The sequence below is a fragment of the Spinacia oleracea genome, chromosome 6 (genome assembly GCF_020520425.1).
Source record: "Spinacia oleracea cultivar Varoflay chromosome 6, BTI_SOV_V1, whole genome shotgun sequence".
Classification (NCBI taxonomy): Eukaryota; Viridiplantae; Streptophyta; class Magnoliopsida; order Caryophyllales; family Amaranthaceae; genus Spinacia; species Spinacia oleracea.
In genome coordinates, this window is record NC_079492.1 from 144,574,907 (window position 1) to 144,718,512 (window position 143,606).

At 34.7% G+C, this 143,606-nt stretch overlaps 10 protein-coding genes, 1 long non-coding RNA gene and 2 other non-coding genes across 19 annotated transcripts in view; 7 read left to right on the plus strand and 6 right to left on the minus strand.

Moving 5' to 3' along the window:
• Positions 1–1,869: 1,869 nt before the first annotated feature.
• LOC110803418 (30S ribosomal protein S6 alpha, chloroplastic-like) lies at positions 1,870–5,654 on the minus strand. The gene is made up of 2 exons (NM_001426484.1): positions 5,124–5,654; positions 1,870–2,494 (listed from the first exon to the last, which is right to left on the minus strand). Exons 1-2 carry the CDS (start codon positions 5,517–5,519, stop codon positions 2,255–2,257), a joined length of 636 nt encoding a protein of 211 aa, NP_001413413.1. The 5' UTR covers positions 5,520–5,654; the 3' UTR covers positions 1,870–2,254.
• TRNAT-UGU (transfer RNA threonine (anticodon UGU)) lies at positions 4,350–4,421 on the minus strand. The gene has a single exon. It is a non-coding gene; the product is annotated as a tRNA-Thr (tRNA).
• TRNAT-UGU (transfer RNA threonine (anticodon UGU)) lies at positions 4,811–4,882 on the minus strand. The gene has a single exon. It is a non-coding gene; the product is annotated as a tRNA-Thr (tRNA).
• Positions 5,655–12,394: 6,740 nt separating the features above from the next.
• LOC110803412 (uncharacterized) lies at positions 12,395–47,131 on the plus strand. Its single transcript, XR_002537448.2, has 4 exons — positions 12,395–12,900; positions 13,420–13,540; positions 13,620–13,854; positions 46,751–47,131. It is a non-coding gene; the product is annotated as an uncharacterized lncRNA (long non-coding RNA).
• A 6,309-nt stretch (positions 47,132–53,440) lies between these two features.
• Positions 53,441–59,486, plus strand: LOC110803417 (26S proteasome non-ATPase regulatory subunit 8 homolog A). Of its 2 annotated transcripts, none has more exons than XM_056831130.1 (6): positions 53,441–53,644; positions 54,559–54,637; positions 54,778–54,880; positions 57,230–57,493; positions 57,616–57,727; positions 58,156–58,188. In XM_056831130.1, exons 1-6 carry the CDS (start codon positions 53,540–53,542, stop codon positions 58,168–58,170), a joined length of 678 nt encoding a protein of 225 aa, XP_056687108.1. In that variant the 5' UTR covers positions 53,441–53,539; the 3' UTR covers positions 58,171–58,188. The 2 variants fall into 2 exon arrangements, with proteins under 2 accessions (XP_056687108.1, XP_021864618.1); XM_022008926.2 differs by lacking the exon at positions 58,156–58,188 and adding an exon at positions 58,967–59,486 and having other exon boundaries at positions 53,442–53,644.
• An 893-nt stretch (positions 59,487–60,379) lies between these two features.
• LOC110803416 (uncharacterized) lies at positions 60,380–66,183 on the minus strand. Of its 2 annotated transcripts, none has more exons than XM_022008925.2 (11): positions 65,969–66,183; positions 64,909–65,122; positions 64,750–64,821; positions 64,469–64,540; positions 64,043–64,140; positions 63,046–63,214; positions 62,759–62,824; positions 62,152–62,268; positions 61,255–61,635; positions 60,817–60,875; positions 60,380–60,698 (listed from the first exon to the last, which is right to left on the minus strand). In XM_022008925.2, exons 1-11 carry the CDS (start codon positions 66,068–66,070, stop codon positions 60,525–60,527), a joined length of 1,524 nt encoding a protein of 507 aa, XP_021864617.2. In that variant the 5' UTR covers positions 66,071–66,183; the 3' UTR covers positions 60,380–60,524. The 2 variants fall into 2 exon arrangements, with proteins under 2 accessions (XP_021864617.2, XP_021864616.2); XM_022008924.2 differs by having other exon boundaries at positions 62,986–63,214.
• A 25,088-nt stretch (positions 66,184–91,271) lies between these two features.
• LOC110803435 (protein NLP7) lies at positions 91,272–97,272 on the plus strand. The gene is made up of 5 exons (XM_022008942.2): positions 91,272–92,056; positions 92,510–93,099; positions 94,297–94,344; positions 94,426–95,338; positions 95,768–97,272. The coding sequence occupies exons 1-5, from the start codon at positions 91,672–91,674 to the stop codon at positions 96,859–96,861; spliced, it is 3,030 nt and encodes a 1,009-aa protein (XP_021864634.2). The 5' UTR covers positions 91,272–91,671; the 3' UTR covers positions 96,862–97,272.
• Positions 97,273–97,711: 439 nt separating this feature from the next.
• On the plus strand, positions 97,712–109,668 carry LOC110803441 (uncharacterized). The gene is made up of 8 exons (XM_022008948.2): positions 97,712–98,074; positions 98,238–99,889; positions 100,985–101,063; positions 102,123–103,206; positions 103,416–104,600; positions 106,777–106,950; positions 107,052–107,894; positions 108,391–109,668. Exons 2-8 carry the CDS (start codon positions 98,238–98,240, stop codon positions 108,933–108,935), a joined length of 5,562 nt encoding a protein of 1,853 aa, XP_021864640.1. The 5' UTR covers positions 97,712–98,074; the 3' UTR covers positions 108,936–109,668.
• A 2,270-nt stretch (positions 109,669–111,938) lies between these two features.
• LOC110803428 (uncharacterized) lies at positions 111,939–117,032 on the plus strand. 3 transcript variants are annotated; one of them, XR_008923603.1, is made up of 4 exons: positions 111,944–112,863; positions 114,830–115,117; positions 116,049–116,425; positions 116,893–117,032. XR_008923603.1 is itself a non-coding variant. In XM_056831720.1 (3 exons), the coding sequence occupies exons 1-3, from the start codon at positions 112,743–112,745 to the stop codon at positions 116,018–116,020; spliced, it is 426 nt and encodes a 141-aa protein (XP_056687698.1). In that variant the 5' UTR covers positions 111,939–112,742; the 3' UTR covers positions 116,021–116,705. The 3 variants fall into 3 exon arrangements, 2 of the variants coding, with proteins under 2 accessions (XP_056687698.1, XP_021864629.1); XM_056831720.1 differs by lacking the exon at positions 116,893–117,032 and having other exon boundaries at positions 111,939–112,863; positions 116,004–116,705; XM_022008937.2 differs by lacking the exon at positions 116,893–117,032 and having other exon boundaries at positions 116,049–116,705.
• Positions 116,541–121,312, plus strand: LOC110803427 (uncharacterized). Its single transcript, XM_056832875.1, has 6 exons — positions 116,541–116,623; positions 116,720–116,738; positions 116,893–117,706; positions 117,970–118,104; positions 119,778–120,128; positions 121,173–121,312. Exons 1-6 carry the CDS (start codon positions 116,541–116,543, stop codon positions 121,253–121,255), a joined length of 1,485 nt encoding a protein of 494 aa, XP_056688853.1. The 3' UTR covers positions 121,256–121,312.
• A 1,522-nt stretch (positions 121,313–122,834) lies between these two features.
• On the minus strand, positions 122,835–129,667 carry LOC110803439 (uncharacterized). The gene is made up of 3 exons (XM_056832876.1): positions 129,285–129,667; positions 125,551–125,733; positions 122,835–123,273 (listed from the first exon to the last, which is right to left on the minus strand). The coding sequence occupies exons 1-3, from the start codon at positions 129,591–129,593 to the stop codon at positions 122,953–122,955; spliced, it is 813 nt and encodes a 270-aa protein (XP_056688854.1). The 5' UTR covers positions 129,594–129,667; the 3' UTR covers positions 122,835–122,952.
• A 2,874-nt stretch (positions 129,668–132,541) lies between these two features.
• LOC130462800 (uncharacterized) lies at positions 132,542–136,847 on the plus strand. Of its 3 annotated transcripts, none has more exons than XM_056831719.1 (5): positions 132,542–132,884; positions 134,433–135,235; positions 135,319–135,462; positions 135,561–135,621; positions 136,125–136,847. In XM_056831719.1, exons 2-3 carry the CDS (start codon positions 134,445–134,447, stop codon positions 135,323–135,325), a joined length of 798 nt encoding a protein of 265 aa, XP_056687697.1. In that variant the 5' UTR covers positions 132,542–132,884; positions 134,433–134,444; the 3' UTR covers positions 135,326–135,462; positions 135,561–135,621; positions 136,125–136,847. The 3 variants fall into 3 exon arrangements, with proteins under 3 accessions (XP_056687697.1, XP_056687696.1, XP_056687695.1); XM_056831718.1 differs by having other exon boundaries at positions 135,561–135,663; positions 136,132–136,846; XM_056831717.1 differs by having other exon boundaries at positions 135,561–135,663; positions 136,125–136,845.
• Positions 136,848–139,138: 2,291 nt separating this feature from the next.
• Positions 139,139–143,606, minus strand: part of LOC110803438 (uncharacterized) — a 7,747-nt gene continuing 3,279 nt past the window's right edge. Inside the window, exon 2 of the mRNA XM_022008946.2 lies at positions 139,139–139,794. Coding sequence (XP_021864638.2) covers positions 139,301–139,794 — 494 coding nt within the window. The 3' untranslated portion in view covers positions 139,139–139,300. The remainder of the gene's footprint in view (positions 139,795–143,606) is intronic.

Sequence of the window (143,606 nt, forward strand, 5' to 3'; positions counted from 1 at the left end):
CCCAAGCAATCCAAAAGGTGTTGAGCACGCAAGCCATCTCTACCGCACGAATTTTCGAAATATATTTTCTAAATAATAGTTTTTTATATTTTTTACTTGCATACAATTTGATATATTAAGAGTCAAAATAATGGTTAAATGAGTAAAAGTCAACCATGGTGCGATATATCTGGAACGGAGGAAGTATATGATTTTTTCCTTTACAATTATTTAGTTACAAATATATGAAGTAATCAGTATATCGATAAGGAATTTCTAATGAGAATTAACCCTTTTTCTTTTATATTGGTTAGGGACAGATTTGGGGAGGGCAGGGGAAAATCTCCATTGAGGTTTACAAGAGCTACACTGCAACTATAGTGGTAGAAGGCCTATGGAATCTTTTTGTTTATATTTCTAACATTGGTTTGATATGACTGAAAACATTTTCTGTAATAACAATCAAAAGTGTTGCGCGCACAAGGTGTACAATAAATTTTTTTTGGTGCAAATGAGCCACAAGGGCGGGGATGAGAATCGATCCCAGGATCACCTGAAATCGGGATGGAAGCTCTAACCAACTGAGCTATCCATCACTCTCAGGTGTACAATAAATTTATTGTACACCAAAATAACTTTTACTCATTTTTTTGTAACTTTAACCTAGTTTTGATTAACTTTTATATTAGTAAAAAAAGTTGATAGATAAACATTTTAAAGGGTTAAATGAATAATTTTATACATTATTAGTGATTTTGAAGAAATGAGTTTTATTAAAATGAAAAAAAAAAATCACTAAAAAATAGATAACTTTTACATATACTACGTATAAGCTTAACTTTTAAGTATTTTGAGTTAACTTTTACTCCGGTATACAATATTTATTGTACAACCCTTCTAAATAAGAATTTGTGAATAACAATTTTCAATGGAAAACATTATTGCAAATATGTACTTTTGTTTAGTTTCTTACAATAAATTTTTTGGGGAAAATGAAAGTTGAAGGGAAGGGGAATGATGAATATGATGAGTGGAAAAGAAAGTAGGGAATATGGAGCAAATGTGTCGTTCTTTCTTCAAAAAAGGAAAAAGGTTTTCTATATTTGAGAAAATTGTTTCTCAACCCTTAACAGACCAAACAAAAGAAAATGAAAATTTGTTCAACTCCAAAACAACATAGCACATTGGGGGCAATTGAGAACTTGAAGTAAGTCGAATATCAAAATAAATAAATTATTTAAAAAAGGAAGTAGAATATTATTGTAAGAAAATATAACTTTAACACTGGAGCCTGAACACAAAGGTCAAAAGTTCGGATCCCCTCCTTCTGTTTTGTAATTTGTAATGACATTTTAAGTTAATAGCGCCCAAAGAAAAAGTTTTCTAATTTACTTGTCTTGTTTGACTAGTTGTTTGTAACGATTATTTATGTCATTTAATATGTTCTCCGGTTAACATGAATTTGATGAAATGGATAATTAAGTGGAACTTCATTGGAAGTTCGATAAGAGTTGGGAAGTGGCTCACCTGTCCCCCTTTGGCAAATAATGAGAATTGTGACTTGTGTAGAACCAAATAAGAGTCTATCATAAAGAGCTAATAATAAAAATAAAGTCAATCAGCAAATAAGGCCATGCATTGCATAGTGGTTCAATGAACGAGACAGCAAGCAAATTTGTTCCAGTTTAAGAAACAAATGTTGGTACAACTGTTCCTTATTCGTCTGGGAAGATCAGATCAGATCATATGCAACAACCTTCCCACTATGAGTAGCTGTAGTGGATTAAGACAAGATAGGTTCAAGTCTGTTGATTAGCCAAAATCAGATCTTTCCTATCTGAAGAACTTCTATTCATCAATCAGAGGGTTCTTCATAAGTAATCATAACTTGTCTGTCTTATCCAACCTCAGTTGAATCGAGGTACCAAAAACACAGCTAAAAACCATAACAAGATAATGGCTGTCATAATCAGTATGAAATTATGAATACCTTACAACAAAAGTCATAGCTGCACATGGAATTTTCGATTTAAGGCAAAGTTATGTCATTTCAAGGGTATATATCAGTAATGGGAAAGAAAAGAAAACACTACTGGTTCAAACATTGGTTCAACCACAACTCACATGCATTAAAAGACTTCAAAAAATGATATGCTACAGAAACTGCAGTGATAACCAACTATGGCAACAGTATAGATAATAAGGAGAGAAGTAGGGTACATAATCTCGTTGACTTTCGATAGGAACCTAGAGACTACTGTTTGAATTTGACTTTTCAGTATTTCCTCTTACGAATCTTGAAGCTCGATGACCTTATGACGTCGTCGTCGGTTACGAGTGCGGCCTCTAGAGGAGAAATGGATTCGGGTTTAGTGAAATAGGTGAAGAGGAGATAAATACCGTCTAAGTAATTGTTGGTTTCTCCTGCTTTGTTCTTCCTCTTGATGCTGTAGGCTAGAGGAATCACCCCTCTGTTGAAGACTTCCACATACATGGCTCCCCCAGCTACAAGCAACTGCAAAAGTAAAACGGACAACCATGCTCAAGAACACAACATGTCGATACTATCAATGGCGAATCCAGAATAATATATTAGTGGGTGCAAAATGTATAAATTTTTCTTCATTTTAGCGGGTGCAAATGGTCAAATGTGTACATAAAAGCTAGAAATTTTCTGATTTTTTTTTATAAAAATTGCCAAAAATCTACGTTTAAGTCATGACATACTATGATTTTTCTTCATTTTAGTCATGAAATTTTCTAATTTTACATTCTACAGTCACCACACTAGCTCCGTCCCTGGATACTATTTAAGTTTGCAAGAGTGATCTAGGAGCTGAATAACAAGTTAACAACTACAGTCTTACATAACATCCCGTGTTCTCGTACTAATGGTCACACAAGGAACTGTAGGATATCCGGAAAGTATTGTCACATTTCCTAAAATGTAATGGATTGTGATTAGGTTTTTCATTTAGTTAATCCACAATGATATTCCCCCCAAAAGCATTCCATATCAGTCTAGTGACTCTACAATCCTAATTCAATATTTTGATCAACCTCTTAACATCAAAATTTCAGACTACTTCCTGTCAATAAATAAAGCACCAACAGTCGGGGGTTTTTTAATTCACATTTTTAATTCGTAGATAAAGAAATTTCTTCATTCATAGATTTCCATTCATGTGATGTAGTTCAGTGGTTCTCCCACTCAATACTTTAGTAGTTGTTATGCTCTTATTAGTAGTTATTACAAAGTGTTTTTAAAGGTGAGATTCCAAATGTGAGATGACATAGCCAAGGTTCCCCACCAAACCAGTGCAATTCCAAGCTTAAACATCTAGCCTTCCACAAAATGTAACTAGCCCATACTTTCTCGTGGAGCCTAACTTAGGGTAAATCCAATAAGCTGGAGCCCAAACTCCAGAAGTCCAAAATGTCCACCCCGTGATTAAGGTAGTACTTCATCACCAGTTCACCACGCCCTCCTCATTTGAGTCCCTTAAAAAGGGATGCTGGCTAAGAAACAGGAAAGCTTAAGGTCAAGAGTAGAGAATTTCCCCCACTACTAATCCCCCCAAAGAAAAAGCCACTTCAACATGTCAATAAGGAAAAGTGTTGGAGCATTAGCGTTTTGCCTCACAATCAATACCCTTAAGTCCTAATTGGGTATTTAATCAAAAAAATCATTATTATAGCTGCAGAATCGCACACATACCCCCCAGTGCCCCCACACCAGATCACACACAAAACCTTTTTGTTTCTCTTCTTTGCATAATTCTGCAATGTTTTTATTTACAACAACATTAAGTCTGAATTGGTATATGCATTTAAAAAAAAATCAACTAATTCTGATTCAGTTATGTTGTTTGCTAGATATTATCAGTTGTTTTCATCTAGGTCTGAACTCTGAAGTCTTTGGATTAATCAATTTGCTCATGTGAGGGGGGGGGGGGGGGGGGTGATAGTGTTGCAGCCCATTCCTTCATCTTCTTGTACCTAAAGTCCCAAATACAATCAAGGGTAACCATGACATCAAATGACGCAAGGACAAACCTTTAACTTATGTCCAATTTATCCATAGTCCCATAAGCAAAATCAAAAGTTACTTCTAACTTTCGAAAACCCTCCACTTAACCTTCGCCAGTTTTCCCTGCATACCAAAACGTTCTCCTTCTAACTTCGTCCCCCACCCCTCGCAAATCCAATCCACAATTATCTCTAAGTTTCTAGGGTCATCAACTCATCATGAATTATTTGCAGTGTTTTTTTCTTCACTTGTTTAACCAAACAATGCAAGGAAAAACAAAACATGATACTCTCCCTTTAGTGGTTCTAAACATTCATACCACAAAAAAGGGAAAAAAAAATGCCCCCATGCAGGATCGAACTACAGACCTTCAGTTTACAAGACTGACGCTCTACCACTGAGCTATAGGGGCTATGTTAATCCCCTGGTTAAATTTTAATTATCTTAACTAATATTCAATCAACAGCTTTAAACTTTACACAACACAAACCTAAAAATAATTCAGCAACCTAAACCAAAAATCCCAAATACAATCCAGGGAAACCATGATATCAAATGAGGCAAGGACAAACCTTTAACCTATGTCCAATGTATCCATAGTCCTATAATCGAAACCAAAAGTTACTTCTAACTTACGAAAACCCTCCACTTAAGCTTCATCATGTATTATTTGCAGTGTTCTTTCCCTCATTTTTTTAACCAAACAATGCAAGGAAAGACAAAACATGGAATTGGGGCAAAGTCAAGCCTATATTCTCTCCCTTCAATGGCTGTAAACATTTATACCACGAAAAAGAAAAATGCCCCCATGCAGGATCGAACTACAGACCTTCAGTTTACAAGACTGACGCTCTACCACTGAGCTATAGGGGCTATGTTAATCCCCTGGTTAATTCTTAATTATTTGACCAGATAATCAAGTAATCAACCAACAGCTTTAAACTCTACGCAATAGAAACCTAAAATTATCCAGCAATATAAGCCAAAAATCGCCAAATTATCCCGCAAACCTCGGCAATTTATAAGCAAAGCTTAAAAAAAAGGGCAATTGAACAAAATAATTATAATCATTCTTCAATAATAAAAGAAAAATTAAATAAAAATAAATCTTTACCTCTTCGTATTTCTGGGTAAGAGTTAGGCGTTCATCCTCAGTCATATCGGGTCGAAGAACAGCCATGGTTTCATACTGTCGGAGCCCCGGCGGGCATTGTGGCTCCGGCTTTTCTTCAACCGCTAATCCGGCCGGTGGCGTTGAAGGCGGGTCTTCGTCCAAACCCCCGAAACCACCCTCGAAGAACGAGCCCGAGAAGTCTAGAGCTATGGCCTTAACATATGGGCCGTAATTGGACAGGTAATGGTGGCGAGAGGGTTTCAGGTTTGGGTTAAATGGGTTAAGATTGTGGGTGAAATTAATGGTAGAAGGTTTGAGTTTAGGTTTGGGGATGGAGTGGAGAGAAGTGGTGGGTGAAGAAGAAGGGAGTGTTGAAGTGAGAGAAAATGTCGCCATTGTTTTTGGGCTCAGCTTCCTGCTCTCTGAGCTCAGCGATGGTCTGATACTGGATAGATAAGGGGGATTCAATTTTTATTTTATTTTTTTCCCTTTAAATAAAAATATTGGACATGACAAATTGACAACCAAGGAAATCATTTACCCACCGAAAATTTTATTTTTGATGCATCTTATGCTCTAGTACTCTATAGCCTTGTTCTGCAAAATTAGCAGTAGCGGGTAGCGGGTAAAATTAGCGGTAGCAGACAAAATTAGCCTTGTTCGTCAAAACGCTACCCGCTACCTCAAACGTTACCGTCGAAAACGCCCTATGCCTCCATAATCTATCCTCTTTTTCTTTTTCTTTTTGTCAGAATGGGTTACTGCATTAATTACCTAATATCAAATCAAATAACAAAGAGTTTGTTTAACTAGCTCCACTTTCTGTGGAGGCAAAAAGATAGCTATTTATGGCACAACTATTACGAAGCAAGCTTGCTTCCAAGAAATGAATGTCATTAGTTGTAGAGATACCCCTAGTTAGGCATGGGGGTGGGGTAATTTCAATGCCTTGATCCAACAGACTCAATCGATCCTTGGCCTTGTTTGCCACATAGTCCACCTCCACAAGTTGCTCCCTTCTTCTGAATTTCACCCAGAGGCTTTCTTGGGTGCTTTGCAACTCCCTACATTTACCATACAGGTTAGTGAGCCATGATATTGGTGCTTGATCATTGTTAATGTTTTCTACTGCCATCTTGCAATCTGATATAATGGTAACACTTTGCCAAGTATTTCTTATAACCCATGAGATAGCCATCAGAATGACTTGTGATTCTGCAGCATTGGTTGAATGTACCAGTTATATCAGCAATGAACATGTGCTCTGAGTCCCTACAAACAATAGCATAGGAAGCAAGAAGAGTGAAAGTACAAAAAGTAGCATCACATTTAACAATAAACTTGGTTTGGGCAGGAGAATCCATATGCATTGGTCTAGTCTGTTGGGTTGATTGAGTGTTAGTGGTTTCATATTCTTTAGACAACCAGATTGTCTAATGACACCAAGGGCTAATGGCTTTGTTTTCTTTTTGAAAGGTTCACAGGTTTCTTATATTCCATATTCTCCAAAGGCAAAAGGCAAACACATTTTGGGGTGAAGTGTTCAGGTTCATGGTAGTTTCATTATCTTTCAGATTTTCCAAAAACCAGGTTTCAAAATCATAATGCAAGTGATTAAATTTGGGGTTAAACTCAATATTATTCCAGAATTCAGTAGCTCTGCACTACAAAAAAAAGCTCATATAGCGACGGACCAAATCCGTCTCTAAATTGGTCAAATCCGTCGCTATGTGTGCTTAGGGACGGATTTAGGGACGGATAACGTCCGTTACTAAAAACCTTGTCGCTAATTCAATTTAGGGACCGATTCCATAAAATCCGTATCTAATATTTAGAGACGGATTTATAAATCCGTCCCTAAATTTAGGAACGGATTCAAAAATCCGTATTTAATATTTAGAGACGGATTTTTGAATCTGTCCCTAAATTTAGGGACGGATTTAAAAATCCGTCTCTAAAATTTAGGGACCGATTCAAAAATCCGTCTCTAAAATTTAGGGACGGAATTTGAATCCGTCTCTAAATTTACAAGTAAAAATAATTGCAACCTATTGTTAGATGTTCGGTTCAACTCGGTCCCATTACCGGTTCGAAATCTCGCTTAGGTCAACCCGGTCCAGCTTTGCAAGGGGAAGGGATAAGGGGAATCGAACTTGTGACCTCAAAGTCACGAGGAGAAACTCTAACCAACCAAACCAAATACAACTTGTATTCATCTATGTGTGAAATTGATAATAAGTAAAAGAAATATTAGAAACGGATCTAGAAAATCCGTCTCTAAACTAGGGACGAATTTAACATTCCGCCTCTAAATTAGGGACGGATTTAAAATTCTATCTCTAATTTAGAGAATTTGCTAAAACACATTAGGGACAGATTTTAAAATTCGCTCTCTAATTTAGATCTAACTTTCTACGAAGAGTCTATGAGAAATTGCTAGTGGATTTTACGTTTTGAAATTGCTAAAACACATTAGGGACGAATTTTGAAATCCGTCCTTAACTTAAAGACGGATTTTGGAATCCGTCCCTAACTTAAAGACGGATTTGAAATTCGTCCCTAAATTAGAGACGGATTTTGAAATCCGTCCCTAAATTAGAGACGGATTTATAAATCCCTCGATAAAAGTATCGACGGATTTCCAATATCCGTCTCTAAAGACAGATGTTGAATATTCCGTCTCTAAATTAGAAACGGATATAAATCCGTCTCTATATATCCGTTGCTATACGAGATTTTTTTTGTAGTGCTGGGGCAGTACAAAAAGATGTGTGCAATGTCTTCTTGGGTGGTTGGACAAAATTGACAGTTTCCATTGGGAATGATTTGTCTGCTAGCTAAATGAGAGGCAGTTGGGAGCCTTCCCCAAGGAATTAGCCATAGGAAAAGCTGGATATTTGGAGGACATCTTGCTTTCCAGATGCAACTTCACTTCCCATTAGGGATCTGATCAGGGAACTTGGAGTTCCAAATAATGTTGTAAGCAATTTTAGAATCAAAGAGGAGACCTTTAGACAAGGAACAAAAAGGGGCATCCTCACCAAACTAGGGAATGGGGATAGCATGGATGCATAATATGAGATCAGTAGGTAAAATGAAGAACAAACTATTCAAATTCCAATGGCCATCTCTCATCACACTGCTCAGCATTATAGTCCTATATCTGATGTATCAAAATCAACATAAAACGTGTGTTAAAGTTGATTTTCTCATTTTTTTAGCGGCGGATTTTAAATATTTAATAAGGGGTCAGTAGAAGAATTAATTATTACTTTTTGGGTTTTACTATGAGGAGTTCCCATCGCTAGAAGAATTAAATATGATATATTCATGAATCGAGTTTGGCAGCTATCTTGGAAAATTAGTTGCCTCACAGAGGATACATCGGCGGACCTAGCCAAGGTCGAAAGCTTTGTGATCAACCATTGTTACCGGATAGCGAATCAAGTGGAGGATTTTATGGCAGCAACAAGAACTTCTTGTAATTCTGTGTCGTTGTAGTTTTCATCTTTTGACCATTTTCTCTCCCTCATCATCCGTAAGGATGCTAAGGTTTGTCCTTTCCGAGGGATCAACTTGGTTTTTCTTTCCTTATCAAAAAATAAAAATAAAAATAATACAAGCATACTCTGGACACGAAATTTAAAGGAGTCGGAGCTAAAATGTACACATTTTTTTGTGGTGGGGGACTCGGCATATATACATACACCAATATTTAATTGGCTTATACTTAATACATAAGGAGTATTCCATAATTAAACTTTAAAATTGATCTTATTAATGGTAATTCATGATTGCTTAATATGTTAACCGCATGAATTTAGTGTAAACTAGTTTAACCCCATGCTATGCAGGGATTTCGTACTGCTTTCTAAGTGATTTTATGTCATCATAATGCTAATATAGGTGTTATTTCTAGCTAAAAATATTTCATTTATGTTTATTCAGAAAGCTTAATTATTAATTTAGGCAAATTATTAAATTCTCACTTGAACTTAATCTATGTGAATACTTATTGAATTGTCATATAAATTGTGATTATGAACCACGTATTTATAGGGTGGAAATAACGGAATTAGAATTCTACTAGGATTCCAATAACTAAATCCATTGGGATTCTAGTTGAATTAAATCATTAGAATTTTTTGTTTAATCAAACACCTAAGTGTTTCAGATTTAACAAAAACATTCAATTCGAGTAGAATTAGGAAAACGATATTAAGCAAGCAATCCTAAACGACCAAGGATTTGGTCGTACGAAGCCTCGCAGCGACGCAACCCACAAGGGGCACTGGTGCTCGGCTCGGCCCAAGGGTGGGCGTTGGCAGCACGCGACCCATGATGTTGGGCGATGCTGTTGGGCCTGCCTTAGCTCGTTGCATTGGGCCTGCCTTGCTGCTCGCTTGCGCGCGCGGGCTTCGCTGGGCCTTGCGTCTAGCAAGCTCGTCCGTCGATCGTTTCGTACGTCGCGCTTCCGATTCGTTTTCCGATTCCGGAATTCATTTTCGATTCGAACAATATTTAATATTTCCGATTCGAACAAATATTTAATATTTTCGATTCCGACAATATTTCCGATTCCGGTAATATTCCGTTTCCGGCAATATTTCTATTTCCGATAATATTTTCCGATACGTACCATGTTTCCGTTTCCGGCAACATCTACGACTTGGATAATATTTATATTTTCGTTATGATCCATATTTCCGTTTCCGGCAATATCATCATTTCCGGAGTATTCATATTTTGCCTTTTGACGATTTCAACTCCCACTGGAACCGAGATCCGTCGTTTCCGAATATTCATAAATAGAGTATTTAATTTACTTAAATACTTGATCCGTTCACGTACTATTTATGCGACCCTACAGGTTCAGTCAAGAGTAAGCTGTGGATTAATATTATTAATTCCACTCGAACTGAAGCGGTCTCTAGCTAGACATACAGCTCACTTGATCTCACTGAATTATTAACTTGCATAATTAATTAATACTGAACTGCATTTATTATACTTAGCATTGAATGCATACTTGGACCAAGGGCATTATTTCCTTCATTTTCCTCTTCATCCAATAGTTTGTATAGCTTGAACTTGTAAATTTTCAACAATCGATTAACACCAATTAATCGATCAACATCTATTATGTAAACTATTGTCAGATTAACAATAGTAACATTTATTTTACAAAAATGACAAATTATATATAATTGGAACTAAATAGAAAAGATCTATAACCTCACAAACGCCACTCCAACTTCATCTGCTCGCAATTTGTTCAAAATTAAGTAAAGTTGCAAATTTTGATGAATTCATAGTACAATTAAAAGAGTTTAAGGTTTTCAATTCGGTTTAAATTACCTTCATTATAGTGTTTGCTTGATTGAAACTCTATCAATAGCTTTGTGGTGATCGATTCAGATGTTTAATTTCCATTTTGCTTCTTCAATTTTGCTTCCTGATTTTGATTTGGGATCGGGGTTTTGGAATAGGGGAGAGAATGTATGGAGATGAAAGAAGAAGGTTTAGTGCGAGAGTCGAGAAACGCGACTGCAATATTTGTTTGGGATTGGCCGGGGCCCGGGATTGTTAGCACGTGTGAATTTTTGGTCTACAATGATTTTATTGTGGACCAGGTTCACACAAGAATAATCCTGCAATTAAATAGCAATATAGATCTGACACTTAAATGGGGACTAATAAAAATGAAAAACGTATCACTTAAAATGGGACGGAGGAAATATTATTTTACCTTCGAAATGACCCATAATAGGTTGTTTTTCATTTCTGTCATTTATTTAAGGCATATTAGCCAAAAATGACCTTTTATAACCCAAATTTTGCGAGAAAGAAACTTATATAACTTTTTTTTGGAATCACACCTTAATGTAATTTTTTTTTTTGCAAAAGACAACCTAAGGGAAGTTTTCGGCATTGACTGAGCTTTCTCGGCCATTGACTTGCACGTGAGTAGCACGTGTGGCTTTATTTTGCTAACCACACCCAATATCACTCCAAAATTGTAAGCTTATAAACCTAAAGTTGAAAAAAAAATCGTAAAAAAATCAAGTTTGAAAATTCAAGACTTGGGAAAATCAGTGTCTTTAGCCAAAGTTAAGTCACACGTGCAAGTCAATGGCCAGAAAAGCTCAGTCAATGCCGGAAACTTCCCTTAGGTTGTCTTTCCAAAAATATTTGTGTGATTCTACAAAAAAAATTATATAAGATTATTTGTCGCAAAACTTGGATTATAAAAGTCATTTTTGACAAATTTGCCTTTATTTAATTATTAAAAATAAGCAGTTAAATTAAAGTTGTTCCGTCCTCCTCCGTTAGAGGAAGTCTTTGTCACAAGTGACTTGTGTCCATATTGGACACAAGTGAGTACCAATACAGAATTTGGAGTACCAATACAGAATATGTTAGTACCAATACAAATTATGTGAATACCAATAATAACACATATGACTTATATTGGTGGTATTTCTAAGCAATTTTGCATTTTGGTACTGACATATTATGTACTAGATTTTAGCCCGTGCGTTGCACGGTTTCTATTAAATTTTTACGTTAAAATAAAACTCCTATACATATCAACTGCTATATTTTATAAATTAGATTAAATTAATTTTTTTTTAATTTTGGATTGAATTTCATTTTAGATTTATTTTTGAATTATTATAGTGTTTGATTTTGGATGAAATTGTATATAAGAAATATTAATAATTATTTAATAAATATTTACGTGACACCTAATTATTTATCTACGTGGCATTCGACTTTTTAATTAAAAAATAATTTTGAAGTCTTATTTTTCATTGGCCGAAACCATTAGATTTCCTACGTGGCGCTCTAATATTGGATTAATGTTTGATTTTGGATTGAATTTTATTTTAGATTAGTGTTTGATTTTGGATGAATTTTATTTTAGATTTATTTTTTAATTATTAGAGCGTTTAATTTTGGATGGAATTGTATATATTAGTAATTAATTAATTAATTTAAATATCTACGTGGCACCTAATTAATTATCTACGTGGCACTCGATTTTTTTAATTCAAAAATAAATTAGAAATCTTATTTTTCATTGGCCGAAACCATTAGTAATCCTAGGTGGCGCTCTAATAATTCAGCAAATATGCCTCCTCTATATATGTATATCAGATTGGTACTCAAGATGATTGTATTTGGATCACTTGTGTCCATGTTGAGATTTAGAAACCCTGCCTACGTTATGAGAAAAGACAGTTGTAAACTTCCATCAAAAACAAAGAAAAAAAAGTCAATTGTAAACCTTCATTACTCCAACTCTCCAAGGCGGCAAGGCCTCCACCGCGAAACATTAACCGCCATAAATAAAGCACTCCTCGACCCTCGTTGCCGTCACGGTGATAATTCCGACCTAGTACTCCATCCTTCTTTTTTCTCTCTCCAAACCACCCTGTATAAAACTAACAATCCGATCAAAACCCTAAGCCTAGATAATGTTTTTTCTTTCTTCTGTTCTTAGTTCTCCCCTCAAATTTCATGAAAACTTCGATCAAACTCTTCACTTTGCGGAAGAATTCCGTCTTCGAAACGTCAATTAGTCTTCGAAACAGTGTCAATTAGTATCTGAGACGGGAATTCTAGGGTTTCGGAGGCGATTCCGGTATTCACGTGTTTCAGGCAACGAAACAGTGAAAATTACACAGAGACAGTAATGCTAGGGTTTCATCGGGGGTCATTCGGCACATTACCGTCTTCTATGGCATCGAAGTAGACGAATTATACACCAAAGGTAAGCAAACTTTATTTGTTTGTAATTTAGGATTTGTGGACGGTGTTGAGTAGATGTGTCTATAATAAGTAAGCAAATTAATTTTAACTGTCTTGTTGTTGTTTAGTTGATCAATCAAACTGATTATGTATGTTCAATTCCAGAAAATCATGTAAATTTAGCAAAAATTTCCCGAGTATTAAGTACGTGTTGTGTTATTAAATTCTCTTCATGGCCTGTTCACAATTTGGTTGGTTATTTTATGAGCGTTCTTATAGGTAGTTTAGGATTCTATGTTGCAAGATGACGATACAAGTATGGAATTAATCATGCAATTGCTTCCTGAAGGATAACGAGTAGGGAATGGAAGTTAGTGGTAGCCACTGTTCCACTCACTAGAATGTTTGTGAGTAGTGGTCTGAGTTTTGTTTTGCTCTTTATGTTATCCATTGAATTATCCACAATATCTTGAGAATTGTTTCATTTGTTGCTGTTGCATTTAATAAGGTCTGATGTATGTTACCTTGTGTGTATATGCAGTTCAGTCATCCCACGGTGTAAGCATTTACTGAGCTATTCGAGAGATTATGGATGCAAGAGGTCAAACATAGCTTCTTTTTCGCGGTCCTTTGTCATAACTCTCTGCTGCTTATTAAAAGAGGTAATATAAAATCCACAGGTTAGTGTCCAAACTTACTGAAGATATTAGTGTTGTTCTTACTGTGTGCATTATGTCATAGGTCCAACTGCCCACGCGCCAAGGAACTGGTTTAGCAGATAGCTAAAGAATCCCGCTTTCCACCAGATGGCTGAGCAATTGCAGCAAACCCTTCAAGACTATCTGGAACCACAATAACCCTTCAGGACTATCTGGAACCACAATTTGATCCTCAGCAGTATTCTTGCACTTGCAGCAAGCCAACACATGATAGAGAATCCTCCTTATATGAACGTCTTGGTAGGGCTTCGAGGCAGGTTTGTTTTCTAGTGTACTTTCAATCCACTGGTTCGGTATATGAACTTTTGATTATGATGTATGCTTAGTCAATGAATAATATTATGTGTACTATTGTACAAACTAAGTTATTTATCTACTGCTTTAGCGACATGTAAATTGTTTATGTTGGACAAACCAGTATTTCTTTGCCAATCTGTCTAAGTGACTGGTGAAGTTTCAAGTAGGACCAGGACTGTTCTCAGATGCTAGCTCGACTCCATTGTTTCTCTTAACTTAGGACTGTATTGTTTAGTAGAAATGTGTTGTGTTTCCCGCTTTGTTTCGTAGGATATCTTCTCTTTTTTTAAAAGGAAGTTATTTAAAGTGAGAGTATGTTCTATATTAGTAGTATGAATGAATTTTAAAGCGCATATAACATTTCTGATGTATCAAGGGGAGTGCTATTTTATTCTATAAGTGGAGTGTTTGGTTTTCACTTTTCAGAGCTAAGTTTTTAAGTAGTCGTGAGAAGTCGAGTTTTGTGTCTTTTGGGTGGATGTGGTTGTATTTATTATGTTGTTCATAGCAATCAAAGCTATATTTTGGGAGTTCACTTGGAGTGATCTTTTGAAGGTTTCTTTAATATTGTCGTGGACAAATGTGTGAGGAACATAAAGTAACACCACCCCTACCATTAAAAAAACTCAGTTTGGATGGAAGTTCCGTTTCTTTGGGAAAACTTTTGGATTGTCCACTTACATGTTTATTAATTTGCTGCTTTTGATCTTATACCTTGTCGTAAGAGTAGATTAGGCAGTTGAGGTTCTTGCTTTGAAGTTTATTTTGTGGTTCAACCAAAATGTTTTAATTGTAAATCATACTAATGGTTTCGTGACTTAATGTTCAAAATTGTTTTGGCTGAATAGTTTTTTTTTTGTTTTTTGTTGAAGTTAGGAGCTATTTTTGAGGCTCGAGTGATAGTGCTTATTTGTTGTTTATGGAAAGTTCTTTTTTGAAAGTGTACTGGAAGTGATCTTGTAAATATGTTTAGATGGTTATTATTGGGAGGATTATGGGTAGTCAAGTCCAACGTGTTTTGTTGGCTATCATTGTGTGTTATTTTGGGTCTAAATGATGATTGGTGCTACTGAAGGAGGAAACATGATTTTGACAACGCAAGTGTAATTGGGGAGTTTCTAATGTCTAAGTTCTCTTAGTGGAAAGAACAGAACAATGCCTATGTTTGAGATTCTGCGATTTATGGGAAGTATCATATTGAAAACGTATTTGGAGTAGTTTTTGTTAAGGGCTTAGTTCAAATTAAGCAACCTTTTGGGAGTAATATCCGTAAAAAGGTTTAGCACATTTTGACGGGTACCATTGAATTTGATTTGTGGGTCTTAATGATTAGAAATTTTGACTTTTGACTGAGTGTGGGGATTGCTCTGTTAAGAGTTATGGATTGTTATTTGCAAATGTTTTGATTTCTTTCTGATGGATTGAAGTCTGAGATACGTAAAAATGTAAACTTGAATCTGATTTTTAGTCTCTTAAACTGATTTTACCTATAAAAGGGTCTTCTTCCTAATGATTTCTTATCTAACTGTTTGAAACTTGATCTTACTAAAGATTTTTATTATGTGAATATATATTTTTGAGGGCCTAGCCGCCTAGGTATGGAGTTTATTATGTAGTTTATGGAAAGCTCTATTTTGGAATTTTAGTGAGAGTTATCTTGAACTTTCTGATGGTCATTATTGAGAGGGTCAGTCTTGAGTAATGAAGGAAAGTGAATTCGACAACAAAATGTGGCAGCGCAGTGTTGGTTGCCTAACTTTTCACAGTGAAGAGAAAAAGTGTTCTGTTTTTGAGGTTTTAGTGGTTGTATATATTATGCGGTTTATGGAAAGTCTTATACTGAAACCATACTTGATAAGTAAATTTGTGAAAGCTTAGTTCAAATTACGCAGCATTTGGAGAGGAACGAACTTCAGCATGTATTGATGGTTATCATTATTTTTGATTTGTGGGTCTTAAGATTAGAGGTGTAAACTCAACTCAATACGGGATTGGTCAACTGGGAATTAAACTGTGATCTGAAGGTAGTTATAGAAATATTTATTATGTGGTTTTTGGAAAGTTGTATCAAGTAAGTGTAGTGGGAGTGGAGTGTTCTTAATTTTCTGATGGATAATATTAAGAGGATCAATGTTGACAACAATGGGTGGTGAGGGCGTTTTTGATATCTAAGTTCTCTTAGTAAGGAGAAGAGATTCTTTTATTTTTGTGGTTCTAGTGGTTTTATTTTTATGTGGTTTACAAAATTCGTATATCAGAAGGATACTTGAAGTAAAGTTCGTGAAGGCTTAGTTTAAATTAAACGACGTATGGAGTAATACATGGGACCAAGCTCAGTATGTTTTAATGGTCATCATTGTGTTTGAATTGTGGGTCTTAGTGATTAGAGGGGTGTTAACTCTATGTGAGATTGTTCAATTGAGAATATTTGACTGCCTTTTGTTGGTTCTAAGGTAGTAATAGAAGTTTGTATTACTCAATCTGAGTTTTAGTTTATAAAACTGATTTTTCTATAAATTGATTTTCTACTAATGGCTTATGAGCTAATTGTTTGAAACTTGTTTTGACTAAAGAGTTTTTTAAGTGAATAGCTATTTTGAGATTCTAGAGTGTGTTTATTATGTGGTTTATGGAAAGTTATATTTTAAAAGCTTAGTGAGAAAAATCTTGAATGCCTGATGTTTATTGTTGAGTTGAACAGTGTTTATTAGTTGATGTAAGTGATTTTGGCAACATTTTGGTAGGAATGTTTATTTTTAAGCCTAAATCTCTTGGGTGGAGGAGGAGTTAGTCTTTGATTTTGCGGTTTCAGTGGTTGTAATTATTATGCAGTTTGTGGAAAGTCTTTCATTGAAAGCGCACTTGGAGTAAAGTAATGAAGGCTTAGTTTCGTCTATGAACTTTTGGAGGGATCGCATTCTATGTTTCTATGGTTATCGTTGTGTCTGATTTTTTGTCTTACTGATTAGATTTGTGCTAATGTTTTCTTATCTTACTGTTTTGAAACTTGTTTTGATTAAAGAACTTTTTACCGTAACTGTTTTGGAGACCCTATTGTGTTGATTACGTGGTTCATGGAAAGTTATGTTTTGGAAGCTTAGTGAGAGTGAACTTGAATGTTTTTATGGTTATTATCTTATTATTGAGAGTATTGATGTAGACTTGTACAGGACAGTGACTTCGACAACCAAGTCTGGTGGTCGAATTTTTGATGCTTATGTTCTCTTAGTTAAGGTGAGAGAGGTTTATATTTGAGGTTCTAGTGGATGTTTTTGTAATTCACTTTGTTGAGTGTCTAATATTGGAAGCATACTTGGAGTAAATTTGTGAAGGCTAAATATGAAATTAGCTACTGCGGTTCTTGTTTAGGAACTATGTTTTCATGGTTAATCATTGTGTTTGATTTTTGGGCATTAATGACGGGAGTTGTTAACTGAATGTGGGATTGTTCTGTTGAGGATAACCTATGATTAGGGATTACTTCACTTCATTTTAATGGATTAAAGTCAGGTATGGAGAGCCCTTGAGAGTTATTTTACTAAGAACGGATTTTTTGTTAACGGTTCTTTTATCTAACTGTTTGAAATTTGTTTTGAGACTTTTGACTAATGAATTTTTCTAAGTGAATAACTAGTTTGTGGGCCTGGAGATATTGTTTATCATTTGGTTTATGGTTATTTCTATTTTGTGGAAACTTAGTGAGAAACGTTATGAATGTTCTTATTATTGAAAGGAGTGGTAGTTTACTGATTTAGGTAATAGAGTTTGACAACAGTTGAAAGTTACTAAATTGTTTTAGTATAAAGCATAAGGTATTTGATTTTGAGGTTTTAGTTCTTGTAACTATTATGCGGTTTGTGAAAAGTCTTTACATTGAAAGCGTACGTGGGAGTAAGTTTGTGTAGGCAAAGATTCATTTAAGCAATATTTGGAGTAATGAACCAAGTTCACTGTGTTTTGATGGTTATCGTTGTGTTTGATGTGTGGGTCTTTCTTATTAAAGGAGTTGACTCGATGAGGGATTAGTCATTTTTAATTTAAAATGTGGTTACTCATTACCTTTTGATGGTTTATAGTTAGGCAACTAGGTATAAAAATTTAGTGTATCCTTTAGTTCGTAAAACTAACTTTGCTAATAAACTGATTTTTTAAAATATTCGTTACTTTTTTACTAAATAAAACTTATTTGGACTAACGACTTCTTTAAGGATAACTACATTTGACGTCCTAGAGATTGTGTTGATCATGTGGGTTTATGGACAGTTATATTCTTGAAGCTTGGTGAGAGTGATCTCGAATGTTCTCATGGTTACTACTGGGGTGACCGATGTTGACTTGTAGAGGAAAGCGATTTTGACTTGTAGAGGAATGTAATTTCGACAACCAAGTGTGGTAGTGGATCTTATGATGCCCAAGTTTTCTTGAGAGTGCTTTATATTTGAGCTTCTTGTTGAAGTATTTGTAATTCGGTTTATTTGAAGTCTTGTATTGAAAGTATCCTTGGGAGTAGAATTCATGAAGGCTTGATAAATTTAGCTACCTTGGGAGTTGTTTTAGGAACAAAGTTCACCAGTTTGAATAGGCATCGCTGTGTTTGATTGTTGGGTCTTGATAATGAGAGTTAACTAAATGTGGACTTCATGATACCAAAGTTTTCTGTGTGCTTTTTGTTTGAGTTTCTTGTGGAAGTATTTGTAATTCGGTTTACTTGAAGTCTTATATTGAAGAGTAAATTCGTGAAGGCTTGATAAATTTAGCTACTTTTGGGAGTTGTTTTAAGTTCGACAATTTTTAATAGGCATCATTGTGTTTGATTATTGGTTCTTGAAGGTAGTTGATAACTCAAATGGGATTGATCAGTTGAGAACCGGTTACTAGGGAATTAATTTACTTTATTTTGATCTATTAAAGTCTCCTTCAATCCGATTTTTCTAAGAATAGGATGTTTTAAAGAATGGTTTCTTATCCAACTGTTTTAAATTTGTTTTGACTAATTTTTTTTTGAAAAGTGGATAGCTCTTTTTCCCGGCCTAGAGATAGTGTTTATCATGTGGTTTATGGAAAGTTCTTTTGGAAGCATACGAGAAAAGTCTTGAATGTCAAGGTGGTTATTATTGAGAGGCACTCAATATCGGATTGTTCAGTTGAGAACCTATTACTAGGGAATATTTACTTAATTTTAATGTATTAAAGTCAAAGTCCTCAAAACCGATTTATCTAAGAATAGGATGTTCTAACTAATGGTTTCTTATCCAACTGTTTTAAATTTGTTTTGTCTAATTATTTTTGAGAAGTGGATAGCTCTTTTTCCTGGCCTAGAGATAGTGTTTATCGTGTGGTTTATGGAAAGTTCTTTTGGAAGCATAGGAGACTAGTATTGAATGTCCTGGTTGTTATTATTGAGAGGAACTCAATGTGGGATTGTTTAGTTGACAATCTGTTACTAGGGAATATTTACTTTATTTTAATTTATTAAAGTCAGAGTCCTTGAAACAGATTTTTGTAAGAAAAGGGTGTTTTAAAGAATGGTTTCATATCTAAGTGTTTTAAATTTGGTTTGTCTACTTTTTTTTTGAAAAGTGGATAGCTCTTTTTCCTAGCCTAGAGATAGTGTTTATCATGTGGTTTATGGAAAGTTCTTTTGGAAGAATAGGAGAAAAGTCTTGAATGTCCAGATGGTTATTATTGAGAGGAACTCAATGTGGGATTGTTGAGTTGAGAACATGTTATTAGGGAATATTTACTGTATTTTGATGTATTGAAGTAAGAGTCCTTAAAACCGATTTTCTAAGAATAGGATGTTTTAATAATGGTTTCTTATCCAACTATTTTAAGTTCGTTTTGACAATCTTTTTTTAAAAACGTGGATAGCTTTTTTTCCCCGGCCTAGAGATAGTGTTTATCATATGGTTTATGGAAAGATCGTTTGTAAGCATACGAGAAATGTCTTGAATGTCAAGGTGATTATTATTGAGAGGAACTCAATGTGGGATTGTTCAGTTGAGAAGTTGAGAACTAAGTCAGAGTCCTTAAAAACAATTTTTCTAAGAATAGGATGTTTTAAATAATAATTTCTTATTCAACTGTTTTAAATTTGTTTTGTGTAACTTTTTTTTGAAAATTGGATAGCTCTTTTTTCCCGGCCTAGAGATAGTGTTTATCATGTTGTTTATGGGAAATTCTGTTGGAAGTATAGGAGAAGAGTCTTGAATGTCCAGGTGGTTATTATTGAGAGGAACTCAATGTGGGATTGTTCAGTTGAGAACATGTTACTAGGGAATATTTTCTTTATTTTGATGTATTAAAGTCAGAGTCCTTAAAATCGAATTTTCTAAGAATAGGATGTTTTAATAATGGTTTCTTATCCAACTGTTTTAAATTTGTTTTGTCTTATTTTTTTGAAAAGTGGATAGTTTTTTTTCCCAGCCTAGAAATAGTTTTTATCATGTGGTTTATGGAAAGTTCTTTTGGAAGCATACGAGAGTAGTCTTGAATGTCAAGGTGGTTATTATTGAGAGGAACTCAATATGGGATTGTTCAATTATCAGGGTATATTTACTTTATTTTGATTTATTAAAGTCAGAGTCCTTAAAACCGATTTTTGTAAGAAAAGGGTGTTTTAAAGAATGGTTTCTTATCCAACTGTTTTAAATTTGGTTTGTCTGATTTTTTTTTAAAATTGGATAACTCTTTTTCCCGGCCTAGAGATAGTGTTTATGATGTGGTTTATGGAAAGTTCTTTTGGGAGCATAGGAGAAAAACCTTGAATGTCCAGGTGGTTATTATTGAGAGGAACTCAATGTGGGATTGTTGAGTTGAGAACATGTTATTAGGGAATATTTACTGTATTTTGATGTATTAAAGTAAGAGTCCTTAAAACCGATTTTCTAAGAATAGGATGTTTTAATAATGGTTTCTTATCCAACTGTTTTAAGTTCGTTTTGACAATCTTTTTTGAAACAAGTGGATAGCTTTTTTTCCCCTGCCTAGAGATAGTGTTTATCATATGGTTTATGGAAAGATCGTTTGGAAGCATACGAGAAATGTCTTGAATGTCAAGGTGATTATTATTGAGAGGAACTCAATGTGGGATTGTTCAGTTGAGAAGTTGAGAACTAAGTCAGAGTCCTTAAAAACAATTTTTCTAAGAATCGGATGTTTTAAATAATGATATCTTATTCAACTGTTTTAAATTTGTTTTGTGTAACTTTTTTTGAAAAGCAGATAGCTCTTTTTCCCGGCCTAGAGATAGTGTTTATCATGTTGTTTATGGGAAATTCTGTTGGAAGTATAGGAGAAGAGTCTTGAATGTCCAGGTGGTTATTATTGAGAGGAACTCAATGTGGGATTGTTCAGTTGAGAACATGTTACTAAGGAATATTTTCTTTATTTTGATGTATTAAAGTCAGAGTCCTTAAAATCGAATTTTCTAAGAATAGGATGTTTTAAAAATGGTTTCTTATCCAACTGTTTTAAATTTGTTTTGTCTTATTTTTTTTAAAGTGGATAGTTTTTTTTCCCAGCCTAGAAATAGTTTTTATCATGTGGTTTATGGAAAGTTCTTTTGGAAGCATACGAGAGTAGTCTTGAATGTCAAGGTGGTTATTATTGAGAGGAACTCAATATGGGATTGTTCAGTTATCAGGGTATATTTACTTTATTTTGATTTATTAAATTCAGAGTCCTTAAAACCGATTTTTGTAAGAAAAGGGTGTTTTAAAGAATGGTTTCTTATCCAACTGTTTTAAATTTGGTTTGTCTAATTTTTTTTTAAAATTGGATAACTCTTTTTCCCGGCCTAGAGATAGTGTTTATGATGTGGTTTATGGAAAGTTCTTTTGGGAGCATAGGAGATAAATCTTGAATGTCCAGGTGGTTATTATTGAGAGGAACTCAATGTGGGATTGTTGAGTTGAGAACATGTTATTAGGGAATATTTACTGTATTTTGATGTATTAAAGTAAGAGTCCTTAAAACCGATTTTCTAAGAATAGGATGTTTTAATAATGGTTTCTTATCCAACTGTTTTAAGTTCGTTTTGACAATCTTTTTTTAAAAAAGTGGATAACTTTTTTTTCCCGGCCTAGAGATAGTGTTTATCATATGGTTTATGGAAAGATCTTTTGGAAGCATACGAGAAATGTCTTGAATGTCAAGGTGATTATTATTGAGAGGAACTCGATGTGGGATTGTTCAGTTGAGAAGTTGAGAACTAAGTCAGAGTCCTTAAAAACAATTTTTCTAAGAATAGGAAGTTTTAAATAATGATTTCTTATTCAACTGTTTTAAATTTGTTTTGTGTAACTTTTTTTTGAAAAGTGGATAGCTCTTTTTCCCGGCCTAGAAATCGTGTTTATCATGTTGTTTATGGGAAATTCTGTTGGAAGTATAGGAGAAGAGTCTTGAATGTCCAGGTTGTTATTATTGAGAGGAACTCAATGTGGGATTGTTCAGTTGAGAACATGTTACTAGGGAATATATTTTCTTTATTTTGATGTATTAAAGTCAGAGTCCTTAAAATCGAATTTTCTAAGAATAGGATGTTTTAATAATGGTTTCTTATCCTACTGTTTTAAATTTTTTTTGTCTTATTTTTTTGAAAAGTGGATAGTTTTTTTTTCCCAGCCTAGAAATAGTTTTTATCATGTGGTTTATGGAAAGTTCTTTTGGAAGCATACGAGAGTAGTCTTGAATGTCAAGGTGGTTATTATTGAGAGGAACTCAATATGGGATTGTTCAGTTATCAGGGTATATTTACTTTATTTTGATTTATTAAAGTTAGAGTCCTTAAAACCGATTTTTGTAAGAAAAGGGTGTTTTAAAGAATGGTTTCTTTTCCAACTGTTTTAAATTTGGTTTGTCTAATTTTTTTTTAAAAATTGGATAACTCTTTTTCCCGGCCTAGAGATAGTGTTTATGATGTGGTTTATGGAAAGTTCTTTTGGGAGCATAGGAGAAAAATCTTGAATGTCCAGGTGGTTATTATTGAGAGGAACTCAATGTGGGATTGTTGAGTTGAGAACATGTTATTAGGGAATATTTACTGTATTTTGATGTATTAAAGTAAGAGTCCTTAAAACCGATTTTCTAAGAATAGGATGTTTTAATAATGGTTTCTTATCCAACTGTTTTAAGTTCGTTTTGACAATCTTTTTTTAAACAAGTGGATAGCTTTTTTTCCCCGGCCTAGAGATAGTGTTTATCATATGGTTTATGGAAAGATCGTTTGGAAGCATACGAGAAATGTCTTGAATGTCAAGGTGATTATTATTGAGAGGAACTCAATGTGGGATTCTCAACTTGAGAACTAAGTCAGAGTCCTTAAAAACAATTTTTCTAAGAATAGGATGTTTTAAATAATGATTTCTTATTCAACTGTTTTAAATTTGTTTTGTGTAACTTTTTTTTGAAAAGCGGATAGCTCTTTTTCCCGGCCTAGAGATAGTGTTTATCATGTTGTTTATGGGAAATTCTGTTGGAAGTATAGGAGAAGAGTCTTGAATGTCCAGGTGGTTATTATTGAGAGGAACTCAATGTGGGATTGTTGAGTTGAGAACATGTTATTAGGGAATATTTACTGTATTTTGATGTATTAAAGTAAGAGTCCTTAAAACCGATTTTCTAAGAATAGGATGTTTTAATAATGGTTTCTTATCCAACTGTTTTAAGTTCGTTTTGACAATCTTTTTTTAAAAAAGTGGATAACTTTTTTTCCCGGCCTAGAGATAGTGTTTATCATATGGTTTATGGAAAGATCTTTTGGAAGCATACGAGAAATGTCTTGAATGTCAAGGTGATTATTATTGAGAGGAACTCGATGTGGGATTGTTCAGTTGAGAAGTTGAGAACTAAGTCAGAGTCCTTAAAAACAATTTTTCTAAGAATAGGAAGTTTTAAATAATGATTTCTTATTCAACTGTTTTAAATTTGTTTTGTGTAACTTTTTTTTGAAAAGTGGATAGCTCTTTTTCCCGGCCTAGAAATCGTGTTTATCATGTTGTTTATGGGAAATTCTGTTGGAAGTATAGGAGAAGAGTCTTGAATGTCCAGGTTGTTATTATTGAGAGGAACTCAATGTGGGATTGTTCAGTTGAGAACATGTTACTAGGGAATATATTTTCTTTATTTTGATGTATTAAAGTCAGAGTCCTTAAAATCGAATTTTCTAAGAATAGGATGTTTTAATAATGGTTTCTTATCCTACTGTTTTAAATTTTTTTTGTCTTATTTTTTTGAAAAGTGGATAGTTTTTTTTTCCCAGCCTAGAAATAGTTTTTATCATGTGGTTTATGGAAAGTTCTTTTGGAAGCATACGAGAGTAGTCTTGAATGTCAAGGTGGTTATTATTGAGAGGAACTCAATATGGGATTGTTCAGTTATCAGGGTATATTTACTTTATTTTGATTTATTAAAGTTAGAGTCCTTAAAACCGATTTTTGTAAGAAAAGGGTGTTTTAAAGAATGGTTTCTTTTCCAACTGTTTTAAATTTGGTTTGTTTAATTTTTTTTTTTAAATTGGATAACTCTTTTTCCCGGCCTAGAGATAGTGTTTATGATGTGGTTTATGGAAAGTTCTTTTGGGAGCATAGGAGAAAAATCTTGAATGTCCAGGTGGTTATTATTGAGAGGAACTCAATGTGGGATTGTTGAGTTGAGAACATGTTATTAGGGAATATTTACTGTATTTTGATGTATTAAAGTAAGAGTCCTTAAAACCGATTTTCTAAGAATAGGATGTTTTAATAATGGTTTCTTATCCAACTGTTTTAAGTTCGTTTTGACAATCTTTTTTTAAACAAGTGGATAGCTTTTTTTCCCCGGCCTAGAGATAGTGTTTATCATATGGTTTATGGAAAGATCGTTTGGAAGCATACGAGAAATGTCTTGAATGTCAAGGTGATTATTATTGAGAGGAACTCAATGTGGGATTTTTCAGTTGAGAAGTTGAGAACTAAGTCAGAGTCCTTAAAAACAATTTTTCTAAGAATAGGATGTTTTAAATAATGATTTCTTATTCAACTGTTTTAAATTTGTTTTGTGTAACTTTTTTTTGAAAAGCGGATAGCTCTTTTTCCCGGCCTAGAGATAGTGTTTATCATGTTGTTTATGGGAAATTCTGTTGGAAGTATAGGAGAAGAGTCTTGAATGTCCAGGTGGTTATTATTGAGAGGAACTCAATGTGGGATTGTTCAGTTGAGAACATGTTACTAGGGAATATTTTCTTTATTTTGATGTATTAAAGTCAGAGTCCTTAAAATCGAATTTTCTAAGAATAGGATGTTTTAAAAATGGTTTCTTATCCAACTGTTTTAAATTTGTTTTGTCTTATTTTTTTTAAAGTGGATAGTTTTTTTTCCCAGCCTAGAAATAGTTTTTATCATGTGGTTTATGGAAAGTTCTTTTGGAAGCATACGAGAGTAGTCTTGAATGTCAAGGTGGTTATTATTGAGAGGAACTCAATATGGGATTGTTCAGTTATCAGGGTATATTTACTTTATTTTGATTTATTAAATTCAGAGTCCTTAAAACCGATTTTTGTAAGAAAAGGGTGTTTTAAAGAATGGTTTCTTATCCAACTGTTTTAAATTTGGTTTGTCTATTTTTTTTTTAAATTGGATAACTCTTTTTCCCGGCCTAGAGATAGTGTTTATGATGTGGTTTATGGAAAGTTCTTTTGGGAGCATAGGAGAAAAATCTTGAATGTCCAGGTGGTTATTATTGAGAGGAACTCAATGTGGGATTGTTGAGTTGAGAACATGTTATTAGGGAATATTTACTGTATTTTGATGTATTAAAGTAAGAATCCTTAAAACCGATTTTCTAAGAATAGGATGTTTTAATAATGGTTTCTTATCCAACTGTTTTAAGTTCGTTTTGACAATCTTTTTTTAAAAAAGTGGATAGCTTTTTTTCCCCGGCCTAGAGATAGTGTTTATCATATGGTTTATGGAAAGATCGTTTGGAAGCATACGAGAAATGTCTTGAATATCAAGGTGATTATTATTGAGAGGAACTCAATGTGGGATTGTTCAGTTGAGAAGTTGAGAACTAAGTCAGAGTCCTTAAAAACAATTTTTCTAAGAATAGGATGTTTTAAATAATGATTTCTTATTCAACTGTTTTAAATTTGTTTTGTGTAACTTTTTTTTGAAAAGCGGATAGCTCTTTTTCCCGGCCTAGAGATAGTGTTTATCATGTTGTTTATGGAAAATTCTTTTGGAAGTATAGGAGAAGAGTCTTGAATGTCCAGGTGGTTATTATTGAGAGGAACTCAATGTGGGATTGTTCAGTTGAGAACATGTTACTAGGGAATATTTTATTTATTTTGATGTATTAAAGTCAGAGTCCTTAAAATCGAATTTTCTAAGAATAGAATGTTTTAATAATGGTTTCTTATCCAACTGTTTTAAATTTGTTTTGTCTTATTTTTTTTGAAAAGTGGATAGTTTTTTTTCCCAGCCTAGAAATAGTTTTTATCATGTGGTTTATGGAAAGTTCTTTTGGAAGCATACGAGAGTAGTCTTGTATGTCAAGGTGGTTATTTTTAAGAGGAACTCAATATGGGATTGTTCAGTTATCAGGGTATATTTACTTTATTTTGATTTATTAAAGTCAGAGTCCTTAAAACCGATTTTTGTAAGAAAAGGGTGTTTTAAAGAATGTGTTTTAAAGAATGGTTTCTTATCCAACTGTTTTAAATTTGGTTTGTCTAATTTTTTTTTAAAATTGGATAACTCTTTTTCCCGGCCTAGAGATAGTGTTTATCATGTGGTTTATGGAAAGTTCTTTTGGGAGCATAGGAGAAAAATCTTGAATGTCCAGGTGGTTATTATTGAGAGGAACTCAATGTGGGATTGTTGAGTTGAGAACATGTTATTAGGGAATATTTACTGTATTTTGATGTATTAAAATAAGAGTCCTTAAAACCGATTTTCTAAGAATAGGATGTTTTAATAATGGTTTCTTATCCAACTGTTTTAAGTTCGTTTTGACAATCTTTTTTTAAAAAAGTGGATAGCTTTTTTTCCCCGGCCTAGAGGTAGTGTTTATCATATGGTTTATGGAAAGATCTTTTGGAAGCATACGAGAAATGTCTTGAATGTCAAGGTGATTATTATTGAGAGGAACTCAATGTGGGATTGTTCAGTTGAGAAGTTGAGAACTAAGTCAGAGTCCTTAAAAACAATTTTTCTAAGAATAGGATGTTTTAAATAATGATTTCTTATTCAACTGTTTTAAATTTGTTTTGTGTAACTTTTTTTTGAAAAGCGGATAGCTCTTTTTCCCGGCCTAGAGATAGTGTTTATCATGTTGTTTATGGGAAATTCTGTTGGAAGTATAGTAGAAGAGTCTTGAATGTCCAGGTGGTTATTATTGAGAGGAACTCAATGTGGGATTGTTCAGTTGAGAACATGTTACTAGGGAATATTTTCTTTATTTTGATGTATTAAAGTCAGAGTCCTTAAAATCGAATTTTCTAAGAATAGGATGTTTTAAAAATGGTTTCTTATCCAACTGTTTTAAATTTGTTTTGTCTTATTTTTTTTAAAGTGGATAGTTTTTTTTCCCAGCCTAGAAATACTCCCTCCGTCCCGGAATACTTGACCTGTTTTCTTATCGGGCCGTCCCTTAATACTTGACCTGTTTCTAAAAATGGAAATATTCTAACAATATTATATTATTTCTCACTCCACCCCTATTAACCCACCTACCCCCTACTCCATACAAAAAATAATTAAAAATTCAACCCCTACTCTCCCCCAACCCCACCTCTTAACCCACCTCCCACTAACTACATTAAAATAATACCCCACTATCAACTACTACCTATTAAATTAAATAAGTCAATTCAAGTTCCTTAAACTCTGTGCCGGTCAAACCGGGTCGAGTATTCCGGGACGGAGGGAGTAGTTTTTATCATGTGGTTTATGGAAAGTTCTTTTGGAAGCATACGAGAGTAGTCTTGAATGTCAAGGTGGTTATTATTGAGAGGAACTCAATATGGGATTGTTCAGTTATCAGGGTATATTTACTTTATTTTGATTTATTAAATTCAGAGTCCTTAAAACCGATTTTTGTAAGAAAAGGGTGTTTTAAAGAATGGTTTCTTATCCAACTGTTTTAAATTTGGTTTGTCTAATTTTTTTTTAAAATTGGGTAACTCTTTTTCCCGGCCTAGAGATAGTGTTTATGATGTGGTTTATGGAAAGTTCTTTTGGGAGCATAAGAGATAAATCTTGAATGTCCAGGTGGTTATTATTGAGAGGAACTCAATGTGGGATTGTTGAGTTTGAGAACATGTTATTAGGGAATATTTACTGTATTTTGATGTATTAAAGTAAGAGTCCTTAAAACCGATTTTCTAAGAATATGATGTTTTAATAATGGTTTCTTATCCAACTGTTTTAAGTTCGTTTTGACAATCTTTTTTTAAAAAAGTGGATAGCTTTTTTTCCCGGCCTAGAGATAGTGTTTATCATATGTTTTATGGAAAGATCTTTTGGAAGCATACGAGAAATGTCTTGAATGTCAAGGTGATTATTATTGAGAGGAACTCGATGTGGGATTGTTCAGTTGAGAAGTTGAGAACTAAGTCAGAGTCCTTAAAAACAATTTTTCTAAGAATAGGAAGTTTTAAATAATGATTTCTTATTCAACTGTTTTAAATTTGTTTTGTGTAACTTTTTTTTGAAAAGTGGATAGCTCTTTTTCCCGGCCTAGAGATAGTGTTTATCATGTTGTTTATGGGAAATTCTGTTGGAAGTATAGGAGAAGAGTCTTGAATGTCCAGGTTGTTATTATTGAGAGGAACTCAATGTGGGATTGTTCAGTTGAGAACATGTTACTAGGGAATATATTTTCTTTATTTTGATGTATTAAAGTCAGAGTCCTTAAAATCGAATTTTCTAAGAATAGGATGTTTTAATAATGGTTTCTTATCCTACTGTTTTAAATTTTTTTTGTCTTATTTTTTTGAAAAGTGGATAGTTTTTTTTTCCCAGCCTAGAAATAGTTTTTATCATGTGGTTTATGGAAAGTTCTTTTGGAAGCATACGAGAGTAGTCTTGAATGTCAAGGTGGTTATTATTGAGAGGAACTCAATATGGGATTGTTCAGTTATCAGGGTATATTTACTTTATTTTGATTTATTAAAGTCAGAGTCCTTAAAACCGATTTTTGTAAGAAAAGGGTGTTTTAAAGAATGGTTTCTTATCCAACTGTTTTAAATTTGGTTTGTCTAATTTTTTTTAAAATTGGATAACTCTTTTTCCCGGCCTAGAGATAGTGTTTATGATGTGGTTTATGGAAAGTTCTTTTGGGAGCATAGTAGAAAAATCTTGAATGTCCAGATGGTTATTATTGAGAGGAACTCAATGTGGGATTGTTGAGTTGAGAACATGTTATTAGGGAATATTTACTGTATTTTGATGTATTAAAGTAAGAGTCCTTAAAACCGATTTTCTAAGAATAGGATGTTTTAATAATGGTTTCTTATCCAACTGTTTTAAGTTCGTTTTGACAATCTTTTTTTAAAAAAGTGGACAGCTTTTTTTCCCCGGCCTAGAGATAGTGTTTATCATATGGTTTATGGAAAGATCTTTTGGAAGCATACGAGAAATGTCTTGAATGTCAAGGTGATTATTATTATGAGGAACTCAATGTGGGATTGTTCAGTTGAGAACTAAGTCAGAGTCCTTGAAAACAATTTTTCTAAGAATAGGATGTTTTAAATAATGATTTCTTATTCAACTGTTTTAAATTTGTTTTGTGTAACTTTTTTGAAAAGTGGATAGCTCTTTTTCCCGGGCTAGAAATAGTGTTTATCATGTTGTTTATGGGATATTCTGTTGGAAGTATAGGAGAAGAGTCTTGAATGTCCAGGTGGTTATTATTGAGAGGAACTTAATGTGGGATTGTTCAGTTGAGAACATGTTACTAGGGAATATTTTCTTTATTTTGATGTATTAAAGTCAGAGTCCTTAAAATCGAATTTTCTAAGAATAGGATGTTTTAATAAAGGTTTCTTATCCAACTGTTTTAAATTTGTTTTGTCTTATTTTTTTGAAAAGTGGATAGTTTTTTTTCCCATCCTAGAAATAGTTTTTATCACGTGGTTTATGGAAAGTTCTTTTTGAAGCATACGAGAGTAGTCTTGAATGTCAAGGTGGTTATTATTGAGAGGAACTCAATATGGGATTGTTCAGTTATCAGGGTATATTTACTTTATTTTGATTTATTAAAGTCAGAGTCCTTAAAACCGATTTTTGTAAGAAAAGGGTGTTTTAAAGAATGGTTTCTTATCCAACTGTTTTAAATTTGGTTTGTCTAATTTTTTTTTTAAATTGGATAACTCTTTTTCCCGGCCTAGAGATAGTGTTTATGATGTGGTTTATGGAAAGTTCTTTTGGGAGCATAGGAGAAAAATCTTGAATGTCCAGGTGGTTATTATTGAGAGGAACTCAATGTGGGATTGTTGAGTTGAGAACATGTTATTAGGGAATATTTACTGTATTTTGATCTATTAAAGTAAGAGTCCTTAAAACCGATTTTCTAAGAATATGATGTTTTAATAATGGTTTCTTATCCAACTGTTTTAAGTTCGTTTTGACAATCTTTTTTTAAACAAGTGGATAGCTTTTTTTCCCCGGCCTAGAGATAGTGTTTATCATATGGTTTATGGAAAGATCTTTTGGAAGCATACGAGAAATGTCTTGAATGTCAAGGTGATTATTATTGAGAGGAACTCAATGTGGGATTGTTCAGTTGAGAAGTTGAGAACTAAGTCAGAGTCCTTAAAAACAATTTTTCTAAGAATAGGATGTTTTAAATAATGATTTCTTATTCAACTGTTTTAAATTTGTTTTGTGTAACTTTTTTTTGAAAAGTGGATAGCTCTTTTTCCCGGCCTAGAGATAGTGTTTATCATGTTGTTTATGGGAAATTCTGTTGGAAGTATAGGAGAAGAGTCTTGAATGTCCAGGTGGTTATTATTGAGAGGAACTCAATGTGGGATTGTTCAGTTGAGAACATGTTACTAGGGAATATTTTCTTTATTTTGATGTATTAAAGTCAGAGTCCTTAAAATCGAATTTTCTAAGAATAGGATGTTTTAATAAAGGTTTCTTATCCAACTGTTTTAAATTTGTTTTGTCTTATTTTTTTGAAAAGTGGATAGTCTTTTTTCCCAGCCTAGAAATAGTTTTTATCATGTGGTTTATGGAAAGTTCTTTTGGAAGCATACGAGAGTAGTCTTGAATGTCAAGGTGGTTATTATTGAGAGGAACTCAATATGGGATTGTTCAGTTATCAGGGTATATTTACTTTATTTTGATTTATTAAAGTCAGAGTCCTTAAAACCGATTTTTGTAAGAAAGGGTGTTTTAAAGAATGGTTTCTTATCCAACTGTTTTAAATTTGGTTTGTCTAATTTTTTTTTTAAATTGGATAACTCTTTTTCCCGGCCTAGAGATAGTGTTTATGATGTGGTTTATGGAAAGTTCTTTTGGGAGCATAGGAGAAAAATCTTGAATGTCCAGGTGGTTATTATTGAGAGGAACTCAATGTGGGATTGTTGAGTTGAGAACATGTTATTAGGGAATATTTACTGTATTTTGATGTATTAAAGTAAGAGTCCTTAAAACCGATTTTCTAAGAATAGGATGTTTTAATAATGGTTTCTTATCCAACTGTTTTAAGTTCGTTTTGACAATCTTTTTTCAAAAAAGTGGATAGCTTTTTTTCCCCGGCCTAGAGATAGTGTTTATCATATGGTTTATGGAAAGATCTTTTGGAAGCATACGAGAAATGTCTTGAATGTCAAGGTGGTTATTTATGAGGGGAGCGATGTTTACTGATAAAGCCAAGTGAATTTGACATCAGTGTCGTGCTCGTGGGAAATTTGGTGATGCCCAATGTTTTGAGTGACCAGAGTATGTTTGATTTTGGGGTTCTAGTGGATGTATTTATCATACGGTTTATGGAAAGTCTTATATTGAAAGCCTACCTGGAGGAAGTTTGTTGAGGCCTAGTCCTCTCTATTATTTAAGTAACACTTGGGAATAATACAAGGAATTATTCTACTGTATTTTGATGGGTAACATTGTGTTTGATTTGTGGGTCTTAGTAATTAATGGAGTTGTCTCTGTGCTGTATTGTTCAGTTGAGAACTAGATTATTTGACTGCCTTTTGATGATTATAGGAAGGTGTAGAAATATGTATAACAAATCTGATTTTTAGGCCGTAAAAGTGACTGTCTGATTTCTTTACTAACAGTTTCTTTACCGACTGTTTGTAACCGTTTTTTACTAAAGAACAGCTTACCATAACTGTATTTGAGGTCATATTGTGTGGTTTTTTGAAATTTATGTTTTGGAAACTTGGTGATAATAATCTTGAATGTTTTTATGGTTACTAACTTGTTATTGAGAGGATCGATGTAGATTTGTTCAGGATCGACAACCAAGTGTGGTAGTGTAGTTATGATGGGAGAGCTTTATATTTGAGGTTCTTGTGGAAGTTTTTGTAATTCGGTTTGTTGAGTGTATAATATTGGAAGCATAATTGGGAGTACATTTGTGAAGGCTAAATTTAAATTTAGCTACTTTGGGTGTTGTTCCAGACTTTCAAGAATTATGTTTTTATGGTTATCAATCTTATCATTGTGTTTGATTTTTGGGCATCAATGATGAGAGTTGTTAACTCAATGTGGGATTGTTCTGTTGAGGATAATCTATGATTAAGGGTTACTAATGAATTTTTCTAAGTGGATAGCTATTTTGCGGGCCTAGAGATATTGTTTATCATTTGGTTTATGGACAGTTCTATTTTGGAAACTTAGTTAGAAACATTATTAATGTTCTGATGGTTATTATCGAGAGGAATGGTGTTTGCTGAATTAGGTAAAGCAAGTTTAACAACAGTGTCATAGGAAATTTGATGATGCCTAAAGTTTTGAGTTAAGTGTAGAGTATGGTTGATTTTGAGGTTATAGTGGTTGTATTTATCATGCGGTTTATGGAAAGCCTTTTATTGAAAGCGTAATTCGGAGTAAATTTGTGTAGGCCTAGTTTCATATAAGCAATATTTGGCGTAATATAAGGAACCAAGTTCCCTCTATCTTGATGGTTATCATTGTTTTTGATGTGTGGGTCTTTCATATTATTGGAGTTTGGTACTTTTTTACTACATAAAACTTGTTTTGACTAAAGCTTCTTTAAGCATAACTACATTTGAGGCTGACCTGTAGAGGAAAGTGATTTTAACTTGTAGAGCACGGTAATTTTGACAACCAAGTGTGGTAGTGGATCTTATGATGCCTAAGTTTTCTTGACAGTGCTTTATATTTGAGCTTCTTGTTGAAGTATTTGTAATTCGGTTTATTTGAAGTCTTATATTGAAAGCATCCTTGTAGTAATTCGTGAAGGCTTGATAAATTAGCTACCTTGGGAGTTGTTTTAGGAACAAAGTTCACCAGTTTGAATAGGCATCGCTGTGTTTGATTTTTGGGTCTTGATGATGAGAGTTAACTAAATGTGGGATTGTTCAGTTGAGAACCTTTTACTAGGGATTTTATTTTGTTTTAAAGTTTTGTAGGGTCTTAAACTGTTTCTTCTTAGAAGTGATGTTTTTACTAAACGTTTCTTATCCAACTGAGTGGCATTTGTTTTTGACTATTTAAGGGGAAAAAAGTGAATAGCTACTTTTCTGGGCCTAGGACAGTATTTATCATGTGGATATGGAAAGTTGTTTTGGAAGTTTGAGAGAAAAGTCTTGAATATTCAGATGGTTATTATTGAGAGGAACAGTGTTTACTGATTGAGGCAAGTGATTTTGATGTCAGTGTCGTAGCCTCCCAGGAAATTTGATGATGCCTAAAGATTTGAGCGAAGAGCGGTGTGTGTTTGATTTAAGGTTTTAGTGGTTGTATTTATCATGCGGTTTATGGGAAGTCTTATCTTGAAAGTGTACTTGGAGTAAGTTTGCGAAGGCCTAGTACTCTGTTTAATTTAAGTAACACTTGGAATAGTATAATGAACCAAGTCCACTATATTTTGATGATTATCATTTTGTTTGAGTTTTGGGTCTTACTAATTAATGGAGTTGACTCAATGCTGGATTGTTCAATTGAGAATTACAGTATTTGACTGCGTTTGATGGTTTATAGAATTATAGGTAGGTGTGTAGACTGTAATTTTTTTGTTTTAAGACTAACTGACTGATTTTTTGTACTATAGTTACTTTTCTGACTGTTTGAAAATTTTTTGACTAAAGAATTTTTTACCCTAACTACTTTTGAGGTCCTATTGTGTTGATTATGTTGTTTATGGAAAGTTATCTTTTGGAAGCCTAGTGAGAGTATTCTTGAATGTTTTTATGGTTACTAACTTACTATTTAGAGGATCGACGTAGACTTGTAGTGGAAGTGACTTCAGCAACCAAGTGCGGTAGTGGAGTTTTTGATGCTTAACTTTTCGTAGTTAAGATGAGAGTGCTTTATATTTGAGGTTCCAGTAGATGTATTGTAATTTGATTTGTTGGGTGTCTAATATTGGAACATGCTAGGAGTAATGTAGTGAAGGCTAAATTTAAATTAGCTACTTTTGGGAGTTGTTTTAGGAACTATGTTTTCATGGTAGCCATTGTGTTTGGTTTTGGGGCCTTAATGATGAGATTTGTTAACTCAATGGGATTATTCTGTTGAGGATCACCTATTATCAGGGATTACTTCACTCCATTTTAATGGATTAAAGTGGGGTATGGAGATCCCTTAAGACTTATTTTTACTAAGAAAGGTTTTATTTTTTTATTAATGGTTTCTTATCTAACTGTTTGAAATTTGTTTTGAGACTTTTGACAAATGGATTTTTCTAATTGAATAGCTAATTTGCGGGGCCTAGTGATACTGTTTATCACTTGGTTTATGGAAAATTCTATTTTCGAAATTTAGTGCTAAATATTATAAATGTTCTGATTGTTATTATTGAAAGGAGTGGTGTTTACTGAAATACTGAATTAGGTAAGTGAGTTTGACAACAGTGTTGTAGGAAAGTTTGTGATGTCTAAATTATTTTAGTAAAAAGCATAAGGTGTTTGATTTTGAGGTTTTAGTTGTTGTAATTATTATGCGGTTTGTGGAACTCTTATATTGAAAGTGTGCTTAAGAGTAAGTTTGCCTAGGCCTAGTTTCATTTAAACAATATTTGGAGTAGGAACCAAATTCAGTGTGTTTTGATGATTATCATTCTGTTTGATCTGTGGGTCATACTTATTATAGTAGTTGCCTCGATGCGGGTTTAGTCAATTTAGATTTGAAATGTGGTTGTAAAATCTTTTACTACCTTTTGATGGTTATAGGTAGGTAACTAGGTATAGAAGTATGTAAAATTAAGTCTGACCTTTAGTTCGTAAAACTAACTTTACTAACGGTCTGATATATTTTTTACTATTAGTTACTTCTCTGACTATATGAAACTTTTTTTGACTATAGACTACTTTTAAGCGTAACTACTTTTGAGATCCTAGGGATTGTGTTGATTATGTGGCTTATGGACAGTTATATTCTTGAAGCTTAGTGATACTGATCTTGAATGTTCTCATGGTTATTACTGAGATGACTGATGTTGACCTATAGAGGAAAGTTAATTTGACTTTTAGAGGAAGGTAATTTCGACGTCAAGTGTGGTAGTGGATCTTATGATGCCTAAGTTTTATTGAGAGTGCTTTTTATTTGAGCTTCTTGTTGAAGTATTTGTAGTTCGGTTTATTTGATGTCTTATATTGAAATCTTCTTTGGAGTAAATTCGTGAAGGCTTGATAAATTTAGCTAATTTTGGGACTTGTCTTAGGAATATTGTTCAACATGATTTTATGGGCAGTGTTGTGTTTGATTTTTGGGTCTTGATGATGAGAGTTGAAAACTTGTGGGGTTGTTCAGCTGAGAACCAGTTACTAGAGAATATTTTACTTTATTTTGATTTATAAAATTAGTTATAGAGTCCTTGAAACCGATTTTTTTAAAGAACGGGGATGTTTTTACTAATGATTTCTTATCCAACTGTTTGAAATTTGTTTTGACAATTTTTTTTAATAGTGAATAGCTATTTTTCCGGGCCTAGAGACTGTTATCATGTGCTTTATGGAAAGTTCTTTTGGAAGCTTTGGAGAAAAGTCTTGAATGTTTCAGGTGGTTATTATTGGGAGGAACGGTGTTTACTGACTAAGGTAAGTGATTTTGACAGTGTCGTGCTCATAGGAAATTTGATGGTGCCTAAAGTTATGAGTGAAGGGAAAGTCTTTTATTGTAAGCGTACTTCGGAGTTAATTTGTGTAGGCCTAGTTTCATTTAAACAGTATTTGGAGTAATATAAGGAACCAAGTTCACTGTGCTTTGGTGGTTCTTGTGTTTGATGTATGGGTCTTTCTTATTAAAGGAGTTGTCTCGATGCTGGATTAGTCAATTAAAATTTAAAATGTGATTGCTGAATTTTTTTTCTACCTCTTGATGGTTATAGGTAGGCAACTAGGTATATAAGTATGTAAAATTTAGTCTATCCTTTAGTTCGTAAAACTAAATTTACTGATAAACTATTTTTTTCTATAGTATGTGTTACTTTCTTTTAGTGCATAAGACTTGGTTTGACTGAAGACTTCTTTAAGCATAACTACATTTGAGGTCCTAGCGATTATGTTGATCACGTGGTTTTTGGACAGTCATATTCTTGAAGCTTAGTGAGAGTGATCTTGAATGTTCTCGTGGTTATTACTTGGATGACCGATGTTGACCTGTAGAGGAAAGTGATTTTGATTTGTAGAGGAAGGTAATTTCGACAACCGAGTGCTTTTTATTTGAGCTTCTTGTGGAAGTATTTGTAATTTGGTTTATTTGAAGTCTTATATTGAAAGCATCCTTGGAGTAAATTCGTGAAGGCTTGATAAATTTAGCTACCTTGGGAGTTGTTTTAGGAACCAAGTTCACCTTTTTTTTATGGGCATTGTGTTTGATTTTTAGGTCTTGATAATGAGAGTTGTTAACTACAAGTGGAATAATTCAGTTGAGAACCTGCTATTAGGGAATATTTTGCTTTGTTTTGATGTATTAAAGTTAGTTATAGAGACCTTAATCCCAAGTTTTTAAGAACGGGATGTTTTTACTAAAGGTTTCTTATCTAACTGTTTGGCATTTGGTTTGACTTATTTTAAAGAAAAAATAGTGAATAGCTATTTTTCCGGCCCTAGGGACAGTATTTATCATGTGGTTTATGGAAAGTTCTTCTGGAAGCTTAGGAGAAAAGTCTTGAATGTTTAGATGATTATTATTAAGAGGAATGGTGTTTACTGATTACGTTAAGTGATTTTGACATCAGTGTCGTCTCGAAAGAAATTTGATGATGCCTAAAGTTTTGAGTGAAGAACAGAGTGTGTTTGATTTTGAGGTTTTTGTGGTTGTATTATCACGCGGTTTATAGGAAGTCTTATATTGAAAGGACTCTTGGAGTAAGTTTGTGAAGGCCTAGTGCTCCTTATAATTTAAGCAACAGTATGCGGAACCAACTCATTGTGGGATTGTTTAGAATATCCTATGATTAGGTAACATTTGACTTCCTTTTGTTGGATTGAAGTTACTTATAGAGTCCTCTAAAACTGATTTTCTAAGAAAATTAGTTTTTTCACTAATGGTTTCTCCAATTGTTTCAAATTTGTTATAAATTTTCTTCGTAAGGCACCTATTTGAGGTCCTATAGTAGTGTTTATTTTGTGGTTTATGAAAAGTTCTATTTTGGAAGCTTATTGAGAATCTTAAATGTTCTGATGGTTTTATTTTAAAGAGGAACAATGTATACTGGTCGAGGTAAGTGACTTTGACAACAGTGATGTTACAAAGTTTTTGATTACTAAATATTTCTAGTAAAAAGAAGAGAGGTGTAGTGTATGATTTGGAGGTTTTAGGTGTTGTATGCACTTTATGGATAGTCTTACATTGAAAGCGAAAAGCGTGTTTTGAATAAATTTGTGAAGGCGTAGTTTAATTTAAGCTTTCTTCATTAAAGAAGGTTCAATTTAGGGAAAGGTCACAATGCTTTGATGGTTCTCGTTGTGTTTGATTTATGGGTCCTAGTCTTACTGATTAAAGGAGTTGACTCAATGCTGGATTGTTTTGAGAATTGAACTGTGATTGGAGAATATTTGACTGCCTATTTAATGTTTATTGATAGGTATATAAATATGAACGATTAGGTCTTACTTATAGTTCATAAAACTGACTTTACTAATAAACTGATTTTTTATATAATTATCTGAATGTTTATAACTTGTTGTGACCTGACTGAAGATTTTTTCAAGTGAAACTAGTATTAAGGTCCTAGAGAATAGAGTTTGTGTCGAAGGTTTATGAAAAGTTATATTTTGGTAGCTTAGTGAGGATATTCTTGAATGTTCTGATTTTTTATTATTGAAAGGATTGATGTTGACTTGTAGAGGAAAATGATATTGACAACCAAGTGTAGTGTGGAGTTTTTGATGCCTAAGTTGTCTTAGTGAAGAATAGAGTGTCTTATATTTGAGGTTTTAGTGGTCATACTTGTTATTGGGTTTGTTGTAAGTTTTTTTTATTGAAACCTACTAGGAGTAAATCCGTGAAGGCTTTATGCCTTTATTTAAGAATTTCTTTAGGAACAAAGTTCATTATTTTTTATTGTTATCATCGTCTTTTACTTGTGGGTCTTGATGATGAGAGGTGTTTACTTAATGTAGGATCTATTTGTTGAGGGGTTAACTATGATTAGGTAATATTTGACTCCTTGTATGGATTAAATTTAGCTATAGAGATTTGTACTATTATATCTGATTTTTAGTTTTTACTTTTTAGTTTTCCAAAATGGTTTCCTATCTAACTGTTAGAAACTTGGTTCGACGGTAGATATTTTATAAGTCAATTGCTTATATTGAGGTTCTAGTGATAGTTTTTATTATGTGCTTTTTGAAAAGTTCTGTTTTGGAAGAGTAGTGGGAGTATTTTTAATGTTCCGGTGGTTATTATTAAGAGGTTCGATGTTGCCGGACGGAGGAAAGTGATTTTGACAACATAGGGTGGTAGGGGAGTTTTTGATGCCTTGGTTTTCTTAGTGAGTAGAAGAGCTGTTTTATTTTTTGGATAGAGAGGTTGTATTTATTATGCAGTTTATGGTGAATCTTACATGGAAAGCATACTTGGAGGTAGTTTGTGAAGGCTTAGTTTGAATTCGGGGAATATTACAAGGATCCTATTTCACTATGTTTAGATGGTTATCGTGGTGTTTGATTTGCGGGTCTTAATGATTAACTCAATGGGGAATTGTTCTGTTGAGAAATAAACTGTGACTGGGGAATGTTAAACTACTTTTTAATGGATTTAAATTAGTTATAGTGCGTTCTACAATTAAATCTGATTTTAAGTTCTTCAAAACAATTTGCCTAATAGTGATATTTTACTAATGATTTTTTATGTAACTGTTTGAAACATGTTTTGATTGAATAGTACTAGTACATATTTAGCTGTTTTTGAGGTCCTGAAGATGTGTTCATTATTTGGTTTATTGAAAGTTCTATTTTGTATTCCTAACGAGAGGAATCTTGAATGTGTCCTGATGGTTTTTATTAAGAGGATTGATATTTTCTGTCACAGGAAAGTGATTTTTACAATAATGTGTGTCGGGAGTTTTTGAAGCCATGTTTCTTAGTGAAGAGAAGAGAGTGTTTTATTTTTGCGGTTCTATGGTTGTATTTATGTATGCGGTTTATGGTAGTCTTATAAATGAAAGCATACTTGAAGTAAATTTGAGAAGGCTTAGTCTAAATTAAGTGTTTTTTGGAGTAATACAAAGAACCAACTTATATATCAATATATGTTTCAAATGTTATCATGGTATTTGATTTTATGGTCTTAGTGATGAGAGTTGTTAACTCATGTGGGATTGTTCTGTTTTGAATAACCTGTGGTTAGGGAATATTTGACTTCATTTTGATGGCTTAAAGTTTGTTATTGTGTCCTTAGACCTGATTTTACTTAGAAAAGGATTTTATACTAATGCTTTCTTATCCAACTGTTTTGGGGGTGGAAAAAAGTTAAACTACAGAACCTATTTAAGTGAATAACTATTTTTGCTGGCCTAGAGATGGTATTTATTATGTGGTTTATGGAAAGTTCTATTTTGGAAGCTTAGTGAGAGTAATCTTGAATGGTCCGTTGGTTATTGAGAGCACAAATGTTGACTAACGGAGGAAGTGATTTTGACAACATAGAGCTGTAGTGGAGTTTTTTATGCCTAAGTTTTCTGAGTGAAGAGAAATAAGTGTTATATTTTGAGGTTTTAGTGTTTGTGTTTATTATGTGATTTACGGAAAGTCCTATATTAAAAGCATGCCTGGATAAGGAGCTAAGTTCAGTATGTTTTGATGGTTTATGGTTATCCTTGTGTTTGATTTTTAGGTCTTAATGACAATATATGTTACTCAATGTGGAGATTGTTCTGTTGAGAATAAACTGCTGATTATTGAAGTGTTCAACTTCATTGTTATGGATTTAAGTTAGTTAAAAATATTTGTACAATAATCTGATTCTTAGTCCATAAAACTGGTTTTACTAAAGAGAGGATTCTTTACTAATGGTTTCTTATCTATCTGTTTGAATCTCGGGGCTAGCTAGTTTTGAAGGCCTAGAGATATGTGGTGTATGGAAAGCTCTATTTAAAAGATCAATGATAATGGAGGATAGTAATTTTGACAACAAAGTGTGGTAGCGAGTTTTTTATGGCTAAATTTTCTTATTGAAGAGAAGATACCGGTTTTTTTTTTGAGGTTCTAGTGGTTGTGTTTATTTTGTGTTTAAGGAAAGTGTTATGAAAGCATACTTTGAATGAATTTATGAAGACTTGGTTTATAGTAATCAACTTTTGGGGTTAATATAATTAACCAAGTTCATTATGTTGTGATGGTTATACTTGTGTTTAATTTGTGGGTCCTAATGATGAGAGGTGTTGACTCAATGCGATATTGTTTAATTGAGAATTAAACTGTGATTGGGGAATATTTGACTGCCTTTTAATGTTTCAAAAGGCAGACATGGAAATTTGTACAATGAAATCTGACCTTTAATTCTTGGATTGATTTTATTAACAAATTGGGTTTACTGATGGTTTCTTGTCTTACTGTTTGAAACTTGATTTAACTGGAGATTTTTTCTGTAGTGAATAGCTACTTTTGAGGTCTTAGAGATAGTGATGAGTATGTAGTTCATGGAAAGTTCTATTTTTGAAGCGTAGTGGGAGTAATCTTAAATCTTCTATGGTTATAATTTTAGAAGATCGATGTTAAGTAATGAAGGAAAGCTATGTTACCCTGACACTCTGGTTGAAGGAGGGTGTCGGTGTCAACACGACCCGACTCGGGGGAAGTGTCGAAACCGGTGTCGGAAAAGAATCCGAAATCAAGTATCGAGGTCACAAATTTGAAACCCTAGCTCTAGCAATTGAAGGTGCGGGAAAGCGAAAGAAGAAAAAATATGTTGGGGCTTTTGTTGTAGAAGAAAAAACGAGATGAAAGCACTTATCAATTCTTGTTTTCATTGATTAATGCTTCAGATTCAGCCGTGGCTGTTGCGTCGTCCTGCTTTCTCCTTCCATTAACGCGTTTATGTTTGCTGCCTTTTGCTGGTGGGCCTTTGATTTTTCTTTTATTTTTTTAAAAATAAGTAGGGTGGAAATCAGGAAAGGGAAACAAATCCACGTGACTACTTTTTGCCAATATTCACGTGGGTTTGTGCCACAATTTCCTTTCTTCTTTTTATATGTTTTTTTATTAAAGAACTCTAATTCTTATTAATTTATTATCTTTTTCTTTATTTTTTATGTTTACTTTGAAAAAATAATTCATTTTTATTTTATGTGTAAACCGTGTAATGTTTTATCGGAGACTTCGTATGGGAGCCGTGTCTAAAACACAAGTCAAGTCACTCCTTTGACTGCGTCGGAATGTACAAATATTTGGATTGGAGTGTCAGATACTCCGACACCTTGTCAGACACGACTGTCTCAGTAACATAGAAGGAAAGTGATTTTCAGTATTTGACAACAAAGTGTGGTTGGTGGTGTTTTTGATGGCTAAGTTTTCCAAGTTAAGAGAAGAGAAGAGTGTTTAATCTTTGAGGTTCTAGGGGTTGTATATGTTATGCGGTTTATGGAAGCCTTTTATTGAAAGCATACTTAAAGTAAATTTCCGGAGACTTTATTCTATTAAGCAACTATTATTAACCAATCTCACTGTCTTTTGATGATTATCATGGTGTTTGATTTGTGGATCTTTTGGAGGTGATGACTCAATGTGGGATAAGCTTTGGAAACTTTGATTGCCTTTTGAATTAGTTATAGAAATTTGTACAATAATCTGATTACAGTTTCTTTTCTAACTGTTTGAATCTTGTTCTGACGGAAGGATTGTCTAAGTTTTAAGGGCTATAGATCATTTTTATTATGTGTTCTGTTGGAAGTTGTATTTTGGAAGCGAGTGAAAAAATCTTGGTTTTGTTCTTGTGGATATAAGGATCGAGGTTGACTGACGGAGGAAAGTGATTTTGACAATAAAGTGTGGAGAGTAGTTTTTGATGCCTACGTTTCCTATGTAAAGGAAGGGGAGTTTTTTAATTTTTGAGGTTTACTGGTCGTGTATATTATGCGGTTTATGAAAGTCTCATATTGAAAGCATACTTGGAGTAAATTTTTGAAGGCTCGGTTTAAATGAAGCTACGTTTGGCCGGTTGGGAGTAATGTAAGGCACCAAGCTCAGTATATTTGTATGGTTATCATTTTGTTGGATTGTGAGTCTTAATGATGAGAGACTGTTTGTTGAATGTGAGAATGTGAGATTGTTCTTTTGAGAAATAAATTGTAATTGGGGAGCATTTGATGGCTTTTGATGGATCAAAGTTATATAGATTTGTACCAGTAGATCTGATTTTTAGTTCTTCAAACAATTTTTACTAAATAATACATTGATGTTTTATCCTAATGGTTATTAAACTACCAAGTTCGACAATATAAGGCTTATAAAGTTCATGTAAGATTACATAAGGGCTAATAAGTTTAGATAACATAAATACAAGCTAATAAGTTTAGATAAGATATAAGGTTTATAAAAAGAAGTTACGTTTTATAAGTTTCGATGAGGTGTAATAAGTTTCAATAAGGGCCAAAAGCAATATTGTTCAATAAGTCAAGGCTAATAATATAGAACTAGCAATTTGGCCCGTGCAATGCACGAGAGCAATTTATAAAATGTTAAAATAACTTACATTGCTCGACATACAACAAATTTTAGGTGTTATGAAATTTTAAATTATTTATGTAAATTCATAAATTTTGTTTATTGTAAGATATAAATATATAAATAAATAACATTTAAGGTTATTACTAAATTAATCTAAATAATATTTAGAGAAAACAATCAACAACCGTGATAATATACGTACACTATAATATCTATGATAAAAAAAAATGATGATTAAAATAATCATAATAAACATTGGCGAAATTTGAGATTTGGCCATAGAAAATTAAAGAAGATACACGCGACACATAACATAAAACACGCACACATACCACGGGAAAATGTATGATGATATTATTTTGTTGAAAATGATGATGATATGGAGTTGATGGTGTGGTGATATGATGAAATAGTTGACAGTTCAATTCATTAAGGAGTGCAAGGAAGATGAGAGGTTGATGGCTTATTTTGGTTAGATGTTTAGTTTTCTCTTTTTTGTAGTTAAGAATTTAAAAAGACTATTAACTTATACAAAGTAAGTATTAGTGTTTATTGTTATTGTTATTGTTATTGTTATTGTCATGGAATATTGGTTGATTAATATAATTTAAGTTAGTTTATTAAGTTATGATTATTTATTGTATGTTTTTGTTATGTGTGTCTTTTGAGTTGTTTATTTATTTAATTAATTTATTTATTTTAATAAGGGTGTCTTTTGAATTTTCTCTATTATAATGATAAAAATGTAGAAAAAAAGGTAGATTGATGAGGTTACAGTTTTTAAATATTAGGTATAGATAAAGGCTTTTAATTGATTACCAATGGTGAAGTTTAAGGAAATTATATATGGAGTATAAAAGATTGAAGATGAAGCAGTTGTGGAAGTCGAGCAGATTGACGTTTCCTTGGCAAAAAATGATTATGGCTTGATTTACTCCGTGTTTTTAATTATTTAATATATACCTAGTCTATAAAAAGGAACACATAAGTTATTAGAAGCCATGTGGCATCTCTCATTTCATCCGCCCTTTTTTTTCCAAATTTTCTTTATTGTTTTTATGATTTACAACTTCTAATGCCTCTTCCACTCAATTTTCCTTATTCAACATCAAGTTATTAATAGTCTAATATACTCATTAGTCTCTTCCACTTTACCCTTTTAACATCCAATATTTATTCAACATATAATTTTAATATTTTTCCAAGCTTCAAATTACACCTCTATTTAATTAATATATTACCAAAAATCACAAGTACTCACTAATTAAAACTTCAAAAGACATCTGAACAACCACTATACAACTGCCCGTTCTATGAACGGGCTTAAAAGCTAGTTCCTTTAAGTCTAAACCAAAAAATTATGAAAGGAGAATGACATGTGGCACTATGAGTGTAGAGAGTGACATGTGACATTAAAAAAATAAGGAAGGAGAATGACATGTGGCATAGTTGTGTTTATGGTGTGGGTTTTTAAATACTAGGTATAGATAAGAAAAGAATTGACAAGTTCAGATAAGATAAGCCACTTTTTTCTTATGTTAGAATGTAAAGATTAGATAAGTTCTTGGCAGTAAGATAAGAAATGGGTAAGTGAACACCACCTCATGGCTTCTTTTGGTTTATTGTTTTGATGATTAATGACCGAGTAATGGAAGAGCAATGTGGTATTATAGTAAATGCACATACAAAAAATAATAAATAGTTCTATGCTTTTTGTAATAGTTGTAGCCTCCTAGGGTCTTGTATAATAAAGAAAAGAAAAAGGAAGATATATTTTGGGTGCTCATGAATGACATGACTCATGTTGTTTCGGGTTTATATTGAACTTTATATTTGGCCTGCGTTTGGGTTTGATGAGGTTCCGAGTTTAAATTCTGATCTATGACTGATTTTTTGCTTCGTGGAATATGTTAGGATGTAAAGTGGTAACATTTGTTATTGGAGTTTAGCTGTTTAGTTTATCTTTTTCTTGTGTTGTTGAAATATTTTAGAATGTGTCTTGAAGTGGCAAAATGTCTCACATATATTTAGGACAGGTTATCACCTAATCGGTTTTAAAAAAAACAATTATTATGCCATATTCTTTGGCATATTGTGTCGTGTCTGTGGGGTCAAAGGTCAAACCTTTGACTTGTTAATGTGTTCGTCTTTAATAAATGCGACGCTAAGCTATGTGAATTCCGGTTGTTGTGTGTATTTGATTTGTTGGTCTGTAAGGTTTGGTTGCAGAACCCGGTGTTTGCTTAGACTTTGAGAACAATGGGGCAGCCGTTAGTTGTGGTGATAGTTCATGGCTCTTGTGTAGTTTCATATGGTTCATAGGCAACTTTGGGATATTCATAATGGAGTTAGTGAGTTGAAGTATGTAAGATGGCTATCATGGTTTTTTGTGTGTGTAGTTTTCATATGGTTTGCCTCCAATAAAAATCCTTTTCCATTGACCCTAACTCTTTACCCAACGAGCTACCTTATTCAATAACCAGGTCTAGTCCCTAACCTTTTCTATGATGATGGCTTAGGAGATGGAGAAAGAAGAGCTTTTGTTGAACATACCATGGAAACTTAGTTCTCCGCTATATAGATTTTGTATTATAAGTTCGTCAAATATCCAACAAATAAAGTATTTTCGGATTGGTACCCGAATATTTGAACCTATTGGAGTACATGTCTTTTGCTGATCAAGTCTGTTATGCCCAAAACTCCATAAGAGAGTGCAAACTTATGCGGCGTCGGGTAGTGTTTGTTCCCCTTTTGATTTGTTGGTGTTCCACAAAATTTATCAAAAATGTGTCGGGCAGGGTTTGGTCCCCTGTTGATTTCTTGGCGTGAACAACATTTATCAAAAATGTAAGATAATAGCATAATATGTCAAATTTATCTTTTTACCGAAAAAATAATATGCCAAATTAATCCAAAAGGGTCTGCGTCAATTTGTTACCCCAATTAATGTATTCACAAATTGCATAGTATGACAAGTTTCTCATTGAGGAGATGTGAAATCATGCATTGTTCTCTCTTTAAAAAAAAAGAGAGCATATGGTATTCAATTAATATACTGAAGCGTCTATAAATAAAAGCGTAAGTTTCTAGGGTTAACTATTAACTATCTCATTGAGTCACCATGCTTATTTTGGCTGTAGTAAGGTAGGACGTTCTTCACTTACATTTTACTTATTTTATTTTAGCTTTTCTGAAGTATTCTGTTAGTCATGAACTTACCTAAGACCTAAAATAAGTTAAAGTAAGGCAGAGATTTTATTAGCCTTGAAATAAATGAAAATAAGGTGAGGAGAAAAGAAGCTAGGAGGGATGTTGTTTCAATTGCTACCAAGAATCGTAGCATATATAATGATTGTTAATCTTAGTTCATTTGTTAATTTTTTTCACACGACATATTAAGGGGGCGTTTAATATGGAATAATGAGGAAAAGGAACAGGAATGAGTACAACCAATTTCACTAAAAAGCAATAACATGTCAAAAAAGAAATATCTATGTTTTAATAAACAATGATACTCCAATTAAATACGTATATCAATTTTGAAAATATTGTCTTAGCAGGTTTGAACCTTCTAATTGCTTGAAGTAGAGACGGAGAGCAAGGTGTTGTGCATAAATGTTTCCAAGTCAAGAAATTATGTAAAAGTTCAAGTGGACTTTCTGGTCATTTCAAGTTGGAGGCATTTCTTTTCCTGTTGTAAGGAGCAATTTTTTCAGAGGAAACAAGCCGTCAATGTAAAACTTGGACTTTTGTTTTGACTAGTTGTTGGATCGTGAGCTAGCGCGCACGATCCCTCAAGGTATACAAAATTATTTTTGTAAAAATGTTACTTAAAAGCTAGGAACTTATAATTTATGGTAAATGCTAGAAAAGATATGTTAAAGTTAGATGTTGGATTTACATGTAACAGGAAATAGAAACCATATGCGTTTTAATTGATAGTTCGAAGGTACAATATATAGGAAATTATACCCAAAGAAAACAAAATATTTTGTAGCAATGGAAGGGTGAAACCGTAAATGCTCTATTGTTAAGAATAAGACAAAATAAAACAAAGAAGGAAATGAGGGGCATGCACGTATATACACTATTGGGTGAATAGTAATCAAAGTATGAAGCTTTATAAGTGTTAGGATTCACGAAATTGTGATATTTTTTGTGTATACTTGCGTTCTCTTCGCTTGAAAAATAAGTTTCATGGTTATAAGTTCAAATACATTTCAATCGGGTCTAATAAGCCATCTCTTTTGCAATCATGTTTTGAATTGTGAATTTGTGATAGTTATGACTTAACTTGCTTTCATGCTTATTCTCGTATATGTTTTTATTTTTTGAGAAATTTTTGTGTGAGACCGTCTCACAGGAAAGACCGCCTTGTTGGCAGTCTTGATGGCAGCCCCGTTGGCGCATGTGCTGACGTCAGCATGTAAATTTTTCAAAAAAAAATTCAAAAAATTTTTGGATTTTTATTTTTTTTATTTTTTTTTCAGGCTTAACTAATTGTACTTCAGACTTAACTAATTAGACTTCAAGCTTAACTAATTGGATTTCAGACTTAACTAATTTGATTTCAGGCTTAAATTATTATTTTTTATTCAAAGTTTTTTTTTAAAAAAAATTTGAAATTTTTTTTTGATTTTTATTCTCCAGGCTTAACTAATTGGATTTTCAGGCTTAACTAATTGGACTTCAGGCTTAACTAATTGGACTTTAAGCTTAACTAATTGTATTTCAGGCTTAACTAATTGTATTTCAGGCTTAAATTTTTTTTTCGATTTCAATTTTTTTTTTCGAAATTAAAATTTTCAATTTTTTTGGGGTACTAACTAAACTAGTGTAAAACATAACTAAAAGTAATAAAATCATAACTAATTGAATAACAAAATAGTTAAGGTATAAAAACAAATAGTTAAAAGAATAAAACTACCATGAGTGATCTTGGCACAATAACACCTTGTTGGTGGTGTAAACAAGGTTTTGACAATCAAGGACCGCCACGGGAAGAGCCGGCTTCCCTTGCAGCTGTTAGGCATTTATTTTTAGTTTGTTTCGTAGTACTTGTAATGGTCTATAAAGGCCTTAGTTTAATTGTTTAGTTTGTAAAATTCTTTTATTTATGTTAAATTGAGCCTATGTCAAAAAAAAAACAAATAGTTAAACTTATGAGTCGAATAGTTATTAATTTTAAACAAACTTATTATTAACTAAAACTCATAAAATTTTAACTAATTAGTTGCAATGCTTAACTAATTGATTCCATTGCTTAACTAATTGGTTTCAGTGCTTAACTAATTGGTTCATTGCTTAACTAATTGGTTCATTGCTTCACTAATTAGTTTCGTTACTTAACTAATTGAATCTCAAACTTAACTATAATTAGTTCCAGTGGTTAATTAACTTAATTAAATCTATTGCATAACTAATTGCTTCCAGTGTTTCACTAATTGGTTTCAGTACTTCACTAATCAGTTGCATGGTTTAACTAATATGTTACGTTACTTAACTAATTTATTACATTGTTTAACTAATTGGTTTCGAAACTTAACTTATTAGTTTAATTTTTTAACTAATTGATTCAATTGCTTAACTAATTGGTTTCAATGCTTAAAATTTTGTATCTTAACTAAAACTCTGAAATTCGTTATCTGAACCTCAAAAATACATAACTAAAACTCAAAAAATCTTAACTAAAACCAAGAAAATCGTAACTTAAACTGGTAAAATAATAACTAAAACTCAAAAAATCATAACTAAAGCCCTGAATAGAAAGTCAAAAATACGTAACTAAAGCTCAAAAAACCTTAACTAAAACCAAAAAAATCGTGACTAAAACTTAAAAATCATAACTAAAACATAGAAAATCAGTCCAGTAATTCCACTAAGAGACCATTATTTCAGAATTATAATTAAAACTAAAACATAATTATTCTTAACTAAATACAAAAAAAGTGTAACTAAAATATTACGATTCTGAACTAAAACGAAACTAAAACAACTAAAATCTGCAGTCTGCAGCGATTCTGTCGCAAGAGTTGACCTAATTTCTCCTCAAATCTTCACCGGCAGCAGCGAAGGCCTCCACTATCACCGCCATCGAATACTCCGCCTCCGCCTCCTCGTCCTTGACCTCCACTAGCTCATCTCCAACGAAGAAGCCTCGCCTACGCATATGTAACCACACAATCAAATTAAATCAAAACACAAAATCGAAACCAAAATCAAACCACAAAACAATTCGATTAACATTTGAATGATCAAACAAAATTGAAATCAAAGCAAAGCAAAACAATTTTATTCAAACATGTATCAACTAGATCTGGCCTTCATCGACGGAATAAACGCCTTCGATTTGTTTCTCAATTAGAGCGGCGACAAGGCCTAAAAAGTCAAAAACCTAAATCGATTGAAAAATCAATCGAACATCGACCATAAATCCAAGTCACACGATCTCCTTCCTTCGCCGCTGCATCTCCTTCGTTCGCCGTTGCAGCCACCGCGATAACGTCGAGGCCGAATCCAAGACCACAACGAATCGCCGCAACTTTGTGAGGAGGTGAATCGGCGCCTCTGCTCTCCGCCTTCCTCTCCTTCCTTCGCCGTTCTCCTCCTTGTCGAATCTTTACGAGCAGCGCCGACGAGATCAAAAATCAGAATGGCGCGGTGGATCTTGCGGTGGCCTAAAACCTACAACCATTGAAGTGGAGAGAAAGGCGGCGATTTGAGGAGAGTGAGAAGCGGCGAGGATGAACGACGGCGGCGGATATTTGTGGAGAGTGAGAAGAGGCGAGGATGACCGACGGCGGCGGAGATTTTGAGGAGAGGGAGGGGCGGAGAGGTTGAGGGAGGAGAGAGAGGGAGAGGAGAAATTAGGGTTGAAAATGAAATGAAATGAAAAATAATGAAAAATATGTATTTATATTTATTTATTAAAAGTTCTCAGCTGACATCAGCGCTTAGTTGGCATCTTGGTTGCCAACAATGCGGTCTTTTCTGTGAGACCGCCTTATACAAAAGTTTGTATTATTTTTTTGTGTGGAAAGGTAAAGAAATGCTTGGTCTTGTTTTATTCATTTTATACTACTACATACAGGCGCTGTCTGGTAACTAGAATGTAGAGTTTAGCGGTTTACTGTTTGCATTAGCGGTTTACTGTCTGGTAACTATAAATGTAGAGTTTAACTTTTGTTAGCTGATTTGACTGTTTGATTATATAAATTTATTTGGTGACACTTAGTTGATTGCTTTTTGAACATTGATTTGTGTAGCATTACTTTATTTTCCTCCTTAGTTATTAAGATAAAAATGGTGAATTTCTAATGTATTAATTTAACTTTGGGAAAAATTACAAATTTAGGTGGTAAATGCTGCATGTAACTCCATAGTTGTGTACTACTTCAATTTAGACATTTTAACTGTACAACTTGAAAGTAATGGGCCTTTGGGTGGAGGGTTTGTGCGAGGTAGCCCAGAAGTTTTGTTACAGTCGGTAATAGTTTTTAGTAAAGTAAAAATAAAAATAAATAAAATAAAAGCAAGGAGGACATGACCTTACTGTTTAAAGTCAGTCTAAGGTTTTTGGGGGATAAGTCCATCTTTTTTTTGATGCATATGAAAGGAAAGACTTACAGAAGCAAAGAACAAAAAGTTAATGAACCAACAGAAGAAAAAAAAACAGTAAACTACAATTAGCAAGGGCGGTAACTCCACTCCACGAATGTCCTCAGCTATAATCCGCCTTAGCTCCGGGGGAGGGTCTTCTATAACATCCACCTTGTTGGCTTGGCCAACACCCTTATTTGCAAGCCAATCGGCAGCCCGATTCCCCTCCCTATAGCAATGAACCAGTACAACTTCCCATTCCTGTTTATTCAAAAGAGTACGGCAGTGATTAATGATGTGCACACAAACCCCACCATACGGTTCCATGCTCTTAAGAGCAAGGATACCAGATAGACTGTCAATTTGGACTATCAGCTTCCGAATCCCGATTCTCCAAGCACAGTCTATACCATACGCTACTGCCCTTATTTCAGCTCGAAAGGCAGTACATACTCCTAGTTTGATGGAGTAAGCCGTCTGGAAAAAGCCTCTATGATCACGTACTATACCTCCTTCTCCTGCCAGACCAGGGCACCCTTTTGCAGCTCCATCAGAGTTCAGAGTGAACCATCCCATTGGAGGAGCCTGCCACCTTACATGAAGTTCCTCTCTCACCAGATTACGATCATTCTGGACATTGGGGGATAAGTCAATCTAAGTTGATAAGAAAGTAGTTTTATATTGATGGTTATGTATTCTATATTAATAGGTATTGATCTATACTAATATATTAAAAGGCGGCGTAAAAAAAGTTTATGTGTCACGTCATCACCAAGGTATGTGATGTTATTGAGTTATTGACAATCAAAAATCAATACAATAAGGCTCGGACACAAGACCTCAAGTTTGGAAAAAAATCACATTATCATCTTAAACAACCAATAATTGTTGTTTATCCATGCACATTAACTTATAAATACATGTTAACATGAAGTCCGAAACAACTAAATCTTTATATTGCATTTTATTTCTTCTGGATTATATTGGAATAAAAATAACAATTAAAACATAAGGAAAACCATGAATTAAATATGATATCATAAGTCTCATAAGCATCAACTATAGAAATTCACTACATATGTCTAATTTATTATTATTTATTAATTTGAAGCACTTAGTTTCATTAGAAAATAAATTAAACGAATTGTAAAATGATTTAATTGAAAAATTATTTGGCATGATAAATGACGTAGTGTACATGTGTGGTTGATGAACTTAATGAATCTTTCCACTTTTATAGATTACATTTATTTTGGTTAAATGTTGACCCGAAGAAGAATGTTGAATTTTAATTATTTAAAGTAGCAACCGGGGCATCTCCTGCGCCACACACTACGTGTATAATATTAGTCGTTGGTTATTACGTAGGGGTTGATGTATTCCTAAAAATGCGATGCTGACTATAATGATGCTCACATTAATGACGCATGATTGTTCTTGGGGGCTAATTTTAGTAGTATTTACATAATAAATGATCGTTTATTTACGAAATTGCCATTTGATTGGGAAATTCAATGAGATTAACACGGAAGTGCTCCATCGTTCGGTATGAAAACAAAAATATAAAATCACAAAAGATAATTTACAATTGTTTATTGTCCGTTTTCAAGACAAATATAATTATTATAGATATTAGTGATATATGGAATAGGGGCGCAAATGAGCCGAGATTCTCAATAAACTACTTGAGTTCGGGTTCGGTTAAAGGTCGTTCATGTTTGTTTATTTAATAAATTAGGCGACTTGAACAAATTTTGAAGCTCGTTTAATAAACAAGCTTGAACATGAACATACGTATGCTCGTTCATTTATGTTCTTGAACAACTCGTTTATTTATGTTACTAATCAAACTTTTCATACATATTGTGTGATTAGATAATAATAGTATTCTGACTTTAATTTTAACAACCAAAATATTTATCATAGAATGAAAATATTTTGAATTTAAATGACTTAATTAGTGCACATTCAAAATTATGTTTTCAAATCGTTAAAATTTAAACGTGCAAAGTTCGTTTAAGATAAAAACTCGTTTATGAACTCGGTGGTTAATAAACGAGACGTTCATGAACCGTTCACGAACACAAAATCTTTTAAACGAACCGAGGTTGAACGAATTTTTGAGCTTGGTTGAAAGCTTGGGCTCCGGCTCCGGCTTAAGCTCGCCTAAATTAAATGAACTTGAACATGATCAGGGCAGTATCCGGCTCGTCTCGGCTCATTTGCACCCTAATATGGAGCAATTATTTTCCCAGTTCATGATCCAACCAAAATGATATAGAGTCAAAGAACTCACATTCTATTTGATAGGTTATTTTTCATGATACTCCCTCCGTCCCTTAATACTCGCACCGCTTTTTTTTTTGGGTCGTCCCTTAATACTCGATCGCTTTTATAAATGTAATTTTTTTACCAATATTATATTATTTCTCACACTTACCTATTAACCCACTCCTTGCAAAAAATATCATTTAAAAATTCACATTTCCACTACCCTTTATATATTTTTCACTAACTATATTAAAAAAATAACCAACTATCAACTAACATTCATTAAATTAATAAGTCAATTTAAGTGTACTCTACACCGAGCAAATCGGTGCGAGTATTAAGGGGCGAGGGAGTATAAAATAAACCTGTAAAGAGTTAGAGAGCAAAACATAAGTGGCTTGTTGGTAAAGAAAGGAAGAAAGTGAAGAAAGAACGAACTCAGAGACGAGAGGAGAGAGAAATTGCAGAAAACAGGAAGAATGGATCCGAAGCTAACAGAGATTGCTCAGACATTCGAACGTTTCAAAGCTGCTTCGGTTCGCAATGATTTCGATACCTGCACTCGTCTCCTTACTCAGCTCAAGGTAATTTTCTTCTTCTCTTTAAACCCTAGATCCTTCTTTCTTCTTCCATTGTTATGTAATTTTATTCAATTACCTTGCTTTTATCAATCGACAAGATTTTGTTGAATTTTATTTGAAGTTGTTCTTTATTTGCTCCATTTTATCGGGATTTTTAGGGTTTCCTATTGTTGTTGTGCGGCAAAAATGGTAGATTCGAGCTAATTCTGCTGTAAATGCTTACCTATTGGTTTAATTCGGTTGAAAACTTCAAATTCGAGCTCGAATTAACTCGATTGGTGATGAAAGGAATTAGCATTTTGTTTAATCTACGGTGTCAGTTGAAATAGTTGTCAAATGTTGATTGCGGATGAGGGTGTTATAGCGTGAAAGAGATTTAAACAACTGTACTGAGTAGATTATGACTTTTTTTCTTCAATTTTGGGGATGGAAGGCTCAAGAATGTCAAGCAAAGCAAGGAAAAGAGGTTTGGAGTTTTGGATTTTATCTTTTCGTTTTTGCTTGGGGAAAAGAATGACAGTTTTGAGATTTAAGAGAACCCTAATTCTTAGTCTAGATTAAATTTTATTTCCTACGACGACTCTCTTACATGAGAGTTTTTATGGGAAGGAAGAACACAAGTGAGTTATGGGGAAATCTCTGGTGTTAATATAGCGTCAATACATTACTTGGTTGTTTTCTGCTGCATTTTATTTTCTGAAATTGAAGTAATTCCTTAATCGGCGTGGCATGTTCTTTAATAGCTGAAGGGAGAGGGTTAGTAAGTTAAATATAGCTTAAAATTATTATGTATGGATTGCCGGTCACGGTGAACAATTGTGGTTAGTCCTTTCTACCAAATAAAATTAGCTGCTTGATTGACATGCTTGACTAAGTCTCTGTATTAACCTTCTGTCAAATTTGCTTGTATGATGCAGGTGTCGTTGATAGAATACCGAAGCCTTCCGCCAATGTTTGAAGCAACACCAAATGCTGTTCATGAATTGACCTTAGCAAGTAACTCCTTGTGTTCATCTTTTCCCTTTGATATTGTGACATATACAGCTACAGAGTATTTCATTTAATCTTTCTTTATTTTTTATAGTCTTTTACTGATGGTCATTTTCATTTTTCCTTTATTGTTTGATAATATTCAGGGGATATCTATGAGCATGCTGTTGTTCTAAGCGTCAAGATGGAGGATCAGGAAGCTTTTGAGAGGGACTTCTGCCAACTGAAACCTTATTACACTGATGCCAGGTAAATTATTATCCCTCTGCAAGGCAAAATTCTTCAAGTGTTAGTGTTAGGTACATTCTAGATGCGTAGGTAACCAAAAATCCCAGTGTTTTTGAATTTGATTTACAGGGGAACCTCCAATGTGCTTTAGCAAGTAGGACTAACCTTTCTATTTGGTCATCCGGTACTGATAGATAGCAATTCTAAAAGTCAATTAGCATGGTTTTGTATAACCTACTCATGAGAATGTGGCTTTAATCCTCTGATTCTGAATTAGTGTTTGATCCATGAGGCTCCAAAGAATTCAAAATGACAAGTTAAATTATGTTATTTTGAATCCTCAGCTATGTTGCCTCTTCCCTTCTCACCCCTCAGCTAACTCTATCTCTAATTATCTAAATTGTACCAAGTTCTTCTAAGCAATAGATATTTAGTAGAATTCTAAGTAGTACCACTTCTCTTTTGGACGGTCTATATAATATGACAATGTGACCTATGAAAATCGTTTCTGTGGATCTGAGAACAAACCTCCGCAATGTAAGCTGAAATTTAAAAAATTGGTCTTCTTTTGTGAGCGTTATTCTGCTCATTCACGAAAATCTTGAAACAAACATAGTGTTCTTGCTCTTCCCCACCCCTTTCCCTCTTTCTTTCCAACCCCTCTATTACTGTGGGGCGAGTCATGGTCAAACCTGACAGAAAGGTAGAGTTAAGGGAAGTGGAGGATATAGGGGATATTTTCTTATCTTAGTAGCATAACAGAAATATTATAGGCCGTTATTCTGTGGAAGCAAGTACTGAGGGCAGGCCTGAAAACTATATTTTGGATGACAGTTAAGTCAGCTGGCTTTTCCACATTTTATACAGCCTTAGTCTAACCCACCTTATTTGTCCTACTCAACAATATGGCACAGTCTGGCCGCACTTGATGTTAGTTTTTTTCTAGAATCCAAAAGAAAATATTAAAGGCTAGGTTCCAAATCACTATATCTGAATCAGCCCTGGCCAACTTGCTTGGCACCTTAGTTTAAAAAGGCGCAAGGCGCACTAAGGCGCTCAAGGGTCATGGAGCCTAGGCGCAAGATGCAAGGCTCAGGCGCGCGCCATTTAGATACGAGGCGCACATAATTTCCTAGTGAACCTTAAAATTCTGTATAGAACAAAATTAACACAATTTGTACTCAAAACAACATAATACTATTGGAGTGCCATATTTTCTTGCCGGTTTATAAGCATCGCATGATCCCGTCAATGGAGTGCAAGAATTAGAACCTTTCATGGTAATTACAAGCTGGAAATATGAAAATTAACTCATATTATGCTACTGCCACTACCCAAAAAGCTTAGCTTGTAGAGATATAACCGTTGATAGGTCACATGGGTTGTGTTTATATCATTAGGAGAGGAAAAAAAAGTAAATAAAAGGATCCATGTCACCCTATTCCGCCTGAAGACCGAAGGCGCACAAGCGCAGTGAGCCTGGAGAGCTGAAGGCGCCAAAGGGTGAGCCTTGAGCCTAGGCACACTTTTTAAAACTAAGCTTGGCACATGCTGTGAAGTTTGTAGACTTTTGATCTCAGCAAGGTCTAACATGGAGTTTGTCACCATACTTAGTGAGTTAGTGGTATTATAACAGTCTCCTTTGGAAAAAAAATCTGTCCTGAAATCTCTTATCCTATAAGAATAACTCTTTGGATGACTTTTGTGTACAAGGACAAACTGGACATTAACCCACCTTCTCAAGCTAGTCTGAAAACAAGGAATTGAATCCTGTTAAAACTGTGTTGGAATCTTGGGATCACAAGGAGAGGCGATCATCCTCCCAGCATGTTCATCTGGTTTATGGCCAGTGTATGAAAAAGCGCAGCAGGGCACATAAATGTTTTTTACCCCAAATCTTTTACTTTGCCTCACTTAGCGTGATGCAACGAGGTGCAGAAGGATCTGCATCGCCTCAACGTGCTAGGAGCTTTGTAATATTCCATCTGTTTGTTTAAGTGTTACAGTTACGTTCTTTAACACACAAGTTTGACTAATAGTATCTTTAGTTTTATACAAGTAATAAGTCAAAATAATAAGTCAACATTAGCATATGAATAGTGCAAAAGACCAAAATGTAACACTTGAAAACTCGGAGGGAGTACATTGGTTCTGATATGAGCACATTGTAGAACAACATAGAGTTTTTGAAATGATATCTTTGATACATGGTGCTCCGTCATTTCTATGTTCTAGGATTAGTTGCTAGGTAAAAATAGAGTCTGAAGGCCACTGGTTTTTACACATTTGTATTGGTGTTTTCATGTAAGATCTAATGTTCTTGATGTTTTAGAAACAAGCAGTACTGACTTTTTGTTTTTGTTGGAACAGGGGTCGTATACCACAATCTACACAAGAGTACCCAATCTTGGGACTGAACCTGTTGAGGCTTCTTGTCCAAAATAGAATTGCAGAGTTTCACACTGAATTGGAGTTGCTTTCATCTACTGCCTTGGAGAATCCTTGCATTAAGCATGCCGTGGAGCTGGAACAGTCCTTTATGGAAGGAGCCTACAACCGTGTTTTGAGTGCTAGACAGACTGTGCCGCATGAAACTTACGTGCACTTCATGGATTTGTTGGCCAAAACTGTGAGGTATATCCTCTTGTGTACCTCTCTATTTTGATTGCAACTTCGCCTCTGTTTGATTTTTGTATGGAGTGGTATAATGGATTTGATATGGTTTTTGGTATTAATGCGTTCCCTGTAAATTGCAGAGATGAGATTGCTGGGTGCAGTGAAAAAGCATATGATACACTTTCAGTAAATGATGCGCGACAACTGTTGCTGTTCTCATCTGACAAGGATTTGCTCGAGTATATCAAGGAGGTAATCATAACAGATTTGTGGTTGAAGGTTTTTCCTTGTGATTTTATTTTCTCCCTTTGAATAAGCTCTGTAGATGGAGTAATTACCAGATAAATTGAGTAGAGTGTCGATTCATGTTATCTGCTGCAACATCAGAAATCAAATGTCTGGAACTAACATCTCATTAAGAACAACTGTTATACAGTGTAAGCTGTGATCCTAAAAAGCTTGGTTGTGATACTGTCTGCTGTTAGCCTACTACAATGAATTGAAAACTTCAACCACTTAAATACTTCTCACTTTAGGAATATTTCTGACTTATTCAAGCATGATTGACCTATTTGCTAAAGTTAAGTTGTTATTATAAATTCTAATCAGTTGAATGTTCATCCAACATTGTTGATGTCCTTATTTACACCTTCACCGGTGACATGATTCAGCTGTTTGAGGAACATCCCGAGTAGGAGATCAAAGATGGATGTATTAAGAAATGATTATTAGAGTTTAACTATAGGATCAAATAGTAGTTAATGGCAAAAGCCAAAAGCTACTTGACAAAAACAATATGTGTGTTCAATCCATCGCATCTACCACTCCATTGCAGCCTACTCTAGTCCATAACACAAATTGTATACACATTGCATGCACACATCAGACAATGCGCATAAAATTTACTCCGAATGCAAGTATTTAGTAAATACTACGGCTCTGTTCTATTCACCTTATATCCACTTAAGTTCAGATAAGATAAGTAAAATAAGGGTTGACTAAGTACAATTTATAACTATAATAAGTTTCGATAATTTCTAATAAGTTCAGATAAGTTCAGGAAATAAGTGAAAATCAGGTGAATAGAACGCACCCTGCCTTGTATTTACTTAGGGTGTCCTTAAATCCTTATCAGAACTTATTTGAAATTATCGTCCTTAGGGTTAACAACCCTTAAACTTAACTGAACTTATCTAACTTTTCCAATGTAAGCTGTGATCCATAAAAAGCCTGGTTGTGATACTGCCTGCTGTTAGCCTACTGCAATGAGTTGAAAACTTGAACTATTTTAATACTTCTCACTTTAGAAATATTTCTGATTTACTCAAGCATGATTCACCTATTTGCTAAAGTTAAGTTGTTATTATGAATTCTAACCAGTTGAATGCTCTTCCAACACTGTCGATGTCCTTATTAACACCTTCATCGGCTACATGATTCAGCTGTTTTATTGAATACGTTCCTATTCATATTATTTAACGTTGCTTCCAGGAACATCCCGAGTGGGAAATCAAAGATGGATGTGTTGTTTTCCAGAAGTCAAAAGATTCTGCAACATGCAAGGAGATTCCTTCTCTGTTACTCATCAACCAAACTCTCAGTTACGCCAGGGAACTTGAGAGGATTGTGTAGTGAAGTAGCAGTTCCAAACAATTCCATTTCCATTGCAGCATTTGATGCAAGATGGCCAATGCATCACCTACTCATGATTCACCTATTTGCTAAAGACGGAGAAATTGAGCTTGTGAAGGTGCATACCGCACATGATTGCAGGAACGATTAGAATTTTGATTTTAGTGTTACATTTGAAGATCGTATGTCCTGCAATTACAGTTCAAATTTGGCTTATAACCTTTATTTTCTACTTATTAAGACCTCTTTGCTCTTTCAAAGTGTTCTAGTATGATTATCTTTCTATTTTGATGTTGCCTATTATCGCTAAGACTTTATTGGAAGATATGTACCCCGTTATAATTTGTTTCAATATTTGTTAAATTGTTATTTTTGTTCAGCCGAGCTTGTCATGGAGTGTTAAAATGCCTGGGATAGTTTTGTTTCAGAAGAACTAAGGGGCGTTTGGTATGGGGTATTCAGAAAGGGAAAGGGAATCAAAAAGACTAATTCTCTTTGTTGTTGTTTGTATTGCCATTTTAATCATTCCCTTTACCCCCTTCATTCCCCCAAATCCCTCTATATAGATTCTCCACCCCCTCTATATTGATTCCCTCCCCAAAGGTATTGACATTCCCTGTCCTTGAGCTACCACACCACCCATCTATCACTGCCAACCCAACACGTTGTCACCCTCACCGAACGGCTCCACCACCATCTCCCTCAAACACCACTGTGAAACCATATCTGTTGCCGAAAGACCCATCTTAACCGCCGACTAAAACCCTCACCGGCACGGCTACACCACCATCTCCCTCAAACAGCAACGCAAAACCCTAGCTGTCACTGGAAGACTCATCTTAACCGCCTAAAACCCTAATCGGCCGAAAATCCTAGCCGCCACCAGAAGAGACCTCATCCTAACCATCAAAAGATCCCACACTAGCCGCCAAAAAACTATTACACGGTGATGAGACGTAAGATAAGATGAGAGAGAAAGGGAGCGTGAGAGTGAAGCGGATGTGAGAGGCGGCAGTAGTAGGGGAGAAGCGGCGGGTGTCTGTGGAGGGGAGGGGAGGCCAGCAGTAGAGTGATGTTCATGGTGGAGAAATTTTGTAGGGGTGCAATGCTGGAGAAATAGTCCAGGAAAAGAGGTGAAATAAAATGTCACCAAACTCTACATATCAAAGTGTTTTCCTTTCTATTCCCTCTCAATCCCTTTCTTGATTCCATTCCCTTTACCCTGTGAACCAAACGCACCCTAAAGGCAATTGTAATGAACTTTTGGGTACGTCTCCCCGAAGACTTTCATATACACATGACGATCAGTTGTAAAGATCATTAAAGCAAATAGCTAAAAAACCAGTGCTAAACTGCTAACTGCTAATTGCTAATGGTAAGTTATCTCTGGCCATCTAAATCACTCATTGAACTCGCGTTAAATTCCCAGATCAAAACTAGGGCACTCCATCTTAATATTTAACTTCTCATTCTTCACAGATTTTTTCGTCTTCATCCTCATCAGACTACCAAACCTTTTTGACATATCTTTGGTGGAAGCTGTTTTTTCTTTGTTTTCTGGGTCTGTCTCTGGCAGTTTTGTAGTAGAAGGCTGCACAGTATATGCAGATTTCAACGCATAATCCAAATTACAAGTTTAACATCAAATTACAGAAAAGCTAATGAATCCTGATTATGTACACAACAGTAGTAGCAGATGGTATTCAAACCTGAAGATGAATTGTAGTTTCACTGTCCACAACTGAACGATTGTCTATGGATTCTACTCCTGCAAAAGTTCAGCAAAGATTTTCGTTTCAGTTGGGTGAGAAACTGAACGATGTAGATTACTCCCTCTGTATTTTATTAGCAGTCACATGTTGACCGACACGCGCATTAAAGAACGAGAGTTGAATCTAATAAAAATAATAAAGCAAGTGGGGGAAACAAATAGAAAAAAAATGGGAAAAGTATTCTAATCAAAGTAGAGAGGGAGTTTATTGTAGTGGTGGGTAGTGGTGGTCCCTAGAGGAAATTAGATATATAAATAATTAGGTGTGTAGAAAAGTTACTAAAAGTGGAAGTCTCCTAGTAAAATACGGCCAGAATGGTAAGTGTGACTCCTAATAAAATACGGAAGGAGTACATGAAAGTCAGGCAAAACTTACTCTTGGAAGACTGAATGACAATTGGTCTTCCATGATCAACACTTGATCCAACTATAGGTTGGCTTTTTGGAGGAGACTCAAATTCATTGGATCTTAGTATCTCAATCCCTTGTGTACAGAGCCTTTCCAGATAACTACAATTTCCTTCGGAGAATGTACTACTCTGCCCTCCATCTACAGCCTTCTCATTGTTATGCTTCTCCACTGCCTTTATTACTGGGCACTGATCAACTTGAAGTGAACTGTCAAATGCCTGACTATCAGCATGTATCTGAACCGGCTCTGAAGAGGTGGGAGGGCATTGCTGCATAGGAGCTTCTTCAACAGCGGAAATGGTGTCTTGAGTAATAGGTTTCCTCAAAATTGATAAGATTTGATTGGCTGCAAAAAGAACGAGGGTTTGCAGGAGAATTATTATGAGTCATACAAGTCATTGCTATTGAAATGGATCAAGTATTGTTTCCAAAAAAAAAACTTGACTCAACCAAGTTAATGCATTGCTGACTGAAACCTAGAGGTGCATGCTCAGACATGAGAAAAGACCCTTATCAGCTCCTATATGCCAAGAAATTGCAGGCACAAATATTGATAGCAGAAAAGATATCTATAATGTTCACGCTTTCCCACTAATTCAAGAACTATAGACAGAAAAATACCAGTCGACATTTTTCACAAATTGGACGAACAGAAGCTCTTATATAAAAATGCAAGGCAAAGCCAAATAGTGAAATCTACTTCTTAAAGATATCTCACATTGAAAAGGTTTATAATCAAATAACAATATTCCAATACTTATTTCCCTTCTAGTAATTTCTCAAAGCAAAATGTGAAAGAGGAGAAAAGATTAAAGCCTCATGAGTCATGACTAAGATACACAGAGAGGTAGAGCGAACACACCATCACGTAAAGAGGAAGATGAAGCAAAATTCTTCTTTTGGTTGATCTTATCAAATCCAAAGCTTCCTGAATCAGAGTTAACACGTTTGGTGGAACAAGCATCATCTCGGCGTTTTCCTGCAGGTAGTGATTGAGTAAAAAAAACTATAAGATTGTAAGCAAACATAAATGTCACATAGCTTAGGCCCCGATGGGTATTGTTTTTTGTTTCCAGTTTTCTGTTTTTTACAAAACTAAAAACCAAAATATGAAAACCACAAAAAGTAGTTTCCAGTTTTTCGTTGTCGGTTTTCAAAATCAACATGATTACTATAAGTATGACTATTTTTTAGTTCATGATTCAATCTAAATCATATGACTCTTACAACCAAAAAACCAAAAACTGGAACTGACCGTGGTACTGAATGAGCCCTTAGTTATTAGCAAACGAGGAAGTTCAGAACAAAGACATGCATACTGGAAGGTTGATGTTTTCTTTGATATTTTGATGAGAAAATCAGTGAACATAAATAAAATATACCAGCATAGATCCATAGGATGTACCAAGCTGAACTTATAGCTACTCCTAAAGCATAATTTTATAGATGGAAAGAAACCACCAACAGACCTATCACACCGGAATTGCCAGAACCAACATGATCCAGCAGTGTAGATTTTTTGCTTCTTTTTGCATCTGAAACCAAAAAATCTGTAATCAGATTCAAATTGAAAGACACCCCACTGCAGCGAGAAAGCTTGTCTCAGACTCTCAGCTTAGTATGTTTAATAATGATCACAGAAAACTGAGAGTTAATAAATCATTTGGCACAAGGGTCCGACTGTAAATGCAGATACCACTAAACGACTTTTGACATAGGCGACCAGTAAGTATCTCTGATTTTTCAGTAGCATTACTGTTTCTTTCTTGTATCTTCACATCTGCATCATCTCCGTTGGTTCCCATAGGATCTCCGATATCAACCAAATGAGAATCAAATGTCAATGATCCACCAGTATCGATAACTTCATCTTTCTTCATGAACCTCTTAGCTATTTGATTTTTGCTGGAGTCATACAGCATAATCTGAAAGGAGATAAGAAATGGGTATATGCAACAGCAAACAAACAACAAGGGCATAAAAGGATTAACATAGCAAAGCAGCAATAAAATGGATGATTAGTGCCTACCCAAGTTAAAATCAAAGAAATCAACAAGGTTTTGCATGAGGAAATGAGCAACAAGTTCATTCTCAATAGAAAGATCACTAGATCAGACAGTGAAGAAATTGATAGTCATAATTAAGAAGAGTGGCTTAGATTAGAGTCAGTAATTTTGTCAATGTCATGTAGCGCAATTCTAGTCTAAAGGTCGTCCTCTACTTTTCCACTCAATATACACATCAGAAGGCTATGTTTAGGACTAGCGACTTAATGATAGGAAATGCATAAAATTCCCTCCTCAACTCAGCTACACATTATCTAGGCTTAATGTTGTCAGTTATCTAGACTGATTCTTCATTGATATTACCTTGTTGTTATAACTTGTTTCAGAATAATCTCAGTCAAGAACCAATCAGGATAATTGACAATATCAAGTGTTGATAATATCTTCAGTAGTCAGTACATATAAGGTGGTAATTGTGGTGTAGTAATGTTCTATATCAGTGTACTACTCAAATACTCGCATAAAAATGAGCTTTCTGTGAAGATAAGAGGAACTAGTTTGCCTTATGGAGAGTGTGAAAGTGTTCTTTAAAACAGGTTTTTGCACTACAGCATAATCACTTAATAATTATTTTACACATGCATTCTTCATCTACTCAATCTCATCACAACTTCAAATCAATTGTGTGTTTGCAGCAATTCAATTCCATTATAGTAGAATAGTACAAGGCTGGAATATGGATAGAACCTGCCTCCCCTGGGAGCCGCAATAGATCATGCGTATGAAGCCATCATGATACTTCTTGGCCTTTTGTGTAAGTTGTGTTGTATACAATGCCTCCCACTCTACAATGCAAAAGAATAAAAATTAGCTGTAGGACAGAAGGAAATGTATCAGCTCAAGAGAGACTAAGGAAATGTGCAAGCTCCACTTTTGCACTCGGCTTTTCAACAGTATTTTGAAAATCCAAGATTGCTGAGGGAAAAGGTACACTCGTCTACCTATGCTCTCTCGGGAAAACTTTGAGAAGATACTAAAATCAAGACCATAATTTCAGAAAAGCTTTGGTATCCAAAATATGTAGTAAGAATCAACATACTAAGTATAAAGAAAAAGTAGCATATCTGAACACCAAATCAATTCATAAGGCTGGCTGCTTATTTACACGCCGACCTTTAAAGGATGAGGTTCCTGGACTTTTCGGACTGTGTGCACCATACTTGAGCTCTTCATTTTTCTTGAACTCTGCAGTGTACAAGCATAAAGTACCAAAAAGTTGATGTTATGATATAATGAGGACGGTATGTTATGCAACAAGAGTCGAACATAACGCTTCCTTGTTCCACTAATGAAATGCAGTTGCACAGTTATCCATTCTCCTTGACTGGCAAGATACATTGCAGATATATAACAAGATATCAAGATTAGGCAGATGAGGAGAGCAGCAACTAAACCTCTGATAATCTTCTGAGACGGACTAACAGAGACCAGGGAAGTCTTTCTTCCTGCTGTATTAGGCTTCATACCTTATAATATAGAAATGATAGCCAGTGAGGACCATTTATGCCAGGTAAAAGAAATTCAATGAAAACCAAATAGTAATTCCTCCTTACTAGAGAAAGTATGTCTTGATTTCTCTCTTTGTGGCATTTGAGTTTTGTCACGAGGCTTGGGATTCGCATTGGAGGTTGGATTACAGTTGTTATCAAAATCACCAATATCGACAAGAAATGAAGCAAATGTTAATGATTCACCAGGTTTCACTGCTTCATCTTTTGTCAAGAACTTACTGTCTAACAGCTGCTCACTCTCATCATACAGCATCACCTATTACATTAGTAATCAATCTGATTATGCAAAAGAAGTTTTCGTTTTACCAACATTCTAACATTCGAAACTAAGAATTAATGACAGTAATCATCTGCTTAACTAACTAACTAATTGACATCAAAATTGGTCGGCTATTTAACAAACTTCGGAGTATAATGCAACAACACAGAAAGTTAATTTGAAACATTCTCAGAAGCAATTGGACTTTTGATAGAATAACCACTACCATACTTGAAGTTTCCAGTAACTTCTAATTAGATGATTTCCAGTCCTACAACAGAAAATTAATCTAGATAGGTGTAGAATTAGCGAATTACAGCTAAATCGAGTCAAATTTGATATCAATTTATTAAAATTAGCCAAATCAAGTTCTACTTAAATTCCACACGCAAATGCTTCAGGTTTTGCAATTTCACCAACCAGAAAGAAAATTAAAATCACTCAGATGTCAGATCTCTTACATATTGCATATTTTGCTCCAAAAAAATAATTCTATTAAAAAAACTGAATCATAGTACTATGATTTCCAGTGAAAATGTAGCAGAAGATAAAGCTTGATAGGCGCAAAATTAGTGGATTTGCAGTTTGCAACTTGTTTAAGCCTAAATGAGCATCAATTTTTTCGAAATCATGGTAAAATTAGCCAAATCGACTACCTAAATTTCGCGCGAGAACCGATTTAGGTTTTGCAATTTCATCACGTAGAAATTCAAAATCATTCAAAGTTTCACAACAATATGCGCAGTTGTACTCCAATAATTATAAAATTCTATCCAAAATATAAAAAAATCACATAAATCGAAAAAACTAGAGAGAGTTAGAACAGGTAAAAGATGACAACACCTTATTGTTAGAAAGGAGATGAAGACTGCCATCTTGATAAACCTTTCTCTTCTGCTTCACATGTTTCGTGTACGTTACCGTCCATTTCTTCACATCATCCATTTTCTCTCTCCTCCTCCTCTCTCTCTCTCTCGCTCTCTCTAATTTAAAGAAAAACGTTAATGGCAGATTGGCGGGAGGCGGGGAAACTTTTTTAAAAATATCTCCTGAAAACTCCACACAAATAAAAATCCAGTCTGCTTCCAGAAGTTCAGAACGTCACCTAATCATTTTGGGCCTTTGGGCCAACTATCATATGTGAGCTTGGATAAGATAAAGCCCAAGACTAAATTTGTAGTTAGACCGTAATTTGGTTTATGAAGCTTCACTTACCGTGAAAATTCTTATATGCACCCGGCCATCTAATGCACGCAAGTAGGGGTGAGCATGGGTCAGGTATCCGAATCGATATTATTATCGGATCGGCTAACTGATAAATAATAATGCTAAAATTAATATCCATGAACCGAACTGTTAAGTTTGGGTACTCATACTTCGGGTTACTTCCTGATCGGCTACCGGGTACCTTATGATATCCAATTGGAAAATTAGACTTTATAACTAGGGATGTCAGTGGGGCGGGTTATGCGGGAGACCCGCCCCGCATCCGCCCCAAGTAGGCGGGGATGGAGGTGGGTTTGGCGGGTGATGGGGCGGGGATGGGTATAAAAATCGTACCCGCCATGGGTGATGGGGCGGGTGTGGATTTTGTGTTGAACCCGCCCCATCCCCGCCCGCCCCGCCCCATCCCCATTCGCTCCGCCCCATCCCCACTCCCCCCGCTTCATACCCGCCATGGGTGATGGGGTGAATTTGGATTTATTTGCATCTTTAGGTGATAATATAAATTTAGGTGAGATTTTTATGTTTTTTGTTTGGATTTTTTTTGTTATGACGAGTATTTTTTTCGATTATATAGGTTACTTTAGTCATAAGGTATTTTTTTTCTATAGTTAACTTTGATTACTCCGTATATATGGCAAATGTTTGCTAAATAAGAAAAATTAGGCGGGTATTAGCGTGGGTATGAAGCGGGGATAAGATGGGGATGGATACCCAGTTGGGTGGCGGGGCGGGGATGGATTTTAGCTTACACCCGTTGGGGCGGGGATGGGGATGAATTTTGTACCCGCCATGGGTGATGGGGCGGGGATGGGGATGAAAATTTTAGGTGGGGATGGGGATGGAGGGACCTACATCCGCATCCGCCCCGCCCCATTGACATCCCTATTTATAACTAGATATTTATAATATCATTCAACACTAAATACCATCTTTAGCACATGATTTTGACTACATTACTAATGAAATTATAATTTACTCAAATTATACATTGACTTTGACCTCTTGAGAAAAAATATTTAAATTGGAGAATTTTTTTAAAAAATGGCTTATCGGGTCGTTATCGGGTACCCGTTATTTTAAAACAATATCCATAACTATATCCAATACCCGGATTTTGGATTGGGTACCCGAACGGATAACCATATCGGTTCGGGTGCCCACTTTTTCGGATCCGATACCAAGTCATGTTTCGGATTTTTAATTTTTCAGATAGTTTTGCTCTGCCCTAAATGCATGCACCTAGAGTTAGTGATATGTGTGTTTTATATAGAGTTTTTACCCCCGTCCCTTAGTACTTTTTGATCTCAAATGAGCTCTTCGGAGCGATTTTTAGTACTAATGTGCTCCTTGTAGTGTGTTTGTAGTTTCAGGTTCATCATTGTAGGAATTAGCATATTTTTGTGCATTTCCTACTCATTTGAATCAATACAAGAGATTATGTACTTTCGAGAGCACAAACATTAAGTTTGAAGAGTTTTGAAGCAAAGCGAATAACGAAGTAAGTACAAAAATGACAATAGTCCACTATTTTAAGCATAACTCAAGTTTTATAACTCCAAATGATGTAATTCAAATTGGGTTGGATTCTAGACTTCAATAGCTTTCCAACAAGTGGTCACTCGCCTAATTCCGACGAATAACGAAGGAGATATGACGTTTTGAAGATAGAGGATCGTGCAGTTTCAACACGCGCACGATCGGGCGGGCGATCCGGATCGGGCGGTCATTCTGGGCGCTGTTCTGGGCATTTTGCAACCGCCCGATCGGGCGAAATTACTATCGAGCACATCGCCCGATCGCCCGATCGGGCGACGCCAACTTCCAGCGTATTTCGCGAGTTTTTATTTCCGATTTTGGGCTCTATTTTGGGCAAACTATAAATACTAGCCCCTTATATTTTTAGTGACATCTTATTTTCTAGTATTGAACCTTAGTATTATTTTCCTTAGCCTGGTTTTCTCTCTAGTTTATGCAAAAACACTTAGTTTTATTCTCAATAAAAATTCAAACTTTCACTTCCCTTTGTTCTTCAAATAGGTATTATTTCTTATTTCAATTCATTGTCTTGCTTTAATAATGTTTTCAATTATGATTATTACTTTGTTTATTGTCAACATGCTTGAGTAGTTTAATTTCTAGGGTTGGGGATCCATGAATAATATGAAGGGATGATTGAATGATTATGATTGTTGGCATTCTAATTGATTCCTATTGATTGGTTTATTTCACTATACAATTAGATTTGCGCAGGTTTAATTGTGGTAGTTATGCAATATCAAATTAAGATTCGAGAGATGCAATTTGATGTTTAGGCTTGTGTCAATAGGTGGAATTAGAGTTAATACGTAGCGAGAGCCCGTTAATTTTAAGTCTATGATTAGTATCGACTTGAGAGAGCATGCTAGTCTAATCAATTACTTTGTTGATTATCGTGATTGTTCAATGTCCTGGATTATTATTTGTTGGCGGACCTATACCCTAGATTCCTTAATATATTGATTCATTCTTGTTTAATTATCGTTCGTAGTCTTAGCATACAAACCACCAACCAACTCTTATTCACAATAGTCTAGATTAAATAATCGATAGTAGAAAGAACGCCTGTTTCCCTGTGGATTCGATCCTGACTTCCCTTGCTACCTAGCTAGTGGACCTTAGGTTATTTTTTATTAGGTGATACGACTATAGCCTGTCAGTTAGTCAGTTATGTGAACTCGGGTTTGAATAAAGCGCAAAATTTATCAAATAAGCGGAAATAAACTCTTAGTCTCTTACGTACACTTGGTGTATAACATAAACTCTTACTTTGTTTTTAAGTCTGGTGTAAGATAAATATTGTAAGGTAAATGTAAAGTTAACTTAAAATGCTTAAAATTCTTCTTTTAAATAAATTTTATATTCGAAATCTAGTATATAAAGATAATGTAACCTTTTAAAAAGTTTGTCCATTAAATTTATTTTATTGTATAAAAAGTTAATCAAACATGTTAAAAGTTACCAGAAATAGGTAAAAGTTAAACCGGATGCATGCAATACCTTTTGAATGCATAATAGAACCTTTGCAGTTAGTATAATAATTGTAATGTTTTATTACTAATACTCCGTATAGTATTATTGAAATAAAATAAGATTTTGTCGGCTAGAGATAAGTATTACTCTTATTAGTAGTATTTGTTAATGAATCTTTCAACTTGGTTAATGAATCTTTCAACAACTAATCAAACATTTTGCCAGTTTAAGAAAGGTTGAAAAAGCACCTCCCATAAATTAAAATATTAATTAAATGAAGTACAGTACGTATTAAGAAAGAGAGGTTTGATGAACAAATCTAGCTTAATGTCATGCGATGTAGCAATGTATGAGGGGGACTGGGTGTGAAGTGTGACATTATATACAAGTATATAACAAGTTCTATGATCATCACCAAAGAAAGAGACAAAAGACGTGATTAGGGTGCTTTTGTATAGTATTTGTGCTAAGAGTATGATTTGATTTCAATAATAAATTAATACAAGTATAGCACATTTATTTTAAAAAGTGAAGAGAAATATTTTATTGGATTATATAGATAATTGGATTTACGGTTATTTCATGAAATACCCCCGAGTTTTGAAGTAATTCACCAAATGCCCATCAAGTTCCAATAATTCACCAAATACCCCTGACAATTGACTTAATGCCCCAAATACCCTTGTTGATAACGGTCCGTTAGTCCGTCGTTAGCCTAGTTTCATAATTCACCAAATGCCCCCTTTTAAAAATTTATTTCACCAAATACCCCTATTATTAAACTTATTTCACCAAATGCCCCAAACTTAAAAATAGTTATTCTGATGTTCCAACGGCTAGTTTTTTCGTTTGAAAAGTAGTTGTTGCTTATTGTTTGCTTATGCCTTCTTGATCCACTATAGTCGTGATAATATCTAAAGGCTAATTATGAACAAACGGGCCAGTTTGTACATCCAACTCTATACCAATAATAAGACCCTGCCCTCGGACTTCTTTCACATGTTGGTTGCCTTTCAATTTCTTTGCTAAGAGTTCTCTAAAGTCTTGACCTTTTTTTTGCTAAAAGTACTTGCGTGCTCTCCTGAGTCCTAAGTTCTGCATGTCCATCCCAAACCATGACATAAATAGGGTTAGCCTTTCTTCATTTCAAAATCAAAGTAAGATGCCTTGTATTGACATTACAGTATCAACTTTTTCTTCATTTGCTTCAAGTCCTATTGCATATTATTGTTTCCCCTGTTTTCAGTACTTTCTCCTTCATCTAAGCTTCCCCTGTATTGTCCTTCATGATGTTGCCCCCTGTTTTCTTGCTCAGCTACTCCCTTGCACCATCTCAGATTGTTGCAAGGATCACACTTGTAGTACAACCTTTGTGGATTGAGTGTTGTATCGGAGCTTCGGATGACAAATTTTCTACCACAATAGCAAAATTGGTTAGGTACTCTAATATATGTGGACTCATTGTGTGTGGATGGTGATTTTGAAACAAAACTCATAACACAAATCTAATCAAATTAGCAAAGCAAAGCAAAACAACATCTAAATTACAAGAAACATTCAGAAAATGGGTTTTTATAGCCAAGCAAGACCAACGGCTACTTTGCAAACGAAAAAACTAGCCGTTGGAACATCAGAATAACTAGTTTTAAGTTTGGGGCATTTGGTGAAATAAGTTTAATAATAGGGGTATTTGGTGAAATAAATTTTAAAAAGGGACCTTTGGTGAATTATGAAACTAGGCTAACGGCGGACTAACGGACCGTTATCAGTAAGGGTATTTGGGGCATTAAGTCAATTGTCAGGGGTATTTGGTGAATTATTGGAACTTGATGGGCATTTGGTGAATTACTCCAAAACTCAGGGGTATTTCATGAAATATCCGTTGGATTTAAGTTGATTATTGAAGACTTTTTTTAATTGTTAGGAATTGATTTTTAACTTGGGTTGTATTGATGTCAAATTGTGTTTATATTATATACAAACTAATATGAGGCCTAAACATCCAAGGCCCAAAGACTATTACAATAGGAAGGCTTAATTATCAGTTACCACCCCTCAGTCCTCACATCGAACCATGCAATTTTATAAATGCTCAACTTGTCGAGTAAGTATAAAAATTGTCGCTTGTCTAATTCTTGTATATCAGCAAGTTTGTCATTCGTTCACACGTATATGGCTAGTACTACACTACTACTAATGCTCTCCAGAATCAACGTTGTTTTGTACATATGATTTGTGCACCCGTGACAAAAATGATTTTGAGCAACATGCAACGCCAACTGGCTATCACAAAATAAGCTCATCACACGAGGATGTGCCAGACCCAAACTAACAAGTACTCCCTCCGTTTCTTTTTGTTGTATCCGTTTCCATTTTAAGCGTTTCATATTGTTGTATCCATTTAGAATCTATTCTATTTTTGGACATACGTTTTATCCTAAAATACCCTTACATTTCTATCTAATTAACAAAATACCTAAAGATTCTACCCATATTCCCACCTAATTTTCCCCATCCATAATATTTAATTCTTTTTCCTTCCCCATATACCCACTCTCTCACCTCCTTTATCACTCATCATTATCACTCCTCTCTCTTACCTTATTTCTTTATTATTTTTTCACTCCTTTATTTATTATATTCTCTTACACCCAATCATTTCTCTTACACTCAATCATTACACTTATACCCATACAAACCAATATTCCAATTTTCTTAAAAACTACACCAGATTCCAAATGGATACATCAAAAAAAAATGGAGGGAGTAGTATTTTGAACCATTTGTATGCCCCATGAAAGATTCTCCTTGAGCTCATTGAAATATAAAGTATACTTTGTATAATATTGTCGCAAATTCTGGTAAGAATCAAGAAGTAAAGAGTCTAATTGTGAAAGGGAAAAAGTAAAATTGCAAAGATGAAATGAATCTCACACGAAGTTAATATCTTATTTAATGTGTATAATCCGAAAGTACTCCACGACTCTTAATATATGGAGTATACAAGTAATCGAGGCTTGAGTTCCCTTTTGATTTTTTACTTTAATCTATTTGGATAATTTTTATTTTTATTTTATTTTTGCATATAAATGCAGAGTTAAGCTAACAAATGGGGTCTAACCTTTCACTTTTTTCACCGTTTGGGACCTATACTTTTTTTTTTCACCGTTTGGGACCTACTATTCTTTTTCCGGCCAAATTTAACCAACGCACAAAAAAGATTAGCTCCTTTGGTTAAAAGTTTGAGTTAGGATTTTTTTATTTCCCTTTTTTATTAATCCTTCAACCCACATTCATTGGAACCATCATCATTGCCGTTAGAACTGTCACCCTCACCTTCATCCTCACTGCCACCATCACCAAAACCAATCACGCACTAGTAAACCACCCTCAACTTCATCCTCACCGCCACCGCTGTCACCAAAACCAGCCACACACCACCCTCACCAAAACCATTCAGTTAAAAAAAAATGCCTCAAACAAATTCTTACTTGTTAAAATAACCCTTCAAGCTCATCTCCTTACCCAAATCCATTAACGCACAACCCAATCTTCATTTCGAAACCCAACCAACGCAATATCCGCCTCCCAATCCATTCAAGAATTGATAATCAAAACACCATTTAACACTACCAACACCAACACCCATTGAGTAAAACCACCATTCAACACCCACTTTTTTCCCTCTCCTCTCCAAGATTACCCGACAATTTTTGTCCAGCAATCTCAATTCTACCCAGCTAAGGAATTAATCAAACACCTCGTCACTTCTAAAATCCTTATTTCTGTTCTCTCAAAGCTCTGTGCCGCATTTTTCTCTACAGTTCGCTGCTAACATGGAGTTTCTCCAGCTTGGTTTTAATTAAGATGCCTAAATGATCAGAATGTTCATCATCGTAAAAAAAATTAAAATGATAGGATTTTAATTCTTGAATTGGGGTGTTTGATTGCGATTGAGGAGAGCAATTGAAAAAGAGGAAGATGACTGATAAAGAATGTCCAATGATTTTGACCCATTAATGAATACATGAGCAGCAAGGATTGAATCGCTAAATAACAGTGGGATTGCCATTTTTGTTTTTTTTCTTATGAAGTTATTGCATTAAAAAAACATTTTAGATAGATTAACCACAGGTGAGTTAAGGTTGAGTTAAATGGCTGGAAAATGAGAATGAGGTCCCAAAAGGTGAAAAAAAAAAAGGTATAGGTCCTGAATGGTGAAAAATGTGAAATGTTAAACCCCAAACATTACCTTAACTCTATAAATGCATGTACGCGATTCATACACGAAGAGAGCATCAATATCGTGCAAGCTTCAAGTAGTGCCAAAGTTACATGGACTACATAATGTAATTTGGTGATACATTGATAGCTTTACCGGACCACTTGCTAGAAAGCCTAGCTTAGCTTACGATTAGTGAACAATGACCTTTACTTGTTGACTGTTAACTCTTAAAAGAACCAATTAAATGTGTTTGCTTGTCTGAGAAATTATACACTTGGAGATTCTCATTTTAATTTACCTAAAATATCTAATGTCTTATTCCGAATCTAGTTGCCTAACCCCACTCTACAAGAATTCCTTATTTGAGTATAAATCACATTTTATTTAAGAAGTACCTGATAGAGTATAAAACTAATCTTGAGATTTCAACCATAAGCTTAAATTTTTGGTTGAGTTGGTCCTTTGACATGGTATCAGACCCAACGTGACGCAAAGGTCACGGGTTCGAATCTCATCCACCCCTCTTTTCAAAGTGGAATATTTCGCGCTAGGTATGAGGAGGCCTATGCTGCATCCACACTTCAAGCCCAAAGGGCTTTCATGTGAGGGGGCGTGATAGAGTATAAAACTAATCTTGGGGTTTCAACCATAAGCTTAAACTTTTGGTTGAGTCGTTGGTCCTTTGACAGTACCATTACCAATTTACCATGTGCTAATTACTTCCTTTGTTCCACATTACAGAGTACTCCCTCCATTCCTTAATGTTCTTCCCATTTGGAATTTTGATATTATTCAAAATAGCAGAGAATATTTTGAATCATGTTCAATATATAAGAAAAAAACATAATCATGTGAGGTCTTGCATGTTTTATTCATCTCAATGATTACTGTAACAATATAAAAAAAAATTAATTTTTAATAACACATAATTAAAGATATTAACGATTTAAACTGTACATTGACAAGTGTGCCAAGAAGAAATGAGAAGAACATGTAAGAATAGAGCGAGTAATAGTCAAGTATGATGTCCGATTAAAGTAGTACTACGTACGTCGTACACTCGTACGTAATTCCTAATGGTTTATGATTGGATTCTTCTATGTGTCGTGTCACCACTCAATGTTTTACACACAAATAATTCAACTATTGTTTTATTTTACTTCTTTGTAATGTACTCCGTATCATATTGTGCTGAATCTGTGAGGAATTTAGCCGAATCGAGGAAATAACATTAAGACAAGGGTTTTCTTGACACTTTAAAATAAGTTGATGGGGGCTAGAGGTAGAATTGAAGTGTAATTTAGCACCGTTTTGTTAGTTTGATTTTCACTTATTTAAATAATGATTGATAAAAATTATTCAAGTTTAATTTACAACTAAAATAATTTTTAATAAAAATTCAAATAAGATAATTAAATTATAAGTATTATATTACTTCAGATAAGTTAAGTACGGAGTAAGTGAAAATCAAGTGATAATTCACCAATATTTTTTATGGTAATGATTTTCACTCTCAATTCTCGAAACAGATACCGACACGTTGCTCACGCAATGTATTTTGAATAATGAAGATATATAGTACGGAGTATAAAATTAAGAGCAAAAAATGATATGAAAATGGAGGATTTGACTAGAAAACCAGGTTGGTGGAAGCAGGTGAAATAGAAAATGACGAGCTAAGGGTGGGCGATGAAATCATTAATAGGTGATTGGTTGGGGTTTAATAGAGGCTTTAATTAGCTTTACCCTTTGATTTGATACATCTTAATTATTAGACACACTATTTGCTGATGTACTACTTGTCTACTTCCACTTTCTTCCTTTCTTTGTGTTGGGTTTTTTTTTTTACTGAACTGGATTCCCCTCTTGTTCCATTACTTTACAGGTTAGTGTTAGTAAATAGCTAAATAATTACCCAATAATGATTATTATATACGAAGGATATAAAAAAAAAAGTAGAAAAGAATTTGAAACTAGTTGATACAAGTTCAAGAACACACATGCATGCATATATACCTAATAAAACATCTATCTTTAACGACATTAACGTACAACAATATAATATGATGCAATGGTTAATTAAGCAGTAATATTAGTTAAGTTTTTGGAAGTAATACTTGTATAGTTTAGGATATAAAGTAAAAATGTGATTTTTTTTTTTTAAAATGAGTCACAATGACAATTCAAATTACAAATAGAGGCAGATGATTAGAATACAAAATCCATCGTATAAAGGCCTTTCAATTTTAACCATTATACCAAAACCTCATTGATAGGTAAACAACTTGATGTTAGTTTTGCACCAAAGAATATAAATTAAATATGATCGTGTACAAGTTTATGGTAAATGGGGAACTAGATCGACTCTTAAATCATTTAATTAGGAAATAAACTTACAAATACATTTGCATTAAAAAAAAACTCCCAAATACATCCAACGTACCTCTGTCATGAGATAATAAATAAATTTAGCTAAAACATAAAAGGATAAAAATAATAAGATAATTCACAAATTCTTATTTAAATATGGCTTACATAATTAAATAAATATTTTACATTAGAGAAAAATTAAGTCAAAATGTTTAGAAGTTACCCTGATATAATTAATGTAAAAGTTATTTATTTTTAGTGATAATATATTTCAATTTAATAAAAGTATCCATACAAAATCACTAATAATGTCTAAAAGTAATTATATAACCTTTTAAAATGTTTATCCATCAAAAATATTGTTAACATAAAAACTAATCAAAACCTGTTATAAATTATCAAAAACTGGGTAAAAGTTACCTTAATGTGCAATAAATTTATTGTACATTAGTGTATGCAAGACTTTTTGTAAGATAATTCGACTCATGATATTGTTTCGTAACAATATTCAAGACGGTGTTAATTGACCTGTTGTATATATATCTCGATCATCTACAATATTTTTCTTGTATAACTCTTTAAACACTAGCGGAACAAATTATAAGATAATTCGATCTATAATAAGTACTTCCTCCGTTTCTGAAAGTTCTTTACGTTTTGGAATACGTGTCCAAAATATAAAAACTTTGACCGTAAATTCTCACTATTATATACATCAAAACGTTACATGTAAGATCTTGTTAGATTGGTCTCGGTATGTATTTTCAGAATATCAACTTTTTATAATTTTTTCATATACGAAATTGGATATATTAGTAGTTAAATATTGCATTAGAGTCCGTGCAAACAGTAACTGTAAAGAACTTTATGAAACGGGGGTAGTATTATGTAACGTATAAAGATGTCCAAGAACATTCTCTAGCCAATTGCATTCCGTACGTAATCACACACAAAAAGATCATATTATTAACGCAATGGACATATCACATACGTATGTATAAGGCAAGGTGTTAAATATGTGCTGGTCATTTGACCGTATATACTAAATTATGCAATTGAAGGGTGTGAAAAGTTGATTTAAAGTAAGTAATTAACACTAATTAATTTTATCAAGTACAGAAGAGTCTCCGATCCTTTCTTCTTTCTAATGTGGTGCGGCGAATTGTGAAAACTTGTATGATTAATTGATTATTGCATTATTATTGGCAATTGGGCATGGGAATTAGCTCAAGATTAAGTGAATCTTTTATGTTTACTGGTAATCAAACTCCAACCATACAAAGATCTCATTACGTGCCCTACCAAAGAAAGTGATACGCATGTTCTAATGTCCTACTAATTTATTTATAATTTTGCTTAATTTTAATGATGGTCTTATATTATTCTTCTAAATCCATACAGATATTTCCAGTGAAGTTTTCCTCAAGCAATAATTGGTTGATCAAAAATTAATTAAATTGTTTTTCGTTTTTGTTGTATGATGTGAGCTTCATTTTTGGTCCCCATCTTGGTTCCTTTCCTCTTACGAAATATTTCATTTTAAATAGACCACTATATTACATTACATTACATTCTTGGCAATTATATGATTTTATTTAATACGGAGTAGTCAATTTATATAATTGGAGAGTACGTCTAAGAAACTAATTTTCTATTACGGATTACAACTGATTTTTACTAATAAAAATTATTTATATCAAAAAGTATAACTATAATTAAGGATTATTATTTTTAAGATGGAGAGAACATTGCCTAAACTACACTTGAAAAAGGAGGAAATTAATTTTTCATTTTTATTTATCCAACTACTCCATATTAGTAGTCCTACAAAAAAATAATGAGTACTTTGTATAATTTGTACTCTGTATTGCCGTATTCAACTTTATACGTATGTGTTAGAACAAATTGTTTTTTACCATCTGAAAAAATCGATTTTTTTTTTTTTACCACCTCAAACAATAAAACTTGTATTTTACCACCTAAAAAAAGTGTAAAAGTTGTTTTTTACCACCTAACTCAAACTTTTCTTTTGTTTTGCTATGTGCTTTACTTCTGCTTTGCTATCTTCTGTTTGCACGATAACATTAAAGGATTCAACAAGGCCACTGAATATGTATTGGGTACTAGCCAAAACGCAGACATGAGAATTGCTTGACCGTTGGTAACTGCTTGTTCCCTTCGTATGTATTCAACAATTCCAGAAACCAACATGGACATGAATGCACATAATAGTCGTATCCCCATCCTCAACTTCACATCAAGGACAACATGCTTTCCATAGCAAAGCGGATAGCAAAGCAGAAGAAAAGATTGATTTAGGTGGTAAAAAACAACTTTTCCACTTTTTATAGTTGGTAAAATACAAGTTTTGTTTTTTTAGGTGGTAAAAAACAATTTGTCCTATGTATTATGCAGCGCAGTACAACTTTTTTTTTCTCAAATAAATATATTTACTCCGTTTTAAAAATGTACATAGTATTGAATTAGAGTCCCATATCCAAATGTCTCGATGTTGTGGTTTTTAGTGGTATCAATATTCAATACCATCAAGTTTCAACAAGTTATTGTCCATGTATTCTATACCAACAAACTCGGTACATAAAATTCTATCTAATTTTACACAATTAGTTATTATGTACTCGGTAATCAATTACTCTGTACTACCGTACTACATACTACCACCTCAGTTTCAGAAAGTTCTTTACGCTTTGGAAAATGTGTCCAGAGTATAAAAACTTTGACCGTAAATCTCACCATTATATACATCAAAACGTTACATGTAAGATCTTGTTAGATTGGTCTCGGGATGTATTTTCAGAATATCAAATTTTTATAATTTTTTCACATACGAAATTGGATATATTATTAGCTAAATATTACATTGGAGTCCGTGCAAATAGTAACTGTAAAGATCTTTTTGAAACGGAGGTAATACATACTACGCATTATAGGTGGATAGCTCATAGCATTGTACTAAATTATTAGACTCAAAAAGCCTCCAACGTGACCGTACGTAACAGCATGGAACAATATGAAATAGAAATTATAGAACTACAAAGAATAAATATTGACATTCAGCAATCGCTGGCTGCAGTCTGGCATTACCAAATGACTTTCACGAATCTCACGATGGAATATCTTTTTAATCATTAGCAACCTTAATTATGATCATTTTATTAATTAGGTAGCCCTTATTTGAAAATAATTTGATTGATTTGACTTACTAATTGAAGGTTCAATCCAATAAAACTATCTTAAGAAGTGAAGGGATTAAAATAATTAAATACTACTCTTGAAAATCATAACAAGCTCGGAGTTTCTTTTAACAATTGTATTCTATATACCCCTACATATAATAATATCTACTCCGTAACTTAAATTAATACGTAATACTAGTAGTAGTAAACAATGATCAAATATCGGTGAGAAGTAAAAAACAACACGAGCATAAATTTTTGAAACCGAGTTGAGTTTTATGGTGTGTTGAATTTGAGATTTTAAGCTCGATAAAGCTCGAGTTTGGATGAAAGTGTAACAAGCAGCCTAACTTGAGCAACCCAAACTCGAAATCGATACGCCTAATTAGCATCCCTAGTTCTTCCATTCCCAATAAAGTCACAAAAATTTTCCAATCTGACTATCGCGGGATTAAAACTAATTCATTTTAAAAAGTCGTTATTTAAAATAAAATAAAAGTAGAAACTTATCCACTGATTCAATATAACATCACTATTTAATAAGTACTCTGTATTTAATATCAAAAGAAATAAAATCTTATCAATGTAAAACTCGTGGCATTGATCTATTGGAACACTCACTAGTTTAGCTAACTAAATCTAAGCCAGAATTTAATTTAAACACAGTTGCTCAACGAGTCAGCATATGTAGCACCGTACGGATTTCTGCTTCATGAGTTTGTGACAATTTAAAAACAATTGGGAAATTAATCATCATGCTACTTGGTTAATAATAAGAGTTGACTAATTCCCCAACTCAATTTAATTGATATGTTGTTTGACGGGATCAACCACTAATGTAAAATTAAATTGTAAAATTGCCAATAATTTTAAATTATCTGCACACGTCATTGTTGTTTGTGTTAATGTATCTAGACTTATTCTAGTACTACAAGATGAAGTCCAGCCTTTATTTTTTTCACAATAAAAAGGAGAAATGAAATAAGGTCGATTAAAATAAATGCAACAGGGCTATTGGCTATAATTATTTTTCTATTTATCAAATTAATTTCCCTGATTTGGAAAATACGATGTCAAGGACCTCTCTATCTCATACAGCTACTTGATTTTTTCACCAAGTACACTTTTTATTATTTTTTTTTCCTAATTTTATGTTATCGATCATAATAATAGTACAGTTTGGTCATGGTATTGCGATTTATTAATTGATCCATTGATTTGGTATCAAAAGTAATGCTCCGTAATGATTTTATATGTTAACAAAAAGTTTAATTTGAAGGGGAATATTATACAAAGTTTTATGTATTTATGGATCATCCATTTTTGAACTTAAAGCCATAAAATTAATAGGATTGAAGTTATAATAAATACGCGGAACTATATACATAACCAAACACGTAATTACTCCCTCCGTCTCTTTTTGTTTTTTACGTTTGGTATTTTTCACGCGTTTTAACGACTAATTAATTTGCATCGCGATTTTTTTATTTAAACAGGATAAATTACGTTTATTTATAATGTTTTCACTTTTATCAAAATTCTGATATTGGGAAATGAAAAAAATTTAATGTCCCAAAGAAAAAGTGTGAAAAATTTAATGTCCCAATGAATTTAATTGGTTAAATAATAATTGGACATAAATTTTGATAGAATAATAAGTCATTTATGTGATAATATAAAAGGAAATGTAAAGAACATTTTAAAATACCCAAAAAGAAAAACGTAAAAAATAAAAAGAGACGGAGGGAGTAGTAAGGAACACAAAATTTACAAACCCGTGACAATGATGTACATTTATGTCCAGCTTTGAGTGATTTGTGGATAGTAGATAGTGATCGATAACAATGCACTTCAACCTTTACGCCCTCAAAAAAAGTAATTAATTAACCATAGCGCCCTAAAAAAAGTAATTAATTAACGATAAACTAGGTACTTACAAAGAAGTATATATACTTAACATGAAAATGCGTGATGGAACCGACGTATATAACAAGCTAGGTTTGTCTAATATTGCATGTAACTCCAACAAAATTATACGTATTACACTATTACGTAGTACACATTTCATGCATGTCCTAATATATATATATGAAATTAAGTATGGAACCCTTTATCTTACATATTTTCAACATCTTAGGATGTAATCTTCAACTAGGTTAATTAATTACTACCTCCGTTTGTGAAAGTTTTTTACGCTTTGGAAAATGAGTCCAAAGTATAAAAGCTTTGACCGTAAATTCTCACTATTATATACATCAAAAGGTTACATGTAAGATCTTGTTAGATTAGTCTCGGTATGTATTTTTAAAATATCAAATTTTATAATTTTTTCACATACAAAATTGGATATATTAGTAGTTAAATATTGCATTGGAGTTCGTGCAAATAGTAACTGTAAAGATCTTTTTGAAACAGAGGTAGTATATTATAACATAATTAATCTAAGTGGGGTTATTATTAACAGAAAGACGAATATATCACTGTAATTACTCCTCGATACTTCGATAGTCAGATACCTTATGTAGTGAAAAGCTAGCTGAAAAGAGGTGGCGTGGAACACATTTGGTCACCACTTTAATTTGTCATATTCGGTGGAAGTGTATGTGCAAAGTGCAAACTTCCTATGCAAATGTTGATATTTCTTCTTTGATTATTGTGTACAGCCTCTATTATGCATGCGAGAAGATTTAGGTAAGTTACCCTATTACGGAGTAAAAACTAAAAAGACTAGCTTTATATACACACGATGCAATAATAATTGAATAGTGATGATTTTATTTTATATATGACATATTTGATGAGTTCTTATTCGTTGGATCAAGTATTGATTAAATAACGAAAACTAAGTTACCAAAAGTAAAAAGCTAAGTAGTCTAGCTTGCATGCATTTTAAAAACACGCATGCATCACGTGTATAAAAGACTAGTGCATGTTATATAAGGAAACGTCTGAAGGGGCTTTAACACTGTTATTCTATATGTTAGTCTTTACTTAAATGAGAGAAAATAAAAACAAATTAAACACAGACAATTTTTATATTACAAAATAAATTTAAAAGATGTTTACCAGAATTACCAAATACTCGATCCGTATATATTAAAACTGGGAGTTATTACGAACACATGATTCGACAGATGTGCAGATCATGTGGACGATTTCGGAAATCGAGATTATTAGTACTCGCATACCACAGGAGGTCTGACATCGTGTACAACAGGCGCATGAAGTTGCGACATCTGCTTCTAGTTCATTGTTGTCTTTTAATCCGTTTCCTTAGTTACTCCGCAGTTTGCTTCGTTTGCTTCTGTAAGCTTATGTCAAAAAAAAAAATCAATAGAAAGGGCAAGAAACAATTTACAATTAAGTATTATTAAATGTGTATTTTTTAATTACAAGCACACATCGCGTACATAGAAAACTAATTTAATAAAATACGACCGTTTTAGAAAAGTACATCATTTAATAAAATGAAAATGATAAAGGTCGCAACATGCGATCCTTAAGCCGTGTCACAACGATAACATGTTTATGTGTTATGATTTAAATTAAAAACTAAAATATTAATAAAACAGGAGGCCAGGAGCATATATTTTTGGAGAAGAATGATCCCTGCATCAAGGATTCAAGGATCCCTTTATGTGGCTACAAAGTACGAATAACGTGCCCTCTTGGATGGGGAATTGATACGTACTCGTATATGATGATGACAACAGATTGAAGGTGGAGAATTGTAAAAAATTAGTGATTCCATTTGTAAGAGCATCAATTATAGCTCCCTCTTAGCCCCCTCTTAAGGAGAGAGAATCTCTAAGAGTTAGCTCTTAAAAAAAATAAGGTAACTCTTAGCTACCTCTTATTTAGAGGTTGATTGGGACATCCTCTACTAAATAAGAGATAGCTCTTAGAAATAAGAGGGGATGATGTGGAAGAATGTGGTGTATTTTGGTATTTTTTTGTATTAAAAATAAAATTTAAAATATAAAAAAACTATATAAGAGGTAGTATTTAAGAGGTAGTCTATTTCTTGATGTTTTTGGTAGCTAACTCTTGTTAAGAGGTGGTGATGAGGTGTATCAGGAGAGAGATTAAGAGGGGGCAAATTAAGAGTTAGTCTATAATTGATGCTCTAAGTATTACATTATTACTTCGTATATTACTTTGACAATTAAGAGATGACTATAAACTTTGCATATAATTAGATAGCTAGATCAATTAAGGGTCTTTTACCAAAACGGCTACTTTGACGAATTTATTTACCAAAATGACTAATTTTAAATTCTAATTTCCAAATTAGCTAAAAGTTTACCTTTTAGAGCAAAAACCAATAAAACGGTTAAGTTTTTTTTTTTTTACACTACAAGAATTTGTATCTTTAACGACAACCTAATTACGACGGGTTAAAAATTTCGTCGCAAAAGCCTTTTGCGACGGGGCTAATTAACAACCAAACAATGACGGGAATAACCGTCGCAAATGTCTTTTACGACGGGTTTACGACGGATTTACGACGGGATTTTCTATTAACGACGGCCCCTTTTATGGCGGGTTCGCGACAGGAAATCCCGTCGTTAATCAACGATTATTGGCCTTTCACGACGGGATTTCCCGTCGTTAATAGTACAATTTCTTGTAGTGTTAATACTTCACCGGCTAGGATTTTTTTTTTTTTTTTGGGAAGTTGGCCAACATCGTGACTTCAACGTTTCCAACTCAATTAAAAGGGAGTAATCAACATCCTTAAATCCTTATGTTTTCCTAATGAAGATTCCAAGAGTAAAATTAATAAGTATGTAATTCTCTTTCTCTTTTTTTTTTTTTTTCATGTTTAATTACATTCAATTATTTACTTGTAGTGATTAGGGAGTTCTCAATTTCCAACTTTTGATAGATACTAGAAGCAAACAAGAGAAAGCATATCTTAGATTATCTTTTATTCAATTATATACTCGATTTTATGGAGTTCTTAAAATTGATAAATACGTAATATTATTTGTCATTGGAAATCTTATGGAATTTTTTATATTTATTAATGGTAATCAATTATTACATAGGTTAAATAGCCCTACATATATTCTTTGCGCTCACCACGGGCATATGTATGGCCACGATACTCTACAAAGTAAATACGGTTGGTAAGTATTCCACTTTATTATAAAACCTATTATCGCTTGTGCAATATTATTTGTAAATAACTAATATTTAAACCCATAAAATATTATACGTATAAATTCTTAAAAAAAAAAACCAAAAAAATCAGACCGGTTCAATAATTTTGGCTTAAAGAAAAAAATAGTCATTTTGGTAAATTAAATTTAGCTAGTTTGGGAATTAAAATTTAAAAGTAACCGTTTTGGTAAATAGATGTGTCAAAGTAGCCAATTTGGTAAAAGATCCATCAATTAATTATAAGACGGATATATTGTTAATAGTAATAACCTACCAAGTGAATTGAGGCTCATTGTCTTACATGAAGGAGAAAAAAAGATCGGGGGAGGGAGGTTGACTAATATATATACTTTCTCAGTTTAAAAATAGTTGCATTATTTTGACTTTTACGTTTGCCAACACATAACTTTGACCATCAATATTTATAATTATGTATTAGTAAAAATTTGATGTATTTAAGATATATATACATTAAAACAAACCTTATAACATTTTACACAATAATAAAATGTTTGCACCATATATCCATTTTGGGAAATAAGATGTTTGCTTTCACACTGCAAATACCCAATATACCCTTCATGTTTACTTTTGTAGATTTATCTAATTTTCAATCACATACGAAGTACAAGTTTGTATTTTTGCATTGCTCTCTCTTACTTTTTTTTTAGACCTGATCAAATTGTGGGCTTGGTCGGGTTCGGGTCAGACCATTACTTAAAAATTCTGCCCACTAGGTCAGGTCATGCCAAATTTCGGGCCGAAAATTTCTGCCCAAATTCCGCTATTTCGGGCCAAAATGGCCTTTGCTGGGCATTTTCCGGTCGGGTCAGACTTATAACTAAAATTGCAGTTTTGAGTTGCCCAAAACCCAACCAAAAATTAAAAATCCAATTTGGGCCTGAAAAACAGGCCTAAAAATTCTGCCCACGCTATTTTCGGGTTGGGCCAGCGGGCCGTTCATTATGATCAAGTCTACTTTTTACTCAATCAAAAATCTAGTTATCAACCCCCATGGTGCAATAAATTTAGAACGGGAAAAGTATAAGATTGATGGCTACTTCACCTATCACCAATTGGTTTCATGTTAGAACACTATCAGACTTATAGGTGGTCATACTTTCCTTCGCCTTTTTGGACTCGACTTGGCCCGATGGAGTTTTTCATAGTATCAGAACAAAGGTTTCTGGCTCATTATCAACACCCAAAAAGGACATAATTGATTGCCCTGAACAGGAGTTATTTAAAGATGGAGAATGACTAACATATACTTCGTATAGAACGAATAAGATCAATGGATTACTCTACCCTCCGCCGGCTACCTTCTCTCACTCTTTGAGTGACGTATTATAAAGATGTGATATGTATGAATCCAAGCTTCAAAAGTGTCCACAAAAATGTGTAGTGTGGGAGTGGAACCGCAGATTTAAATTAGGCTTTCCACTGAGTGTGGAGCCCAAACAATGATCTCACCCAGATTTTTGATAGTAATGCTTTTCCCGTTTGGTAGCATCTGAGATATGTTTCAAACCGGCTAACCCCACAATCCCCACTTGAGGTTGACATGGACTCAAATTCTATGAGAGTCACAAACACAAAGAAACATGTTACATGTACATGTACGTCGTTGGTACCACCACCAGCTACCTAGCTAGCCCCTTAAGGTGGTGGTCCATCATTTGAGTGGTCGACGACTCGACTCTTAGCGATAGAACCGCGCGCCCCACATCCGAGGTCCGTTCCTCCATCGATCTTCCACGTATATCTCGCGAATTTATATTGGATAATGTTCATTATTCTCTCCATCGTATTTAATTTGTTAGATTATGAGAATCTTTTTTTGAAAGCAGTGGCGAATCTTTGTGATGGCTGGGGTGGGCCTGGCCCCCCCGGCCGAAAAATTTTATAGTGTATTTTTAGTTACGGCCCCCCCTAAAATTTGTGTATAATTGTATAATTACATAGTATAATGCTTAACTTTTCTCTACCGACCCCCCTTATAAAACCGTTCAAGATCCGCCACTGTTTGAAAGGGAGATTGTCCATGCATTTATCATATTTACGGAGTATGTAAAATACAATAATAGTTATAATATATAAGTGTGTCAGCTTAGAGATCAACCTAATGCGTCAAGGATTATATTTGGTTTAGCCACCACTTGCCACTTTACCACTTTACTAGGTACCACCGTACCACGCTCTCGGCTCTCCTTCAAAAGAGATTTGGAATCATATCGTAAAAGAAAGGATATGACATGAATGATATATGTAACTCATATGACTGCATATGAAAAGCTAAAATGGAAATATTAACTTATAAACATTAATTATGGAAATCAACGCGTGATTTTGGCATACATTCTCCTAAATTGATTCTAATTTAGCAAATACATTAAATGCTTATTTACAGGCCTAAGAGCAGCTTATATCATTGTCCCATAAAAAACACTAAAGTAACCCAGTCCGTCTTCTGTGTGACCAGCCACACCATCAACTTGATGGTGTGACGCGCGCATCTATTATGGAGAAAGTTTTGACTGGTGTTACTTGACTTTCTATGCTGGTGTTACTTATACATTGTATTCGTTGTTATCTGTCTTGGTTTATTGTAGTTTCTTCATTTTCCATGTTAGAGGTTCCTTGTAGACGGGATTTACTTGACTTTCTATGCTGATGTTACTTATACATTGTATTCGTTGTTATTTTTCTTGATTTATTGCAGTTTCAGGTTAGAGGCTACTTTTATAGACTGACCGGTGTTACTTTGTTTTCTATGTACGTTGTTGTTACTTTTAGATTCCGCTAACCAACACGTTGGGTTTATTTATAAGTATGAATACGCCACACCATCAAGTTGATGGTGTGGCTGATCACATATAAGACTTGAGGAAAGTAACCTATATTTGAGGCGTAGTATGGATTTCACCGCATAACTTTAAACAAGTTAGTCGTGCTATGTAAATATAAAAGCGACTCCAATGATTAGCTACCTAGTTATCCTTTTATTTTTCTATATCAATTCCTCAAACAACATTCCTACCAAGATACAAACTATCCGAATGTTGCATTAGGAAATTCTCCATTTCTTTTCATCCACTTCCTATGCTAAGATCGATGATGATACCTAAACTAGCTATAAAATAATTTCCAAAATCCCCTATTTTTCCCTTTATGCATTCACAGGACGCCGATTTTAAAAATGGAAGAAGAAATGGAGTGGACAACTTTTAACAATGAACATTAGCTTTACAGAGTAATTTTTCTTACCAAAGCTAATTAAGAAAATACTTTGTATGCGACAATAATACACTGCAACAAATAGCTTAACACTCTCCAATGCCCAAAAAAAAGCTTAACATTCCCTATTTTTAATATTTGTATGCAAGTCTTTTTTCCCCAACCATTTTAGTTGTTTTAGCTTGCTTATTTATGAGTATTAAGGCTTTTTTTTATGTTCGCCACTTTATCTTATTTTCACTTATTTAATATTTCATGCAATAAATTTAGATCAGAGTTAATCAGATATAATTTATACGGAGTAACTAAAATAAATTTTAACAAGTTTAGAGGAGTTTAATTTATTTTAATAAATTCAGATAAGTTAATACACATGAAAATCAGGTAAACAAAAAAATAATGACAACGACACAGGAAATAATTTTGGCAAACCACTGTAATATACATTTTTTTATGCTTTATTTACAAGATTGTGTGCCAAAATTAACATTTAGGTGTGCCAAAATCAATTTCTTATAAGATATTATGTGGATATTTGTTTTTCGAAAGCAACTCTATCTAAGAAATGCCATCACTATTTGTGACGGGACCATCAAATCTAAAACCCTGTTAATAAAAAGATACTATCCAAGTAAACAATTCTCAATTTCTCTTTTTTTCTAGCTTTCTAGGAGTATTCCTTTTTCCAAGTCCTATTAGTTGTCCTAGTTCCATTATCTACAATTCCAGATATTCGAGGGGAAAGTATACTTGCTTTTTTAGCCTTATTTTGAAATTTAATTATCTGAACTTATCTAATTTATTTAAAATTATCTGAATTAGTAAATTTATTTTGCATGTGGATTTTTTTTTTCCCGAATTTATCTAAATTTATTTTGTCTGAATTTATCAACATTATATTGTCTAAACTTATATAAACTGTATCTGAACTTATATGAATTTATTTTGCATGAAATAAGTCAAAATAAGTTGAAACAAATAGACTTTTATTAGGTCAAATGGTATTTTCATTAGGGTGTATTCTTTTTAACTTATTATACGATTGTAGTTGATTAGAAGTTATTGGACATGTTCAAATCTTATTTCAAGAGAGTACTTATCTGTAAAAAAAAAAAAATACAATCAATCAGAATCAAGAAAAAAAAAAAGTTAAGAGAATCGGGCTCAATAGAGTTTTGAATCAAATACTGATCTGAAAAAGAGAACTTTGGCCCAGGCAATGTCCTGGGCGTAGAGGAGATTGGGACCCGGCGGTAAGGATAGAATCCAAGTCGATAGACCAGAAGGGACTCGATGAAGAAGCAAGAACTCTACGAGCCTAGGGTAAATACGAGTCCGGTTCATTCTACATATGTAAATTTAGTCTATCAGAGGGTTTATTGCACAATGAATTTACTAAATTTATTGAAATTTATTAGACTTAATTAATTATAATTTATTGAATTTTATTGAAACTTCTGGACCTTATTGAATTGATCTCATTAGAACTTATTTGAACTTATTAGACCGAAAACATATATTAGGAGAAGAAAGCGCCGCCTAAAATTTCACTTAATGTAAAATTGAGGTTTGGGGAAAAAGAATCGATCACTGATTAAATTTAGACTAATAATGAAAGTAAAGTACTAATATTTAGGTCTAAAGTAGCTTTTAGGCTCTTAAACAATTCTAAATGGTACTCTGTAATGGCTAATCTTGCAACAGTGATATTCTAATCTTAGTTGATGTACTAGAAAGTCATGCAGGTGAATATTCTATTGCTAATGCCTAATGGAAAAGCATAAAAGAGAGTTGGTAGACAACCCTCACTGTTAAATGGTTTAATTAATCAAATTAAAATTAAACTTACTTTAAAATAGATTTTATATCATTAATTGTACAATTTTGATCTATGTTGAACTCAAATAATTCTGGAATACATTCAATATATTAAAGGACTTTACTGTGCACAAAAAGAAATGTCTGCACTTAAATAATTCATTTGCATTGCATTTTTACTAAGTGAGTTCTCTGCATATATAAGACGTCCCCGGTTATCGTATACCCTCTTACATTTTGTTTTTACATGTGCATATCATGTGAAGAGAATATATGAGAGAGACACCAATGAACGTAAAAATACCATTGGATACACGATGCACCCAAAAAAACCTAATAATTTTTAACGAATTCTATGTTTACTAAACTGTACGGAGTACAAGTGTACAACTATACTTTGTTTGAAAATTAACGATGTTAAATGGGAAAAAAAAATCAAATTAGAGAGAAAATGATACTGTAAGAAATAAACAAAATTTCCAAGACTAGATCAATTACCTCATTTACTATACTACCATATAGTGTGTAGGGTAGTTGTAAATTTGTGATCAAATTGATTCAATAAATCGTTTATTTATTGCGAGTATTATAACATTGGTCTACCTTAAGTTAAAGGGGAAGGGAAAGACAGCCCTTAAGGGACCCTAACAAAATTTGGGCCCTTAACTTTGGATTAGGAGGAGAGGGGGAGGGTTGATGTCCTACATTTATAAAGTAGCACTTTGAAAATCAACACACGCACAAAATAAAACCTCCTTTTGTTAAAGAAAAGGAGTTCTCACAAGGAGTTAAAAGGAAGATGGAGAAAAGTCATGGACGAGGAAAATAGAAAGCCATCAAGAATATGGCGCACCATGCAAATAACCATGCATTACAAAGTAGATCATTTTAAGATTCCATAATTTCACGAGTTAAGTACTTAATAAGGGGGATAATTTTGGAAGATCTTTTGTGGGAGCATCATTTTTCATTACTTTACTAGTCTACTTACATGGAGGTGTTTTAAAATTAATCTGTTGTGTTAAATTATTATTCTAGAGTATAAATGGCAGGGTACTTTGCACCGGAATATGTTGCAACAAGTTTCGTGACTCATTTTCCAAGAACATGCTCAAAAGGTTTCGGTTTCCATGAACATATTGCACCAGGCTTCGATTCCGATTTCGAAAATTATGACACGGTATCTTGTTCAGTTGTTCTGCTCTCCCATAGATGTGAGATTGGGACAAGAAAAATGATGTAAGGAAGTAGAGAGATGTGAATGCAACATTCATTTTTTTACAAAATAAATAAATACTTCATTTTTCACCCAAAACAAAACCAACAAATTAAACAGAAAAATCAGAACATCATAGCATCTCCATTGGTAGTGACTAGTAGCCTGTAATTGAAGCTCAAAAAACACGTTTTATTTCTCCAATGGTAAGTCGTAATATCTACTTTATATTTATCATCGACATTAGTTGAAACTGCTACCTACCTATTGTAAGTGAGTAATATCTACTACTTTATATTTGAATTTGACTTTGAGGCTCAAATATCCAGTGATTAAACTGTCAGAAAGTCACTTATCATTTATCATTTACCAACCTTTTAATTTTTATTTTATAAAAAACAAAACTAACCGTTGTCAAGTGAAAACATCTCTAGAAAAACGTGTTGTCATTTTTCTTAAGTTCATTTTTAACAACTCTTTCTCATTTTGAGTCAGGATGAAAAGTATAATCGTATTTTTAAAAGGCAAAACCCTCGCCCCCAAGCCTTCACCGCTCGAGTGCTCGACCACCCGAGCAGAAAAATATACCTTTAACTCTTTAAGTATAAATATTCGTGATATTCAAATCCATAAGTCCACAACTGACAACTCCCACTTGTGTTTTTACGTTTTATATGGGGGAGTAAAATCAACCAACTAGCAGCTTGCGCATAAACTGAAACACAAAAACGACAGCAATTATACAAACCCTCCCTGCAACATAGTGGGAGAAGAAAGAAAGAAAGAGGAGAGAGAAAATGTGGGATTCCATTCTTATGGAATCACCATCAACCCAGAAAAATAAATTTAAATTAAATTATTATTCCCACCCCAACAAATAACCCATTTATCATTTTTATTATTTTACCTCCATAAATATATTTATTTTATTTTTAACTTTGGTGACAGATTTATCTAATCAAAAAAATCCCATCTCTATCATCATTTTTGTAAGGAAGAGAATACAAGAAGAGGAAGAAGAGAGGAGGAAGGAGGAGAGAGAAAATAAGTAAAAAAAGTTGAGAAGTCATTTTGATTGATTATGTCCGAAGCAGCAACATCATCACCAGTTGAAGAAGGAAATCAGACGGCGGCGGCGGGGGTTAAACCTTTTCATCATCATCTTCTTCCAAGAACTCGGGAGCTACAATTTCAGCAGCAGCAACAGCAACAGCAACAGCAATATCATCATACTGCGATTCTTGACCCCTGTTCTTCAACTTTCATGGACCTTGATTTTGGGGATCTAGATGCTTCTTGGTCGTTTGATCAGATCCCTACTTCGCCGCTTTTAGTTCCTAACTCTGACCAGCCTTTTTCTCCGCTTTGGGCTTTCGCCGACGGTGGAGCTGCCGCCGTTAACTTTTCCGACGACCGGAATCTTCCCGGAATCCGGATTCCTGCTGACCTTGCTCGGTTTACTCCCTGTATGCTTTCCCTTTCCCGCCCTTATTCTGAAAACTGGAAATTTTTTTTTGTTGCAAATTTTGGTTGGTTTTGATTGGATTGACTTAAACTTCTACAAACAAATTGCGTTTTTCAAGTGGGATGTGTTTGAACAATATAAACAATTAAATAAAATGAGAGCAAAAATTAATGGATTTTTCTTATGGAGTATTTTTGGTTAATCTCACTTGTTATTTGACTTTATTTGGTATATGTTCAAATTTAAGAGTGTCAATGGTGGATAAGCCTATGACTCTATGAGGGTTTAGGCCTTTGACTTCTGATGGAATATAAATCTCTTGATTTGATGGTTTTGAGTGACTGATTGATTGCAAAAATGTGAAAGGAAAGCTGAAAAGCACTGAATGTTAGATAAAATTAGTAAATGAATTTTCTAAAATTGGTAGTAATTTGTTATTTATTTGATTATGTAGGTAATCCAGAACCTGTGGGTGAAAATGGAGGGAACGAGGGTGGCGGTGATGATGATGATAAGAAGAAGATTCCAGCTCCAGTTATGGGGTTTACACCATTGGATAACTTTGATGTATCCTTTATAGTCAAAGAGAGGATGACACAGGCATTAAGGTACTTCAAAGAATCAACAGAACAAAACCAGATTTTAGCTCAAATTTGGGCACCTGTAAAGAGTGGGAACCATTATGTGTTAACAACTTCAGGGCAACCCTTTGTTCTAGGTCCACACAGTAATGGGTTGAATCAGTATAGGACTGTTTCTTTGATGTATATGTTCTCTATTGATGGCGAGAGCGTATCAACTCTCGGTTTACCTGGCCGTGTTTTTAGACAGAAGTTGCCGGAATGGACACCAAATGTGCAGTATTACACCAGCAAAGAGTATCCAAGGGTTAACCATGCCAAGCATTATAATGTCAGAGGTACCTTGGCTTTGCCTGTCCTTGAACCTTCAGGGCAGTCTTGTGTGGGTGTGCTTGAGCTTATAATGACTTCCCAGAAGATCAACTATGCTCCTGAGGTTGATAAAGTCTGCAAAGCTCTTGAGGTTGGTTTATCCTTATTCATAAAGGCGAAATGCCTATTATCTTCAATCTCCTTTGTCCTGCTCTTTGCTCCATGTTTTGGTCTAGCAGTGTCGAATGTGATATTGATTTGAACACAGATTCTGTCGATTATCTTGATTGAAAACTTTTTAAGATATTGTGAGCCCAAATATCAGGCATTAAGCTATAATAACTTGTGTCTCTTAACAAAGTCTTTATAAGTGTGTTATGGCTGAACTATGTTGCTTCTGTATTTGGCGCATTTCAAGTTTTGAACTATGTTTGGTATTGAGGTCTTTCAAACTCTCGGGGGTAATGCTATGGAAGTATGGATTTGATTATGTGTTATTGTTGATCTGATGTTGAGGAGGTGTTCGGAATTTAATATGGATTTTCTGTCGATGGTGCAAGGGAATCTCTGTGCCCGAATTACATGGATTCGGCAAGAACTGTTCATCAGAGTTATGTTTGAGTTGGCCATTTCCTTAGACTTTCTCTTATTTTCTCCCAATTGAATTGTCCATGTGTTTTCTTACCTCATCACATAGAGGTGTCAAGTGTTTCACAATTGATACCACCTAATTAAGGTGGATCAAAGAGTCTTGGAACATAATGCATGCCATTTAGTGTATGATTTTTCAGAGGATTGTAGCCACAGTCTCCACAGGGATCCTCCTATTTGGTTTGCGATGTGTGTGAAGCAGAATAGCAGATTAAGGAACCAGAGTAAAGGGTTTCTCGTAAATATGGGTTATTTCCACCCTTCTTGGCTTCTTGCAAATAACCAATATTGCAAGAGTTTAGCAGATGGCCATTGAGCTCTTAATTTCCCTGAAACGTGGAAGTTCTATATTACCTGTAACTCCCTCTTTCCAAATAAGTGTTTATTTTTATTTTTATACTTCACTTTGTCTCAAAAGAAGTATCATTGTGCATATTCATTCAGTGTCAGATTTGGTCAAAATTCTTATTCAACTTGTTAGTATGCCTATATTCGATTTTCTAGCCAACAAATATGAAAAGGGGAAATGTGGGGATTGTCATTTGAGAGGGAGTTGTAGGTACACATCTTAGTCTGCCCTTAAATGATGTTACATATACATCTTCTGTGTGCTTTCAGCATATATTGAGTTAAGACCATCTTTTTGCTTTTAAATGTTTGACAAAGCCTCAATTACAGAATTCCAACTCTTTTGCAGGCAGTAAATCTGAAAAGCTCAGAGATACTAGATCATCCCAATATCCAGGTAAATGATCTTGCAATGCTTAAGTTCCAGTGACCCTATAATCTCTTAAGACTAATAATATGACAATGATGTCTTATCCAGATATGCAATGAAGGCCGCCAAAACGCTCTTGCGGAAATCTTGGAAGTATTCACAGAGGTATGTGAAACTTATAAAATACCTCTGGCACAGACTTGGGTTCCGTGCAGGCATAGGAGCGTTCTAGCCTACGGTGGCGGTCTGAAGAAAAGTTGTTCCAGCTTTGATGGAAGTTGTATGGGACAAGTATGCATGTCCACCACTGATGTCGCATTCTATGTTGTAGATGCTCATATGTGGGGCTTCCGAGAGGCCTGTGCTGAGCATCATCTTCAGAAAGGGCAGGGTGTTGCTGGCAGGTCATTTTCGTCCCATGGTTTGAGTTTTTGCAGAGATATTTCAAGGTTTTGTAAAATTGAGTACCCGTTAGTGCACTATGCTCGTATGTTTGGGTTAACGGGCAGTTTTGCTATCTGTTTAAGGAGTAAGCATACAGGGGATGATGATTATGTTCTTGAGTTCTTCCTCCCTCTAAACTTAAGAGATAGTGCAGAACAGCTTAAGTTGGTTGATTCTATATTGGGAACAATGAAACAGGATCTTCAGAATTTAATGGTTGCTTCTGGGAGAACATTGGAAGAGGAAAAGAAATATATGGAAATCATTGAAGTTTCTGGGGATGAGAATCTTGACCTACAAGGTGAACCTAATTTGTCGACTAGACCTTTATCAGATACAATAAATGGTGTACTACCACCGATAAGGAATTCACAGCCTCAGTTGGGGGAACCAGATGCTAGAAATGCAGGAAAGAGTGTTATAGGTGGGAGCCTGAATGGAATCTCTACAACAGAAAATAAAGAGATCAAGAAAACCGGGGAAAGAAAACGTGGGAAAGCTGAAAAACAAATTAGCTTGGATGTTCTTCAACAGTATTTTGCCGGGAGTCTTAAAGATGCTGCAAAAAGTCTCGGAGGTATGTCTTTGTGCCGTTGCAAATATGCAATATTTTTAAATTTGGTGTATGTTCTGTTCCACTTATTTTGACTTATTCAGACAAAATAAGTTCAGATAAGTTCAAATAAGTTCAGTTAAGATATTTTAATGCACAAATAAGTTTATTTTAGTCAAAATAAGTTATGTTCAGATTAAATAAGTTCAGAAAAAATAAGTTTTTTCCAGACATTTTAATACACAAATATGGAGTAAGTTTATTTCAGTCAAAATAAGTTCAGATAAGTTAAGTTAAGTTCAGATAAGTACAGATAATATAAGTTCAGACAAAATAAGTCGAATAGAACAGAGCCTACGTAGTCTTTTATGAAAGGCAAGTTTTCTGTAAGGTTATGACTGTTTGTTATATTAGATTAACCTGTACTCAAGGGTATTGTATTGTTTTTAACAGTGTGTCCAACAACTATGAAGCGCATCTGCAGGCAGCATGGCATATCACGTTGGCCATCTCGCAAGATTAACAAAGTAAATCGCTCCCTTACAAAGCTCAAGCGTGTTATTGAATCTGTCCAAGGTACGGATGGAACATTTAGCTTGACTTCCCTAGCTCAACCTACTATCCCTGTTCCTGTCGGGTCTATTAGTTGGCCTCATGGCGTGAATGGAACTTATCAGCAACAATCTCCGACCTCTAAACCTACTGAACTTCCGGATGAAAGGAGTGAGATGCCACAACGTAGTCAAAGAGTAGATAAGCAGACCGAATCAAGTCATGAAGAAAGAACTCATGAGCAAAACGGGTTTGTGTCAAAACCCGGGAGTGGGTCCCGGGAAGTAAGTGCAGGGACATCAACTTCTCATGGATCGTGTCACGGAAGCCCTGGAACCGAAAGCAAGCCACCAAATGGCCATTTTATTCCCAACTTTCATGATCAAGCAGGTAATTCGACAGGGTTAATAATGTCTCGACAAAATGGAGGAGAATCACATTTGGTATCTGGATTCTCAATGCCGGATGCCCTCCTTGGGCCACATCATCATCATCAAGAAGAAGCATTTGGGGGCATGTTGCTTGAGGATGCAGGAAGTTCAAAAGATTTAAGAAATCTTTGTCCTTCAGCTGCCGAGGCAAACGTAGACGAAGTAATTCCAGAAAACGGGTGGGTAAACCACCCATGCCCGAACCCGTTTCCTAGAGTAGCTATGAGTGCTGCTGGTATGATGCCCAGATTTTCAGCTAGACAAGATATGAAGACTGTTACCATAAAGGCCACATTTAGAGAAGATATCATCAGATTCAAGTTTTCTTTTAGCTCTAACATTGTGGAGTTGAAAGAAGAGGTTGCAAAAAGGTTTAAACTCGAAGTGGGTACTTTTGAGATAAAGTATTTGGATGACGATCACGAGTGGGTGTTGATAGCTTGTGATTCCGACCTACAAGAGTGTCTAGATATATCGAAATCTTCAGGAAGTAATATGATCAGATTGTTGATTCAAGATATATTAGGTAATCTTGGAAGTTCATGCGAAAGTTCGGGTGAATGAAAGGGTTTTGATTGAACAGTTAGATACTTGCTTAGGATGTTGTAACCCATTCTTGTAGTAGTATTAAGATGGTGGGCAAGTCAGAATTTGTAGATTGGTGTATCAGTTGGTTGTTCATGCAAGCTGTATATAGTTTGCTGGTAATATTTAGGGGTGAGCACAATGTGGATGTTGTTCTCTTTTGTTTTCAGCTTTTGCTGAATTTTGTTCTCAGTTCATTGTAATTGTAAACAGAAACATTTTCAGTTATATAACATGGTTTTTTTCCTGGAAAGTAAAAAAGTAGTTGCTTTCCACTAGGTGTAATTCAGCTATTTAACCAGCAATAAATGATTTGTTGTATAATTCGGAGTGTATATTCTTGTTCCTGAATAATAGCAACAATTTGATTGTATTGATATATACTGTATATATGGTTGTGTTGATGGACTTCATCTGATTTTGAGTAGCAGACTAGCAAGTGCAACATGTATGGTACTATGGTGTAGTTGTGTATTTTGAACAATCTCTTGATTTTAATTCTTTCATGAATAGGATAATAGAAACCTATTTTAGTTTAAGCAAGAACTACTCTGTGGAAGTAATCTATGATTTTCGAAACCAAAAGAGTAAGGCAATACATACTGAGTTTACTAGACATTGCAAAACTGACCCGTATTCGATTACCCAACCGTGGACTCAAACTCTATTCGAAATTCCTTGACCTGAATTGTACAAACTCGACATGACCCAAAAACAATGTGTCTAATAACAACTATGGAGTAGTAACTTTTATCATTGTAAGCCTATTGGCAATAAACCAAATATGACCAAACCTAAATCAAACCCAAATCGACCCCATTTATTCTACACTTAAACTTGATCCAACCCAAACCCGATCCAAACAACCCGATTGCCACCTCTGAAATTTACACGAAACTAAAAAGGTTAATATACCCATGCAGTCGGATCATCCAACCCTAACCCGTTACCCACCGAACCCGTCTCACAAACCCAACCTGCCGGCGGCCACGGTGTCGATGGCCACCTTTAACTCGCTAGTCAAAGCCGTTTAAAAAAGTACGCACTCCGTAATTCGTTTTACCAGAAAAAGGTCCCACCCTCCTTTCCATTTCTGTCGTATTTCCCTCCCCTGCTTTTCTTACCAAGTTCCTAGATTTTGAAGCTTCTCCGCCGGCCACCGGATGTTCAATCGGCGACGTTAGTACTTCCGGTAAGTTCTTCTTTCATCAATGATCAATAGCCCTAAGTTTTCATCCTTCATTAACATTTAATTCATGCATTAATCAGTAAAATCAATCAAGTTTTGAACTAACCCTAGATTCGATTTTTTTTTTAAATTATTTGTAATACTTTTGCCATTGATCTTCCCATAGATGGAAATTGAATCAGCATCAACAGGAGAGTTTGATTATGTGTGGTCATCTGTAAAAAAGGAGCTAATTCAAAAATCCCGCGTATCTGACAATGGTCACCTGTATTTGGAGGGGGACCCACATTCATGGATTCAATCCAATCCAGCTTCTCTGCAATTAGTTAGAAGCTTGGAGTTGGTATTTTATGACGATGATGTGAAGAATCTAGAAGATTCCATTGGTCAACTCTCTGAACTCTCCCACTTATATATCTTAGCAAGCAGATTTCTCAATTGTCTACCTAATGCTATCATAGGGCTGCAGAATCTCCAAGAATTGCGAGTTAAAGATTGCTATGATCTTGAAGAATTGCCACCCAATTTAGGTCACTTGATTAGCCTTAAACACCTCTATGTTTCGGGTTGTGGCCGCATTAAATCACTTCCTAATAGCATTATGAAGCTACACCATCTTGTGACATTAGATCTTACACAATGCGATTCATTTGCGAAATTGCCTGAAGGTTTGAATGAGTTGGTTAGCCTTAGATACCTATCTGTTTCTGATTGCCCCATTAAGTCACTTCCTGATTGTATGATGAAATTGTCTAGTTTGGAAGGTTTAGATCTTACTGGGTGTTGTTCTATCAGAGATATTGTTGGGAATTTGGGCCAGTTGATCAATCTTACCAGTCTATCTATTTGCTTTTGCTGTCTTAACTCCATTCTTCATAGCATGCCAAGGCTATGGACCAACTTAGAAATTTTACGGCTCAAAGGAGTATGCGATTCCATCACAGAATTGCCCGCCAAATTGGATCGACTTGTCGGTCTTAGGCGTCTCTCTCTTTACGAGTGTGCTGACATTGAGTCACTTCCTGATAGCATGTCAAATTTATCCAAATTGGAAGCTTTTGATCTTCAAGGTCAATGTTTTTCTGAATGCTGTCCCATGGTATTGCCAAAAAATTTGGATGTGTTAGTCAGCCTTAAACATCTATCCCTTGACCAAATCTGTGACATTGAGGCCCTTCCTGATAGCTTGATGAAGCTATATAACTTGGAAACTTTACATATCTATGGAGTGTCTGATAATAGTTTTCACCTTGAAAATTTTCCACCTGGTTTGGATCAGTTGGTCAGCCTTCGGCGTTTTTCTCTTGGATATTGTGATATTCAGTCTCTTCCGGATAGCATGACTAAGCTGTCAAACTTGGAAACTTTAATTCTTAAAGGGTGTGATGATCTGTCATCATTGCCAGCGAATATGGATCAGTTGGTCAGCCTTAGACATTTATCACTTGAGTGGTGCATGATCAAGTTCGTTCCTAACATAGGAGGACTGCGCAATTTGGAAGACTTACAACTCAAATGCTGCGACTGCCTTGAAGAATTACCAGCAGATTTGGGTGAGTTGGTCAATTTGTGGCGCCTCGATATCAGTGGTACCCAAATCAAGTGCCTTCCTGGGAGTATTTCAAAGCTATACAATTTGCAGTTTCTAATCCTCCCCGGGGGATTCAGACTTGAAACATTGCTTCACAACATAAAGGATTCTGTCTTAATTTCTGTTGATGAACCACTAATTCGTAACAGAGCTTGGAGTGAACTCAGAAAAGAGATCACACGCTTTTCTGAGCAGATAGACAGTGAAGCCACCTGCTATTCTGTTTGAATCAGTGCCGGGTGCTATTCTGTTTCCTGAAGGTGTGTGCCTTTTGTTTCTTGTATCACTGTTTACACAGTTTTATGTTGCAAAATTGTTCCTTATCTCTAAATTGTTCACTGTGTGTTAGTAATGCTCGATTTTTGGTCATTATGAAAGCAAGTTGAAATTAAATTTATTTATTTGCTTAATTGATCCGACTACAATGTAATGAGATCACACTGTACTAGGCCTGGTTGAAGGAACATGAGGCTGGTAGATGCCATCAAAAGATTTGATGATATGTTTTATTACACTAACTTACTGCATCTATCTGATAGATTTGTTAATTTCAGGCAAAACCATGAATATTCCACGTATGGTGCAAAATAGGTGCTTTATTTCAACTGTCATGCCATCAAAAGATTTGATGATATGTTTTATTTCACTAACCATCATTTTTCTCTGAACATAAAACGTTTTTCCTTGTCTAATAATAAACAATCTGTTGTATATAACTATATATACCTTCATAATCCTTGCATGACTTACTGTTGAAAATTTCAAACCAATCTCAAAATTTAAAGTAACCATATAAATGCTTCTAAGTTGTAAGAAGTTCAGAAACATTTAGATAAGCGTTTCCCGAATGAAGTGAAGTGGCTCTTTGTTTATATTAAATCTGATTCACTTTTCTAACTTGAAAATTCTGTCTACAGGTTGAACCGTTGGGGGGTGTTTGCCATGAGATGATGCTTCCAAATTCATTTAATGGGATTTGCTCCTCTGAATAACTTTTATTTGTCATCAATAATCAAAGATAGGATGACTCAGGCTCTCAGGTTCTTAAAATCACCGTTCCTACAAGATCATATTTTAGCTCGGGGCTTGGGCACCCGTAAGGAGTGGGACTCACAGTAATGGTTTGAATCAGTATAGGACTGTCTTTGATGTGTATGTTCTTTGTTGATGCTGAGAGCTACACATCAAAGACAGTCCTGGTAGGCTGGCTGTAATTTTAGTCAAAAGTCGCTGGAGTGGACACCCGAGTATTACACAAGGGCGGATCATGCCTAGCATTATTATGTCAGAGAAACCTTGGCTTTGCCTGTGTCCTGTGTCAGTGTGCTTGAGCTCATAATGACTCCGCAGAAGATCAACTATGCTTCTGAGGTTGAAAAGATGCCAAATTTCTTGAGGATGGTCTGTGGAAATAGTTGAATATGGCATTGGATTGCGACGGTCTGTGGAAAGACACGACCTAGCATGAAAATTACATGACATGGTACAAGCATGGAGAAGGCAAAGGTTACATTTGTTTTGAAAATCATATGGCCGGACACGACAAAGCATGTTAAATTAAATGCAATTTAGTTTGGGCACGTAAGCACTACACGAACCTCCCGCACCTGGGCCTCTTTTTTTAAAGTTTCGGAATGGCATAACAAACAGGCAATGGGTTGGATGTGGACTGGCCCAACTGTCCAAAGCATAGTACAATGGTTTGAATGCACGACTACATTTGTCTAGGTATTCATTATTTACACCACTTTTTCTATGCATAAAAAGCTATTTTTTGTTTGTTTGTGTTTTTAAGAGGGAATAAATATAGACAATATTTGGTTTCCTGTTTGGGTATCACCTCACTTAACCAACTAAATTAGTCGACATTAACATGTTTCTCTTTCTATGTATATGAAGTATTATATTACCTTGTCAAATGTACATGTTTCTCTTTCTATGTCCAAAGTACTTTGTTAATTATATTACCTATTTTTGAAGTCTTTGGTAACATGCTTCTGGAATATGTTTGAAGTTGAAATCCCCTGCCTAAAATTCTTCCGGTCTCCTTAAAACATCTTTCTCCTATTTCAGAGTAGTTTCGTAGAAGATGCCAATATTGAGAACACAAGTTGATAATTGAGTTTGTGGTGTTTGACACTTTGGGCCATACCAATAAATGTGATAATGAGTAAATGGTTTAGATTTGGCCTTTAGATTGGTGAAGGTGTTCTTTGAATCTGTTCAACTAGTCAAAATATATGGGACCACATTATTAGGGGTTCATTATTTTGGGGTTCAACTGAAATGTTTTTCTTTACTCTTGGTGGTAAGGGTTCAATTGACCTTGACTTTAGGGTTTAGTTGATTGGTTCTATATGCAATTGAGGGGAAGGATTTTAGAGTACGATTTGTCTGCTTGAGACAAATACTCCTCTAATCTGCTCTTATTTTTCCAATTTTACTAATAGATCAAACTAGTTGCCTCTTTCTCTTTTTCCTCCTATTCCTGCTTGGAAAATGGCAACTGATGCAGCTATGGTTGAATATGAATGGTCATCGTTGAGAAAGGAGGCTAGTTACCTTTGTTTGGATGAGGATCCAGGGAAATGGATTCAGGCTAACCCATCTGATTGTCTGTCAGTACGAAGCTTGGAGTTGAATTATCTGAAGAATGTGGAGAAGATAGTGGATCCGAGTTCAATAGTGGAGCTGTCTCAGCTTATTCACCTCCGTTTCTATGACTGTCTATCCCTCAAGTATCTCCCAAACACCATCACAAGTCTGGCCAAGTTGCAATCGTTGGAAATTGTAAATTGTTACGAACTGCAAGAATTACCACCAAATTTGGGTGACTTAGAGAGCCTTACACATTTACATCTTGATAGGTGTGCAGCCATAAAGTTCCTTCCTAATAGTCTTGCAAAGCTATCCAAGTTAACAGGTTTACATCTCTCTTCTTGTAAATCACTCACAGAATTGCCTGCAAATCTGAAAGTTGTGAACCTCACGATTGCAAGTTGCGGCAACATCACGTGCCTTTCTGAAGGTCTAAGCCACCTGCAAACTTTATGTCTCTCTTTTTGTGAATCACTAACAGAATTGCCTGCAAATTTGAATGTCATAAACCTCAAGATTATGTATTGCAGCCACATCATGTGCCTTCCTAAAGGTCTAAGCCACCTGCAAACTTTATTTTTCGAAGCCTATTATCTCTCCAAAGAATGCCTTGTAAATGTAAAGGGCTTGGTGAGTCTACGGCGCCTCACCATTAAGAATTACGCCCGTACTCATCAAAGTCGTCGTAGTATCATAGATTTGCTTGAAAACCTGGATGAGCTGCCCGAATTATTTCTTCTGAATATTGAGTCAACCACAATCAAGTGTCTTCCTTGGAGCATCACCAAGTCACCCAAGTTGCGTTTCTTATTTCTCCCCATGGGTTTCATACTGCAGACATTGCCATATCATTTGAATGATTCCATTATTATTACTGTTAACTATGAGCATGTTCGTAAAACCTGGAAAGAACTCAAAACAGAGATTGGCCCTCTTGTTGTTCAAGGTCAGTGTTTCCATTGTTACTCAAGTTTCATTTAACCTCTCTTCTTTTATAGATTAGATATCCGTTTGTGGATCCAATTTTTAAAACTACGAAAAGTTTACACTCGATTATACTTCATTATTTTGAGTGGTTCCTCCTGAACTGCATATTTTTTTATTGCTCTGCTTCCTCTAATTTTAGTTCCTTTCCCTGTTCCCCATCCTATACAGTGGGAAATCGGGAAATGCCAATGACTGCAGCTCAGAATACCTTTATACCTGTTCCTGGCTACCTTCGATGGTATGGGGATAACGCAGATACAGAACAACAGATTCTGCATAATTATGATTCTCTTATGTCTGTAAAAATTCTGGATTTGGGAATAGCACTTATCACAATGGAGCTTATACGATTTATTGAGGAGTTGCCACAGCTCACTCACCTGTATATTTCTGACGCTGAATTCATGATCTTAATCATGTGGATTACTAACGCTGAATTCCTCCAGCATCTCCCGAACACAATCATGAGGATGACACATCTCTCTATGCAGTATTGTCACAAGTCCCCTTCTGATGTACTGGGAAAACTATTTAACTTGAAAAGCTTAGATCTACATATGTCGTGTGAATCAGAACTGCCAGCAAGTATGGATCTGCCTGTCAGCCTTCAATGTCTAACTCTACAAAATTGGAAGTTTGAGTCACTGCCTGATAGCATGGAAAAGCTTACTAACTTGAAAGCTTTGGAACTCCATTACTGTTCTGATCTCGTATCTTTCCCAGCAAATCTAAGTCTCACCAGAATCAAGATTGTTAGTACCACCTTCAAGTCACTTCCTATAGGTCTATGCCACCTAGAAATCTTACATGAGGTAGAAGGTTGTTTGGAAGGATATTATAACTGTCATGATTTTAAAGACTACTTGAATCATTTGGTCAACCTGGAGACTCTATCTATTACATGTTGTGCCATCAAGTCATTTCCCTATACAACAGAATTACACAACCTGCGAGAATTACAACTCAGAGACTGTTTCCGCCTCAAAAAACTGCCACCAAATCTGGGTGAATTGATCAATTTGCACACTCTCGATATTAGTGGTACCAGAATCAAAACCCTTCCTGATAGCATCGTGAAGCTACCCAATTTGAAGCGCTTAGTCCTGCCCAAGTGTTTCATTGTGGAAAGCCTGCCGCCAAATGTTATGTTCTCTGTTGATGACATGGATGAAACTTATTACCAGAAGATGGGCTATTATGATTTGGAAACCTCCGATGAAGACAGTGAGATCTCATTACAGTCCGCAGAGGGTGTCGTTGAGGTGATTTCCGAAGAATCAGAAGAAGAAATCAATGTTGAGCAGCGATCACCCCGTCTATTGCAGAATCAACTTGATGCTACAGTTCCCGGAGGTAAAATGTTCTAAACCCGTAGTACATCACATATTCACATGCCACTATTTACAATACTACTATTTTACTCCATATTTTAAAATCAGTTTCTCTTGGTTAAGTTATTTTGCTTCCAACACTCTATCAGTGATAAGCAGGATTAGGTCATTTGCACACACGAATATTCTAAAATTAGGAAAATTTGGTAATATTAATCCAACCTTTGACCGATTTTCTTTTATTAAGCCTACCTATAAGATATTTTTTAATAATCCGAACTTGTAGACCTATTTTCTTTTAACGGTCCCTTATGACTAGTTACCTGAACAACAGGTAACTAATTGTAATTAAAAAAAAAATCTGGCCAGAGATCCCATTCCCTTTAAAAGATTACTAGAAATTCAAATGAATTTATGCTGTGTTTGGGAATAGGAACTTGATTTTAAATTTTAAAACTTTCCCAGTTCCATTGTTTGGGAACCAACATAATTTGGATTTTTAATTGGTCAAATCCATGGAATTTCAAGTTAGCCATTTACGAAGGTATTTCAATTTCCATCCCAGCCCTTGTCATTTACAAATCCCAACCCCACTCTCTTTTGATGTTCTGTAATTTTCTACTGGAAGACACTCCTTCATTGAAGCTTGATAGATATGATTCATGGTTGAGTATAGTAGCACTAGCACATCTTTTCATTGTTTTCATTTCTTTCATATTCGAGTTCGGACGAAGTTGAGCGCACCTAAAACCAGTATTAATGTCGGCGTTGTAATGATGAAGATGATAACTAGAATATTGAGGAGAGAGAAATGAATTTGATTAACAAATCGAAGTTGGTGATGAAGAACACCGCCTTTACTTTAAATTTGACTAAATTTGACGCTAAAGAAATCAATTGGGTTTTTTTTGTCATATTAATTTTCAAGCAATACTACTTTGGTTAGTTGAAATCCATTGTTGATGAAATCAATTGACTAAATCCATCTACCCAAAAGATGAAATTTTCATTTGTAGTTTATGAAGTTGAAATTTTCAATTGTAGGTTATAAATTCCGATTCTCTCTCCCAAACATAATAGTGCAATTGAAATTTTTTAATTTCAATTCTTATACTCCGTATTTTCCAAACATCGTAGGTGTGTGGAATTGAATTTCCAGATTTCAAAAGCAGCATGAATTCCTATCATTTTAAATGAATTCATGGTTTCCAAACACCATCGTAGAAGCTTTGCTGAACAAATCCGTAGTTTCTCTGAATTGCGTGAACATCCCTCCAAATCGATAAAATTTTAAGTGAGTAATTTAGGGTTGTTGAAATTTGGAAGTGATATTTTTCGATTTCTGGAGAAAAAAAAAAGTTGGATTTGGGCAAGAACCCCATTAGCATTGATCCTTGGTGGGCTGGGTATGGAGGAATAAGGGGTTCTGTCAGCAGAGAAAAGAATAAGAGGAAGAAAAAGGAAAAGGAAAAGAAAAGAAAAAAGAAAAAAAGATGTTTTTTGACGAATTAGAAAGAGACATGTGTATAGGTAACCTGCTGTAATGGGTGGGATACCTGTTGGGACCATTAAAAGAAAATAGGTCTACAAGTTCGGATTATTAAAAAATATCTCATAGGTAGGCTTAATAAAAGAAAATCGGTCAAAGGTTGGATTAATATTACCAAATTTTCCCTAAAATTATGATTTGTCCATTTTTTTATAAAATATTTCTCCTCTTGAAGCGAAGATTGAATAGACACCCAATAAGTTATAAGTTCTTGTGCAAACAGCAGTCACCAAGTTTTTCAAATTTCAGAAAAGCAAATATAGAGCAATTTTATGACTTGATTCTAAGATCCGATTCTATATTGCTGTATCGATTTTGAGAGCCTTGTTTCCACCTTTGACAATATTGTTTTCTACCCCTTAATTAAGCAACCAAAACAAAACAAGATAATAATTGAAATTCTGAATACTTTTTACGAAACCCCATTTCCCCATTGACACCAATTTTGTTATCCTCATTGAAACCTTCCATGAAGGTAATGAGAGAACCGATAAAGTATTCTCAAAAGATCAGGACAAAGAATCATTGCTGAGCGTACATCACCACACTCTCCATACAAACACCAGAAACTCCCTGTGACGTTTGATCAAATGATGTGTGTATTCCTTGTAGTACAAGCTTATGGTTGAAAATTTTAATGTGCAAACAGATTCAAATGGCTACAAAGATGATTTGATTAGTGAAAGCAGTCAGCGTCCCTCAAGAGACACCTACAAAGAAGACAATGGGATCGTGGAAGGAGCATCAGAAGAGGGCATTATTGCTGAGCAGCAGACACCCCACTTATTGCAGAATATATCCTCCAACACCGCATATGATAGAGGTAAACCCTGCCAAGAGGGCTTCTGTTTAAGTTTTCAGAACTTCAAACACTTTATTCAATTGTGTGGGTTTTAATTTATAATAAGTTCTTTGTGCAAACAGATTCTCATTCTTATTATGGAAGAATCGATCCAATTGGCAAGGACAGTCACCATGCCTTTTGCAGTTCAGAAGATCAACTGACAGAAACCTTTCCTTTTGGAAACGAAAATTGTACGACACACTATAGATTTTCGAATTCACGAGAAACAGGGCTCCCTGGTCAGAGCAGTCAACCTTCTTTACAAATACAAACGGCCAACACGAGTTTGGAGGTTGAACCTGCTCTTGCACCTATTTATCAACATGATTCTCGATATGATACAGGTCATGGCATTGACTCTTTGGAGGCTGAACCTGAGCTTGCTCCTATTTATCAACATGATTCTCAATGTGATGCAAGAAATCTTGGTGATGGAATTGACTCTTTGGAGGCTGAACCTGCGTTTGCACCTATTTATCAACATGATTCTCGACGTGATGCAAGCAATCTTGGTGGTAGGATTGAGTCTTTGGAGGTTGAACCTGCTCGTGCACCTATTTATCAAAATGATTCTCGATGTGATGCAAGAAATTTCGTTGATGGGATCGACTCTTTGGAGGTTGAACCTGCACTTGCACCTATTTATCAACCTGATTCTCGATGTGATGCAAGAAATCTCGGTGAAGGAATTGAGTCTTTGGAGGTTGAACCTGCGCTTGCAACTATATGTCATAATGATTCTGGACGTGATGCAAGAAATCTTGGTGATGGGATTGACAATCATGTACAAGAAAATGGACAGAATAACGAAAATCTGCAAACGGGATGGGATAAGCGCAATAGTAAGAAAATTACTAAGGAGGCTATCCTTAACCTCTTTCCTAGAAACATAACGTTAGTTTCTGCTGCAAAAGAGCTTGGAGGTACATTTTTCTCTATTTGGTCACAACTGCACACTTAAACCACACTGCAATATCTGTTTATCTTCTTTAGATGCTTAATTGGAATAACGCTGCGGTTTTGTTGTTGTTTAGACGCTTAATTCATTCACATTTCAACTGCCTAGTTTTGGTTAGTGGTTCAAGTGGTATTGCACTAGGTAAAGTCTTTGTTGTGAGTAGTGACTGACAATGAATACATGTTTCAATTGCATTTGCAAATAATCAACAAGCCCCTGTTTCCCTTTTACCAGACTGAAGAAAAGGGAGAATTGTTATAGGCAATTGAGAATCAATATGTGTGGTGTTTTATTACTTTCTAACAGACGAAGCAGGGTACTTCGTATTAATTTGCATGGTTTTAAGTGCTGCAATTAACTTGCATTTTTGCATATCTTTCCTGTGCATTGTATTTGGGTTGAGTTTTTGGCTGTAGTTCAATGAACGTACTTAACATTTCAAATATTCATTTTGAGTTCAGTTTCAAGGTCTACAATGAAGCGCAAATTGATAGAGTTTGGTATCAAGTGGCCATCAAGCAGACATGCCAAGAAGAAGAAAAGCACTACTAAATCACCCTCCAGCAACAATCCTTCACAGATCAATTTGGAGGGATTAGATTCTGCAAATCAGCATACATTGTCTGATCAAGTACCGTCCAAATGTAATGCCATTGACAACTCAACAAAAGAAGTGCCCGTCATGGCAACTCAACTCCATACAGATGTGAATCAGTGTACATTGTCAAATACTGTACAAGAAAGCGGAAGTTCATGGAGGTTTGTGGTGAAGGCTACTTATAAGGAATATCCGGTGAGGTTTGAATCCTTTTGTACCAGTGTTACTGATCTTAAGAAGGAAGTGGCTGACAACCTGGAGCTCGAGTTAGGAACATTCAGAATACAATATGAAGACGATGACAAAGAGTGGATGCTAATGACCAAGAACAAGCACTTAGAGTATGCTTGTAACCTTTCAAAATCATCTGGAAGCAATATTCTAAGGTTGTTGATTATTGATTTGTGAACTCAAAGATTGAGGGTTGAAGAGACATACCATGAGTGACCTCTGGAGTCAACGAAGCAGTCTTGAAAGAGTCAGGACCAGAATCATTAGTGAGCAGACATACAAGAGCTGCTGAATCTTTGTGATGCAGATCAAGTGATGCGCATGTTCCTGGAGGTATGTGCTTACCCCATATGTGGCATGCTACGTTACTCGGACTCTTTGTTTCACCCCAAGTACCCGTGTCGGATCCTTGACCTTCGGATATGAGTATGACACTCCGACACTTTATTTTGGTCTAAAATCAAGGAAATTTTCCACAATTTAGCAGTGTCAAACACTTGGACACGTACCCGTGTCCGACACCAGTACCTGAGTCTGAGTAACATAGGTGGCATGTTCTACGCGACTACATCACAGCTCTTATATTTTAAATCTAGTGTCTCGTGCTCAAGTTTTTGGAGGGGTGTTGTGCTTCTAGTCTGGGAACAACCTTACAAGTTACAACCATATTTCTTCTAAAAATGGGAAGAACAACAAGAATCTGCATAATGTTTGTGTGATTTAAGTGTTAGGAGTTTATATGTTGTGATTAATTGTGACTAATTGGTTTTTAGGCCCATTGTGTATACGTGATGTATAGTTGGGCTTAGGGTTAAGTTATGTGCACATACTATAGCTTATACTCTCGTATACTATATGTAAGCTGAATTGATGAAATGAAAAGACAAGGAAACCTATTTTCTGGCATAAAGGTATTAGATATTCAACCGTTCTTGTCCAAAAACATGAGGTTGATAATTGCTCTTAAAGAACTTACTGGTATGTTTTTGCTATCAATAAATTAGTATATATGTTTATATTCACTTCATTTATCTGGTAAATTTGTTTATTTTCAGACCTTATATACGTTCCTTGTATGGTTCAAATTGTGCATCCTTCTTTAGGCATTTAGTTACTTTTTCTAGTGACCATAATATGTGTTAATCAATGGTTCAGGTTGCCAGTCACTACTGATTGAGAATGAATGCAGTCGCCAGAGTCACAGCTCAATCTGGTGAACCCTGGTAATAAACCAGCTACTCATGATTCTCATGAACAATCTAGCCCACCATCACTCCTCACTGAAGATCAACTTTACTCTTCTGGTTGATAATGATATAATAGCTGTGTAATGTTGTTGGTGTGTTCTGCAAAAAGATTCACAAAAATGGAGGTTTTACCAATTGATTTAGGTTGATATTCATCATTTTGGCCGAAATCTCAGGGTAAATCATCAATGATACTAATTATCAATGATATTTACTGTGTTATAATTAATTATTATCAGTAGAATGTCAATATATTTATAATGGAAAAGCTTGATTAACATTTTAACAATTACGTGTACATTACAAATTAATGCATTAATATAAGACGTAATAATTATTACTTTATTAAGTTCAGGTCCTTTAAGTTGAAGATAACGCACCTTTGTTTTGCAAAGGAACTTCCCAGATCATTCATATCTCCTTCTTATATTTTGACGGTTGTGCTTTTTAAATGAGGATCCAAAAGATATTACTCCTTTAAAACTTAATCAACTAACCTAGTTGACATCTATACAACTAGTCCCATAATACGGGTAATTATACCCTTTACTTGATTTTCTTCAATTAATTTACTAACACTTTATCCCCTATCATCAACTCTAATCACCTTAATTTTTCTGAGTCGTACTCATATTGCAATTGCTCTAAACAACTTGACAAACAAGACTTAACAAGTCATTATTAGGCCATTTTGGGCTTAAATAAGTTTGGGCCTCCACATTCTCTACTGCGGGTGCGGACTATGGGTGGATTTCGCTCCTCCGGTTGGTAATTTGGTATGGTGTACTTCACAACAACCGATGTTCTACGAGAAATTTCAAAACAATCCCCTTGATTGACCTATCAAGTGGCATTTTCGTAATTACAATAAGCAAATATACAATCTAGAAATTGCAATGTACAACATTTTTGATATTTAAAAAAATTAAAAATAAAAGAAAATAATTTTAATATAAAAAGATATTGTACACTTAAATATGTAGATTGTATATTTTGATAAAAAGATATTAAGAACATAGAGTCCAAATATGCTTGTACATGAACATTGAAATCATTTCCCACGTTCGTTAGATGCTCAATGAATGTTCATCAAAGTGCACAATGAGCACTGTGTACCCGAGTGTATAATCAAAATTGCACATTTTAATGTTGTTGTCAAGACTGGATCACAAATGTGTAGGATCAATTGTTGATCCATGAGATGTCAAGGTTGTAAGGAGAATACAAGGGGAATAATCAATTAATCCTTAGCGAAAGTCGGATAGCAGGTGCTCTAAAGGTTACTTACGAGTGACGATCTGTAAGGGACGTGTTCTTTACCTTAAAAAAAATGTTTCAGGTTCAATAAATTCAGATAAGTTACAATCAGGTCAATAAGATCCAATATGTTTTAATCAGGCCTCCAATATGTTTTAATCCGGCCTAATGAGTTCAAATAAGTATTTGAACGAATGTCTATGTGAATTTATGATTTCTAATGTTTAACACTTCTCTAGAGAAGTAGTGTCTTGTGAATTCATGATTTTCTAATGTTTAACACCTCTCTGAAAAATAGTGTCTTGTGAATTCATGATTTTCTAATATTTAACATCTCTCTGAAGAACTAGTATAAATGTAAAGTGATTTATATAAGACACGTTCTTAAACGTGTTAAATATTTAACACCTTCGTGGAGAAGTAGTGTGAGCCTGTGTCCTGTGAGGTGATTTATATACAACGACACATTCCTAGACATGCAACTTATGCACAATACATGTAAACTGTAAATCATTTGATAAACTATTTTAATTTCCATTCCTAAACAACACTTAACAGGTCACTATTAGGCAATTTTGGGCTTAAATGGGTTTGGGCCTCCACATTCTTCATTGCGGGTGCGGACTGTGGGTGGATTTTGCCCCTCCGGTTGGTAATTGCCTAATTGGTATGGTATGCTTGGTAGACATCACAATAACCGATGTTCTACCATTTGAATTAGGGTTCATCATTTTCAATTATCACTCCCCAAACTCCCAAAAAATCCCCAATCTGGAAATCTCTCTGCAATTATCCCACTTCAATTCTTGATGAAGTCGACGCGATTGTCTTCAACGAAAACATCAGAAGAAACAATTGAGCCTGAAGCTGATTGGACAGATTGGTCATATGTGCGTGAAGAGATCCCAGTATCAACAATCCTGAGTTGCGGTCACCTCTATTTAAGGCGGCCTCTAAGTCAATGGATCGAAACCAGCCCCCCTTCTGATCGGAAGTTAGTGCGGAAATTGGAATTGTATTTGAGGTTTAACACCATTAATATTCAATCTGGAAGCTGGTAGAGCTCACTCACCTTTACTTATATTACAGTGACGACCTCGAATACCTTCCTACCTCTATCACAAGGCTTCGTAAATTGGAATTCCTGGAATTCGAATCATGTATTGCTCTCGAAGAATTACCGCCCAATTTGGGGGAATTGAAGAGCCTCAAGCGTCTGTCCCCCGGTCGTTGCTCAGCTATTAAGTACCTACCCAGTAGCATTACTAGGCTACCCAAATTGATAGTTTTGAATTTGGAAGATTGTGGGAGTTTATTAGAATTGCCAGAAAATTTGGGTAATTTGGATCAACTTTTGCATCTGCATGTTAGTAATTGTTGTGAAATCAAGTCTCTTCCTTGTAGCACAACCAAGCTTTGCAATCTGGAAACCTTAGTCCTCCCTTCGAGTTTCGAGGTTGAAACACTATATCCATTTGAAATGAACAACTGTGTTGTTATTACTGTTGAGGGCTCTGGTATTTCTAATCGAATGTGGGATGAACTTAGAAAGGATATTGCACTGAAAATGATCAATGGAACATTGGATTTACTTAAACAAGGTATTGTTCGTTTCTTCTGCTCAACTGCCTTCCATTCTTTCAAATATAATATGGCATTGTTAGTTAATCTTTTATTTATTGAGTTTTTATTTATGTCTGATAAATAGTTCCCGGTGTGTGTTTTCCCCAGCTTAATTTGACTTGTTTAGTTGTAGTTTGAAGTAAGCATAGCTGTAGTTGTCTTGAAAGGGAATTAATTTGTGCATGTTTAGCTCTAAAGTTAATTGATTTGCACATAAACACTAATAAGTACTCTGGGCTGAAAGTCAAAGTCTCCCTTTTTTTTGAGAGAGAGAGATGCATACCTGATCTTTATTTGTATATGAGAATATTAGAATTAAATAAAAAAAAGTTGAGAGTAGATAAGTAATTTGTCTGAAAAGTTGCTATTACCTCTTAAAATTTTGATTTCATTCCTGGAGTAAACAAACAATAGAAATAAGATATACAACCTATTCCATGATTAAACCAGACACTTCAAGATACCTATGAGTCTATGACAATATGCGAGTATGAGGTTCTCAATCCATACCTATATGGTATGGGTTTTCCATCCATTCCGTTTCAGTTTTTTAACCGAACGCCCCCTTAATAGTTTGACCACATAAAAAAGTAGCAGTACCCACAGACAAAAAGAAAGAGCAATCAGAGTTCCATTCAATGTGATGATTCCTCCACCAAAATTGCTTAGCTTCTGGTAGAAAAAAGATGTACCCATTCTTGCAAAAACATAAATATGGTGGAGAAGAATTTTAGCATAGCTATTTAGATTATTCTGAACCCAAGAAAAAATTCAGATCGCCCAAAAAATTGAAACTTGCAAAAAAAAACTTATAGCAATATCTTTGAAATCCAAAAAAATGTTTGTAGGACTTTTGTTCTTGCTGGAAAAAAAATCCAACAGTGCGGAAGGATAGAAGTTGACGCCGTTAATTTCAGTCTCCCTCCTCTCTCTTGCCCTTGTGCAGCAGTTAGGGTTTGATTCTTGAGGGATATGGAGATTGAATCTTTCGGGGGAAAGGTAAGATTGAGGTTCCATGGATTGTGGATGTGGTGGAGTTTGATACACATGGGTATGAGATTCCAAATTAAAAAGGCCAACCAAACAGTGAATTGGATTTTCCATTCCAAACTACTCAACCAAACACCAACTTAGAATGTGTCATCACCAACTTAGGGTGCGCTCGCTTCACCTTAAAAAAAACAAGTTGCAGATCTTATAAGTTCGGATAAACTCATATAAGTTGCAATTAGGTTCTATAAGTTGACCCTCATAGGTTTACTCTCTTTCAATAAGGTATGATCAAGTCTAAGAATTTACTCTCTTGCAATAAGGTCTTACCAAGTCCAATAAATTTCAATCAGGTCTGATTAAGTCCTATCAGGCCATTCAGGTTTAATCAGTTCCAATGAGAACACTCCCTTATTTTACTACTTCATCATTTTTGAATGATCGCAACAATTAGACTTTTGCACTATTCATACACCAAAGTTGACCATATTTTTCTTACTAAGATATACAGAGTAAGCTAAGTAGCTTCTACATCTTATAGTCTTAATAGTAGAGAACTAAAGATGTTAGTGGTCAAGTTGTACGTTGGTAAACGTGAAAGTCAATTTGTTGCAATTATTATTTAAAAAAAAAAAAAGAGAATATCTCATATCTGATGTCTGGAATTTATTTATTTTCCTTTATTGTTAGCTTTTGGTTGTTTAGCCCATAAGTTGAATCATTTGCACATAAACACTAACAAGTCGTCGGACAAACTGATTTTACCAAACGTCTTCATAATTTCATCATGCGCTTTCTTTAGACCGTCATTAAAACTAACTAAGCCGTGAAACACATACTTATCGTCAAGCGAGGCTTATGTGTTTCCATGTAACAACAGAGTCCTTTGAATTTACCGGCATTTGCAAAAATTCTCGTATTCGTAGCTGAATTGTAGTTCTTTCTTGCAAACAGACTCTCATGTCAATGACAATTCGGAAAGTCAGCATACTTCAGGAGATGAACCTGTTTTGCCATCTTCTGCTGGCTGCATAACCACAAAATCAGATTGTTTTGTACGTGAGACAGAGCTTGGTGAGGAAAACATCCAGCATCCTACACAAAATGGACAGATGGAAAATGAACAGAATGTGAAGACTCCTCGTAGTGATGATGAAAAAGATAACAGACAAATGGTAGAAATAGCTCCAGGGGCAACTCAATTGCTAATGGAACTGGTAGATGCTGCAACCAAACGTGCCTGTATGTGTCCCTCCTCTGCAAATTATTTACTCACTGCATTTATTTGATTGATTTGTTAATTTCTTTGGCAAACCATTGGAATGAATGTGGATGGATCATGAATAGTGTTAGTGTGTAATGCACTCCTATTTTCCTTCACCTATCCATTGATAATGAACACTTGAGCCCCTGTATGTGTCATGTGAAATTCTGAGTTACCAAGTTTTTAGTTATTAAAAGACAAGGGTGTCCAGAAGTGGTCTATAAATTTGGGGCAGAAAAGGACATCAAGAAAATAATAACCGTTCATTTACTTCGTACTTTATAGTATAATTTATTTATACTTCGTATGTCATTTATCTCAGTCCAAATTACTCTAGGAGACTAGGAAAATCCTTTTATGATTTGAAGTTTTGAACATGTAATTATGCTTTTTATATCAGGGTGTGTACTCTCTCATATGCGCTCTAAGTTCCTCAAGCTCTGACAAATTTTCAGAAATAATTGCATTTCCGTTTTTATTGGCCCGGTGTAACTAAAATAGGTCATATAGAATCATAGTAGCCCAACCCATTTAAAGAAACAGGTCTATTGATAGGACACCCTGACTTTGCTAGTTGCTGTTCGAACAATCTTCAGAATCTCCATAAAATTATGCCACTTTTTCCTTGTTTACGAACACCACAATTGACAATGCTGAGAGATTCTCTACCGAGTCTACCCGAAATCAACCTCGAAATGTTTGGACAGTTTCAATTGCTATAGTTTCTGATAAAGCCTCAATTGCCATCCTTATTAATAGTAGTTTATAACTAGCTGGCTTGTGTTCTCTTTTTCTTTCTAATCTGTTACTGCATGATTTATACATGCTATGTTGTAGTTAAACTATACGCACTTTACCTTTCAGGTTTTCATCATTTCTGATTCAATTATTAAACTTGTATCAATTTAGTGAAACGCAAATTGGAAGAGTTTGTAATGCGATCAAACAAGGGGGAACAATGTCAGAATGCCAAGAATAGCACACACAATATGGAATCATCCTCGGGTCGTGAACATGTTGAAGAGTGTTTAGACCGTGCAAATCAACATACACAATCAGATCACGTACCAATTCCATTTGAGTCTATTCCCATCAACAACACAAGTCTTGATACATCAATGGGAACTGTCAAAGAGCCCCTAACGGTAACTATATTCTCTAAGGATGCTCACCTACAATCCCAGGAATATTAAGGTGGCGCAAACCAGCTCACATCATCAAATACTCTACATCCAAATGGAAGTTCAAGCAGCTTTGTTGTCAAGGCCACTTATAAGGAAGATACAGTAAGGTTTTATTTCTCTTTAACTACTAATATTGACCAACTATTAAGGAAGTGGGCAAAAAGTTCAAACTAGAGGTCAACAAGTTCAAGATGAAGTATCAAGATGAGGATAAAGAATGGATGATATCGACCTACACCTTACCTTCTTGGATTATGCTTTTCATCTTGCTATATCTTCTGGAATTCATTTTCTTAGATTGTCTATTATTGATTTATGATCTCGGCGTGTTTAACTGGATAGATGGACTACTTATTGTCTAATTTGAACTTATTCTTTCTCACCTGGTCTCATTAGGTCTGAAATAAGTAATAAGGTTTTGAAATAAAGTGAACTAAACAGACAGGTCAGTAAGAGTAAATAACGATGTTTTTCCATTTGGATTAGGGTTCATCATTTTCAATTGTATATAAAAATAAAAATAAAAAGAACCTCATTCTGACACTCTCTGTCCAATTAATCTACTTCAGTTCTTGTTGAAGTCGCCGCCGTGGTCTTCAGGCAAAACATCAGAAGGAACTGTTCAGCCTAAAACTGACTGGACTGATTGGTCATATGTGAGAAACGAAGAGATTCCAGTATCAAAAATCCTGAGTTGCGGTTACCTCTACTTGAGGCAGCCTCTAGGTCCATGGATCGAAACCAACTCTCCTTCTCAACGGAAGTTAGTGCGAAAATTGGAATTATATTTGCGGCATAGTTCTATTGAAAGGATAGAAAACTCAATATGGAAGCTTGTAGAACTCACTCACCTTTACATATATTACGGTGATGACCTCAAATGCCTTCCTCGCTCTCTCACAAGGCTCCATAAATTGGAATTCCTGGAAATTGATTCTTGTATTTCTCTCAACGAATTACCGCCTAATTTGGGCGAATTGAAGAGCCTTAAGCATCTCTCCCTCGCTCGTTGCTCGGCTATTGAGTACCTACCTTCTAGCATTACCGAGCTACCCAAGTTGATGGTTTTAAATCTGGAAGATTGTAGGAGTTTATTGGAATTGCCAGAAAATTTAGGTGACCTGGTCCAACTCTTGCATCTACATATTAGTAATTGTTGCGAAATCAAGTCTCTTCCTTGTAGCACAACCAAGCTTTGCAATCTGGAAACCTTAGTCCTCCCTTCGGGTTTCGGAGTCGAAACACTATATCCGTTTAAAATGAACAAATGTGTTATCATTACTGTTGAGGGCTCCAGCATTTCTTATAGAATCTGGGATGAACTTAGAAAGGAGATTGCACCGAAAATGATCAACGGAACTTTGGATTTACCTTATCATCAAGGTACTGTTTGTTTCTTCTGATCAACTACATTCCATCTTTCAAATACACTATGGCATTGTTTATTCCTGGTGTGTGTTCTCCGTTCTCCCATGACTTACTTTAACTTCTCCGAAATTTTCTGGATATTTTTGTCTGAAATAAGTCAAAATAAGTTGGAAGAAAACATAGCCATAGTTGGCTTAGTAGTGCATTAACTTTTGTATGTTAAGCTAAAAAGTGAATTGATTTGCACATAATCACTAACAAGTTCTCTGGGTTGACAGTCAAAGTTGACAAAACGAGTGAACTTCGAAAGGAGCTTGAGCGGAAGGTAGTCGGTGAAGCAGCTTCAATAGAAGAACCTAGACGGGGGATCGTCAACCAGCAGACATCGCCTTTGAACCTACCTGATACTGGAGGTATCTGCTCTTTTACCACACATTTCAAAGTCCTGTTTTATCTTTGAATAATTGGTTCCTTTTGCTTAAGTGCCTTTCAGAAAACTCTGGCCTTGTCCTGTCTTTGTAAATTATTCTTTTATCAGCTTTTTCATTGATTTTTTTATGTGGTCAAACTAATAAGGGGGTGTTTGGTACAAAAAACTGGAATTGAATGTTTTGATAACCCATACCATAAAGTATGGAATTAGAACCCCATGCATATCTTAATGTGTTTGGTTTAATCTTAAAAAGGGTTGTGTGTCTCTTTTTTACTGTTGTTTCACTTTAGAATGGAATTAAAATCTGATCATGTATTTATAAGAGAATTAAATTCAACACTTCGTATATAATTTTAGTTACCCCATCCAACCAACCATTATGTTGCTAAACAAATACTTAGTATATTCAATGGTAGTATTAAATAAAAAGATATCTATCTGTGTATATTCCTAAAACTCAAGGAAAATAAATGACATCACGCCACGTGTCACTTCCTATCTTTAACAATGACCTGGAGCAACATCACATATAACATGTGTTATCTCTTATGAAAAGGCTTTCAAACCAAAGTTATAAAAACATGTCTGCAGTCTTACCCTTATTTTCATAAAGAGGTTGTTTCCAGGAATCAAACTCATAACCTAGCGGATAGCAAGCAGACACTTGAACAATACCCACACACACAAAAAAGAGCAATCAAAATTCAATTCAATGTGATTCCTCCCCCCCAATATTGCTTAGCTTTTGGTAGAAATAAAGATGAACCTATTCGTGCAGAAACATAAAAATGGTGGAGAAGAATTTCAGAATAGCTATTTAGATTATTCTAGAGCCGCGAAAAAACTCAAATCACGCAAGAAATTGTAACTGAAGAAAGCTTAAAGCAGAATCTTGAAACCCAACAAATGTTTGTAGGACTTGTATCTTGCTGGAAAAAAGTCCGTCGATGCCGAAGGATAGAAGCTGGTGGCGTTAATTTCAGCCTCTCTCCTCTTTCTTTCTCTTGTTGAGCAGTTAGGGTTTGATACTTTGGGATTACAGAGTTAGAATCTTTGGGGGCAAGCTAAGATTGAGTTTCTTGGGAAGGGTGTAGTTTGATACACACGGGTATGATACTCCACCTTAAGAAAGGTCAATATTGGTCCATGGCTACATTCCAAACTACCCAACAAAACACCCCCTACAAATAGCGTTGGTCAATCAGTCAATGGCTCCTTTTTAAATGTGTTATCAGCTTATCACCAACTTAATTTTATTACTTCATCCCTTTTAGAATGATGGAAACCATTCGACTGTTCATACACTAAAATTGACCACATTTTTTAAAACAACAATAATTTTCTTATAATCTTAATAACAGATGATTAAACATATTAGTGGTCAAAATTGTGTGTCGGAAAATGTAAGAATTGTTGCAAAGAGAGAGAATCTGACGTCTGGAACTTATTATGTATTTTTTTGATTAGCTTTTGGTTGTTTAGCCCGGAAGTTGAATCGTTGCGCATAAACACTGTCAAGCGCTAGTACAAACTGATTTTTCCAAACGTCTTTGTAATTTCATCATGTGCTTTCTTTGAACAGTCATTTTAAATAACTTAACATTGACAAAAACTTATTGTCAAACAAACTTATGTGTTTCCATGTAACAACAGGGTCCTTTGGATACACTGGCATCGGCAAATGTCTGCTAAATTGTAGTTCTTTCTTGCAAACAGATTCTCATGACAATGACAATTCAGAAAATCAGCATACTTCAGGATATGAACCTGTGTTGCCATCTTCTGCTGGCGGCATAACCACAAAATTAGATTGTTTCATACGTGAGACAGAGATTGTTGATGAGAACACCCAGCATCCTACACAAAATGGACATATAGAAAATGAACAGAATCAGAAGACTCCTCATAGTGATGATGAAAAAAACAGCAGACAAACAGAAGAAATAGCTCCAGAGGCTATTCAATCTCTAATGAAACTGGTAGATACTGCAACCGAGCTTGCCGGTATGTTTCCCTCCTCTGCAAATGATTTACTCACTGCATTTATTTGATTGATTTGTTAAGTTCTTTGGCAAACCATGGAATTAATGTGAATGAATAGTGTTAGACTGTTAGTGTGTAATGCAGTCCTGTTTTCCTTCACCTAGCCATTTGAATACTTGAACCCTTGTATGTATTATGTGAAATTCTGTTTCCAAGGTTTATAATTAATAAAAGACAAGGGTTTGCAGAACTGGTGCATAAATTTGGGGGAGAAAAAGACATCAACAACAGAATAACTGTTTAATCTACGAAGTATTCTATTGTATTTATATTTCGTACTTCGTTTTTTTTTTATCTCAGTCCAAGTGACTCTAGGAAACTCTTTTATGATTTGAACATGTGACTATGTGTTTTGCAACGGGATGCACTCTCAGTTCATAGTAGCCCAACCCATTTCAAAAACAGGTCTAATGATCAATGAGGGCACACCCTGTATTTGCTGCTGTTCCAACAATCTTTCTATCTCCAAAATTTACAATATTGAGAAATTCTCCATTGACTTTTGCTGCATGTTTAACCAGATTCAATTGCAAGAGTTTCCGATAAAGAATTCATTGCCATCCACATTTACAAAAGTTTAAAAAAATAATACTTCCTCTGTTCCTGAATACTTGCACCAGTTTGACTTTTGCACTTTTATACATTAACTTTGACCAAATTTTCTTACTAATATATAAAGTTCAAAAGTTATTGTGCAATATGTTGTTAAATTAGTCTTAATGCACCTTTTTTAAAAAAGTTTTATCTAATATGTAATTGCATATAATTACGGTCAAACTAGTGCATTGGCCAGTGTGTCAAGATGTTGCAACTTGCAAGTATTCAGGAATCAGGACACAGGGAGTAATAAATAACTAACTGATGGCTTATGGTGTCTTTTTCTTTGTTCTTTTTTATCTGTTATTGCATGTTATATACATGATGAGTTGTAGTTCTATTATACGCACTTTATCTTTCAATTTTTCATCTTTTCTAATTTAATTATCAAATCTGATATCAATTTAGCTACAAGGACTTCCAACGAAACGCAAATTGGAAGAGTTTGGAATGAAATGGCCATCGAACAGCAAGGGTGGAAGGTGGCGTAAAACCAAGAAGAGGACACGCAATATGGAATCACCGTCAAGAAGGTATTTAGACAGTTCAAATCAGCATACACAACCGGATCAAGTAAATCATGTACCAACACCATTTCAATCAGATCCTAATGCAACAACAACCGAAATTGTCAAAGAACCCCCATTGGCAACTCTATGTTATACGGATTCTCATCAACATTCCCGTGAACAGTTGCATGTCGCAAATCAGGTCACGTTGGTGACTACTGTGCAACCAAATGGAAGTTCAAGCAGCTTTGTTGTCAAGGCCACTTATAAGGAAGATTCAATAAGGTTTAATTTCTCTTTAAGTTCTAATATTGACCAAATATACGAGGAAGTGCGCAAAAAGTTCAAACTAAAGGTGAACAAATTCAAGATTAAGTATCAAGATGAGGATAAAGAGTGGATGTTATTGACTGGCGCCTTTGACTTGGATTATGCTTTGAATCTTGCTAAATCATCTGGAATCAGTTTTATTAGATTGTCTATTGTTGATTTATGACGGTCGACGTGTCTAGTGAATAACTGAATTATTTATTGTACAATAGCATATACTAGCAGATGATTGCAAATTTGCATTTCCTGCAACAAAAATTCCAGGTTGATGGATCTGTCATTGAATACATTAACAGAACAATGACCGAATTATGCAGTTTTGGACTTCAAATGCATTATCAAATGGTGAAGTTCATCTGCAGCTTTGTTTGCTATGAAATTGTGCTAATTGCGGTCTCTCAGCTAAATAGAAATGTTGGATGTGTTTTGGCAACTAATTGCTTGTAATTAACAGTGGAAACATTTTTCTCTTGTTAATATGAAATGTGTACACCAATGTTAACATAGCAGCAAAACAGGCAAGAATGCTGGTCCCAAATCCGGTTCTGGGTGGAAATTACAAGATCGTTTTATTAACTTTTTTATCATCCCCAAATTTTCCTTTTTTTCGCACAAGCCTAAATTAGTTTATACCTAATTCAATGGCAGAAATTGCTTACAGGGTTGAAAAACTGGTGAACTATTGTATGAAATATTATGTTTGCAATAAAAGGTAGGCTTTATATCGAAATTCTTATTAGTGCAAACACTCCAAAATTAGCAAGTCTGTATGATCTAATCAAAACAATCGAGCTGTAAATGCAGCGAAGAGCAAGATCAATGAATTCAATAGTAATGAAGTTACGAAAGATTACCACATTATGTAGAGGGTCTCGGAATCTGACCTGGGAAATCCCCATTCCCAAAATCAACCAGAAACAAATCTCTAATTCAACGAATAAGATAGCATCGCCAACATTTACCCAGATCATGTAATTCGTCTATCATCACCAATTTCCTGGTAATTTCACTACGCAGTTACTAAACTTGGCAAGCATTTTTCCTGTATAATGGGGCAACGAAATCTGGGCAGGGAAAATCCTTTCCCCAAAATACAAAAAAATCAACTAAAAATAAAACACCATTTCAACAATTGAAATAGCACCACTAATATTTACCCAGAAAATTCAATCATTATCAAATGTAACTTTGAAATCAACCAAATCAATTGGAACTGCAAATTGTAAAGAGATAGCATGAATAAACCCCATATATTTCACATTCGATTCAAATTCGCAATTACATCAAACAATAATTAAAAGCATATTCAAACTACAATTAGATCTAAACAGAAACCCTAAAAACAAACCCTAACCACCGAAACCATATAGAGTACGGCCTTGCCTCTTGAGCGCATAGACAACATCCATGGCGGTCACCGTCTTACGGCGAGCGTGCTCAGTGTAGGTAACAGCATCTCTAATCACATTCTCTAGAAAGATCTTGAGAACACCGCGAGTTTCTTCATAGATCAAACCACTGATCCTCTTAACACCACCACGACGAGCAAGACGACGAATAGCAGGCTTGGTAATACCCTGGATATTATCCCTGAGAACCTTCCTGTGCCTCTTGGCTCCTCCCTTTCCCAACCCCTTTCCTCCCTTCCCTCTTCCTGACATTTTCTCTCTCTAGAAGTTTAGAAATTTCTGAATTAAGATTCTGGGATTTTGGTTTTGATTGTGATGGGAAATGAAATGGAGGGAAAGTGGGTTTATAAGGGGGAGGTAAAGGGAGTGTTCGAAAATATTTAAGTTTTGGTTTTGGAGGGGTTTATGGCGCGTCAGTTTTACTCGTTGGATGTGATTTAATCGTACGGTGTATAAGGTCGATCCGTGTAGTTTTGAAAGTGCACATCAGAACCGTCGATTATTTGTACTAACGGTGGAGATAGCGTATGAGTGGCTTTTCGGATTTTGCCTTGAGCAGCCAATAATTTGGGAAACATGTCCATTTGTTCTTTTTCTCTTTGTTGACGGGGCAAATATTTTTTGTTATACTTGTATATAGCGAAATTTATCAAATACAGTACAACTCAATTAAAGTTACAACCTTAAATTTTTAAATTCGTAAATTACAACCTTAAACTTACCTCTCCACTTTACATTACAACACTGTGACATTTTCCAGCGAAATCAATCGAAATATGACGTGATTAATCTTATTAAAACACATTACATAATTTCCTAAAATATAACTAATATTGTAACAATTTTTGCCGGAAAATGACTCAGGATTGTAATTGAGAGTGATGTATAAGTTTTTAAGGTTGTAATTTATAAATGAGGAAGTTTGAGTTTGTAATTGGCAAAGAGACAACTTTATAGAGTTGTATTTGGCAAATTTTCCTTTTATTTACTACTTCGTGCAGTGCTACAACACTTTGTATGTATTTCCTCCGTTTCATTAGCTTGCGTTTACTTCGTACTAAATATGACCATCAATATCTTTAATTATTAACCCAATATTGATAATTAGAAAATTGTACATAATTTGAGAATTGATCTTGATAAAATTTGAGTTAAATAAATTTAATTACAATAGTTTGAAACTTAAATACTTACATATAATATGAGATAATTATTTGTTCATAATTTATTTTTATATTTTATGTATGTAAGGGTGATTCAATACAAAAATTGGTTAAATATGTTAGTAAACTAAATTAAAATAAAAAATAGAGTAATCGTTTCCTATGTGTAAATTGCAATTACTCTTTTTATAGCTATACGTAAATGTAAATGAATTGGCCTGCTAAAAAAACGTAATTGTAAATTAACCTAAATGAAAGTATAAATGAAGAAAATGTAAGTATAGATTAGTTTCAAAAAAAAATTATTAAAATTTTAATACAGGGTATTAGTAAACATAACTATGTTTTGAAATTCTTAAATACCATAAGTTGTGTCATTTGATTAGTGATTAAACTTCTAACTCATAAACATAAGGTCATGGGTTAAAGCATTCGCTTGCATTTCTTCATGTTTTTGTAAGAAAATATTATACTCCGTATGTCAATGTTACCTTGACTTGGTGCCATGTCACTTGTTAATAAATGAATAATGTGATTCTTCTATTAAGAAACAAATAAAATAAAATAAACAATCTTTATAAATATTGTATTAGGCAAATTTAAACGATTTTTTTTTGCTGCTACTTGTTATGTAGATGCAAAAATGCCAAGTTTCCCATCCCAAATTACTTCACCATCACTTGTAATATGTGGTCTTGCTACACCGGAGCTGAACATTACTTTAGCCATTAATGTTTTACTTTGTGTTGCTCTATATGGGTCATCCTCCCAATTGGAAAAGGGTAGAATCTTTGAGTCTTATCACTCATGTAAAACCACTTTTCATCGATATGCACCATGTTATACATTGCACTAAACTTAGAAGTTCATTAACCATTCCCGGAATGATACTATCCATGATGTATTGCACTCTTCTCACTTTGTGGTGATGCTTAAGTGATGATTTGATGTTGTTAGTGTGTGCTCTAAGTATTCCAGCCTTAAGTAACCTATAAACTGTGGAATGACCCAAGTGTAATGCATCAGCTAACCCTCTAATTGTAGTCCTTTTTTCAATTGGTATTGCACCAATAACAGTTGGGTCAAAGTCTAACTTCTTCCTCCCTCGCTGCCTTTTTTTACTTGTTACGTCAATTACTCTCTTTTTTCCCAATTTGACTTCGTGCATTAGCCCAAATCCTACCAATAGTGGATCTATCTACTTTGAATTTAGTTGCTAAATTTTTTATTGCATATTTTGAGACTGTTTTCCCTCCTACTCGGAGCCTTTTCCCTTGTTGTCCTAAGATAAGGGTTTGAACTATTTCCTGTCGATCTAAGTATGTTAGTTCAAAGGGTTTTTTTCCCATTTTTTTGTTAACATGACACCCACTACTTCATCGAATTCTATAACTACTGTAACTGGATTTGCGTTAATTTCTACATAATTTTCTAATTCAGTTTCATCATCACTTTCAGATTCAGAATAAAATGTCACCTCAATAAACTCAAAGCCTTCCTCAAAGCCTTGACTTTGTTCCAGGTTGTAAAGCTCTTCAAGCTCTTCAAAATCCATCCCCTGCTTTGTTAGTGTGTGCTGTGAAAACAACAAAACTGAAGCCTACAAGTGACGCGTGCCCGTGAGTGACGTGATTGTGCAAAATTCTCAAGCTCCTAGTGTGGTAGTAATTAGAAAACTTCACTTAATGCTGTAATTTTTGAGAGAATACCAGAAAACATTATTCTGGTAACTCAATTCTTTTATAGTGAAGGTGGTAGGGTTTGTAAATCAGCCACCAAAAGGACAATTTTCATAGAATATTTTTGGTGGGAATTTTGAAAATTTCCAGATCTTAATTTTGGGGGCTTTTGAATTTCAGAACAGAATTGTATGCCTTGTATTTTGGTGGGAAACTTTCAGCGACATTATTGGTGGGAAATCATCCACTTGTACACACTTTCTAATGTCTCAGTAAAAGCATACCCACTTTTCTGGAATAGTAAAATCAGACTCATCCACTTGCACACACTTTCTAATTTTAACAACTAATTATATGAGCATTGAAGTAATTTTACCATTCATTTTCCACTCCAAAAAATCTGGCCAAAAAGGAGATGGTGCAATAAATCCGGAACGGAGGAAGTATCTAATTTTGTGAGAAATACCTTTTTACAATTTTTTTTTTTTTTTTGCAAATTTGGACTTAAAATATATTTTTGCGACAACAACCTTAGTTTATTTATAGGCATTGGCCGGACCTGTTTTTGGCATTGATTGTAACGTGTCGGTCACGTGTTCCTTTTTCTCTTGTAAAATTATCCAAAATAACCTTTTTGTATGTATGAATTTACGAGAAATAACATTTTATAATTTATTTTTACAATTTTAGACCTTAACAAAAAATCATTTGCGAAAAACAATATTTGTAACATTTGTTGTATTAGCATCATTTCAAGATTCACATGAAAGTAAAAAAGAAAGATATTACTTAATTTATTGTTTTGTTCTAATTGATTCTCTTGACCCGTTGTTTTATCTGGACCTTCCTCTTGTTCATTTGTCCTTTTCTTTTTAGCTAGTCCTACCAATGGCGGGGCCAAAAATTTAAGGTTGGGGGGCGAGAAATTTAGGTGAACTGAAAAAAAAACCAAGGAAAAAATGAACATGATGTGTCAATGCTAAGATTCAATCTTGGGTTAATAGTATCAAACATTGTACACTCAATCATTGGGGCAAGACAAGTTTAGTAGTTTATATTGGCATTTAATACTATGTATATATTGTTTGGGGGGGGGGGGGGGCACCCCCTATCTCCGCCTCTAAGTCCTGCCAACCATTTTCTTATACGTATGAGTAAGTAGTTATCGGTAAGGTGCAACTTCTCACGATTTATGATCTGACATGATTCCACTGAACCACATACTCCCCCCTCTCCCCCACACCCAAATTTTTTTTACAAAGATGTCATCCTGTGATGATCAATTGGGTCTTTATATTTTCCCCTCTCCTACAAAGTCGACCAAAAAAAATAAAAAAAAACGATTCAAATTTTGAATTCAAAATAGTTCTGGAATTTCAAATGAAATTTTAAAGTGAGTGGAATATGGGTCCCAAACTTTCAGCTAATGAGAAGTCATTGTATGTTGGGACCACATATACCCCTTATATGTATGGATTTTTCGCCGTAGGAAGTTAGGAACAATGTTCCATCATTTCAAATCCAAATTGTACCTACAAAACGGAGCCTAAATCTTCTTGACTTATTGCGTATGCACCGGAGTACTCCATAAAAGTACAGCAGAAAATTTGAAGCTTTCCTTCTGACCTCTCTATTAACCAAAATGCAGTAATCCGATACCATTACTACTCAAACCTCACCTAGTCCTGCAGATGTATTTGTTTATACTTGTATTGTTGTCCTCTATGTTCCCACATAATCTATTGGAAGTTCTTTCCTTCAACAAAACCTGAAATTTTATGCAAGGCAAATTTTACGCTTTACCTTTCAGCTGATTATATCTCTATGTTACTTTCAGTCTCAAAGTCCACTCTGAAACGTCGGTGTAGAATGGTAGGAATTGACAGGAGATCATTGAGAAAACCACAACCCAATTCGGAGAACCCTATTAAGGCAATTGAGTTTTTGGTTGGTGCAAATCGTACAATAGATAATGCTTCCCGAAAGAGTTGTCTGTTAGTTTCTTGATTATCCTTTAAAAAATGCAGTTATCTGACATGAATCCTCACACGAACACCCTCATCATTCAGATTTATCTGTCTGTACTCTCATTGCTGTCCATCTATGATTCCCAGAAAATCTGTTGAAATATGCGTTCTTTAACTTCAACTTGAAACTTCTTTTGTTTCTCCAGTTTATTTTCTTGTAAAATTTTAAATAGTTTGACATATATTATGTCGATTGCAGTTGACAGGTCTACATTGAAGCGCAAATGAAGAAACTTTATTGATTCCTGACCATCAAACGAAGAGATGAATGTCAGCAAGTTCAAAATAAAACTTGGATCCGTTTCTGAGAGTGAATCTGCACAAATTTATTAAAGCACCATAGCTACTCAAATTCATCATGAACAAAGCCTTCAGTTTCTGCAGGCCCCAGAAAACAGCTCATTGCATGAGAGCTAAGATGCAACCAGTAACATCTTCACAGTGAAGGCCAAATACAAGGAAGATATTATCAATTTTGACTTCTCATCAACTTCCAATTTCGCTCAATTCAAGGAATAAGTGGGCAAGAGGTTTAATAGACAAAAACAGTTTTAAGTTCAAGTATTGTGACAATGATAATGATTAAAGTGTTAATCCCCACTTCCCCAGTGACTCAGATCTGCAGTATTTTCTGCACAGTTCAGGGCCGTGCATATGCAAGCAGATGAAATTGTTCAATTTTTACACAAGTTAATGTGAGAAGATCAATAGGGATATGAAAGTTGTTCGTCATTGTACTGCAATGATGCACAACCGTAAAATTACTTGTATGAGATTGTTAGTCATGGGTTCAATGAACTTGTCAATATCTCAATGCAGCTGAAACAGCTCTTTCAATACCTTGTGGCTTAAACACAGACCTTAAAATTCATCTAGAACTATTTCGTTGATGCCTAAGTAACCAAATTGCTCAATCAACCAGAACAAAAGTTGAAAAACAAGATAATATTATAATGGGAAATTCGATAGAGATCAGAGTATGGCATTTAAATTTTAACTAATTTCGTTCTTTATAGTGATAAATTCAGACAAATACAATGCAACACCAAGGAATAAAATTCTATCAGTTTCAGTTACCAAAGAAAAACAAGATTTAGAAATCAAGCAGCTAAACACATTAAGTTTAAACCAAACAGTACTTCCTTAATTTGAACTTAAGCCCTAAGATCTGTAATCCATCAGTAATACTTTCAAATTTTCACCCGCATTGATATTAAAACAGAACCAGAAATCGAAAATAAAAAAAAACTCAATTGGAACGGTGTATCACATTCAAAAGGCTTGGTAATATTTCATTTCATGTAACAATTAATTTCCAATTACACTGCAGAGATCCAAAAGAACCTCCAACTACAAACACCAAATCTACTACCTAATAAACACAAATCCAGATACAAACCCTAACCACCGAAACCATATAGAGTACGGCCTTGCCTCTTGAGCGCATACACAACATCCATGGCGGTCACCGTCTTCCGGCGAGCGTGCTCAGTGTAGGTAACAGCATCTCTAATCACATTCTCTAGAAAGATCTTGAGAACACCGCGAGTTTCTTCATAGATCAAACCACTGATCCTCTTAACACCACCACGACGAGCAAGACGACGAATAGCAGGCTTGGTAATACCCTGGATATTATCCCTGAGAACCTTCCTGTGCCTCTTGGCTCCTCCCTTTCCCAAACCCTTTCCTCCCTTTCCTCTTCCTGACATTTTCTCTCTCTGAAAAGCTTTGAAATCTCTAAATTGAAATTTTAGGGTTTTGGTTTTGATTGTGGTGGGAAATGCAATCGGGGAAAGTGAGCTTTTATACGGAGAAGTAAAGGGATGTTGAGAGATTTTGAAGTTTGGTTTTGGAGGGGATTATCCCGCGTCTGTTTTTACTCGTTGGATGTGTTTTAATCGAACGGTATGTAAGGTCGATCCGTGCAAATTGTAAAATTTACTTTTGGACCGTAGATGGTTTTGATCCAACGGTGGATATTTGCGTTTGAGTGACTTTGCGGATTGTGGCTTAAGCAGGACCAATTGTTTATTTTCCTCTCCTGACGGGGCAGTGTTTTGTTTTTGTTGTCGTACTCCCTCCGTCCCGGAATACTTGATCTGTTTTCCTTATCGGACCATCCCTTAATACTTGACCTGTTTCTAAAAATGGAAATATTCCAACAATATTATATTATTTCTCACTTCACCCCTATTAACCCACCTACCCCCTACTCCATACAAAAATAATTAAAAATTAAACCCCTACTCTCCCCCAACCCCACATCTTAACCCACCTCCCACTAACTACATTAAAATAATATCCCACTATCAACTACTACCTATTAAATTAAATAAGTCAATTCAAGTCCCTTAAACTATGTGCCGGTCAAACTGGATCGAGTATTCCGGGACGGAGGGAGTAATAATAAAAGCAAAGGAAAGTCGTACTCGTAATACTCTCTTCGTATCTAAATGTTTTTCCCATTTTCTTTTAAAGTGTCCTAAAATGATAGTTTTACTTTTTTTTTCCTTTTTAACCTTATCTTTGTAATTTTAACCTTGTAAATCTGTTTTTTTTAATTTTGAGGGAAACCATTCAAGGCTTAGCTATTATTATTAATTGATAAACAGAAATCCGAGGCTACAATCTATGTAATAACATCTGGACAAGCTCCTACCCACACTCTAGTAGAGTACTCTAAGGGGCGAATGTGAGCCAAAGCATGGGCTACTTCATCTGCCTCTCTAAACACATGAGAAAACAGAGCTATTTCTATTTCTCTGAGTATCATCCCCACGTATGATCCATCAAAGGTTCGCTCCATGAGCTTATTGATAACCTCTAGACTGTCACTCTCAATAACAACCAAGGTAGCATTACATTGTGCCACCATCTGTAGATCAAACACAATTGCTTTTGCTTCAGCTATGCACGCACTCCACCTGCAGCGTATCTGTCTTACTTCTGCACGGCTTACCATACTACCCATATGATCCCTTATCACCGCTCCAAGCCCAGCTCCTTCGTCTCCAAATAATGTTGCATCAACGTTTATCTTGAGGTACCCTTCATTGGGTGAACACCAAGTAACATTCTCCCTACTCCTAATGCCATTTTGCATTGCCCTTTCCACCCCATTTTAACCATGTAAAATTGTTGGTCTTATCAATAAAGGACATTGTAATCTCATGGTTGATTTAAGTTTTGATGGATTAATGAGTTGTCATTTCCCCCCTAAAATTCCACTGGCTTAAAGTCTTACAATTATTTTGTTTTATTGTGAAAAATGAATCAAAAAGCAACAATTCCCCATAAAAGTATAACAATAATGGTTAATTGTGTAATGTTCTTTTTTCCTTAACAACCGCATAAAATGGCAAACGAGAAAAATATTTAGATACTGTCCACATATCATTTTTTTACAAAAACCCTAAAAAAAACAATTTTGTTTTCTCTCTCTCCTCGATGTTTTGTTTATTTCTACACTTCATCTTCTTCGCCAAGCTTCATCAATATGGGCACGACTACTTTTTTAAAAAGCTTTTAATAAAATAAACATAAAGATAAAGAAAGGGATTAAAAAAAAAATTACGCACCCATACAATTGTTATTTCCTCCGTCGTGTTGTGGCGAGGAAAGATATATGGGTATGTGTGAGAGTTCCACTTTTTTACTCGGGTGTTTGTCTATGCAATCCCATAAATTGGAAGGTTAGCCATTTTATTTTACCAACGGGTATAGTTGTATAGGTTGGAATCATGATAGGATCAAAGCCAGTTTCGACTTCGAGGATGCTTGACGAATTGTGGGAATGAAACTTCCTTCTACGGATCGTGGCGATTTCCTTTACTGGAGGTATCACAAGTCGGGTAAGTTTACTGTTAAATTTGCATATGCAATGCTAGCTTCAGAGGATTTGACCTTGAGCCTGTCAATTATTACAAGAGCCTATGTCCCTCAAGACTCCTCCAAAATGTAAGTTATTTTTTCTTTGGAAACTTCTCCATAATGGAATTGCAACGAAGCTTAATATTCACTTTAGAGGGATTCATATGGAGGCTGTTCGTGATTTATGTGTGAAGACGGAGGAATATATTCAACACATTTTTCGATTTTGTTCGGTAGCGCAACAAGTTTGGAGGGATAAATTGCTTGCAATCCATTCAGAAATCAATGAAACTATATCTTTTGTGGATTGGTTTCTCCATTTATGTTCTATATCCGACTATTTCAACGACATGATGGTAAGAATAGTACCCGACGTATCTATTTCATTAGTTATGAGCACTTTGGTTGTCAAGGAACAACCACGTACTTAGGAATGACATCACCAACATTGCCTCCGTTTTTATTCTAAAGGGTCTTGAACGACATGGTGTACTTTATGGGCACTTTGGTTGTCAAGCAAGATTGAAACATATTACTATTGTTACCGATCATCAGCATCTGGTGCAATAGTATTGGACGAATATTTCCTGAAAATGTAGATATGATGGACACTAGAAGAAATCAAGATTTTAGGTACTGATTTCTCTTGGTGCAACATTCGTAAGGTGTAACGAGATCGAGTGGATCAAGCTCATTTTCTTGCAAATGGAGCCTCACGTAATTTAATATGCTTATTTAATTTTCCTTTTCCATAACGTTATTTTAGTTACTCTATGTACCCAAAAAAAAAAAAAACTTTCGTCAACTATCCGGACGCAAATTGCCAAAATGAATACTCCGTACATGTTTTTTTGTTCACACCGAACATGTAACAAGCGTTCAACGTTCTTCTACTCCCATTTACTCCCACTACACGGACCAATGATTCAATGAACCAAGCGTTCATCCTTAACCAGTAACTCATTAATTAGTAATTACACATATTTTTCTGCTGCTTTTTTGGTCTTTCCATTTTACTTTCTACAATTTGGTTTCTACTGTAGAGGATTTTGGGAGAAAAAAAACCATTGCTAGCAGACTAGGGTTTGCTTTAAACTTCCCGGCAACGGTCAGACCATCGCCCCATCTAGGTAATGCATTTCTACTTGTGAATTATTGGCACATAAGATCTTACCTAGTACTCCTATAATTTTATGGTTTAATATGAATATGATAATTTTGTTCATTCATTTTGCAATACATAATACTTCTATCTTATAATTTCATGTTTTAATTGAATATGATAATTTGGTTCATACATTTGTGCTTCATCTCCTCTTCAAGCAGATATGTGCTTTGTTTTGGTGTTAGTTTTTTGTTACTCAGGTTTTAGTTGAGTTATTTGGTAAAAAACTGTTAATTGGTATGGATTTATAATATTTCTCGAATTTGGATGTTAGTTATTGTTGCCCAATTATGGTTTGTTTTGACTGTTGAGGTGGTCCTAAGTTTTACTTTAGGACCCATGAAGATGGAAAATGAGAGAGGGGGCCTAAGGCTCGTTATGCTCTGATTTTTTTTAGTGCATGTTTGGTATGAATTTAGGAAAGGAAATGGTTTGAAACATTTAAGAAGGAGAAATGGAAATGTTAAGTGTTACCATTATTTGTTGTTTGGTATACCCAATGAAAGCAATCTCTTGTATCATTGAGTAGTAACAAATTGGTGATAATGGTTACCCTTCGGAAATGAAATGTGTTATCCATCTCTCATACCAAACGTAATGAAATTAGTTAATTGATTCTATTTCCAACACTTGAAAAATGTTATACCAAACATGCTCTTAGTGTGGTTTGGTGTGATTGTTTTCTTAGAGTGTTTTTTTTGTTTTTCCTGGGGTGGTCTGAAATCTTAAATTTTCTGGTCTAATATGATGAAGAATGCTGAACGCCTAAGTTTAAGGATATTCCATCGGAATTTGTTCTATTTTTCATGGTTTAGGGTTTTGGGAAATCGGGGTGGTATTGAGATTTAACGATGATTAAATCTCATTTTAACTTGGCAATGCCTTACAAGTACTTTTATCAAGGAGGCTCCCCAGTCGGATAAATTGGGGGTTCATAGTGCTCCAACAAAATCGAGGCTCTTCTACCCTACACAGAGACAATGAAGAGGTTGTTGTGTCAATTGGGGAGTTCCCCATTTGTTTTTGTTTTTTTTTGGAAAAAGTAGGATACACTTCAAAACTTGGTGTTGTATGAACTACCTTGAGCCATCATCCAAAATAAAATAAAAATTGGATGTAGAAATTTAACAAGGGACTTTAACAATTATTTCACCTAATGCCCATAAAATATTGAGAATGACACCAAGTTGAGCATTGCCATGATCGTTATTCATTAGGGCTTCCTTTGAAAGTTGAAACCTATGATTTTTTATTTTTTGGGTGCAATTGAGAAATCACAAATGGGCCAATGGGGGGAGGAGGGGGGTTCAAACCTGTGACCTATCGTTAACCTGCCCTTGGTCTTAACCACTAGGCCAAGACCTCATTGGTAGGCTATGATGAGAGGCTAATTTGTTTGAGTATTTAGCAAATGTGTTCTGCTAGCTCTATTTTCTCAATGGTTTGTTATGATGTCTAAATGAATTGGAGTACATTAATTAATTGAATGTTTTTACACTTTACAATCTTGTAGGATAAACAACCAATGTCTAAGGATAAGACTATTGCTTGTACCTCCACCCTCTGCAGATTAACTACTCTTGGTTTTAACAAGGATGAGGGGGCGGAGGATCAAGATCCGAAGACCTACAATAATAAGAGGAAGACCATTCTAAGAAAAACCATGGAGGACTCTCAGTTCTATCATTTGCTAATGATTAAAAACCACAGACAAACTACAGCAACTATGGTTCAAGTTTTATGCGAATCATACGATGCAAAGAAAAGGGTGTTTAACATTAACAATAACACCACCATTAAATTCTGTGTTGAAGAGGTTGCTGAATTGCTCGGGATCCCTAACACCGGGTCTGATCCTCTATTGTTGTGTCGTTTCTCAAAAGAGAAGGAAGTATTAAAATTACCAACCTCTTTTCCTGACTATGTTTATGAGCTCAAAAACAAATATGCTGATAAGCTAATGAGTAGAGAGAAAACAAGTAAATCAGATGCAGGAAAGTGGGGAGTAAACTGGGAGAGAAGCAAACGGCATTTGAGTACAGGTAGTTTGGTGAGCATTTTAAAGAAGATGGAGCCTAACAATACGGAAAGTAGAATGCAGTACAGACGCTTACTTTCTTATTATCTCGTAGAAACATTTTTGTTGCCTTCGACTGATGAACAATTTTGTAGAACTAGCTTCTACAAATGTGTTGAAGACTTGGAGAGATTCGAAGCAACAAATTGGGCAAAGGCAACTTTGGATGGCATCCATGAAGCAGCTTCTAAAATCAAGAATGGTTTAAATACCTTTAGGGGTTGTACTCCTGTTTTGAGGTAACAATAATTAACTTGTCATGTTTATTGTTAACTTTATGAAATTTATCTTATAACTTAATTTCCGTTTTTGATTGTGTTAGGCATTAATATTTGAAAGAATATCATCTTTGAGGCCAAAAGTAAGACAAGACCAAAATGAATGTCTACCAATCGAGAAATATTTGGGCAAGAAGATTAGTATAGATGAAGTGAAAAAGATTCTAGGCGAATTGACTCCCAATGATGTAAGTCTTGTGTTGAACTAGAGAATGCAATGTATGTTTTCTACTCACTAGGAAACAATAATAAAAATGTCAAACTTTTTATTGTTTTTGTCTTGCAGATTAAGAGTTGCCAATTTTGTGATGGTTCGGTAGAGCTGAGGAACCGCAGCCAATCTAAAGGTGAATCTTCACAACCCAATTTGGTGAACCATGCTAAGCGAGGTGAGTGGCTTGACTATATCCCTGTTCCTGAAATTAAATGAATATGCATTTCTTCATCAGTACCTGAATCTGATGTTTAGTCTTCATTACCCATGTTTAAGCTCTTTTGAGGATTTTAGTCTTCATTAGAATCATTACCATGTTATTCTTGTTAATTTTGTTATAAGCTATTTTGTTATAACCTGAACCTGAATTTGATGTTTAGTCTTCATTACCTTGAATCTGATGAATCTGTAATAAGCTAGGTAATTCAGTTGCACTACTAATAATGTACTATCAGTATTATGTTTGTTAATCTTGTTATAAGCTCTTTCGAGGATTTCCGTTCTTTTCCTTTAGGCCAAAATATGATTCATGGATTATACCTTGACTTCTCTAATCATTTCTTCATTCCCTTTTTTTCCTAGTGGTATGAAGTATTTACTTTGTATGATTTTAACATGGATATATGCCAATTTCAGTCACCAGGTCTACATTGAAACGCAACTGCACACAGTTTGAAAGTGATCACCTTCAATCTAGCAGAAAGGAGTTTGTCAGGAAGTGTAAAAGCAAACCTGAATATCTGCCTCTAACACCAAATCCGCAAAAACTCCATCCTTGAACACCTCCGCTAGTCCAGTTGATAATCATGAACAGAACCCTCAGTTTCAGCAGGAAACCCAAGGTGGAACCTGTAACATATTCACAGTGAAGGCTGAATATAAAGAAGATATTATTAAATTTGACTTCTCATCAACATCAAATTTCGCTCAACTGAAGGAAGAAGTGGGGAAGAGGTTTAATCTGGACTCGAGTGGTGTTAAGATCAAGTATCATGATAATGATGGTGATTATGTGCTAATCACAGGTGACACTGACCTGCAGTATTTTATACATAATTCAGGACCATCCGAAGGCAAGCCAGTTAGATTGTTTGTTTTTTACTCGAGCAAAGTATGCATCATTGACTAATTGTAACACGACCTACAAGTTACCTTCAAAATACTTGTAGTCTTGTAGAGTTGTAGGATATCGTTACTAAGTACTAACTGTAGTGTATGTTTTTGAAATTGTCATGTACCAGCAACTGCAGCAACAAATGTACTTTTGTTAACATATCTCAGAATCATATGTTGATTTTTGGGAAAGGGTGCTTAAAAGATGAATCAAAATGAGATATTATTAGAAATGTATATTTTTCTGCTTGCCTAATCTACAGTTATTGGGTTTCTATTGTTAAAGACTCAAATGCACTTGCCCTTTTAAATTTTTGTCTTTTGTCGAGTTTAAGAGCAGTACACAGCTAGAATGCTATAACATGAACCTCAGATTTCTGGTTAAAGGATCTGTTCAGATAACTGAAAACTTATTTTGTTAGTATTGAAACATATTTAGACTTCAAAATTCATATTCAACATTGAATAAAGTTTCTCCCACATTCCAAAGATCTTTATCCATTTTCGATTCAGTAAAAACCTAAATTTCAACCAAATGCTAAATAAAACCAAACGGAAGTGTTAAAGCTGGATGTTTTGTTTCTAAATGTGCTAGTCTTCTGATGTTTTACGCTTTACCTTTCAACTGTATATGTCTGATGATACTTTCAGTCTCAAGGTCTACTCTGAAGCGCTGGTGTAGAAAGTTGGGAATTGAGAAGTGGGCATCGAGCAAACCTTATAGAAGTGAATCTTCACAACTCAATTTAGTGAACCCTGTTAAGGAAGTTGAATCTTTGGCTGGTGTAGTCGGCTTATATTTAGCTCGACATCCCCATCTCAACCTCTACCCTTATTCCTGTTGTTATGGGACAGGTGAAAGCAGTCAGCAGAAACAGCTTCCACAGGTAATTACAGAAATCTTATTGTTGGTGAGAACTGAGAACAATCCCCTTGACATCCGCTAAACTGTTCATTCTGTAACTGTTATCTGCTCTTATTTCTGTCAGCATGTATAGTTTTCCAAAGTATGATGAATATTGCTCTGTATCTTGGTTTTCATGAAAACATTTTGGTTGATGTCCAAGAAACAGATACGGAGTATCCAATAACACTAGTGCCTGTGCCATCTCTCTACATAATAATATAATTTTGACATTTATTTTCTTAAATTCCTGGTGCATTGTACCAGTCACAAGAAAACAATGCTCCTCAAAAGAGCTACTCCATATTTGTAGTGATCTGACATGAATATCACATGAACCCTGCATCTTATCATTTAGATATAATTTTGTACTCTCATTGTTGTCCGTCTATGCTCCCAGATAATCTGTTGAATGTGCATTCTTCAACCACCGGAAATTGAAACTTCCTGTTATGTCTTGAATTCTCATTGTTTCTCCATATCTTTTTCTTGTAATATTTTATGGCTTGACATGATACAAAGTATATGTCAATTGCAGTCAGCAGGTCTACACTGAAACACAAATGCAGACAGTTTATTGATCCTGAATTCCTGACCATAAAGGGAAGAGACGAATGTCAGTAAGATCAAAATAAAACCTGGGCGTGTCTGAGAGTAATTCTGCACTGGTTCACTGCCTGGGACACAAGATGTAACCTGTAACATTCTTCACAATTAAAGCCAAATACAAGGAACTGAGGAAGATAATATCAAATTTGACTTCTCAGCAACATCCAATTTTGCTAAATTGGAGGAATTAGTGGGCGAAAGCCGAGAGGTATAATCTGGACTCAAGACAGTTTAAAGGTCAAGTATTGTGGCAGTGATGATTAGGGCTTAGGAACCAATGAGATGGTTCGTTTTCTGCACAAGTTAGTGTGAGAAGATAAACAAGGATATGGAGGTTGTTCATCATTGACTCATTGTACTGCAGCAGTGAAGCCTGCCAGTAACTGCCTTCAAATTATTTGTACAAGACTGCTAGTTTCAGGTTCTTGGATTTACATATACTTTGTGTCAAACAATGAACTTAAACTACAACTGTTGCTAAGTCTTTTGCTACTCTAGTTGCATTTTACCCAAATCTCAAAACTTGAACTTAGCAAAAACTGGATACAGCTAGAACACAACATGAACACCTTGTGGCTTCAACATGAAGCTTACATTTCAATTCATTGAGAACTTTTTTGACAACGCCTTAATTAATGAAACAAGTTCCTGCCAAGTCCGAAGCAAATTTAATAAACCTGAAACCATCTCTCCATTGAATTTAGAAGTCATCATACTTAATCAATCAACCACACCAAGAAATGTTATCAAATTCTGTCAGTTACAGTCCCCATCCAAGGACAAGAATAGCACCATTAATACCAAACAAGAAGCTGAAAGCCCTAATTTCAAACTCTACCAGAAATTACTTAATTAGAATCAGGATTCCAAATCTGTATTCCATCGGTAATTAAACAAACTAAGCTCACTAACTAATTAGAAAACACAATCTAAACGAAAGAGATAACAAATTTCACCGAAAATGTTAATCAATCAATCAACAAACTGGAAATAGAAACAAGTTAAAGAAGATGAACTCAGTATGTCACATTCAAAAGCTTGATAATATTTCATTTCATATAACCACCACTGATTTCCAATTACAATGCAGAAATTCCAAAAGAACCTCCAAAATGAGAAACTAAAAACGCCAAATTACAATTAACATAAACCTACTACCTAATAACCACAAATCAAGATACAAACCCTAACCACCGAAACCATATAGAGTACGGCCTTGCCTCTTGAGCGCATAGACAACATCCATGGCGGTAACCGTCTTACGGCGAGCGTGCTCAGTGTAGGTAACAGCATCTCTAATCACATTCTCTAGAAAGATCTTGAGAACACCGCGAGTTTCTTCATAGATCAAACCACTGATCCTCTTAACACCACCACGACGAGCAAGACGACGAATAGCAGGCTTGGTAATACCCTGGATATTATCCCTGAGAACCTTCCTGTGCCTCTTGGCTCCTCCCTTTCCCAAACCCTTTCCTCCCTTTCCTCTTCCTGACATTTTCTTTCTTCTTTGTGAGATTTGTTGAAATGTGAGATTTGAGTTTGATTGTGATAATGGAGGGAGTGGGAGTGGGTTTATATAATGGTGGGTGGGTTCGAAATTTGGTTTTGGGGGGATTTTTTCCGCGTTAAATGAGAATCGTTGGATGGATTTGTAATCGGATGGTATGTGTTGGCGATCTGTGTGCTTTGCTGTGACTCTTTATGAGTCGTGGATTTCTTTGATCTGACGGCTGGGATTGGCGAATAAATGACCTTGCGGATTGTATCTCGTCCTCTTGGATTGCCAACTCACTGTTGTTTTGTAGGCAATATTTTATGGATGTGGGCCATTGTGTGATACAGGGAAATTTAAAAAGGTTTGTTATTTTCAATTTTTATTTTAGTTTTTCTAAAAAATTAAATGACCAAGTATAATTTACATTTTATAAAGGACATTTTAAAATAATGATGAATAAATTACATCTTAAAATGGTGAAACTACATTAAAGAAAACCTCTGGCACGATATGTTCAAATAAATTAAGACACTTTCCCATGTTTGAACAAATTTTAAACAAAATAAATTTGATCAATTTAGAACAATATATACTTCACTTAAGTCAAATATAAAGTACTTTGAAAAATATAAAATAGGGTGCGTTCTATTCAGTTAATATCACAAAATCTATTATATGCTCAACCTAACTATTTTTACTTATTTCAAATAAATTAATTTCAAGTAAGTTGAATACTAGGCAAGTTTAAGGCTCACATAAAATAAGTACATTAAAAATAAGTTTATGAAATAAATTTGGAGTTAAACCATCATTCAAAGTATGAGATAAATTTAGCCACTTTTGCTAGGTTGTTGTACTCATCTCGTTTGAATCGCGCGTGTTGTAACATAACCCTACAAGGCTCTGCCCATCTTGTTAATACATGTTTTTCCTTTATGTAAAACAAAAGTATGAGTAGATGTAGGCTCCGTTTCATTGGACTTATTTTGATTGAACGTATATTAACTGAACTTATCTGAATTTATTTTATCTGAAAAAACTTATTTGTGTGTTAATATGTTTAGAAAAAATCTTATTTTTGCTGAACTTATATCATCTGAACTTAACTAAACTTATCTTGTCTGAAATAAGTCGAACAGAACAAAGCCTCAAGGGAAGATCAATGAAATAAAGGATACCAAGTTTAGTTTACAACAGACTATAGATCTATAAGTTAGGGTGTATTTTCTTCAGCATATAAGGCCTGCCTTGTCTGAACTAACATTATTTTGATTCACGAGACCTTATTTACCTAACATGATCTTTATAGGACATACTCTTAGCTAGTTAACTTATAGAACTTTATAGTACCTTGCTAACCTGTATAGCTTCGTAAATGGGGCGTTTTTCGCCGGATGAAACTTGATTTTTTTTTTTTAAATCAACTTATTGTACCTGATTGACCTAATAGAACCATATCAAACATAGTTGTAACTCATTGGACCTAAATGTTAGAGAGTAAATTGTAGAGAGGCAAGTTACATGACTAGGATAGAACGTATTAAGACTTTATTGAAATTTATTGACTGACTGCAATGTATATGAACTTATTATACTTTAACCTTATATTTATAAGGTGAAGAGACGCACCTTTAATCATTCCTCATAAAATTGTATGTACTTTTTAAATATGAGGAGTTTCACTTGGGCTTCGTTTGAGCAACATGAAGTGTTTTAATTATCTTTGAAGGAAAAACATAATTCCAAACTCAAAGTCATAAACAATAGGAAAAATAGAGTACATGGGAGAGGTTGATGGGAAGAGAAAAGAGAGATGAGGGGAGTAAGGAGAAACGGTGGTTTCCCTTGCTTTCAAATTTATTTTCCACCTATTTTCCACCATTGAAAAATTCTTTTACACGGGACTTTTGCCAAAATAAACAACCAGAAATGACTGAAAAGGAAAATTCAATTTTCAAGGAGATGTTTAACACCGAACCAAAGAAGCACTCCCTTATTATTATTACAAGAAGTTAATGAGAAGTCGAGATACTATCTGGTCCCCAACTCCTTTAGCAACAGCGAGACTGATTCTAGTGAAGATATGTGCAACACCTCGTGCCCCAATATCTTAAATCGTAGAGAACTTGTGTATTTGTCTAAGTAACACAACATCATCTGTCTCTAATTCCCCGAAAGAAGAAAAGGAGAAAGGTAAATATCGTACCAAATTGTCGTACACTTAGTTTGATATTCGCCCCGCTTACGATGTGTCGTATCTATCACAGCACGACTAGGCATAAAGTCGGACATCCCAAATCGCGCCAGGGAGATGACTCAGTAAAGTCCATAAACACATCAAGTCCCTCATCCCATGAGCAGAGTAACATGTCTGCTGTACCGAGAGGTTTGTCGTTTCCACCAAATAACCCAATATAAATCAACCTCTTTACCCACAGAGACCCTAGAACGATAACATGCATCCACCAGAGTATCACGAACAACTCTATGTCGATGTTTAATACCAACACATGACACAACATGATGTCCATAGTTATCTCCATCAAAAATCCCGGAGAAAGAAAAATATGGCTTCGAAATGGAAAATAAGGGAATTCCCAATAGATAGCACAACACACAACAATATTTTAATACTGAGTAATAATTAATAATGAATTATAATATTGAATTATAATAACTACTAATAATTATTAATAACTAAAAATAGTAATAATAATAATTAATAATAATAATAATAAAAAAAAATGCAAAAGAATAATATTAATAAGAATTAGAAAATCAATAATAAAATTAAAAACTACTCCGTAATACGGAGTACGGAGTAATAGCTAATAATAAATAAAATCAACAAAATGAATAATATTTCTTGTTACTAGTAATAACTATAAATAATAATAATAATAACACTGAATATTATTTATAATAACAATAACAACAATTAATTAATAAGAATAAATTATAATATTAAAACTTTATTCGGTATTTAATTTTGAAGGTTAGCTGGATAGCTGACCCTGTTAGTCCAATCTCCCCAGGTAGGATTCGAACCTACGATCAATCAGTTAAACGTCCCCGTCTGCGGATCAGTCGACATTTTTCACAAATTGGTATTACGGTGTAGACCTGTTTGTAACTTAGTTGATCTTATCTAACCTTATTTAAACTATTTGTATTTATTAGAACGGAAACTTATTTTTTTAAGGTGAACATAACGTCCCCTTAATGTCAGTTGGAAGAAGTTGACGAAGTATGTAACAATCCCCCACCACCTGAATGCACTTCTACAATGTTAGCCATATTTTCTTCGTTTCTTTATAGTTGCAACATACACTTTTTTACATACTTTGGGAAAAAGTATCAAACTTATTTATTACGAGGGCATAAATGGAAAGTTCTACGAAATATTATTTTATTTGGTGGGTAAGAAATTGAGAGTTAGTAAAGATAATAAAGTGAGGGTACAAATGTAATTGCATACAAAATAATTTTCCATTTATAGTGTGTTGCAAGTTTTATTTATCTCGTGGTCAGTTGTTACACGGTACTGAAGTTCCTTATACTTAGGCCATGTTTTATTAATCATATTTCCAATTTTTTTTAGGAGAAACAGTTTACATAAGTTATATTAAGTTCATACTTTGTATAAGATAAGTCCAGGAAAAAAAAGGACCATAAAAGCACAAATTACAACGTAACTAAAATAAATATTATTCAGATAAATTCAATTAAGTAAAAAACAAGGAATAAAGCACACTCTTATACTTCTATGCAATGATCCTCCTACTCCATTACACAAAGTTACTCGTGGTCTAATACGTACTACTCATTACAGTGCGCTCCCTAACATGAATATTGCAATAGATTCAACAAATATTAATAAGTAGAAATAAAAACACAGGTGACACTGACCTGCAGTATTTTATACACAATTCACTCAACTGAAGGAAGAAGTGGGGAAGAGGTTTAATCTGGAACCGAGTGGTATTAAGATCAA

Bases quoted from the DNA above. Each gene is read 5' to 3' on its own strand.
- LOC110803418 (NM_001426484.1), bottom strand. From the start codon at position 5,519: ATGGCGACATTTTCTCTCACTTCAACACTCCCTTCTTCTTCACCCACC. The intron at 2,495-5,123 runs GTAAAGATTTAT...TTACTTTTGCAG, and splicing joins TTACCCAGAAATACGAAGAG to TTGCTTGTAGCTGGGGGAGC.
- LOC110803417 (XM_022008926.2), top strand. From the start codon at position 53,540: ATGGATCCGAAGCTAACAGAGATTGCTCAGACATTCGAACGTTTCAAA. The intron at 53,645-54,558 runs GTAATTTTCTTC...TGTATGATGCAG, and splicing joins GTCTCCTTACTCAGCTCAAG to GTGTCGTTGATAGAATACCG. The intron at 54,638-54,777 runs GTAACTCCTTGT...GATAATATTCAG, and splicing joins TCATGAATTGACCTTAGCAA to GGGATATCTATGAGCATGCT.
- LOC110803416 (XM_022008924.2), bottom strand. From the start codon at position 66,070: ATGGATGATGTGAAGAAATGGACGGTAACGTACACGAAACATGTGAAG. The intron at 65,123-65,968 runs GTGTTGTCATCT...CTAATGTAATAG, and splicing joins ATCTCCTTTCTAACAATAAG to GTGATGCTGTATGATGAGAG. The intron at 60,699-60,816 runs GTTTGAATACCA...TATACTGTGCAG, and splicing joins AAACTACAATTCATCTTCAG to CCTTCTACTACAAAACTGCC.
- LOC110803435 (XM_022008942.2), top strand. From the start codon at position 91,672: ATGTCCGAAGCAGCAACATCATCACCAGTTGAAGAAGGAAATCAGACG. The intron at 92,057-92,509 runs GTATGCTTTCCC...TTGATTATGTAG, and splicing joins CCTTGCTCGGTTTACTCCCT to GTAATCCAGAACCTGTGGGT. The intron at 93,100-94,296 runs GTTGGTTTATCC...ACTCTTTTGCAG, and splicing joins AAGTCTGCAAAGCTCTTGAG to GCAGTAAATCTGAAAAGCTC.
- LOC110803441 (XM_022008948.2), top strand. From the start codon at position 98,238: ATGGAAATTGAATCAGCATCAACAGGAGAGTTTGATTATGTGTGGTCA. The intron at 104,601-106,776 runs GTAAAATGTTCT...ATGTGCAAACAG, and splicing joins TGATGCTACAGTTCCCGGAG to ATTCAAATGGCTACAAAGAT. The intron at 106,951-107,051 runs GTAAACCCTGCC...TTGTGCAAACAG, and splicing joins CAACACCGCATATGATAGAG to ATTCTCATTCTTATTATGGA.
- LOC110803428 (XM_022008937.2), top strand. From the start codon at position 112,743: ATGAACAACTGTGTTGTTATTACTGTTGAGGGCTCTGGTATTTCTAAT. The intron at 112,864-114,829 runs GTATTGTTCGTT...TCTTGCAAACAG, and splicing joins ATTGGATTTACTTAAACAAG to ACTCTCATGTCAATGACAAT. The intron at 115,118-116,048 runs GTATGTGTCCCT...GTATCAATTTAG, and splicing joins TGCTGCAACCAAACGTGCCT to TGAAACGCAAATTGGAAGAG.
- LOC110803427 (XM_056832875.1), top strand. From the start codon at position 116,541: ATGGATGATATCGACCTACACCTTACCTTCTTGGATTATGCTTTTCAT. The intron at 117,707-117,969 runs GTACTGTTTGTT...CTGGGTTGACAG, and splicing joins GGATTTACCTTATCATCAAG to TCAAAGTTGACAAAACGAGT. The intron at 118,105-119,777 runs GTATCTGCTCTT...ATGTAACAACAG, and splicing joins GAACCTACCTGATACTGGAG to GGTCCTTTGGATACACTGGC.
- LOC110803439 (XM_056832876.1), bottom strand. From the start codon at position 129,593: ATGTCAGGAAGAGGAAAGGGAGGAAAGGGTTTGGGAAAGGGAGGAGCC. The intron at 125,734-129,284 runs TAGGGTTTGTAT...CTAACAAAGCAG, and splicing joins CTCTATATGGTTTCGGTGGT to GGGATGGATTTTGAAGAGCT. The intron at 123,274-125,550 runs GTAGTGGGTGTC...CTAAACTTCTAG, and splicing joins TAGTTATAGAATTCGATGAA to AGAGAGAAAATGTCAGGAAG.
- LOC130462800 (XM_056831719.1), top strand. From the start codon at position 134,445: ATGTCTAAGGATAAGACTATTGCTTGTACCTCCACCCTCTGCAGATTA.